The sequence below is a fragment of the Loxodonta africana genome, chromosome 11 (assembly GCF_030014295.1).
Source record: "Loxodonta africana isolate mLoxAfr1 chromosome 11, mLoxAfr1.hap2, whole genome shotgun sequence".
Classification (NCBI taxonomy): domain Eukaryota; kingdom Metazoa; phylum Chordata; class Mammalia; order Proboscidea; family Elephantidae; genus Loxodonta; species Loxodonta africana.
Genome location: NC_087352.1, coordinates 16,126,051 through 16,247,183, shown reverse-complemented (window position 1 = coordinate 16,247,183; position 121,133 = coordinate 16,126,051). Strand labels below are relative to the sequence as shown.

Below are 121,133 nucleotides of genomic sequence, written 5' to 3'. Positions count from 1 at the left end.
ATCAATTCAACAGCAACAGGTTGGTTGGTTTTACAGGGCCAACAATAACACACATGCTTATTACCCAAAAAAAAACATTGCCATCAAGTCAACCTTATAGGACAGAGTAGAACTGCCCCATGGAGTTTCCAAGGAGCGCCTAGTGGATTTGAACTGCCAACCTAATCGTAGCACTTAACCACTACGCCATCAGGGTTTCCCAAGTACTTACTAGTCCAATCAGTTCACATGCTTATTAGAGGGATATGCTTTGTAGTTCAATCATGTATATGAGACTAAAAGGCACTCCAGCACAAAAGCAAAGATGAGAAGGCAGGAAAGGACAGGAAAACTGGACGAATGGAAACAGGGAAACCAGGTGGAGAAGGGAAAGTGTTGACACATCACAGGGCTGGCAACCAATGTTACAAAACAATTTGTGTATTAAGTGCTTAACAAGAAAATAATTTGCTCTGTAAATTTTCACTGAAATCACAATTTTTTTTTTTTTTAAAGAGTCTTTGGAAGTTCTTTCCTCTTTGGAACACTTTTGAGTTTCTTTGGCTAATTTTTGGAGGTAGATCACCAGGCCTTTCTTCCGAGGCTGTGTTAGTCTGGAAGCTCCACTGGAAACCTGTCCATCATGGGTGACTGTGCTGGTATTTGAAATTCCAGTGGCATAGCTTCCAGCATCATAAGCCACCACAGTCCCACAAATTGACAGGCCAGTGACAGTGTATCAACTTAGCTAAGCTGAAACTACATTTCCCAGGATTCCTTTCCCTGCGCGGTTCTGGTTTAGGGTTGGCTCCAAGAGAAATATGTGCTGGATTTTGGCAGGCAGAAGTGAAGCAGCAGTGCGCTCATGATTGGAAGTTTGGTCAGGTGCTGTCACAGCTCATACAAGTCATCATGGACCTGCTGGCTCATTTTATTGGCATGGACAGAGGCTGAGCCCACAGCTCCTCTAGCTCCCACCAGACCTCCGCTTTCAGTTTCTTAAAATTCTGAGTCCAATTAGTGTGTGTAGCTCCATGGCAAACTGTGCAGATCACTCACATGGTTGAAGTAGGAGGTTTATAGGCAGTGAGAGGCTGGTGCAGGTTACATCAAGCTTATCACTTATAAACTGTGGACTTTCTAAACAGACATCGTATTCCAGTGAAAATGTCTATAAAGGCAAAGATTAGCAAACAGCATTAAAAAAATTGTTATGGTTTGGATTGTTGTTGTTATTGAGTGCCAGTGAGTCAATTCCAACTCACAGTGACCCCATATGACAAAGCAGAACTGCCCCATAGAGTTTTCTAGACTGTAATCTTTAAAGAAGCAGATTGCCAGGTCTTTCTCCCATGAAGCCAAAGCCCCAATTTGGACTTTTGCCTCACTATGAGAAAATAAATTTCTGTTCTTTAAAGACACCTGCTTGTGGTACTTGCGTTACAGCAGCACTAGGAAGCCAAGACACCAACTATGTGTGTTACAAGAGACACACCTTATGTATATGGACCCAGAAAGATGGAAAGTTAAGGGATGAAAAAGATATGTGAACAACAACCAAAAGAAAGCTAGAAGAAAACAGGGATATTCATTTTGTAATGGTAAGAGAGTCAATTCACCAGAAAGATATAAAGTTCTAAAACTGTATATACCAAATAATATCGCTTCAAAATACATAAAGCAAAAACTCGCAGACATGAAAGGAAAAACAAAAAAATTCACAATCATAGCTTTTCAGTAACTGACAGAAAAAGCAATCAATCAGTAAAGATATTATGGATTTGAACAGTATGATCAACAAACTTAACTAATACACTCAACCTGCAAAAATACATTCTTTTCAAATATACATGAAGCAGTTATTAAAATGGATCAAATTCTGGACCATAAAGCAAATCTCAACAAATTCCAAAGAATTGAAATTGTATAGAGTACATTCTCTCACTGAAGTGAAACTAAGCTAGAAATCAACAGTAAAAAGATAACTAGAAAATCATGAAAGATTTGGAAATTAAGAAATACATCACTTAAATAATTCTCAAGTCAACTTAAAAATTAGAAAATACTGTGAGCTAAATATAATGTAAATGTGACATAACAAACGTGAGAGTTGCAGCTAAAGGAGTTCTCAGAAAGCAACTACAGCTTTAAGTGCAAATATTAGAAAAGAAGTTAAAAATCAAGGATCTAAAAATAATCAGTGATCTAAGCACTCACTTCAAAAAAGCTAGAAAAAGAACCTCTACTTTTCCAAGCATAATGTCCTTCTCCAGGGACTGATCCCTCCTGATAACATGTCCGAAGCATGTGAGACATAGCCTCACCATCCTAGCCTCTCAGGAGCATTCTGGTTGTACTTCGTCCAAGATAGATTCGTTCGTTCTTTTGGCAGTCCATAGTATATTCAATATTCTGATTCCATATCTCATGTTTTTAACCACTTCACCATATCACCTGCCAAACAGGTTCCTTCCCAGGCTTTATAATAAGCCACTATCTAACAGCCAAAATAATAACTACCAATTAACAAAGATCTCCTATAAGCCTTGAATTATCACCTTAAAACCTCAAGGTATCTAAGAGGTAATTATTATCTGCATTTCTGTGGTGAAACCAAGGCTCAGAGAGAAAGTCATTTTCCCAAGATCACGACTAGGAAGGGATGGAGCCAGAATTCAAACCCAGAGATGTCTGAGGGCAGGACACAGCTTTAGTCATCTGTCCAGTAGTTAAACAGCATAGATTTAATCTAACCTTTTGCTCATCCTTTTTAATGGTAACATGTTCTGGGGCCTGAAAGAACCACATTCCCACATTGTTAGAGTCTGGTGAATTTTCCAATTTTTCCTTTTAAAAGAGCTGCAGTTAAATAATTCTCCCCATATAGCTGTACTGGATTAGTGCTTTCATTTCACTCATTCATACACTCAATAAATTTTTTTCGAGTGCCCACATTGGGCCAGGCACATTCTTGCCCGAAAACAACGTTCAGGTCTCCACAGAGCTCATATTTCAGTGGGGGTGACAGACAGAGGCACACAAATATAGAATATGTCACATGGTGAAACATGCCATGAAGATCACTGAAATATCAAATATGTATAGAGAGGCAGGGGTCTAGTGTAGGCAGTGAGGAATGAAGTTTTTAATTCTTGTGGAATCCAGATTTCTGGGCTGATATTATGAAAGATTTTATGCTAATTATTTGAAATTTTAGATTAAATGGACAAATGCCTTGAAAACCACAGCTTGCCAAAAGTGAACTAGATCATCTGAATAGTTGTATTTTTTTAATATAAATATAGATATTTACATTATATTTATAGTATAAATCCAGATTTCTGGATTCCATCAAGGTTGAAGTGACCCACCCAAGCTATCACCCTAAGATGATCTTTGAGCCTTGAGCCTTGAGAAAACTGCCTTAAATCAAACAATGCCCATTCCCATCAAGTAAATTCTGACTCATTAGTAGTTCTTTTAAACGTATTAATAGTAAAGAACATTTTGCTTTGGGCATTGTGCTCTTTTAAGGAATTATCTATGTACAGTTTCAACAAAATAAACTCCAAAGGTCAAACTGGGGTTATGTCCACGAGTTATGTAAATGCTGTTTAGGCCCTATTTCCATGGCAACATATAATTACTAGTGACAAGATGTGGCATAAGAATCTTTGGACTTTTTTCTTCTTTGGAACATTTTTTACTTTCTAGTCAAAAATGTTGCCTCAATTTGTAAAACCTATGTTAAATACACTTCAATCGATTTCTATTAAAGGCTTAATATGATTTTTGTTTGCCTCTCTGAGTGACAGGTGAAATGACTGGTTGGATGAACAAGAGGTGGATAAGAGGATTCTTTTTCCGTGCCTTCTTGGGAGTCACATTTGGATGTAGTTCTCTTCCTCTCTCTAGCCAGAAAAGCTGAAAATAATTTTTCCCCCTCTCTCTTGGGAAAGACTCCTTCGGGGACCTATTAGGACAGCGTGACTGGTGCCAGGAAACGGTGCGGGAGCAGACGCAGGTTCAGGTGAGCCGGGGGGTGGAACATCATTGTGACGGTGATGGGGAGCCTGGTACGAAACAGAGGGCCGGCTGGGCACGGCTCGACAACTGATAAGAAGTGGCGGATGGCGGAGAGGCCCCTCAGTCCAATTCTCCCTTGCTCAGACCCATTTCACAGAAGTTTAAGGCACCGGAGAAGACCCCGGCGCCGCGTACCCTTCCCCCTCCCACCACCCACAAGCCACCCATCGTTCACCAGCTCGGTCAATGGGCACGCGCCCGCTCCGACCGGCTGGACGCGCGCCCCGGCAGCCCTACGCATGCGCGACCTCGCCATTACAGGTAACAGACGCGAAGCGCTCTCGCCTTTCCGGAGGAGTGCGCCTGAGCTGCGCGAGGAGGCGGGGGCGGCTGGGCGGGACTTAGACGCTGCGCGCGCGCGCTCGGCCCCGCCCCTCCCCGACCTCTTTGCTTTTTTTTTCTGGCGGGAAAAGCGCACGCGCACCCTTTCCTCTCCCTCCTTCCCCCCGGCGCGCAACCGCCTTTCGTCGTCAGTGGCCCTCGGCCGGTCCCGAGACGTGGCTTCAGGTGCACTCTGCGTGTGGCGAGGTTCCCCAGAATAGCCCCAGGGGAGAGCCCTTCCCGAAATCTTGGCAAAACCCCTCAAAGAGAGAGACTCTTCAATATGCCGGGGGAAAAAAAAAACCCGTTGCCGTTGACTCAATATCAGGGCCTTCCAAATCCTGTTAAGAGTCCTCTTGAACTCATGGCGGAATCCCCTCAGAAACCCTCGAAGAAACCCATCCAGAAATCTTATAGGTGGCCCCTGAAATCCTGTCAGAATCTTCTAGAAGTTCTGTCAGCCTCTCTCAAAGCCTGTCAGAGACTCCCTGAAATCCTGTTACACCCCTAATCCTAGCAGAGACCCCAAAATCCTGTCAGATCCCCAGAAAGCCTGTCGAACTCACCAAAAGTCCTGTCAGACTCCCAGAATCTAGTCGAAGACCCCCTCCAGAAATCCTGTCAAAGACTGCCCAAAATCCAGACACCTCTCCAGAAATCTTATCAAAGACTTCCCCAGAAATCCTATCAGAAACTTCCCAAAATCCAGAGATCACCCCAGAAATCTTGTCAGAGATTCCCCAAAGTCCTGTCAGAGAACCCCAGAAATCCTGTCAGAGACTTCCCAAAATCCAGTCAGAGACCTCCCAGAATTCCTGCCGAGACCCCCTCCCACTGCAGCTTCCCATCGGAAGTCTTGTTGGACCCTTATCTGACCAGAGACCCCTCAAGACCTCTTCAGAAGTTAGTCCCCAAATTCTGTCATAGAGCTTCTGGCTCCTGTCAGTGCCACAACAGGGACCCTTCCTCACTCAAGCCCCACAACCATTGCCACCTTTTGCACCCTCAAGGGTTGTCCAAACCCTGGAAGGGTCTCTCTTCAAAGACCCTCTTTTCTAGGACCTTCTATGAGCCGCGGAGAAGCGTGCGACTTTCAGCTGTGCATCCCGATTGGCGCTGGGGAGAGCAGGGTGTTGGGAGTATTTGGTAAGGACAGAGGTCTGAGGAGGTGGGTTGAGGGGTTCCCCACTGCCCAGTGAGACAGAGAGCCCCCATATGGCCCTAGGGTCACAATCACATTGACCATTCACCCTGGCATGCTCAGTTCAGCCCAGTGGGCACCGTTTGGTATTGTGGAGGATCAGTCAAGTGGTAGACCTGGTTATAATGGAGGCAGCACAGGACATTGTCGGAGCACTGAGGAGGAGTCCCAGGCTGCCCCAGGGACTCAGGGAACGTGTCCCAGGGGAACTGTGAGTGGGGCCGGGCTGGGGGTGGGAATGGCACCCAGGATATGGCCAAGGCCTGGAACGACTGGCCTCTAGCTGGGAATCCAGAAGAGGACCAGGACCAGGTATGGAGGGAAGATGCTGGACTTCCATTGCCATTATGAGGGTGAGGGACCCGGGAATGGGCTGTTGGAGAGAAAAATAGCAAAAAGAGAGAGGATGTTTCAGGGACTCCTGTGTGCAAGACCTTGAACAACAGCCCGAGGGGCTGGGATTCAGTCCTGGTGACACTAGGAAGCCATGAGAGGTTTGGGAGCAGGGATGGGGTCAAACTTGTGAGAAGCCAACAGTTCCAATACAGACTGATCTGGCAGTAAATAATGGCGGGAGCTCAGGGCAGTGTGGGGATCCAGAGACAGTGCCTGGTTCAGCCCAGGAGTGGAAATCAGAAATATCTTCCCAGAGTGGACATCCAGGCCAAAGCAGGAAGGGCTGACAAGTCAGTTCCTGTGATAGTGGCTTGGGGAAGGATGAACAGCATGCAGTTCTGAGTTGCTAGAGCATTAAGTGGGATTTGGGGTGGGGAGGTGGGTGAGGCCAGGCCAGGCTCAGGAGCTGGGCTCTGTCCTGGGGGTGCTGGGGAGCCATGGGAGGGTATTGAACAAGGAAGGGCAGGTCAACTCTGGGGTCATGTGTAGAAGGGACTAGAGAGGAGAGACTGGAGGCTGGGAGACCAGAGAGGAGGCTAGGTGGAGGCTAGGTCCAGGGGGAGAGGACGAGGCCTGAGCCAGGGTTGTGGGGACAACTGGAGGCAAGGAGGCCACCCTGTTCGCCCTGACCAGGAGGCAGTGCCCCCTACTCACTAGCCCCCCGCTTTGATCTCTGCTGCCTGCGCCCCAGGCCCCCATTTTCCCAGCCCACACCTCCAGTCCATAAAACAGGTCAGAGCGGGCACTGCTTTGGTCCAGGCGGGGGTGGGCAAACAGGTTCTGAGACCCGAGGGCAGCCTGGGGCATAGGCAGGGTGGCACAGGCCCCCATCTGCGGGTGCCCAGTTGGAGGAAGCCATTCTCTGATTGTCCTTCCAGGAGCTCTCGAGGCAGCCAGTTCCCTCCCTGCCCCCCCTGTTGACGGAGGGAGGCTGTTAGCTTTGCCCGCAGCTTCAGAGCGGGCGGAGTGGCCCATGGACCTACCTGAGGGCTGGGCTGGTGGCCCTGCTGCAGCAAGTAAGTGGCTGGCTGGCGTGGGGGGTCAGTGCTGAGCAGCGAGCAGTGGGTTAACAGGGCGGGCCCCAGTGACGACTTGGGAAAGTTGGCTTGTGTGGCTGAATCTCCACCTTGGGGCAGGGGCGGGAGGGAAGGAGCAAGCAAACATTGATTAAGTACCTACTGTGTGCCCACCTAAGCAGCCCTGGTGGTGAAGTAATTCAGCACTTGACTACTACCCCAAAGCTCCGAGATTCAAACTCATCCAGCGGCTTCTTGGGAGAAAAGATGTGGCAGTCCGCTTCTGTAAAGATTACAGTCTAGAAAACCCTTTGGGGCAATTCTACTCTATCCAGCTGGTTTGGTTCACTTCGGTTCGGTGTGCCCACCCTTCTGTACACCTTGTCCTGTTTCTCTGGGGAGGCCAGACGGTGAGAGCAAAAGCCTTTGCACGCACTATTCCCCGGCCTGGAACTGCCTTCCCCAGTTACCTGCAGGTTCATCCCTCACATTATTCAGATCTCAAACCAAATGTCACCTTACTTCACAGAAGACAGCTGCCCTGTGACACTCTCTCCCTTTTCCTGCTTTGCTTTTCTTCACAGCACTGACATCTATTTGTCAGTTTAGTCTCAGTCTCCGCCACGGGAATGTGAGCAGCGCTTTGGTCTCTTTCATTCACTCTGCGATTCACAGTCCCTAGAGCAGTGCCATCCAGTAGAAGCTAATATGCACCACATCTGTAATTTTCAATTTTTTAGTAGTCGCGTTTTTTAAAAAAGTAAAAAGGAACTGGCAAAATAAATGGCAATCATGCATTTTATTTAATCCACTATACCCAAAATAGTACCCTTTCAGCCTATAATCAGTACAGCAAATGAGATTATTTCACATTCTTTTATTCATACCGAGTCTTCAAGAGCTGGTGTGTATTTTACACTAACAGCATCTCAGTTTGCACTCTCCGCAGTGGCAAGTAGCTGCCATATCGGGCAACATAGCTCTAGAACAATGTCTGGCACATAGTAGGAATGCAATAATTATTATTTGAATGACTGGGAGAATGCAGACCAAGTGGGTATAAAAGCTGCTTTGGGAGGAAGGCACTGGGTTACCCCTACTGAGACTCCTCAGGGGGTGTTGTGACGATGTGGTGCAGCCTTAAAGCTGGGACAGGGTGAGCGCTCCACAAATGCTAGTGATTTCAAAACCAAACTGCTCCTCAAAGCAAAACATTCCTGTTCTCGCTTTTCCCAAACGGGAAAACTGAGGCCTTGAAAGTCTTTGGCCAAAGGCCACACGCCTAGAAGTGGTAGAACCATCTAGACTGTGTTATAAGCACCCTCTGATGGCTCTCGATCTGATGTGAGGGCAGCTCTCCCACCCTTTGTTCAGTCTGAAAGGGGAGACAGGGCTCCCACCCTCTGGGAAAACCCAGTCTAAAGGGGGGGGGAGGGCCCCCACCTTTAGAAGAGCCCAGTCTAAAGAAGGAGGTAGGGCTCCCACCCTCTAGGAGAGCCCAGTCTGATGGGAGAGGCAGGGCTCCTACCATCTGGGAGAGCCCAGTCTAAAGGAGGAGGCAGGGTTCCCATCTTTGGGAGAGTCCAGTCTAATGGGGGAGGCAGGGTCCCTTTCTTAGAGGCTCCCAGCTGTCAGCAGCAGAGCCAGCTTCTTTTCCCAAGGCCCCACGCCCCAGGCCTGACTCTGGCCTCAGGAGGCTTTCCAGATAGGAATTCCAAGGCAGAGACCAGGTTGCGGAAACCAGAGGGCTGCCTGGCCAGGCTAAACTTCTCCTGCACCAGCAGAGGGCGTGCAGACACTGAGGAACCCGCAGGCAAGAACTGAAACAGCTTCAGGAGGCTCTGAGGAGAGAGAGGAACACACCCAAAGGGGGAGATGGAGACAGAGAAGGGCAGGAGGGGAAAAAGTCAGAGAGACGGCTGGAGGAAGGAAAGAGAAGGCTTGGGCAGAGGAGAGTCACTGAGAGATGGGAAGAGAAGAGAGAAGAAGGGGAGACAGGGAAGCAAATGAGGGCAAGAGACCTGGAGAGGCAAGACACAGGCGAGACAGACTGGGCGAATGAATGAGAGAAAGCCATCTAGAAGAGGCAGGGACAGAGACACAGAGAGAGACATCAAGGGAGGGTATAGATGAGTTCTGATCCTCAGAGCCCATGGGATCGGGTACAAGGAGAAGATAAGACTTAAGGGAAAGCCCCTGGCACAGGCCCTGGCATCTCCCCTATCTGTGGGTTCCTGCCCCTCTTCTAGGCCAAACCTAGAAGCATGGGTTCAAGCCAGAGGGATGCCCAGTTTAGCTCACTGAAGAACCTCTGAAGAATTAGAGGGATGAGAAAGAGGCTCATATGTTCAACAGGTGGCCTTGGGCAAGTCCGTAACTTCTCTGTGCCTCGGTGTCCTCATCTGTAAAGTAGGGCTAATAGTACTGACTACCCACATGGTGGGATGAGTTAATCCATGTGAAACGCCCAGAACAGGACTGACACCTGCTAAGTGCCGGCAGGAGCTTTCTGGATTTTACATCATTCCTTCCCTAGGAGGGAGGTAACACCATTCCCATTCTCCAGAGGAGGAAACGGGCTCAAGGAGGTCAAGTCCCTTGCCTCAGATGCCACCCCTTGTCTGAGGCAGAGCCCAGATGGCCCGGATGGGCCCAGCCCCACAGGTTTCTGAGGCCAGGACAGGCGTGCATCTATTGAGCACCTACTATCTGCAGGCACTGTGGATACAGCAGTGGCCAGAACAGACCCCATGACATAAGAGCTTCACATACACAGACCGAACCCATCTTACCTTCACCTTGTTGGCTGCCATTGAGTTGATTTTCAACTCACAGAGACTACATGTGACAGAGTAGGACTGCCCTCATAGGATTTCCAAAGCTGTAATCTTTATGGGAACAGATCACCAGGTCTTTTCTCCCACAGAGCTGCTGGTGGGTTCAAACCACCAGCCTTTCAGTTAGCAGCCCAGCGCTTAACTGTTGCTCCACCAGGGCACCAGGGCTCTTCACCCCCACTTTACCGGTGGGGAAACTGAGACTCTGAGAGGGGAAGTGGTTTATTCCAGCAGTGGAGCTGGGCTCCAAGCGCAAGTCGGTCTGACACCCCCCACCGCACACCCTGCCTGGATCACCCCATCCCCCTGCTACTAGGGCCCCTGGCCATGGGCCCCAATAATGCCAGCCTCTCCTTGGGTTTGCAGGGAAGAGCACGACCGGCCCCCCCACCCCACTTCGGGCTGGGAGACCGGAGATGCGCCCAGCTAGATCGATCTGAGCTGCCTGGCGTTATCGGATTGTTCCTGGCTGGGGATGGGGGAGGGCTTCACCCAGGGCTCCTCCCAGAATCCTCTCTTCTCCACCCTCCCCTGCCCCAGCCCCCTTGGAGCACTGCCTGGGAGGCTGGGAAGTCGAGGAGGAAAGCGTGATCTCAGAGCCTTAGCTGAGCTCCTTAGTGGTGGATTGGAGGGGTCACAAAGGATAGGGCTTAGATAGCCAGGAGTAAGGGGGAGGGGGTAGAGGGGCACTTACTGAACTGCAAGATGGGGCCCTTAGGTCGCTGCCCCCACCCCAAACTTCCTACTGTTCCCACCAACCCCAACTCCAGTGGCTCCAAATGAGTTCCCTCCCTGCTGCTGGGGGGCAGGGCGCCAAGAAGACCCAGGTCCGGGGCTCACTCCTCCCCTCTTCTCCCCTCTCCCTCTTCCTGACTGGTGGGTTGGGCCCTCTTGTCTCTTCAGTGTACCTCCAGGACCATCCCGAGGAGGGGAGCCTGGGGACGCCACTGAGCTTAGAGGAGCAAATACTCAACTCCACGTTTGAAGCTTGTGACCCCCAAAGGACAGGTGGGAGGGAAGGATACATGAAAGCTCTGGGGGTGGGACAGGGGAGCCACTGAGAGAGGCCTGGGGCTAGGGCCCCTTGAAGGGGATCCTGTTGGAACAAAATGCATGATTGTGGGGAGTTTCAGGAAGGAAGTGGATAAGGGGGTGGGTGCCTTTCAGGACACTGTGGGAAGGAATGAACTGGGGGACACAGATGGAAGAGGGGGGTCCAGGGGCCTAGAAGGGGGAAGGCGGGCAGCGAATATTTGAGGTGCCCAGTGGGGCAGGACAGGAGCCATTTCCAGATGACAAAGCTGACCAAGGGGCAGGGGAGGAACTCATCCAAGGTATCTCAGTCTGGCAGTCTGGCAGCGGGACAGGGGTGCCGCCTCCCAAGCCACCGCCTGTTCCTATTCTCAACTACCCCTGGTTCCCTCACATGTGCCCTGCCCATAGGCATTGTGGCTGTGACCCATGTGGTGGCCTACCTGGAGACTGTGACGGGACGGGGCCCCCGGGATGCGTGCCTCCAAACACTGGCCCACAGCCTGGACCCCAGCGGGGAGGGCCCTCAGGCCACCGTGGACCTGGACACCTTCCTGGCTGTCATGCGAGACTGGATTGCCGCCTGTCAGCTGGATGGGTGGGTCCCCACACTGGTACCTTCCCCGCCCCCAAGTCCTTCATCAGATCTGACCTTTCACCTGCTCACTACAGCCAGCACACTATGGGCCCAGGGACCTACTGTGTTTGGAATGAGGCTGAGGAAGAAAGAAAAGTGAAGAGATGGGGTTGGGGGGGAGGCCTGAGGAGGAAGTGCCTGGGAGGGGAGCTGAGGGGATCTGGAGCCAGGAATAAAAGGGCTAGGGCCCCTTGGAGGGGGTCCTGCTAGAACAAAGTGTAGGAAGAGGTGTGAGGTGGACAGATGCCACTTGCCCTCCCTCCTCCTCCACACCCATTCCTTGCCCCTCCTGCTTTTCCATCTGGCTCCAGGCACTACCATCTGGTCTCACCATCCTCCCCACGGTGCCTGCTGCACCTGACTTGGTCCCCTCCCCCACCACCTGCCATCCCCCTGCCATGGCTGCTTGGGACTGGGGGGGTAGTGGCTGTAGGGGGGCTCTAAGCCTCATCCCTTTGATACAGGGGATTAGAGCTGGAAGAGGAGACCGCCTTCGAAGGGGCCCTGACCCCCCAGCAACAGCCATCTGGTGAGATTGCTATATATAGAATGAAGCAGGCAGGCCCAGGGTCAGACAGTGGGCGGACTTCCCACCCTGGGCGGAGTAGAGGATAGGGTGGAACCCTGGAAGTGCACTAGCCTGAAGCTCTGAGTTTGGCTTTCTAGGGCCCTCTATGGCTGCCTTCCTCCTCCCTCTAGCCCTTTCCTAAATGTTTTGGGGTTTTCTCCTCAGAAGGTTGTTTCCAACTCCTCCTCCTCCACCAACCCTACTATCACAGCCCGTGTGGCCCAGCCACCCCTGACATCACCTCCAGCCGGCTCCCCCTTACTCTCAGGTCCCTTGGGCCTGGCTGCAGTTCCGGGGATATACCAGGCACCTTCCACCGCGTCCTCACCTTTCCATCTTCCTCATCCTTCACACCCTGGGCAAAGGGGTGACTCCTCAAGGAAGCCCTCTAGGACCCCTACTCCAAGGTTCATTCACAGATCTGTGTGCCTTTCCTGTAGATCCCGTGACCCCGGAAGTCTGAGTATCTGATTAGTTACTGCCCTGGGGTTTTGTTTGACTCTGCTCACCACGTACCTCCAGGACCTCAAACATAGGAGGCACTCAGTAAAACAGGGTTCATGTTGTATTTCTCCTGCATTACAAAATAGAAGGGGGGAAAAAAACAGCTTTTATGATATTCCTTTGAACCTGCTCCAGTCAACCTTGGCGAGGTGGGTGCTTTGAGGAGGGTGGGCAGGTCAGCTCTGGTGGGAGAGAGACCCCTCTGGGGCCTTATTGGGTGCAGACAAGGCTATAGGGTGAGACTGGAGGCAGGGACTCTGGGTAGGAGGACGGGGTGATGATCCAGGGGAGCCAGGGGCAACTGTAGGGACAGAGAGGAGGGGCGGGCAGATAGACTCAGGGGCAGGGGGACGGGTTGGGGGCTGCCTGGCTGAGGGGTGAGAACTGAAGGGTGAATGGTGGGGCCAAACCTAAGGGTGGAAGCTGGGAGGAGGGGTTGGTGAGACACCGCCCATTGTTGGGTATTGGACAAGATGAGTGTGGGGGACAGGGATTAGCCAAGAGATCCCACCTGGGCTCCATGTACAGACCAGTAAGAGGCCTTTATACTGGTGCAGCCAAGGAGCAGATCAGGTCACAGAAATGGAAATGCGAGTGGAAGCCAGAGGATGATGAACCCCAGAGCCTGGGCACCCCAACATGACATTTAAGATCACAGGGAACCCAGCGTTCCGTCTGTCTCCCTTTTTCCAGGATGCCCAGAAGCTGAAGAGTTGGCCAACCTGGAGAGCTTCGGAGGCGAAGAAGACCCCAGACCAGAGCTGTACCTATCCTCAGGGCCCCCTCTATCCCTCTCCCTCCCCACCATATCCTCAGCCTGCCAGCCTGTGAGGGCTTGGGGCCCTTGGGGAAAGTGGGTGCAGGACAGGGCTTTGCCCTAGCTTTCTCTTTCTCAACAAGGGAGATGTCCACACACACACACACACACCTACCCAGCCTAGGATGGCAAGCAAGGCCTGCGGTAGTGACCCCAGCCCTTCTCTGTCCCCAGGCCAGCCACAGCTGACCTGCTAAGCAGCCTGGAGGACCTGGAGCTCAGCAACCGGCGGCTGGCAGGAGAGAATGCCAAGCTCCAGCGGAGCGTGGAGACGGCAGAAGAGGGCACTGCGCGCCTCAGCGAGGAGATCACGGCCCTGCGCAAGCAGCTTCGCAGGTGGGGGCCCCATCCACCCTCCCGGCCCTCATCCTTCTTCCAGCACCCGGAGGTGCTCTCTGCGCCTGCTTTGTCAGTGCCTTCTGCTCTGTGTCTTTGTCGCTGCGTGTTCCTTGCTTCACTTTTCTTTTTCTTTTTCTTTTGTGGCTCTCTTTGGTTCTTGTCTCCCAGCCTCTCTGTTTTAGTCTGTCTGCTCCTCCATCCCATTGGCCTAGTCCTTTCCCTGTGTCTGTCTTCATGTTGGCCATGGTATCTCTATTTTAATCTCTCTCTGGGTCTGACCCTCTCTTTACAGGTCTTTGTACCCAGCTCTCAGGTCTCTGTACCCCTCTCTCTGGGTCTCTTTCCTCCTGTCTCTCTGTGTCTCTGTCCCCCACTCTCTCTGGGTCTTTGTTCTCCCTCTCTATGAGTCTCTTTCCCGCTCTCTCCAGGTCTCTGTCCCCCTACCCAGGTTCCTATCCCCCCTCTCTCTGGGCCTCTGTCCCCTCCCCGGACTTCTCTGTTGCTTCTGTCTCTCTGTGTGCATCTTTCTCTCTGCATCTCTGCCTTCCTCTCTCTCATATGTCCCATCTGCCCCTGCCCTCTCAGTGCCCAGCAGGCTCTGCAGTTTGCCAAGGCTGTGGATGAGGAGCTGGAGGACCTGAAGACTCTGGCCAAGAGCCTGGAGGAGCAGAATCGCAGCCTTCTCGCCCAGGCCCGGCAGACGGTGGGTCTCGGACAAGGACAACACTGGTGCCCTCTTCACCCCTCTGTCCTGGGGTCTGAGCTGCAGAGCTGAACTCTGGCATGTGAGGGGCAGGAGCCACCCTGGCTTCCTCCCTGACCCCGGACCTCACTTGCCCCAGACTTTCCCAGGTCTACCTGCCACTCCTCTTGTGACAAAGGGGACAGCGGGAGCCATCAGGGCTCCACCGACCCATCCCCACAGCCACAGCCCTGTTCCCCAACGTCCCAGGGGTGAGAGAAGGCCAACGGGGGCAAAGAGGCTGGAGACTAAGGTCCTGTCTTCTTTCTGGGGTCGGTCAGGAGAAGGAGCAGCAGCACCTGGTGGCCAAGATGGAGACTCTGCAGGAGGAGGTGAGCTGAGGCCCCGCCCCGCCCCTTCCCACACCCCTCAGAACTTCCCAGGGCCCACCCCTGCTGCCCCCAACAGCTCATAGCAGCCTGGGACCAAACAACCTTAGGCTGGTGGGGCAGACAGTGTGTGAGTGTCCCTGAAGGTCACATCGCAGAACGTGAGAACCACCATGGCTGTTGAGAGTGGTGGGACGGGGAGGACTGCAGGGTTCACAGTGAGGCCACCTGTGCAAGCACAGGCCAGTCCTCCCTTTCTGTGCCTCAGTGTCCTCACCTACAAAAGTGGGCATAATGATAATCTCACTCATGGGGCTGCATGAAATTATACGCTTCTAGAGTCTTGGGCACAAGGCAGGACCCGTAGGAAGCACCCACTAAAAGTTAGCTTTATTGTTGTTGGGTGCCATCAAGTCAATTCTGACTCATAGCGACCCCATGTGACAGAGTAGAACTGTCCCGTAGGGTTTTCTAGGCTGTAATCTTTATGGAAGTAGATCGCCAGGTCTTTCTCCCACAGAGTTGTTGGTATTGCTTTTATATGTACGTATAAATACGTATTACTCGGAATCGACTCAATAGCACTGAGTTTTTTTTATGTATTATTATTATTATTTTTTTTTTATGGTGAAAGAAACCGAGGCTTTGGCATCAGACAGCCCTGACTTCAGTTCCCACCTTTGCCATTTACCTGATGGGCAACCGTTAGGCAAGTGACTTCTCTCTCAGCCTTAGTTTTAATCTGGGGAGAATGTGCCTGTTCAGTGGGCTTGTCATGGGGATTAAACAAAAGCCCAGGGCCTCGCCTTTAACATGAACAGGCCCTGTTCAATCTCGTCTCTAATTCAAGCCCCTTTCCCATCCATTCCACCTGAGACACAAACATCACCTCGGTTCGTTCTGGGCCAATAGCTTCCTAGTTCAGGAGTAGGTGCTAGGCTAGAGTGGTAAAAGGCTAGTCTTTTGAGGTTGAAACTGAAACTCTTCAGTTGAAGATCCCCTCCCCCAACCCCCAAGGTGGCGTCTAAGGTGCAGGGGATCCACAGAGCACCCTAGTGCTCTAGGAGGCAGCCCATCATTGCTTGGTGTCTTCCTCTGTGCTGTTCACAAGATTAATGTTCCTCGTTCCATCTGTTTCTCAGCCTACATCACCACTCCAGGTTGGTGTCTGCTGAGAGCCTTGCATTGCCTTCTGATCTCTGGGCTTACAGGGCTCACGGCATCTGCAAATGGTGCCCCCTTGCCAGGACCTGGGACCCACAAGACCTGGTGCTCTCTCTCGGCCACTTCTACACCCTTCTTAGGGTGTGGGAGAGGTTTGGCTGCTTTCCTAGGACTCTTAAGGGACAGAGGGGCCTCACTGAGCCCCGTTGCCTCAGCCCCTCATACAGTCATCACTACTCTGTTATTCTCATGCCTTGGCGAGACTGAGCTGGGAAGGGGACACAGCGCCTTTCAGAGTCCCAAACTTCTCAGGGGTTCTGCAGCTCCACTGCATCAAAGCTAAGCTGGCCAGGCTTGGGGATGGCTCTGGGACCATTTTCACACTCTTGCTCTCCTCTCTGACTCTCCTGCACCCCTCCCCAACTCCACAGAGTCAGGGCAGTGATACAGGTCTGCTGGATCATGTATTTCCCCCAAAATCTCTTTGTCCTACACTAGCACTATGGCTTTTAAATTTAAAACCAAAAAAATTTGCCACTTTTTCCCTGGTTTTTCTGTGAAAATTCTCCCCATGGAACAATGGGAATCTCCAAGCAGAACGGTGGTTGTGGTGGCAAGCATCACGCACATACAGGGTGTGACTATTTTTTGTAGAACATCTCGTCATCATTGTTGTTAGTTGCCGTTCACTCATGGCAACCCTGTGAACAGTAGAACGAAATGTCGCCCAGTCCTGCGCCATTCCCGTGATCGGTTTCAGATCAGACCGTTGTGATCCATAGGGTTTTCACTGGCTGATTTTCAGAAGTAGATTGCCAGGCCTTTCTTCCTAGTCTGCCCTAGTCTGGAAGCTCCACTGAAACCTGTCCAGCATCATAGCAACATGCAAGCCTCCAGTGACAGATGGGTGGTAGCTATGCATGAAATACATTGGTGGGGAATTAGACACGGGTCTCCTGCATGGAAGGCAAGAGAGAATTCAACCACTGAACCATGACTGCCCCCACTAGACTGTCTCTTAAGAATGAGAAAAAACTTTGCCTCCAGTTTAGAGCTCATTGCCCAGAATAGCGTCAAATGATCACATCCAAACCAATCCCTGTCCAAGATAACATGGCCACGGATCAGTCGGGAATACTTTCAGCTCTGAGGAACAGAACACCGAGGAAATGGTGGCTTCAATCTTAAGGACACTTGTTTACTTAACAAGAGGCTTTGAAGGAGGTAGTCTCTGGGTTGCTTTGGCAACTCGTTGGCTTGTTGGTTGGCCTGTGGCCTCATGATCACAGATGGCTGCTACAGCTCCCAACTTCATGTTCTCTTTCAAACCAGGAAGACATGAGGAAGAGGGGACCCCAGAAAATACTCCCCATGCAGCTTCCCCTTTTTGCCAGAAGATAAGCCTTCCAGAAGCTTCCCCAGGAGACCCCCCTTACATCTCACTGGAACTGACACCTCAGCCTCAAAGGAGGCCAGGAGAGCTTCCTCCTCAGCCTCTTTAGTGGGAGGCGGATGAGTGAGGGGGAAGAAAGTGGCTGTTGGGTTGGCTAACCAGCTGAGTCTCCCATATCTGCCAAGATTTCGATCTCAATTCACCCCCAGAGCTGGGGCTGGGACTCACCAGCCCTAAGAGTTGGAGAGTGGACCCCAGACAATAGCAGGTTTCTCTTGGCAGAATAATAATTAAGCAGAGTGAATGACCCCTGCCTTGACACCGCTGCGCAGCAGCCCCCATGGGGAGTCAAGTGCCTTGAGCAGCACCTGGGACATCCTAGGCGCTCTCAATAAACTGAAGCTATTCTTGGTTCCCTCCACTCCTCCTCTCCCCTCCCTGCAGCTGCCTGCAGAGCATCTATAGATTAAGTTCTCAAATAACAATAGAATATGCTGGAGTAACAAGACACTGGAGACATGGGGTTCAAGGCAACCTTCCAATGAAGAACCTACGGAGGAGCAGGTTCAGGTTACTGCAGAAGAAGGCAGGAGCAGCTGAGTAACCAGGCTCCCTGCCGAGTGGCCCCAAATCCCGGCTGCAAATCCCAACCAGGTGGGCAGATGTTGACACAGCATTCCTGGCCTGTCCTTCCTCCGCCCTTCCGCCCTTCACCTGGCAGCCCAGCCCCGCTGAGACAGAGACAGAGAGAGAGTGGCTGATGGAAGACTTGGAGCAGAGCCCAGGCTGGTGGAAGGAAGGAGCTGGCTGTGGTGTCCCCTGGGGTACCAAGTAGAAGGAGGGGTATGGTGAAAAAGCATTCTCAGCCTGCCCCCATGCCCCCAAACACAGTCCCCTGATGACCTCCTCACAGTGCACATACTAGGCTTCTGATGCCCAGAAACTCCACTCTGGGATTTGAGCCATTTTGTTCTCAGGGCCCATGATCTCTCCCCGCCCTCCTCCTTTGCCTGGATAACCCTCCTTCTTGAAGACTCAGCCCAGGTGCTGGTCCCTGAGCAGCCTTTTCTGATTGCCCTCCTCAATCCTGGGGGCCCAGGCCAGCCCCAGCAGAGCCTGCCTCTTGCGCTGTTGTAACCAGCTGCTCCAGGTCAGTCTCCATCAAAGAGTCTAGGAGCTACTTGGGGCGAGGGATGAAACCGGCTCTCTTTCCATCCCTGTTGCCACCCAGGGCTATGTCTGGTTCAGAAAGAGAATCTGGGGTTAGAAGTGCTAGATTTGGGATCAGATTTGGGTCTGAGTCCACTCACTCAACATGTGACCTTGACCTTGGCCAAATATCTCAGCTTCCTTGCTCCTCAATTTCCTCTGTAAAATTGAGCATCAGAATAAAAATGTGAGTCATTACGTTCTTCCTGAATGGCACAATATGGCATATGTAAGACCACCCATGAAGTCTTCTCGCCAAAAAGTCAAGCAAGAGCCTGTTGAGGGCTCTAGAGCTACCCGCCAGTTTAACAAGGAGGATAGAGGGACAAATTGACTCCCCACAAATGCAAGCCGTCAAATCCCAATGTGGGCAGTTCCACAGGACTGATAACCTGGTGGCTTCAACAGATGAAGTGCACAGACAAGTGGTGGTAGTATTAGGAGCACTGCTTGGAAAAAAAAACAAAAAACAAGTAAAGAAACTTAAAAAAAATCAAAGGCTAAACTTTTAAAAAATCAGAGACATTCTGAGTGAAAGTAATGGTGGGCCTTTTTTGCATCCCAATTCAAACAAATTAAATGCAGACAGACCCTTTGTGAGACCAACAGAGAAAAATGAGCACAAACTGGGAATGGGGTCATATTAAGGCATTATTAGGGATTTTATTAATGGTGGTACTGATAATGTGGTCTGACTAAAAAAAGTCCTCAAGTAAGAAATGTGGAATCGTTATAGGTGAAATAATATGATGTCTAGGGTTTGCTTTGAAATAATCTAGTAAAACAAAACAACAAAAAACCTGAAGGATAGAGAGGTAAAGGGTAATGGGGGTACATTATACTGTTCTTTTTACTTTTGTGTATATTAAAAAATAGAGGCACCCTAGTGGCTCAGTGATTAAAGCACTCGGCTGTGAACTGAAAGATTGGAGGTTCAAACCCACCAGTCACTTCACAGGAGAAAGATGTGGCCATCTGCTTCTGTAAAGATTACAGCCTTAGAAGACCAGTGGGGCAGTTCTGCTCTGTCCTATAGGATTTCCATGAGTCAGAATCAATTCAACGGCAACAGTTTATATTAAAAAATATATAATAAGTTTTTTAAATATTTGAAAAGTATGTTATGTGTATGTTTTATATATATATACCCACTGCCGTCAATGCTGACTCATAATGACCACATAGGACAGCGTATAATTTGCCCCATAGGGTTTCCAAGGCTGTAAGGCTTTATGGAAGCAGACCACCACATCTTTCTCCCACAGAGCTGCTGGTGGCTTCAAACCACCAGTCTTCTGGTTAGCAGCTGAGTGCTTTAACTACTGCACCACCAAGGCCCCTTTTATACATATACGTATATTAACAACAACAAGCAACATGCATATGCAGAAGAACAAACAACGTATATGTGTGTTGTTTGTTGTTATGTATGCTGTTTGTTGTTAGTTGCTGACCAGTCGATTCCAATTCATCGCAACCCCATGTGTTACCGTAGGTTTTTCTTGACTATGATCTTAAGGAACCTTGGTGGCACAATGGTTGAGAGCTTGGCTGCTAACTAAAAGGCCAGCAATTTAAACCCACCCAGCCACTCTGCAGGAGAAAAGACGTGGTAATCTGCTTCCATAAAGATTGCAGCCTGCAAAATCCTATGGAGCAGTTCTGCTCTGTCATATAGGGTTGCTGTGAGTTGAAATCAACTCAACGGCACACAACGACAATCATAACAGAGGCAGATGGCCAGACCTTTTTTCCGCGGTATGGCTAGGTGGGGTTCCAATTCCCAACCTTCAGGTTAACAGTGGATCACAAACATTTGCATAACCAAGGGACCTTGTTTTATGTATATATTCTAACATTTATCAAACACTCCATGTATCTCTAAGCCAGGCACTATTCTAAATGCTTTGTGCTCATTAGCATTAATCAATATACATTTGCGTATATTACCATCTGTGTGGCCTGGGGCAAGTTGCTCGACCTTTGCCAGGGTTTTCCTTATCTTTAAAATGGGAGAAGAAAAATGAATTACAGCATGCAAGGTGCTCACTAACTGCTAAACCGAAACCAAATCTATTGCCGTTGAGTGGATTCTGACTCATAGCAACCCTATCTATATACGACAGAATAGAATTGCCCCATAGGGTTTCCAAGGCTATGATCTTTACAGAAGCTTCTGTGCAGTGAATTAATATGGCCCTTCTAGCCATGTCTTTGTAACTCCTGCCAAATGCCTGGGTGTGACTATGCCAATGAGGTACTGTGGCCCACCAAGGGGACTGGATAGCTTGCTAATAATGTAAATGAGGTGCATAGCACCTTTGTGGGGGTAGGACCATGCAAATGAGGTATATGGAACCCTAACGAGGGGATTGGTCAGTTTTGTTGTCCCAAACCAAAAAAAAACCCAAACCTAGTGTTTAATCAATTCCGACTCATAGCGGCCCTATAGTACAGAGTAGAACTGCCCCATAGAGTTTCCAAGGAGTGCCTGTCGGATTCAAACTGCCAACCCTTTGGTTAGCAGCCGTAGCACTTAACCACTACACCACCAAGGTTTCCTTTGCCGTCCCACTAGGCTTAAAATGAGCCATCTCAGAGGTGGGAAGGGGAGACCTTAGGCCACCAAGAAGGAGGAGCCAGGAGTGGAACGCATCCTTTGGCCCTGGTTACCTGTGCTAAGAACCACCTGGGTCTAGGAGACAGCTTAACACCAGAGACAGCAAGAAGCAGCAGCAGAGGAACAGCGTCAGCAGAACTAGGAGATGGTGCGGCGGACTTCCTGGTCCATGGAGGGAAAACGTTGAGCGCCTTCAGGCAGGAGGCTTGCTGGTGGAGTAGGGTGCTTCCAGACACTTGTCAGGGTTAGGCTTGCTGACATACGGAGCCAGAGAGCTGAGTGCCTTCAGGCAGGAGTCCTGCTGGCATAGTGGTGTGCCTCTGGGCACTTATCAGCAGAGCTAAAAGAGCTTTGTAAGACTTGCCTGAGCAGGGAAGAGGCCGAGGGGCCAGAGAGAGGCACACCTATGAGCACAGCTGAGAAGAGGCTGTCCTGATGGAAGAACTGTATCCTGAGTGTTCCTGAACCTGAATTGTAACCTATTACTTCCCTAATAAACCCCATAATCGTGAGTGTTGTCTGTGAGTTCTGTGTGGCCCTTGCAAGGAATTGTGGAACCCAGCAGAGAAGTAGAGAGTGCCATGGGAGGGGACGGCTGGTGTCAGAACTGGTAAAAATGTTGGAAGGAGGCGGCATGTCTGACCTCCACCTCATGGGAATCTGCCACACCCTTCTCCCTCGGAGTGACTGGTGGGTTTGAACTGCCAAACTTTCGGTTACACTGCACCACCAGGGCTCTTTCACTAAGTGTTAGCAGTTGTTTTTAGCTCATTTGAACCCCACAGCAGCTCCATGAGGCAGGTCTCATTATTATCTCCACTTGTACAGCTGAGGCACTGATGCACAGAGAGATGAAAGCCCAGGTCCCACTCAGAAGGCCGGGAGGATTAAATGAACTAAAGCATAGCAAATGCTTCTTCTTGTTGTTAGGTGCCCTTGAGTCATTTTCGACTCATAGCGACCCCGTGTGACAGAGTAGAACTGCTACATAAGATTTTCTAGGCTGTAATCTTTATGGAAGTTACCAGGTCTTTTCTCCCGTGGAGCCACTGGGTGGGTTAGAACTGTTAACCTTTTGATAGCAACCAAAGACTTAACAGTTGCACTACCAGGACTCTTTCAGCCTTGAATATTAGCATCATCATTTGTTGACCCAAACCTGACTGCCCTTCCTTCTTCCAGAATGGGAAGTTACTGGCTGAGCGTGATGGAATGAAGAGGCGGAGTGAGGAGCTGGCCACAGAGAAGGAAGCTTTGAAGGTGCTGCCACCACCCATCCACCACCCCCCTATGCCCAGCCACTTCCCCCTCCCTGGGCCATTTTTACCACCTCCAGCTCTGCCACCTGGTGAGAGCAGTCTCCCAGAAAGCCACCCAGGCAGCTAAGCTGGACTCCCAGCTGTCCAGGGCCATGGCCGGAGGGGAGTGGGATGGCCCAGAAGGAGGGCAGGGCAGGCCCCGGAGCATCTGGGCTGGACGGATGGATGCACCCCTTCCTTGGCAGTGGCAGCTGTACGAGTGTGAGTGCCTCATCTGCCAGCGAGAAGCCATCCTCTCTGAGGTGAGGAGGTTGGAGAAGGAGACCAGCCTGCCTCCCAGTGCACCTGCCTGCCCCTGCACCAGCCTGCAAAGAGAAAGCCTGCCTGGACCCAGTCCCTGGAGATCAGTAACCTGGGAGGGTGGGGGCTGGGGATCTGCTAGGATCACCAGCATGACCCGGCTCAGGCTTGTCCCCAGGACCTAAAAGCCCTTGTGGCCAGTGCTCTCCCTCAAGCCTTTGCTCTTCCCCAAGCTCGCACCAGCATCCCACACTACCCTTCCCGGTGTCTCTGGGGGCCGGGCCCAGTCTCAGTCAGCTTTGGGCTTTCCCAGCGCACCCACCATGCAGAGAGCCTGGTCAAGACCCTGGAGGAGTACAAAGCGACCACCCAGGTAACAGCCACCTGTCCCCACCCACGGATGCTGCCCTCACTTGGCCTGGCCCTCCCACTACTCTTTTGCCACCTCTGAGGCTTGCTGCCTCTCCCTCCCTGTGCCTCTTTCTGTCTGCGTGGGTCATTTTTTTGAGTCTCCACATCTCGCTTCTTCCCTCTCTACTGTAGGACTGCGTCTCTCCCGCTCTCTGCCTCTCTCTCTGCCTTGCGTGGTTTCGCTGTTACTCTATCTATCTCTGTCACCCATTCAGTTTCCTCCTCTGTGAGTACCTTCTCCCTGCCTCTTACACAGGTCTGTGTCTGTCTGGCTCATTTTTTTCCCCACTTTTTTTATTGTGGTAAAATATACATGAAATTTACCATTTTACCATTTAAGTGTACAATTCATTGGCATTAAGTACATTCACAGTGTTGTGTAACTGTCACCACTATTTATTCCCAAAACATTTTCATCACCCCAAATGGAATCCCCATACCTGTTAAGCAGTAACTCACCGTTTCCCCATCTCCTCAGCCCACTAATAAACTCTGGTCTCTGTAATTCTAGGTATTTCATACTAGTGGGATCATACAATGCTTATCCTTTTGTGTCTGGCTTCTTTCACTCAGCATTATGTTTCCAAAGCTCATCCATGTCATAGCATGTAGCAGAACTTCATTCCTTTTTATGGCTGAGTGATATCTCATTGTAGGGATATACCACATTTTGTTTATCCATTCATCTGTTGATGCTCACTTGAATTGTTTCCACATTTTGGCTATTACGAATAGTTACGCTATGAATGGAGACCCTGGTGGCACAGCGGTTAAGAGCTACGGCTACTAACCAAAAAGTCAGCAGTTCAAATCCACCAGGTGCTCATTGGAAACCCTACGGGGCAGTTCTACTCTAGGTCACTATGTCTAGGTCACTGTGAGTCCAAATCAACTCAACAGCAATGGGGTTGGTTTGGCTTGGGTTTATGGTAGTTCCATGTTTAACTCTTTGAGAAACCACTGAGCTGTTTTCCACTGCAGCTGCCCCATTTTACAATTTGACCAGCAGTAGGTAAGGGTTCCGATTTCTTCACGTCCTTGCCAACACCCAATGGCATCACTAGAGTTAGTGTCACCCAGTATGGTAACGCATAGTATCGCTCCCCCCACATGCCAATTACCACAATATTGTACCTAAAGTACTGGAAAATTTGACAAAAGCAGCAACTACAAAAACACCAGCAGCAACGCAAACAGTACCTGCTTGTAGCGCCTGCAGATGAAACCATGTGATTTGAAGGGTCACTGTAATTGGGTAATACTGACAGCTCTGACTGGCGCGCGTTAGTAAATTAGCATAGATTTTTAGCCTTGTAGATATATTGATTGATACACGTGAGCTGGGCTTGAAACTGTTTTTTTGTTGTTGTTATAACTAACTACAGGGATATTTTTATAAAAATAATAAATTTCTGTGGAAACACTGCACAAAAATTTTAAAGACAGTCATTTTGGTGTCACCCCCTCTGACAGTGTCACCCGTTGCAGTCCACACCCCCACACTTCCTACTGGCACTGCCAATGCCTGTTATTTTCCATTTTTTTTTATGTTTTTGTTTTTTATAATAGCCATCCTGGTGGAGGTGAAGTGGTATTTGTGGTTTTGATTTGCATTTCCTTAATGACTAATGATGTTGAGCATCTTTTCCTGTCTGGCTACCTCATTTTGATTCTTGTCTCTGCCCCTCTTTGGGAGACAGGCAGCTGTCTTCCTGGGTAGCTCTGTCTCTGGTTTGTCTTTGGTCTCTGAGTCTCTTACACACCCTATGTGTCTGTGTCTCTTGTTTTTCTGTGTGTGTTTATCTGTCTTTGTGCTCTAAATTTTCCTGGCTGTGGTTTATTGCCTGGGTTTCTGTTGCTCTCTGCCCCTCTTTAGCTTTCAAAGTTTCTGTCACTGCTTTCTTCCCCTTGTCCCTTGGCTGTATGAGTCTGGGGGAGCCCAAAGAAGTGGGGAAGTAGAGTGGACCTTGGGAGAGGAGACCAGCAGTGGGGGATGGGCAACAATGGAGAGCCAGGTGCCCCCCTTTGCAGGAGCTGAGGCTGGAGATATCACACCTGGAGGAGCAGCTGAGTCAGACCCACAAGGGGCCAGATGAGTGAGTGGAGGAGTGGAGCCCAGGGGGTAAAAGGAGCAGGAGGGGCTGAGAGCAGGGATACGTCCCCAAATTTCCACCCCCAACCACCCCTCTGCCTCCAGCCCCTCTGTGGGCAGGGCAGAGGCCCCAGAACAGACTGATGGACAAGAGGTGACAGGCTCAGTGGCAGCCTTCCCTCCTCCTGACTGTGTGGCCAGGCTACCTGAAGGGGCCCAGGTGAGAAGAGTGGGCTGGACCAAGCTGCTGCCATCATCACTGGGCGTGGAGATTGAGGCCATTCAACAGGTGGGCCTGGTACCCTGGGAGCACCCTAGAGGCCACCAAGGCAGAAACTCCCAATGTCTCCTCACTCTGACCCTCACACCCGCCCATCGTTAACTCCCATTGCTGCCAAAGAGGCTCCCACCCTAATCTCAGGGCTTCTTGAATTCTCTCTCTACCTCAGATCCTGACCCAAACCCCATTGCCAAGCCCAAGCCCATGAGGTCCAGCTCTGACCCAGCCCCGATTTTAACCCCTTCCTGTTATCACCCCCAGAATGGTCTCTAATGCACCAAACCCTCCCCTGTTACTGTCTCCCCTAACTCCCCACCCATCCCCACCCCAGCCCTGTGCCACCTCGCATTCTATTCCTGTCTCTACACCTAAGCCCATCTCCTCCCCTCCCAGAAAGAAGACGTGGGCGCTGCGGCAGATCTCTCCAGCCCTCTTTGCGGAGTGTGGGAATGGGAGGAAGTTGATGAGACTGACGAAGAAGCCACCTTTCCAACTGAAGCCCCACCTGGGGGACAGGTGAGCATGAGGGAGGTGAGCACAGGAGTCTGGAGCGGTGAGGGGCCACACCTTTGCTCATTCCCCCATTCGCTGAGCAGATACCAACTGCGAGTCTGCTGTGTGCGGGATACAGAGCCACCAGCCAGCCAGGACGTCACCCCTGCCCTCCAGGAACTGACCAACTGGTCCCACAGGTGAAAGGGAACAAAGCAAATCCACAGATTGCTTTGTGCACTTTGGTTTTGGTTTTTAGAAAACACACTGTCAAGAATCACCTCATTTAAAATTGTGCTGCAGGAGGGAGATCATAAAGGAGCCCTGGTGGCACAACAGTTAAGTGCTTGGGAGAAAGGCCTGGTGATCTGCTCCTGTAAAGATTACAGCCTAGGAAACCCTATGGGGCCGTTCTACTCTGTCACATGGGGTTGCTATGATTCAGAATCAACTCGAGGGCATCCAACAATGACAACAACAGAAAGATCCTAAGTGAACAAGGGTTTGTGGTTTGAATACAAGGCACCTTTAAGAAAAGCCTAGCAAGTTCAAGCTCACTCTGCAATCTTGATGTCAACTGAGGCTATGTTAAGCTATTATTAATTTTCACAGCCATTGCTTTACGAGGCTTCTCTGGGTGGTACAAATGGTTAAGCACTGGACCACTAGTGAAAGATTAGCAGTTGAAACCCACCCAGAGATTCCTCAGAAGACAGGCCTGGCAATCTGCTTCTGAAAGGTCATACCCTTGAAAACCCTGTGGGGCAGTTCTACCCTGCACACATGGGGTCACCATCATTGGGAGCTGAATTGGCAACAAACACAACCATTGCTTTCTGACTTCCATCATTATCTGAACAATGGTTCAACGACATGTGAAACAGCTGAGACAAGTCACCTTCAGTGTCCATCAGGGAAAAGTGAGATTATAATCCATTAGCACCAGAAGAATTCTTTTTTTTTTTTTAAGAAAATATTGTTAACAGCTCTGTAAACAATTTTATATTGTCTTGAATTTGCCTTGCACAGTGGTGAGTGAGGGACCTGAGGGCCGTCCAGGGGAGCCACTTGGAGGCAGTTGGGTGCACAAGGCTGAAGCTCAGGGAAATGTTTAGAGTTGTTGGTCGAGGACACAGGCAAGGATGAGAAGTCTCCCGGGGAGAAAATGGAGAGAGGCCTGGGCCTGGTGTCTGGCCCAGAGAAACCAGGCAGATGGTGGGGACTGCCCAAGATTGGGAATCTGGGAGAAGGGGGTTTGGAAGGGAAACGCTGAGCTCCTTTTGGGACAAGGTGAGTGTGACAGACTTGTGGGACATACCAGGGGACCTGGGGGACCAGGTCTCCTGAATACCTCAGGAGTCAAATCAAGAGCAACTGTCCATTTTCTGGCTTCTGCTCATGGGGGTACTGGAGCAATCCTCGAGTGGGTGCCTAAGAGGATGGCAGGTTCTAGAAGCTGATGGATTTGTGTGTGGCTGGAGCCCTGGAGACCACCGTGTATGGGGATCTGGGACTTGGGGGAGAAACATGGATATCAGTAGGGTGGGGGGTGTGGCTGAAGCCCCAGAGAGAGGATCTGAGTGAGAAGAGGCAGGGGAATCACCCAAATGTCCCTGCCCTTTTCTGTCCACAGAGAAACTTCCAGGAAGAATGGAGTGAGCACTCGATGTGGTAAGGAGTTCGTGGCCTCCGGGGACACCCCTCCACCCAGGCTGAGATGCCTAATGCACAGGCATCTAGTGGAGGGGACCTGATGAGGCCTGAGGGAGTCACCCAGTCACTCCATTCGTTCCCCAGGGCTGAGGACCAGGGGGTGGATCAGACCTGGCCCTGCCTTCAGGACCCAGACAGTTTTAGGAGGAGGAGTACCACACACCTGACCCTACCAGGGGGGTGCGGGGTGCTGGGGAGGCTTCCGGGGAGGTGACCCCAAAGTGGACTCTTGCAGGAGCATGGGTGTACAGGAGACCTCTTGCCAGGCAGGTGGGCAGCTCCCGTGCACGGTTACCCTCTCACAGAACACACCTCTCCCGGGAGCCCTGGGATGCAGGCAACCCAGATGGGGCCTTTCGAGAGCTCCAGTCAGAGAATGGTGGAAGGCTCTGGAATCTGACTGCCTGGGTCCGAACCCCAGCTGTGTGACTTGGGCACTTGGTGGTGGGGCTGATGTCATCCTTCAGCTGCTGATGGGTAAATCCCACTCCTGTGCCTTCGACTGCCAGGAAGCTGTATCCAGGCCTCAGAGGACATAGAAAGCTCTAGATAGCTCTGCCCACCCTCCCCTGGGCCCTGGCCTCGGGGGGCCTCCGGTTTCCTGTGGTGCCTCCCTCTTCCTGCTCCCCCTTTGTGGGCTCCCGGCTGTAACAACTAATGAGGCTGCCTGCCTGGGCCTCTAATTGGACTTGTCTGGGCAGAGCGAGATTGGGCAGGCTGGGGGCTCAGATCTGTGACCTCCGCATGCGTCACCAGGGAATGGCCAGGAGAAGGGGCTGACAGCAGGTGGGCCCTGGTGCCAGGCTAGACTTAACGAATTTCCGGGAGGTGGGGGTGCAGTATGTCTCACAGGTTGAGAAGCTAGGAGTGGGGGAGGTGGGGTTCCTAGGGCCCTGAAGGTATCTGGGCTGAAGACTTGGACCTTGAGGGGACAGGGGAGGGGGGCTAGATTCCTGGGTCCAGAGTAGAAGTTTCAGGGGATTAGACAGCGTGTCTCTGATTGGAGTGGAGGCCGGAGGACTACAGCCAGGACCTCTCATGGCGGGGGGCAGGTGTCAAGGAAATAGCTGTATCCCTGAGGGTGTTGGGTCTGAAGCTGGTGACTGAAGGGCTGGTCCCTGGTCCCCCAGGAAGGTAGTGGCAGGTGGTGTGGAAGTCCGGGTCTCCAAGGGGCAGCCGGGTCGGACACCTTGAGGCCTGAGTCACTGGAGAGGCACAGCGGGGGCTGTGACAGGGCAAAAGCTGGGGGCCTGCACACCTGAGATCAGTGATTGGGATGGGGATGGGAACTGAAGAGTTGGGATCTTGAGGGAGGAGGTCTGAGCTGGGGTCTAGTCCCCAAAGAAAACCCAGTAAAATGAGACTCATTGGAAATGGTACAAGCTTGCTAGACAAAAAGGGGGGCCTGGAGCTTCTTTGCTGCCTTGGGGTCTCAGTGGGTCTGAGTCTCTGGTGTTTGGGGGAATGAGGGAGCTGGGAGCCTCAGTTCCCAGCTGGAGAGTCACCTGGGAAAATCGTAGCAAAGAAAGCAATTTGAGGTGAAGAGGTCCCTCTTACCCTTGGCTGGGTTGGGGGCAAGGGTAGTCACAGACTCTTTTGAGAATCTGGTGGAAAATTCACCTGAAAAAGACACATGCTAACCTGCACAGGAAATTCTGCTGCTCGGGCTGAAGGACACCCCGAGCCCATGCGTGGTCCCCAGGCCCTGCTCAGACGGCCCCCTCCCAGCCCGCAGAGGGCAGTGGGACCAACAGACATGGAGAGTGTTTGCACTGATTGTTGTCTCCTCAGGTTGCCCGTAAGAGAGGAAGAGGAGGAAGCAGAGGCTTCTATCCTGGTAGGCAGTCACTGGGACCCCTCCCTGCTCCCTTTAGCTGCCTCCCCCCCTAGAGGCTGACCAGCTGACGCAGCAGCCTCAGCCCTTCCCCAGCCCCCCCACTCCTCCAAGCAGAGAAAAATCATTTGGCCGAGAAATAACAAGGTGCTCGATGCAGCTAATGAGAACGGAGGGGGAGAAGGGGGGAGGCCTGGAGGCCAGTGGGCGGCCAGGATGTTCCCAGGGGACCCCCAGCTACCCACACACACACACACACAGGGTAGCATCCGCAGCCCACACAGACACAGCCACACCCCCAGATTGCATCAGTGCACACACACCCACGCCCACGTGCCAGGGAAGGGGATGGCCCTCTGCTTCTACCTGGAACTCCTTCGGGGGCGCGGAGCCTGTCACAGCTTTGCTTCACACACACTGGCCCTTCACTCCTCCCAGCAGCAGTGTGGGTGAGATGGCAATCCCAGTTCTCGGGCCCTGCTTTGGGTGCTGGGACCCTCCAATGGTGTGTGAGCTTACTGGGGGGGGGTGGGGAATCACAGCAAAGTACCACAAACAGGGTGGCTTTGAACAGCAGGAATGTATTCTCTCACAGTTCTGGAGGCCAGAAGTCCGAAATTAGGGTTGGCTCTGGAGCTTTCTGGGTGCTCCGAGGGAGAAACCATCCCACACCTCTCTCCTGGCTTCCGGTGGCTGCTGGGGTTCCTTGGCTTGTAGACACATCACTCCGATCCCTGCCTGTCTTCCCTGTGACCCTCCCTGTCTGTTCTTTTCATTCTCATTGGATTTGAGGCCCCCACTAATCCAGTAGAGGTCCATAGGTGGTGCAGTTTGCAGTCGAGGGCTAACCTAAAGGTTGGCAGTTTGAACCCACCCTGCAGCACCACGGAAGAAAGGCCTGGTGATCTACTTCTGTAAAGATTGTTGTTGTTAGGTGCCATTGAGTTCATTCTCTGTAAATATTACAGGCAAGAAAATCCTATGGAGCAGTTGTACTCTGTAACACATGGGGTCGCTGTGAGTCAGAGTCGACTTGATGGCAACTGGTTTGGGCTGAACTGAAGGCCAATCCGGGACCCAGTGACTAACACTCGTCCTTTGTTCCCCAGGCGGATCTCCCCATCCCTCTGGGAGCCCCTCACCCTGGAGACATCCCAAAAAGCCCTCCTGAGAGGTAACAGGGCCTGCGGGGCCTGGGAGGGGACTTGGGAATAGGGGAAAAGCCTAGCAGCCATCTCCCCTTCCCTCCTTTCTCTCTAGCAGCCCTGCCGCACCCGAACCCAACCTCCAGCGAGCCCTGGTGCCGGTGCCAGCGACCAAAGAACTGGTCCAGGTCAGGAGGCGGCACCCGCACCAGCTCGGCCTGCCCTTCCTGCAGCCCCAACAGTTCAGGTGTGCCCCAAGGCGCCCGGGGGACGAGGGCAGATTCTGGGGGCGCGGCTGGAAGGCGTGGTCTCCCGGTCCTGCCCTCTGCACGCTTCCCTCCGCCCCCAGGGTCACGCGGCCCCCGCTGGTCCCCGCGCCATTCCTGGGCCTGGTGCTGCTGCTGCTGCTGCTTACCATCCTGCTGCTGGGCCGGTCCCCGCCCCCCACCTGGCCCCACCTCCAGCTCAGCTACCTCCAGGCCCCCCCAGTGTGAGCCTGCTCCCCGCTCCCCAGCAGGTCCGAGTTCAATAAACCCCCCCCCGGGGGTTCATTCTCCTGTTACCCCCCGAGCCGTGGCTGTGGCACTTACTTGGGGTTACCCTAATATTAAGACCCGGCTTAGGTGAATTCTCCTTGTTTTTGATGTCTGCCACAGCATTTCTCAAGAACCAAGAAACACAACCAAAAATATAAGTGTTATTCTCCTCACAGAACGAGTCTGGGGTGGGCCATTGTGGGTCCACAGTCCCGGGTCTCCACAGCACCAGGTAAGGGTCTCTGTGACCCTCCTATCCTTACCCTCATGTTCAGGAGGTGACATAGCTTCATACCTCAAATCTGCCGGAAGGAGGGAACAACAATACAACAAACAAACAATAAAACCTGCCGAAGGACACATCGCTCCTTAGTGTGCATGTAGGTTCTTATGTTTATTCTTCCCCCCCTCCCTTTTTTTAAAAATTTGATTTCATTTTTTGGTGAAAATAGACACCACAGGATACAGCATTTCAACAACTTCTACATGTACAATTCAATGACACTGGCCTTTTTATAAAGACAAGAAAACCCTTCCCAGGGCCGCCAGCAGACTTGTATCTCTCCTTGACTAGGAAGGAAACTTTTAGCCTGACCACCCACCCCCAGCTGCAAGGCAGACTGGCAGGGCGTCTCCCCTGGAGCTGGCACCCTACTGCCCAGCATCATCTGGCTTGTTAGCAAGGGTGCATTTTGGGTAGGCAGATAAAGTGTCTTGCCACAGCAACTAATTCAGATGAAAAACACTGCACAGACCAAACAAAACGCAGCTACAGACCACCTGTAGATCACCAGCTTTCCCCTTCTGATGCTCCTGCCTTAGCCTACATTGCCAGGCTATTTGGAAGGGGCTCCTGGATACCCCTTCTCCTCGATCACCCCTCCTTTCCTTGTCTACACCTCAACCCTATCCCATCCAGATCCTGACTCCGTCTTGCCACTACCCTGTGGGTAGAAACCTGGGTTGACCCAGTCCTAACTGAATCCTAGGTCAGGAATGGGGAACTTTCCAGCTTCCTCAAAACACACAAAACCAAAAAATCTCACTCTTGTTCACTTTGACCATCTTCACAGTTTTAACTGTGATACAGCATTATGGTAAAATCCATTCCCCACCACGTGGGGGATGCATGGTCCAGAGGAAGTGGAAATGCCCTTCATAGAATAAGGAAAAAGGATGTAGGGCAGGCACAGAGCACTCATGTCCACTACCATGCAAATGGCAAATGGTGGCAGCAGAACCGGGAGACCGGTGCCAGATGGCATGGTGGGCTTCCTGGCGGAAGGAATGAGGTGGCTATGGTGGGCACGCCGACCCATGGAGGAAGAGAGCTGAGCACCTTGAGGCAGGAGGCTTCCGGGCACTTACTGGCAGGGCTAAAGAGCTTTGTAACACTTACCTGAGCAGGGCAGAGGCCAGGTGGAGGGCCAAGGGGCAGAGTGTCCAAAGGCCTGATTGAGTAGTTCTTGATCCCGAATTATAACATGTTACTTCCCTAATAAGCCCCATAATCATGAGTATTGTCTGTGAGTTCTGTGTGGCCATTACAACAAATTATTGATCCCAGCCAAGAAGTAGAGAGTGCCATGGGAGGGATGGTGGGTATCAGAATTGGTAAAAAGGCTGGAGGGTGGAGGTATGTTTGACCTTCACAAGACCCAGCCTTGGGCTGTTGCTGATGGTGGTTACCCTCCTCCTCCTTATGAAGTTAGATGAGGAAGTCTGACGCCCCATGCCCCACGCCATTTTTACAATGTGTGGCGATTCAGATAGCCGCAGGCTCTGTGGCAGCCCAGAAAGGGCACCTAACCTAGCCTGAGAGGTCAGAGAATTCATCTCATATAAATGACATTTGAGTTTAGTCTTGGATGATGGAGAAGGGTTGGTGACAATGAGGAGGGGTCAGGGAAGGGTGTCAAAGGCAGAGGAAAGAGCTTATGCAAACAGCAGGTGATGGGGAAGAGCCTGTGTGTGGAGAGCCTAGGCAATAAATACAGTGTTGTTTGAATTAAAAAAAAAAAAAGATTTGGAGCCAGGGAAGAATTTGAGCTACAGAGTGGTGTTGTGGGAAATAGGTGAGCAAAGCCCATGAAGGGCTGTGAGCAGGGAAGGACAGAATCAACTTGGCCTGAAAAAGACCTTCTGGATGTTGGAGCTGTATAGGGGTAAATGGAGGAGGAGAGGAGACCAGAGGCCAGGAGGTGGAGGGGAGTTGGAAGGGAGGCTGAAGCAATGATACAGGTGGGAGGGTTCACGACCTGAGTGGACAGAGAGGAGAATGTGGTCAGAAAAAGGGCAAGAGGGGCAGGCTGAGGACTGACAGGCTGTGAAGGAGGATAAAGGGGAGGGAAGGGGCAAGGAGAGCACCTGATCTCTGGCCGAGGACTAGTAGAAAGTGGGGCCATTTCTAAAGCGGGGACCCCATGAAAAGAAGTGGGTTTAGGGGACAACTCGGAGCTCATTGGGGATGTGGTTGAGTGAAAGGGGCCAGTGGAATTCCAAGAGGTGGTTAGAGACCTGAGCCCTAAGCGGAGCAGAAAAGGTGGAGCTGGAGATGGTGGTCTGGGTGTTAGCATGGCCTATTGTGTGGGTGTGGCTGCAATTTCCTGGAGAGAAGGAAGTAGAGTGGGAAGGGAAGAGGTTCCCAGCAGCACTTTATGGATCTAGGGAGAAAGTGGAGTCCCTGGATGGCACAGTTAAGTGCTTGGCTGGAGGTTGGAGGTTCAAATCCACCCAGAGGTGCCTGGGGAGAAAGGCCTGGCAATCTGCTTCCGAAATGTCACCATTGAAAACCTTGTGGAGCACAGCTCTACTCTTGACATGCACAGGGTTCTGTGAGTCTGAGTTAACTTGACAGCAACTGCTTTTTGTTTTGTTTTGTTTTTGTTCAGGGAAAAAGAATAAGGGAAGAGGCCAGGCCAGGACCCAACCAAGGGCCCTCCAGCAAATAGAGGACGCTCCTGATAGGCTTGTTGTGAGATTAAAAGAGTCAACACAAGTACAGCATTTTGAAGAGTGACTGGCAAATACATTTTAATCCCATTTCTCCATGAAAGTAGTGGAAATCCTAAAAAAAAAAAAAAAACCAAACCCATTGCCATTGAGTCGATTCTGACTCATAGCGACCCTATAGGTCAGAGTAGAATGCCGCATAGAGTTTCCAAGGAGCACCTGGTAGATCTGAACTGCCGACCTTTTGGTTAGCAGCGGTAGCACTTAACCACTGTACCACCAGGGTTTCCTAGACCTTTGAAATTGCACAGATTTGGATTCCAATTATCCTTCTGTTCCTTGCTTTCGTTAGGTGTCATCGAGTTGCTTCCAACTCATGGCGAACCTATGTACAACAGAACAAAACACTGCCCAGTCCTGCACCAGCCTCACAATTGTTAAGTGTGAGCTCTTTGTTGCAGCCACTGTATTAATCCATCTTCTCAAGGATCTTCCTCTTTTTCACTGACCCTCTACTTTACCAAGCATGATGTTTTTCTCCGGTAACTGATCCCTCCTGATAACATGCCCAAAGTAGGTGGAACAAACTCTTGCCATGCTCCCTTCTCTGGAGCATTCTGGCTGTACTTCTTCCAAGACAGACTTGTTTGTCCTTCTGGCAGTCCATGGTATAGTCCATGTTCTTTGCCAACACCATAATTCAAAGGTATGAATTATTCTTTGGTCTTACTCATTTTCCAGCTTTCGCATGCATATGAGGTTATTGAACATACCATGGCATGGATCAGGTGCACCTTAGTCCTTAAAGTGACAGATTTGCTTTTTTAACACTTTAAAGAGGTCTTTTGCAGCAGATTTGGCCAATGCAATACATCAATACATCATTTGATTTCTTGACTGCTGCTTCCTTGGGTGTTGATTGTTGGTTCAAGTAAAAGGAGATCCTTGACAACTTCAATATTTTCCGTTTATCACGATGTTGCTTATTGGTCCAGTTGTAAGGATTTTTTTTTTTATGTTGAGGTGTAATACATACTGAAGACTGTAGTCTTTGATCTTCATCAGTAAGTGCTTCAAGCCCTCTACACTTTTAGCAAGCAAGGTTGTGTCATCTGCATATGGCAGGTTGTTAATGAGTCTTCCTCCAGTCCTGATGCCCCATTCTTCTGACAGTCCAGCTTCTCGGATTCTGTTCCTTACTAGCTCTTAAACTTGGGGAAATTGCTCCTGACTTTCAGACTCTGTTTATTTATAAAATTTGGCCAACGTCGGGTTCTTTTGAGGAAGACTTTTTTTGTTATTCAATATTTCTAAAAAACGCAAGAAACAGTCCCGCCCCTACATCCTAAGGGCCAGTTAGGCCGCGGTCCGCTTCCCGGACATGGACATTCCGCGAGATCTCGCTTCCCCTCATCGGCACGCCCGGCTCCTCCCCCTTCTCCTCTAGGCCAATCAGAGCTCGGTCCGCAAGAGCGGGACCCAGGATCTTGCTTCAGCGCCTTCGGCAGCCATTGGCAGTGGGTTGCCATGGTCACCATTAAGAGGCGGGGCTGACAGGCTAGCCAGGCCTCCAGGGAGAAAGGTGGATTCTGATTGGCTGCTTCCGCGCTTCACCTGCGGCCCAGGTGTCTCCCCCTCCCCGCCCCTTCCCTCGGGGAGACCAACACATGGCCCCCTCTCTCCCCTCCTCTCGCCCTAGCCTGGCGCCCCGAAAGTTTCCTGGGAAGGACACAGAAAACACTGAAGAAATTACTAGAGGCTGCTGCGAGGGAGGCGGAACCCTTTTATTAAGCAAAACCCTTTTATTAGGTATTTTGCTAGGTGCGCGGCGCTGTGTTGTCTTCCCAAGATATGTTGCATTTAATTCTCACGACAGATGAGGAAAATAAGGCTCAGAAGAAGCCCTTCCCAATATCGCACAGCTAGGTTTGGGGGCACCTGGGCTGGGGGTCAGGAGCCTTGGAGGCGCAGTGGTTAAGTGCTCTACTGCTAACTGAAAGGTCAGCGGTTCAAATATACCAGACCGTCTTTGAGAGAAAGATGTGGCAATCTGCTTCCAAAAGATTATAGCCTTGGAAACTCTATGGGGCAGTTCTATTCTGTCCTATAAGGTCTCTATGAGTCAGAATCAACACCACGGCAACGGGTTTTGGGGGGATTGGTGCCAGGTAGTCTCAGTTCAGATCCCCCATCTTTCCACTGAACCTGGGAAGAAGTGGAGAAACGACGAGATGGAGGAAACAGGGAAATCCAGAGGAAATGAGAGCTGGAGGAGTCAGGTTCAGATCGGATGGAGAGAAGGGGACTCAAAGGAAGACAGAAAGGGAAGACGTGAAGGAGTCAGGCAGAGAAAAAGTAAAGAGATAAGGGAGGGAGAAACAGTTTTAGAGCCAGAACGAAGAGACTGGAACGAGGAGGCAGAGATCCCCAGAGGGCAAGGAAGCGAGGGGGGTAGAAAAAGAAGAGAGATCCAAAGGGCACAGAGACCCAGAGAGAGGGCACAGAGCTTGGGAGGGGAGGCTGAAATCCAGAGGGAGGAAGGAAACCAGGTTAGGAGAGGCAGAGAGAAAGAGACGCCGTAGTGGCGGACGCAAGCCTCACCACCCCCACCCCCACCCGGTACCGCCCTCCAGGGACGCGCAGGAAGGAGCCACAGTCAGAGCGCACAGCGGGGTCTTTATTGAACCGGGAAGCAAGTGCTCAGGCCGCGTCCAGCACCAGCAGCTTGCGCATGTACGAGTTCAGCCAGTGGCGGCGCTCCAGGGCGGCCAGCAGCCGCGCGCGCTCCCGGAAGGCTGCGTCGTCCGCCAGCGCCAGGCTCCGCCGGGACTGGTGGGTTCCCGGGCCTACCCAGGCCCGGCCGGGGGTCCGGAGGCTGCGGGGAGACAGAGGAACGCGGTGACCAGCGAGTCCCAGCCCCGCCCGCCGCCGCCGGTCCTCTCTGCGGTCTAGCTCGCAGCCCTACTGCTGCACATTTGGTGGCGTGGCTGTCTGTCTCTGTCCCTCTCTATCTATCTGTGCGGGTCTGTGTGTCTTCTCTGAAGCCCCCTTAGTACGAGGACGAGTCTGATCACTTGTCCGCCCCTAGGGCCTCGGCGCAGGGCCTGGCACACACCGAAAACTCAATAAACGCTACTCAGCGAAGGAATCCGCTCCTGCTCCTATACCTTTCAAGTCTCCAAACGCCTTTCTTAGGGTCTCAGAATCTATCTTTTTATACCTCTCTTTTGCTGATTCTCTGTAGGTCCTCCTCCTCCCCCTGCCTCTGGGTCTCCATCCCCCTCTATCTCTGGATCTGTTCCCCCTCTCTGGGTCTCTGTCCCCCTCTCTCTCTGGGTCTCTTCCCACCTCTCCGAGTGCCCCTTCTCCCTGGGAGACCTAGCCTCACACATACCTGAGCACTGTTACGGGAGGCAGGGCAACTCCTGTAGCCCTGCGGACGCCCCAGGGCACTAGCAGCAGGAGCAGCAGCAGCAGCCGCACCCTTGGGCTCCTGGGCACCTGGCGAGTCTCCATCACCTGTGGAGAGAAAGGGAAACACTTAGTGAGACCTGCGCCCCCTCCCAGCCAACGGGACCGCACCCCCACCAGCACACCCGCGGGACCCCTACCGCGCAGTGGTTTCTGGCAGCGATGTGGCAGCCCCTTTATATTGCCTCCACAGCCCCCGCAGCTGGCAGTGACGCAGGCTAGGGGGCCGGGGGCATGGGGTCACCCCCCTCAGGCTCATTAGGAGCCGCCAGCGGTAATGAGGAGCTGGGGGTGGGGGCCCAGACACTGCCGCCTCTGCGGTCACCAACTAATTGGGACCGGGAGCTGGGACCTAAGGAGAAGAGGGAGGGGGAGAAATGGACAGACAGAGAGGTGGACACAGGGGGTGTGTCAGTGGGATAAAAATAGAGGCTGGCAGAGAGGCCATCAGAGCAGAAGACAGAGACACAGAGAGAGGAGACTCCAAGAGCAGCATCCAGGAAGGGCTGATGGGGAGACAGAGACACAAATGGGTGGCAGAGGGTGAACAAGGACAGACAGTAACTGAGGGCAGGAGAGAGAGTATGAAAGAGGAAGAAAGGCAATAACAAAGAGGGAGAAAGGAAGAGAGAAAAGAAAGACAGAGAACAAAGGAAGGACTCTCAGAAAGACAGAGATGGAAGAACAGACAAACGCTCAGAGACATAGATGCTCAGAGGTCAGTACAGGCAGGGGGAGAACCAGAAAGATGGAGTGATGATAGGGATAGGGGACAGGCAGGAGATGGCAAAGTGGGTGTGAGGTGGAGGTGTGAGGGGCGGTCTCCTGAGAGATAAATCAGAAAACACCTTACAGGGATGGTGGGGAAGAGGCAGATGAGGACCAGGCTATGCTGTGGAGTATCTAAGTCTTGCCCCACCCCCAGCATTTAGGGATCCTGAGGATTTAAGGCCCAGGCCACCCACCCTCCACTTGCACTGGGGCCCTCTGCAAGGTGGGGAAGTGGGCAAGGTTGGGAAATCAGAAACAGGCCTCAACTTGGGTCTCTAATTGGCAAGATGTGGGAACTTGGAGCCCTGGTTTCCCAGAGAGGAGGGGTCTGGGGGCTGGGCCACTGGGTCTGAGAATGGAGGAGACAGGGGCCTGGACTCCTGGGTTTTGGAGGAAGAGTAGGCTGGGGAGCCTGAATCCCTGGATCCTGGGGGAGGATGATAGGGTCGGGGGTCCTGGCCTCCTGGATCCTTGGGAGGAAGGAGCTGGGGTCATGGACCCCTGGATCTGAGTGAGGAGGGGGTTGGGGCTGGACTTCTGCATCTGAGGGAGGAGGGGGCCGGGGACTGGACTTCTGAGGGGGAGCTAGAGACCAGGACTCCTGAGTTTTGAGATAGGAGGGGGCCAGGGGCCCAGACTCTTGGGTTTGGGGGGAGGAGAGAGCTAGGGCTGGACTGCTGTGTCTGTGGGAAGTCAGTTTGTGGGGGCACTTCCTTCCACCAGATCATCCCATCCCTGACTCCCTTCCCCACCCTAGAGACAATGTCCTTTATCTTGGTTCCTTTAAGAGCCCAAGCCTGTCGCTAGGCTCCCAGAATCTCCGGGGAGGGAGGTCAGATGCGTCACCTGCACCCTTGGGACCCACCTCCCCCACACTGCCCAGCACCATTCTGCAGCATTCATCTGTCTCCACTCCCAGCTCTTCTCATCTGCTGTTGTCTTGGACCCCATTAAGCAGGTAAGAGACCCCAGGACCTGTTCCAGGACCCCAAGCAACTCTGTCCCAACCAGGTGGGTGCACCTCCACCTAACCAAAGACTTAGGCATCTCTCCCCACACCAGCTTCTGGGACCCTGGGATCCCAGCTCCACCTGAAATAAACAGAAGGACTGGGGCTGGACCCCACAGTCCTCTCCTGAGGAGTCCTCACCCCTAGACCCCTATCTCTCAAGGACCCAGGACTCAGAGCTCCCAATCCCTTTCTCCCTCAGAACCCAAGAGTTCAGACCCCCATCTCCTTTCTCCTCTTAATCCAGGCCCCCAAGCTTTGCTCCCCCCAAATTCTAGGCATCTGAACCTACAGGTCTCTCCTCTCTGAAGAACAAGGATTTTAGACCTCCAGCCCCTCCTCTCTCAGACTCAGGAGTCCAGGTACCCAGTCTCCTCCTCCCTCAGACCCAGGGGTCCAAAATCCAGGCCCTCTTCTCTCACATCCAGCAGGCCAGGCTCCCAGCCCCCTCCTTCTTCAGACCCAGCAGTCTGGATCTCTGGCCCCCTCCTCCCTCAGACCCAGGAGTTCAGCCTGGCCCCTAGCCGCTCCTTCTGAGCTTCCTCTAGTATAAAAAACTGTTGACTCCAGTGTCTCAGGGGTCCTCGAGAGGAAGGCCATCCCGCGCCCCCTTGGCAGGGTTCTGACACCCTCCAAAGTCTAAGCTGAGGAGGAATGGGGGACTGGAGAGGTGTCATTCTTTCCCAATTAACTCTGGGACCCCTGGGGGAACAGATAAGGCTAACTACGACTCCCAAAAAGCCCAGCGCTTCGGTCTCCCTTCGCTACAGCGGCTCCTGCCTCGCAGCCCTCGGGGAGTTGCAGTTAGGTTCTTCTCCTTTCCCTAGTGCCAAGCTTGGCCCTAGAAGTGAGACACCTGGGGACCAGTGGGCGGGGGCCTCCCGTAGCGGGCGGGGCTTCCGGCAGCTTCCGGACTTAACCCCTTCCTTCCCGCTCCCCTACACTTGCAGGAGTCTCCTAGAGCCATGAAACCATTCTGCCCGATCTTCTTCCTCTTCCTCCTCGCCTGGCTGGGCTCCAAGGCTGCCCCCTCAGCCTCACCGCCTGCGGGGATGAGTGGCCCCTCTGAGACCTCCCCTAGCGCTTCTGAAAATTCCACTCCCGACCAAGCTAACTCAGAGTCCCTTGAGACTTTTGATTCGGAGTCCTCCAAGACACCCCATACAGTTTCCCCTGAGACCTCCCCTGCTGACTTCACTGAGACCCCCAATCCTGCCCTCCCGGAAACCCCACACCCAGAGCCCCATGAAGCCCCCAGGCCTAGCACGTATAAAATCTCCATCTCAGAGTCCCCGGAGACCACAAAACCTAACCTTTCCAGAACAACACACCCAGAACTTTCTGAGACCCCCAAATCTTACCCCACTGAAACACCACATCTAGGATTCCTGGAGACCTCAAAACCTAATCCCTCCAAATCTTCACACCTAGAATTTCCTGAGGCCCCAAACTCTGACCCTGCTGAAACTCCACACCAAGAGCCCTCTGAGATCCCCAGACTGAACTCCACTGAAACCCTACACCCAGACCCTGACCCCACCAAGACCCTTGACTTCAAAACCCCAGAGACTCATGACCCTGCCACCACTCAGACCCCAAACTCTGAATTCCCCCAGACTACCCATCTTGACCCTACTGAAACGCCCCAACCAGAATCCCATGCAACCCACAACCTCAGCCCCACTGAAATTCCCAGAACCGAATTCTCTACAGCTCAATACCAAGATGCAAAAGAGGGCCCCATGACCTCCAACCCTGAACACTCCACTAATCTTCATGCGGACATGTTTGCACCCACCAAGGATAGAGCGACCGCCCTAAAAGAGGTGCTTCTGGATCCCACACCAGAAACCCTTTCAGCCACCCAGCCTGGCTCCCCTAAATTACCCGCCTTAGATTCTCCAGGGACCCTTGAACCGAAGGTTCCTCATAGGCCTGATCCTAAAGGGCCGGATGCCCCTCCTCCCTCAGCCCGGATTGCGGGACCCCCTGCTCCTCCAGGGCCCCCCAATGAGCCAATTCCCGCCACTCCGCGGGCCCCCCAGCGGCGCAGCCGAGGGGAGAGAGTCAATACTATCATCGTGGTGGAACGAGTGAAGGAGACCGGTGAGAGGCGGGAGCTCAGACTCCTGGGTCCAAGGGAGGAGGGAGCTGGGACTCTTGGGTCGGCGGAGAGGAGGAGTTTAGATTCCTCGGTCCCCTGGGCATTTCCTCCTAAGGTGTGACTCTGGTGGGGCGCCCACGGGGCGTGGCGGGCGGGGCCCTGTGCCTGTTCCTCGCCGGGACCGGACTCCTGGTCGGCATCTTTCTGCTGCTGTGGTGTCTCTACCGCCGGGCTGCTCGGCACCGGACCTTCGCGCACCACCGCCTCCCGGACGACGACGAGCCCGGTAAGCCCCTTCACCCTTAGTCCCGGGAGCAGGCCCCCCCCCGCGCTCCCTGAACCCCGTCCCTAGAAGGCCCGCGCCTTTCCTACCCCAGGTTTCGCCAGGCACTTGATGGCGCCCGGCAGAAAAGCATAAGCCCCCCATCCAAGGTCAGTGAAAGCCATGACCGCTCCAGTGTCGGACCCTGCCCCTAATTTACTGAACTTCATACACACACTTCTGCGGCCGCCCCCAGGCCCAGCAGGGAATCGCATCAGGCGGGAGCCACAGGCCATAAAGCCCCGCGCCCTCCCAGGTAGTCCCCGCCCCTTCCACGCCCTGTTGCACCGATGCCACGCCTCCTCACTTATCCCGGGGCGGGCCCCATTCAGACAATCGAATCCTCTCTCCCGCCGCCTCATTGGCCAGCGCACAACAGAGGGTATTGATTCCACTGTCTCCCCGGGATAACCCCTCCCCTTCGCTACCCTAGTTATGCACCTGGACGCCCCGAAGGACCCCTACGACCTCTACTTCTATGCGCCAGACGCCTGGGTCCCTTCGCACATCGCTACCAAGCAACCGCCGCCCACCCCTCCGCTGCCACCCAAGCTGCCCCCGCCGCCCCGCGGGGGGCCCCCCCAGCGCCTGGAAACCCTCTCCCCTGCCACGCTCCCTAACAACTTCGTGTGAACCCCGCCCGAGTCTGCCAGACCTGCCCATCCCCAGACGGAGAAATGGCCCAGGGTCCTGTCCTCCTGGCAGCTTTGCTACATAGAGGTACTCTTGGATAGAGGGTCTGAACCGACAGAGGTGCTTTCGCTATGACCTGAGAACACGATCTGAAGTGGAATAAATCACGTGTTCCCATGGCTGATCACCTTTGGCCTGACTCCTGGGAGAGAATGCGACTTGGGTCCTAGGCTACTGGGTCTGAGACTTCTGGGTGAGGGAAGAGAGATTACGGACTGGACTCCTTGGTCTGAGGGAAGCGGGTCTGAAGGGCTATACTTTTGGGTCTGAGGGAGAAGGGGCTAGGGGCTGGACTCCTGGACCTAAGGGAGGAGGAGCTGGGAGGCTGAGCCCCTGGGTCTGAGGGAGAAGGGGCTCAGGGCCAGACTCCTGTGACTCCATGGCCAAGGATAACTTAATCTGTACACCAAAGCATTTTATTGGGAGTGGGGCAGAGCAGGTTTTACAGTCACAGAGACGGAGACACAAAGACACAACCCTGCCCCGGGGAAAACACCCCTCTCCTCCGTCCCCATTCCCTTTCCTGGGATTTTGTGACTTCTCCAACATATGTTCCCCAAATTCTAAACTGAAAGAGGGGTGTATTAGAGGGGAAGGATCCCAGATTTTTTAGTCATTTAGCCCCTGAGGGACACAACAAATGGCCACTGAGAAACTGAGGGTAGCTTGAAACCACCCAGGAGGATAAAGTGCAAGGAATTGGGAGGAAGGGGGAGGCCTTGAAACCACCATGGGGAAATTCAATGGTGGTGGCTTCTGACCATTGAGATGATGGACTTGAACAGCCACTATTTAGACCTGAAAATCATGTCCAAGAAAGTGCATTGCAGTGGGAAGAGGCATATTGTTAAAATCGCCATTTTGGTTGTTTCCCTAGACATTGTGCAAAGCTAGAGAGAAAGTCTTGGAGAATTTGGTGCATCAGCAAAAGAGAGACGAGAATCTGCTGGGGGTTGGGGGAAGGATGTGCAAAGGGGACTTGAAACCACCATTTTCCTTCAGAAACGCTGGTGAGAATCAATCCCTGGAATGGTGGGGGTGAGTGATGTGTTAAACCAACCTGGAAAATACAGAATAGAATTGGGAGAGATTTGAAACTTCTAGAGGAAGGACCTTGAATTTTTCTTAAAGGAGACAGGGGCTGGGTAACCTCAGGGGGGGTAGCCTGACAGTACCTGGGGTTAAAAAAAACAAGTGCCTTAAAACCACGAGAGTAAGAGGTTTGACTGTCCATTCAAATGAAGCCCTGAAAGGAGAGTTCTGAAACCACTGAGGCAGACGAGTGGGGAAGCAGACCTGGAAACTTATCAGGAGGCCTTTAGGGAAATATGGGTATCCTCGAAACTGCTGGTCTGCAGCTCACTACCCCTGAGAGGTGTTTGGGAAGAGAAGAGGATTCAACAGCACTGGGAGAAAGGGTGAGTGCTTCTTAGGCCTGAGGCAGGACAGAGAGGACTGGGGTCCTTGACACTGTAGCTCAGGCCAGATGTGTGGAGTGGAGGTCCTGGAAACTGCCATTCAGTGGGAGGCACATGGTCAGTAGTCCCGGACAGGGGGCGGGGGCCTCGGGGGCTGAACTGTGCTGTGTGTGGCCCCGTAGGAAGGAGGTGGAGCAGGGGGCGCCCCTGGGGGTTCAGCCTCATCCTCCATTTCACTGTCATCGCTGCCAGCCAGCTGGTCGTGGCCAACGAAGCCACACTTCTCTTCACTCATCTCCTCAGGCTCTGCCCACGGCTGCTTCTCTCCAGAAGCAAAGACCCCGTAGAAGATGACACCTCCATAATGCACCAGGGAGGCGATTAGGAACACATACTGCCACTCTTCCCGAGTCTGTGGGGGACAACGGGAGCAGAGGTCATATTGTTGTCAGGTGTGGTCAAGTCGATTTCAACTCATAGCGACCCCATGCGACAGACTAGAAGTTCCCCATAGACTTTTCTAGGCTGTGATCTTTACGGGAGCAGGTCGCCAAGTCTTTCTGCCAAGGAGCCACTGGGTGGATTCAAACCACCAACTTCCGGTTACCAGCTCAGTGCTTAACCATTGCCACCAGGGCTCACTGAGTGGTCAAATACGGGAACAAAAAACGACACATGAGGAGAGAAGGGGAGCGTGGAGAGGCTGAAAGAGATGGAGACACAGACCCGGAAAAGGCAGGACTTGGAGCCCTGGGGAGGATGAAGGACATGTTCAGGAAGGTTAAAAAAAAAAAAAAAAAGTTGCTATTGAGTCTGAGTCATGACAACCCCCACGTGTTACAGAGTAGAACTGCTCCATATGGTTTTCTTGGCTGTAATCCTTACAGGGAGCCCTGGTGGTGCAGTGGTTACAGTATCAACTGCTAACTGAAAGGTTGACAGTTCAAAACCACCAGCTGCTCTGCACAGTCCGTTTCCATAGAGATTTACAGCCTTGAAAATACTATAGGGTCACTATGAGTCGGTATCAACTGGACAGGCAGTGGTTTTTTTTTGTTTTGTTTTGTTTTTTGGTAATCTTTATGAAAGCAGAACGCCAGGCCTTTCTTCCGCAGAGCCACTGGGTGGGTTTGAACCACCAACCTTTAGGTTAGTAGTCGAAGGCTTAACCGTTTGCACCACCAAGGGACTATGATGTGCAAATTTGGGGGACGAGTGGGTCAGGGTGGGCACACGGACCTTGTGCTTTGTCATGGCACCCACGATGATGGGGCACACCATGCCCGACAACGTGCCCACGCCGTTGGAGATGCCCATGAGGATGCTGGCGTAGCGTGGGGCGATGTCCAGGTGGTTCACATTGAATCCTGGAGAGGAGGCGAGCAAGAAGGCGTCACATCCATATCTCACTTGAGTGACTCCCACTCGGCCACCCCCTACCGCCAGCTCTTTCTAGTCCACCTTTTGCGAGCCAGGGAGGCCCCTCCTGAGTCAGGCAGTTTCCTACAGGGCTGACCACAAGCCTCCAAACTGCAGATGTGCGGTTCTCACCCGAGATGGCGAAGCCGCTGAAGCCCACAGCAAGGACCAGGAAGGAGATGGCCACGCCCTTGGAGTGTGAATAGCCGACCACCAGCAACAGCGTAGCTTCCATGCCGAAGCCTACGGAGGGCCGCCCATCTGAGAGCTGGCCAGGATGCAGGCCGCCCCACACCGCCTCTCCAGGCTTGTTGCCTGGCCCTGCCCCAATCCGGCTCGGATCAGCCCCACTCTCGCCACCTCCGAGCAGGGGCCAGGCCTCGTCCCCCATTCTGCTGACTTGAACCCACACTAATCAGGCCCCTATGTCTCCAAGACCCAGCTCCTAGCGATGCCACGACCCGAAAACGCAGAATTCAGGCCCTATCCATGCACCTCTCAGCCGCCCAGACCCTGTCTCTCCAGGTCCTTCACTATTAGCCCCTCTTCATCGCTTACGCCCTACTCCTCCCGGTCCCCTGCAGGCCCCGCCCAGCTTGGTCTGGCCGCTGCCCCACCTGAATATGTAGTTGCACCTGCCCTGCCCTCCCAAGGCGTTGGCTGTGGCCCCTGAACGTGCAGCGTGGGAATCTGCTCCTTCCAGACCCGCCTTCGCTCTGACTCTACTTGAGCACGCGCCTGGACTACTTCTTCCGACTCCCCCCCTACTTGCGGTGGTCCTGCCCTCTGGATCCGCCCCACTAAGGTCGGTCCCGCCTCTCCTAGGCCCCTCCCTTCCCAGGCCCCGCCTACTCACCCCCGCAGTTCATCAACTTGCGCACGTTGGTGGTGGACATGATCCGGCGGCTCCGCAGGAAGTCTGCGATCTGGCCGCCGATGGGCACGATGATGGTCATGACAAGGTGGGGCAGCGCAGACACCAGGCCCACCTGCGCAAGCGTGCGTATAGCGCGGGGCGCTCAGGAGCCGCAGGCCGGGTGTCTACTGCCTGTTCTTTGTTCTAACCCCTCGGGATCCGCAGTTCCCGTCCAGGCCCCACCCCGCCGCGCCCCTTGCCCGGCCTGCCTGGGCCCCACCTTGCTGATCTCGAAGCCGAACACCTCTTCGAAGTAAGCAGGCTGGGAAATTAGGAGCAGGTAGAATGTCCAACTACGGCAGAAATTGGCCACTATGATGGCGTAGACTGGCATGGACGTGAAAAAGCGCCGCCAGGGAGTGTTAAACTTCTGTAGGGGTGAAGGGAGGGGCCGCTAAGACGGAGACCAGCGCTGGGCGCTCCACCGTGTAACTTCAGGGGCCCCACTATAGTCCTACAGAGACCCGGGGATCCGACATCACTGTAAATCTAGGGACCTGGAGGTACAGGCCCCCTCATATCCCAGCGGGGGACCAGGAGGAATTCCAGCATCATGGTGACACTTCAGGAACAGGGATTCTGGACCTACAGTTGCCTCCCAAATTCGCAGGTGTCCGAGCCCCACGATGACCTTCAGGGATCTATAAATGGGGCCTTGGAGTCTCCTTCCATTCAATAACCCCCTAAGTCTAGTCTGACTCACCCCAGGGCCTAAACTAAACCCGGACACTCTAATCCCGTACCTATTGATTTTAACCACGCCCCATCAATGGTTCTAATCCCACCCACATCGCGACCTACCCAGCCTTCAGATTTAACACCACCCCCTAGTTCTAGCCCCGCCTTCTTTGCGGTCTAGCCCTATTTCTCTGAGAGTTTGCAGAAACCCACCACGATCTACACACGCCAAAACCTGGCGACGCGGGTTCAGAGCCCGTTTTCTCCTGCCTCGGTGCCTCGGGTGCCTCGATGTCCCTCCCCGCCCCACCGCGCCCCTACCCCACAGACAGCCCCCCGAGCTTGGGCCCGGACCGTAACGGGGTTCATGAGTTTGGCGCTCTCGCCGATGGCGTCCTCGATGTATTTGCGTTCCTCCTCCGAGATGCTGGGGTGCAGCGCCGGGGACTCGTAGGAGACCAGTAGCCAGAAAAGGTACCAGAAGATCCCGAAGCTGCCTGGGGGGAGGGGGGTCAGGAAGGGGATGGGAGAGGGATGACCACCGGCTCCGCCCCGCCCGTGCGCCGCCCGGACCCAGGCGTCCGGGCCCCTCACCGTAGACATAAAACACGGAACTCCATCCCGAGTACTGCACCAGGACACCGGCGAGGGGCATTGCGACCACCGCCCCAGCATATGAACCTAACGGAGAGAACACGGGGTGGAGAACAGGCCCTTCTTCCCTCAGAGCCAGGAGTTCAGGTCCCCACCTTTCTGGGACACAGAAGTATAAGCCACAGCCCCTCCTCTCTTAGATACATCTTACTGGATCCCCAGCCCCTCCTCCCCTGACCCGGGAGTCCAGGCCCCCAACCCATCCTCCCTCAGACCAAGAGTCTAGATCCCCAGCCCCCTCCTTCCTCAGACCCACGTGGCTGGGCCCCCAGCTCCCTCCTCCCCCAGACCGAAGAGTCCTGGCTCCAGGCCCTCCTCCCTTAGATCCCTGACCCTGGATCCCCAGTGCCAATCCCTCACCGCAGAAGGCCGTAGTGGCCAGGCGACTCCGCTCTAAGGGTGGGGCCCATTTGCTCCAGATTCCGTGGCAGGCCGGGTAGGTGACACCCTGGCGAGGAGAAAACGAGGGTCAATGAGAAGAGGCGGGATCAGAAAGGGGGCGGGGTTATAAAGGGCGGGGCTTTACCTCTACCAACCCCTGCAGGATCCTCACGAAGATGACGCAGCCGTAGTGGACGCGTGCAGCGGAGGGGATCAGCATGTTTAGAGTGGAAGTAGCCACGATAGCAAAGCCGAAAACCCTGATGGCAAGAGTCCGTGGTCCCCGAAAAGAGTCTAGCAATCCGCTATGCTTAGGATTCTACCCTTCCTGCCCACAGCAGGCCAGGCTCTGCCTTTACAGGAATCCGGGACCCCAAATTCTCTGCGAGCCCCGCCTTCCACAATCGCAAGCCCTTTCTTTAGGATCCCGCTCCAGGACCTAGGCTCCTCCCATTTCGCCAGATTCCGCCCTCAAATTCAAGGCCACACCCTCTAACTCCACCCACGTAACTATAGTTTCCGCCCACCATGAGATCCCACCCCTGTACCTGTTGGCTGCGAATTTTTGACAGATAAATCCTCCAGGAATCTGGGTGACAATGTAGCCCCAGAAAAAGGAGCCGTGTATGAGGCCGACAGTCTCTGGATCCCAGCTGAACTGGGCTTTCTGCGGACCAAAAAGACACATCAAACCAGCCGCCCTGGCCAGACAGGGCCCCTCTACCAGTCTGCGCCGCAGACTCAGCCTCGCAGCCAATCAGCAATCAATGATCTCGCCTATCCACCAAAACACCTGCCAATCAGAGCCCACTCCAGTACTCCCATCCCTCTGCTCCTCCACGTTGCTAGGTCCAGTGCTATCTTAGCAACGGAGCCTGTTACTGCCTAGACGACCTGGTTCCTGGTTTCTCCTGTTTCCCTGACTCAGTGCCCCTTCCCTGAATGTCTGAGCCCCATGAACGGTGATGGACAGTCTTTCTCCACTTCTACCCAACTTACCAATGTGTCCCATTGTGTGCGGTGTGACCTGGATGGGGTCTAGGCAGGACAAGAACTAGTCAAAGGGGCGGGCCTGATTGAAAGGGAGCAAGGGGCGGAGCTTCATGTAAGCCCCGCCCAAACCGGGAATGCGTCCTTGGTCTATAATGAAATAGAGGTGGAGCCTGCGACGGGGTGGAGCTTCACGAAAACGGCAGAGCAGATGGGGCGGGACATAGGCAGGGGGGGCTTCAGAAAAGCCAGGATCAAAACTCAAGGTGGGGCCTGAGATGGGGCTGAGATTAAGTAGATGGCACTGGGACGTGCGTGGGACTCTGACGTGAGCGAAGTTGCTAGTAGGCTTACAGTGAAGGAGAAGCAATGCATAGGTGGGGCGGGGCCTCTATGAAAGCTGATACTGGGGCGGAGTCTACACTGCGGCAGGGATCTGAAATAGGGGCCGGGCTTCATTTAGATCTGGGCGGGGCTTAGGTAAAGAGCGATTTCTGAGTTGAGCTCAGAGCGGAGGGGGCGGCACATGATGGGCAGAGCGACTAAGGCTGTCTTTTGCAGAGGCGTGGCCTCGGTGGGAGGCCGCGAGGCAGCAGCTGGGCGTGGACAGGGCGGGCTCCGCCCAGAGCTACCTGCACCACCACGTGGCCCCGGTGGTGGGTCGTGCTGTTGTTGACCATGGAGACAATAGCCACGCCCAGGTTGCAGCGGATGCCAAAGCTGATGCAGAAGCCCAGCCCACTCATGATGGCGATGATGTAGCGGCGAGGGAGGCCGAAGCAGGTGCAGTCCAGGACTGGTGGGTCCCGAGTCTGTGTGGTCACCGGGCGCCCGTCAGCGCTCAGCTCCAGCGTCTCAGCACCTTCCTGCCGCTTCTCTAGAAGGCTGAGGGGCAGCAAGAGTCAAAGACTGGGAAGTCCAGACCCTCATTCCCCTCCTCTCACAAACCTAAGAGTCTGCACCCCAGAACCTTCTTCCCTCAGATCTAGGAGCTCGGGCCCCCAGCCCCTCCTTCCTCAGACCCAGAAATCCAGGCCCAAGCCCGCTCCTCCCTCAGACCCAGGAGTCAGGGCCCCCAGCTCTCTCCTCCCTCAGACCCAGGAGTCCCAAAACACAGCCTCTACTCCCTCAGATTCAGGAGTCTAGGCCTCCAGGCCCTTCTCACTCAGACCCAGAAGTCCAGGCCCAAGCCCTCTCCTCCCTCAAACCCAGGAATTTAGGCCCCCAAAGCCCTCCTCCCCAGCCCTGTCATCTCTCTGGACTCAGGAGTTAAGAACCCAGAGTACCCTTGGGATCCTGGGGCCTGTGCCCCCACCCCCACCCCACACCCGGAGACTCTCCCTAGACCCTCTGCCAGATAGGAGCCTATTTGAGGAAGCAAAAGGTGCTAAGGAGATGCTTCAGCAAAGGTGTCAAGAGAACAGATGCTTCGCAGCCACGTCTGCTATATATACCGACCCCTCCTCCACCGCGCCCCTTTCCGTGGCCTGCCCTTCTGCGCTTCCAGACCCAGCTGTGGGGCCGACATCCAGCTGACTCTTGTAGCCACTGGGAGCCCATTCGCAGGGATGCAGGGATTGGGGAGAGATCGGACCCGAGTCCAGCAGCCCAGCCCCATTGTCCCTGGGGAACCTTGAGTTCAGGCCTTCAGCCTAGGGGTTAAGGAGGGAGAGTGTTGGGTGGTGTCCTGGCAGGGGACAGATGGCCCTGGTGGGGGATTGGCTCAGTCCCCAGAGTGGCTCTCGCCCCCGCCAGCTCTGGATCCAAGACTGAGTCTGTGATGACAGACAGGGTACTTGGAGGGCCGCCTCAAACCCAGAGAGAGGCTGCAGGGAGAGAGGCCCCCTGACACTCATGGGGAAAGACCTAAGATGAGAGTGACAGAGATCCAGGGAGACAGGGAACTAGAGAGAGGGGAACAGAGACCCAGAAGGAGGGGAGAGAGGCCCAGAGAGAGAACAGAGACCTAGAGAAAGAGGGACAGAGACCCAGAGAGAGGGGAATGGAGATCCAGAGAGAGAGGAACAGAGACCCAGAGAGAGAGGGGGACAGAGACCCAGAGGGAGAGAGGGGAACAGAAATCCAGACAGGGAAACAGACCTATACAGAGAAGGGGACAGAAACCCAAAGAAAGGGGGACAGAGATCCAGAGAGAGGTGGGGAGAAGAGACTCAAAAAAAGGTGGGGCAGAGACCAGAGAGAGGGAGACAGAGACCCCAGGGGTGGGATATAGATGTAGAGAGAGGGGACAGAGACTCAGCGTGTTGAGACAAAGACACTGAGAAAAGTGGAGAGAGATGAGGAGACTGTGAGGAGGAACAGGCTGGGGACGTGATTTGTGAGGGTTGGCCCCTCTCTGAGATGGGTAGGCAGCCAGGGGATCGGGCTGGATCCCAGGAAGGGGCTAGAACAGATGGAGGCGAGGGAGATTGGGACGGGGGAGGAGAGAACAGCCAGACGGTCTGGGGGGATGGGAGGTGGAAGAGAAGAGAGAACATAGCCGCCCTTCCCCATCCTTGAACTTAAGGAGGTGGGAGGGATGGTTAAGAATGGGGGAGGGGGTGAGACAGAAACCAGAGGGAGCTGGACAACACCCAGGAAGAAAGGAAGGATCGAACCCCAGGAATGAATAGTCCAGGACAGCAGGGGCTCGCCCCCTCCATCAGAAGAACATGTTGGCCAGGGAGGTGGTAGACTTTGACCCTGGTTCATGTCAGATGATATTTGACCCTGACACCCAGGATGTGATTACAGCCCCTGAAACTTGATATTCATGGTTCATATTAGGAGATGCCAGATCTCCGACCCAGGCTTTGAAAGCGGGGGTCTCAGTATCCCACACCCATAAAATGGGGGCAAGGGTAGAAATGTGAGACTATGAAGAGGGAATTTCAGGGTAAGAGGACTAGGAAAGCAGACAGGAAGGTGACCCTGAGGCTTTGCAGAGGACAAGAATTGAGAGGGGGGAGCCTGAATGGAGGTCCTCCTTCTCCTCCCTGGATGCCCTGGAACCCAGGCCTGATGGGTTGGGGATGAGGAAAGTGAGCACTTGAGAGGCAGTTAAAACCAAAAACCTCACTGCTGGATTCTGACTCATAGTGACCCTACAGGACAGAGCAGAAATGCCCCATAGGGTTTCCAAGTATATAAATCTTTATGGAAGCAGACTGTCACATCTATCTCCTGAGGAGAAGCTGGCGGATTTCAAATACAGATCTTTCAGTTAGCAAACAAGCGTTGTAACCACTGCACCACCAGGGTTCCTGGGTGTCAGCCAAAATGAAGAAGGTGTCTCAACATTCCCCACTCTGTGAGTCTCTGTGTCTCTTTCTGGGTGTCTGTCCCCCTCTTTGGGTGTCTGTTCCTCCCTTTCTGGGTCTCTGTCTTCCTCTCCCTCTGGGTCTCTGTCTTCCTTTCTCTCTGGGTCTCTGTCTTCCTCTCTCCCTGGGCCTCTGTCTCCATTTCGGGTTTTCTGTCCCTTTTCTCCAGGTCTCCATTCCCTTAATTTTCTCTTTGGTTTTCTCCTGTCTTTCATCGTACAACTAAGGAAAGTGAGGCTTGGAAAGCAGAAGTAGCAAACCCAAGGTCACACACGAGAACGTTGATGGGCCTGATCCCTTCCTGGCCCCCAGCAGCATCCTGCCCCAGGCCTGGCTCTCAGAAGGCTCCTTGTCTCTCCTGCATTCCCCCCCCCCCCGCCTCCCCACCACACGCCCTGTCCTTGTCCCAAGCCAGTCTGGGTTCCCATCTGTTTCCTGGTCCAGGGGAGCTTTCCACCCACTCCAGTATCCCTCATCTCCAGGAAAGCCTCAGCCCCCAATCTAGCTCTAGGGTGAGGCTGACCAGGGTCTGCGTAATGGCTCTTGTCTTCATCAGCTTACTCCCCCCGCCACCCCGCCTTTGCCAAGTTGAGCCTCAGTTTCCCAAGCTTGGTCTAGGGGATTGAATAGGATCAGGGTGTTGTGTCTAATACAGTACAGCCCCCCTCTCTCTCCAGCAATTGAAAGTCAACCGCAGGATTTGGATGTGAATGCTCTCTGCTCAAAGTCCTTGGTGACTCTCCCAGGGGGAGCTCTGAGCTCAGGGGTCTCAGAGGACAGATGGACCAAAAGCAAACCAGACCCAGATGACAAGCTGGGAAGCAGAGACTGCAGGAGGGGGCCTGAGGCTGAATCCAGCCCTCCTGCTGCCCCTCTCCCACCCCCCCTCCGTCAGCACATCTCTCTCTCTACAGACTTCACACTGAAGTATTTTGAGAAACTCGTGAAAGGAGGCGAGAAAAAGGGTGGAGAGGGGCTGGAAAATTTGGAAAAGAAGGGGTGAGATTATCTTAGTTCCCCCCCTCACTGTGACATCCTTCTGTCTCCCTTCCTCCAGTCCCCCTCCCTCCTGTCTGTCTTGTTACTAGAGGGCGGGGGAGCTTGGGAGCTAGGAGGTGATCTGCAGCAAGCAGGACTAGAGTTAGACTTTAGGAAGGACTTGTATAGCTTAGTGAGATGGATGAGGGTCAACTAAACATGGGATCAGGGCTGTGGCCCTGATACCAGGGTCGGAGGGGGTCCAGACAGGGCTGTGGTGCTGGGGAGGCTGTCTCCTCCCCTACTGAGGCCAGATTATTTTTAGGCTTTTCCGCAGCTGAGTAATTTCTCTGACTTGGAGCCAGGGCTGGGGTTGGGGGCGGGAGACTGGGGTGGGGGGAGGCATCCAGACTGCCCTGAGGGACACCCAAGTCACTGGGATCATCTCCTTGGCTGGGAGGATGTCCCTTGGGGTTATAGCCCCATACCCTCTGGGGAGTCTGACCCACCTCAGGAACCTGATTTTTTGGCCTGCATCTCTCTCCTCCCCCAGGGACCCAGGATACCTGGATTATCTCCTCCCAGCTTAACCCCCCTCAAGGACAAAAGCTGATGGGCTCCAATCCGCTTTAGCTTCAGATTAAACTCTCTGAGAAACACAGAGGGATGGAAAGAGATGTGGTTTGGGGAGGATAGAAACCCAGAGAGAAGGGGACAGAGACACAGAGAGAGAGAGAGAGGGGACAGAGACCCAGGAAGAGGACAGGGACCTAGAGAGAGTGGGGCAGGGACCCAAAGAGAGAGGGATATACAGTTCCAGATAGCCAGGCAGAGCCTGGCCTGGGGTAGGGTGCGGAAAAACCAACGGGGATGATGGATGAGAAAGGGTGAACTCGAGAGAGTGGCACCGTCGGAGACCGAGGGAGAAAACTAGCCAGATGGATTGAGGAATCCCCCATCCTGGGGTACCTCGTGTCCACCTGTCCATCTGCTCCTGGGGCGGACGAGCATCCTCTTCGGACCCCGCGTCCTTTCCCCGCCCAGGACCCCCGAGCCCCTCACCGGTGCAGCTTCCCGAGGGCGCGACCCGCCAGCTTCCGAAACTCCTCCTGGCGGAACTCCATGGTGGCGCCTCTGCAGCCGATCCCCCCGCCCGCGGGCCCGGGCGGCCGCGTCCGGGTTCCCGGGGTCCGCCCCGGCCCGGCCGGCCCCGCAGCTCCGCTCGGGGGGGAAAGAGGCTGCAAGTGCTGGCTGCCTGGGGGCTGTCACTGGAATCAGCGCCCTGGGCGGGCCATAGAGAGACCCCGCCCAGCCAGCCCCGTACCACAACCCATGAGTTCTAGCCCCGCCCTTTTCAAGGCCCTCCCCTCCCGGTTCTGGCCCCGCCCAGTCCCTCCCAGGACCACGCCTCTGAGTTCAGAATTCGCGCCCCTGAGTGGCATCGTTCCCCAATTACGTCCCTTGAGCTGTCCACCACTACCCCATCCTCCTAGATCCCTCTATCCCAGATTTTGTCTCGTCCCCTGAGTTCTCTTCCCAATCTGACGTTTGCTCCACCAATTTAATTCCCCCAAATTTCCACACCCCCACAGCTCCATCTTCCTCTGCGTTTCCGTCTTCTGCGTCCCATCCCATTCCTACCCCTCCTAAATTCTGGACCCGACAGTTCCACCTTCCCCCTGGAATGGCTCCCCCCTGAATTCCCCATCCACCCGTCATCCTCAGTTCCGATCTTCTGAGTTCGTTCCTCCCTGAATTCCAACACCTAGCTCGACCCACCCGTGATCCCTCCTTTGTTCCTTCCCCCGCCCAGTCTCTTCTCTCTGAGATTCATCCCTTTATGAGTTTCATCTTTCCCCTTTTTAATTCCACCCCGCTCCCAGTTCTAGTTCTCCTCTGGGCGCCAACGGAGGTCCCAGTTCCTTCTCTCCCTGAGTTTCGTCCCCCACCTCGGTTTCCCTCCTCCTCTGAGTTCCATTCCCTACAGCTATATCCCGTCCAGGTGCCAACCCCATAGTTTCCTGCTCTCTCTGGAATCTGTGCGGCATGCGCCCTAGAATCTGTTACACTCTCTGAATTCTGTCCCGCCCCTTGGGATCTGTCTCCGCCTCCTGAGAGCTGCCCCGCCCCCTAGGATTTATCCCCACCTAAAAAAAAATTTTTTTTTTTCTTTTTAAAAGCTGCCCCCTCCCCTTCGGATCTGTCCCCACCCTCTGAATTTAGCCCCGCCCCTGAGTTCTGTCCCGGCCCATTCGTTCTGTCCCACCCCTGACTCGCAGCCCCGCCCCTCTGGGGTTGATCTTGGACTCTCCCCTGGTCCTCTGCCCTGCAGACAGGTCCTACCCCGCCCCTTTTTCCAGACCAACACTTCCCCTGACGCTGACCCCCCTCCCCACACTCTAGAATCAGCCCAAGTCGGGCTGCAAGTGCATCTGGGATTAAATTTTCATGATGTGGCACAAGCCCGCGAAAGGGTGGGAGGAGCAGACAGCGCGGCTGGCGGGCGCCACAGACAGGGTGGCCGGGCAGCGACTGACTGCGGGGGACTCTTGGCTCCAGCCTGGTTTCCTCGGGTCTCAAAACTTGGTTGGAGAAAACCCCGGGATCCTAGGGAGGAGGCAGCTGCGGACCTGGATCCCCTAGGACTAAGGTTAGGAGGGGGCCGGGGACCCGGGCTCCTGGGTCCGAGGGAGGAAGGAGCTGGGGGTCCCGCTGCCTGCGTCTGAGGGAGGAGGGGGCCAAAGACCGGTACTCTTGGGTCTGAGAGAGGAGGAGGCTGCGGGCCTGGACTCCTGGATCTATGGAGAAGCCGCAGAGCCTTCCTCACGCGCCACCTTGTGGCGGCAGCGTCCCGGGCCTCGGTGCGGAGGCGGTGGCCGCGGCTCTGGGACAGGTGTGAGGGTGGAGCAGATGGTGAAGAGGAGGAAGTGGGGAGGGGACCCTGCTCCTGCCAAATCCTGGGCCTCCGCCGGAACCGTCACCATGGAGACAAGTGCGGCTGGAAGGTCCCAGCTCGGTACTTTTTTAAGCTCTGTTTCTTAGCCTCCCACGGAGGGTCCAAGCAAACTACAAGTCCCAGCGTCCGCTGGACCTCACCGCCTGCATCGGGTGGGCTGCCTACTCCGAGGGCCTCTGGGAGTTGTAGTTCACACTCTCTAGGACAACGTCCGGAGCCCACGTTCCGCCCTCTGGCGGCCACAGCCGCTTGCGAACCACAAGACCCTACCTTAAGTCACCGACCCCTTTTCGAATTCTTCCCCATCTACTCCTTCTCTCACTCTGTTCCAGCCACACTGGCCTCTTTGCCGTTCCTCCAAGTATGAGACGCCATTTACTTACCCTCCTAGGACTCATGGGGGTTGGGAATCATTCAGTGACTCAACAAATAACGGAGTCCCTGCGGGGATCAATGGGTTTAGGGCTAACTGAAAGATTGGGAGTTCGAACCCACCCAGAGACTGCTCGGAAGAAAGCCCGGGTAATCTGCTGCCAAAGGTGACAGTATGAAAATCCTATGGGTACAGTTCTACTCTGACGCACATGGGGTCACAATAGGTTGAAATTTGCTTCGCAGCAACTTTTTTTTTTTTTTTACTACAAGCTAGGCATTGTCACACCTTGGGAAATATAATGCGGGGTAATACTGGGCATTGGAGGACCCCCCAGAGGAGAATTCTAACCCAGCCAAGATCAGCAAAAGCTTAAAATTTGCAAAGCTGCCAAGGAAAAAGCTCAATAAAAAAGGGCGGGGAGTGGGGGAGGAGGGGCTTAATAGGTGAAAAGTGTTCCCAGCAGAGCAAACAGCAGGTGCAAAGGTCAAGACATGAGAAAAGCCTGGTGGCCTAAGGCCCTAGAAAGTTTGGTGTGATTGTGGTGTGGAGCAGGATTCCAGGAACAGGAATTTTGTCAGGGTGACAAGGAGGGGAGGCTAGAGATAATGGCCAGGTGACTTCCACACAAGAACTGAAAGCAATTAGAAATTTCCTGGGTAGATGTAATGGGGAAGAGGATACCTGGTTGTTGTTGGTTGCCATCTAGCGGCTCCAACTCTGACTCACCGCAGCCCCATGTACAAAAGAACCATCTTCCCAATTGTTCTTTCTCACAATTGTTGGTGTGCTCAAGTCAATTTTTGCAGCCACTGTGCATTTTGAGTGCCTTCTAACCTGGGGGGCTCATCTTCCAGCACTGTATCAGATAATATTCCATTGTGATCTACAGGGTTTTCGTTGGTTAATTTTTGGAAGTAGACTGCCTGGCCTTTCTTCTTGGTCTGTCTATAGGCTCTGCTGAAACCTGTCCACCATGTGTGACCTAGCTGGTATTTGAAATACCAGTGGCATAACTTCCAGCATCATAGCAACATGTAAGCCACCACAGTATGATAAACTGACAGATGGGTGGTGTAGAGGTTTAAGAATGACATGGGGGCCCTGTCTGACCTCTTCTAACTTTGCAAGAGGGAAGGAGAATCAAGATCAACAGCCCAAGGCTGATTCTTATGAGGCCAAGGTCAGACATGCCTTCTCTCCACCATCTTTACCAATTCTGACACAGTCAGTCCTTCCCATAGCACTCTCTACTTCTCTACCGGGTTCAGTAGTTCATTGCAATGGCCACACAGAACTCACAGACAATACTCATGATTATGGGGTTTATTAGGGAAGTAAGAGTTACGACTCAGGTTCAGGAACACTCTGGATACAGTTCTTCCATCAGGACAGCCTCTTCCCAGCTGTGCTCACAAGAATGCCTTTCCCTGGCCCTGTCTCTGCCCAAAGGCACTTTGCTTTCTCTCTCTGTGGGCCAGGAAGCCCACCACGCTGTCTCCTGCTGCTGGGTCTCTGCTACCTTCAGCTTTTTTTTCTGTCTCCTGGTTCTAGGAGCTTCTCAGTGCAGGGATCCTGAGTCCAAAGGACACGCTGGCCCTTCTTCCTTGGTGGTGGTGGGATCTTCTCTTTCCCACCTCCGGGGTGGCTCTCCTCAAGCCCAGTGGGATGGCAAAACTGACCAATCCCCTTGGTGGGCTAGAATCACTCTATTTGCACAGTCCTATAATTAAGTGGGAGTTACAAGACCATGGCAAGAATGGCCACACAAAAGTGATCCATCCCACCACAAGAGGACACTAAGAGGGAAAAACAAATAATGTGAAAAGGTACAGAAAAATGGGTGTAGCCAGGACATTCTCCAAAGTTCAGAATGAGGAGGAGAAAAATGAGGATGGAAGGGGCCAGACCCCAGGGCCTTCAGTGCCAGGCTGAGGAGCTTGGACCTTCTCCTGGGGGTCACTGGGGAGCCAAAGAAGGGCCGTGACCAGGAGAGGGGCAGGTTATGAGGGGGACTAACTGGAGGAGAGAGACTGGAGGCTGGGAGGCCAGGGAAGAGGCTAGTGTGAGGGTCTAGGCAGGAGAGGCCCAGTTCTAAGCTGGGACCAGGGACTCTGCAGCATTTTAGGGCCACAGCCCAACGTCCTTCTTGCCTGCCACCCTATTTACTTCTAGCCAGAGACAGAACAAAGGCAAATATCTTTTATTTCAGTTTATTTTAAAGAAGCCATCAGCCTCTCCTCCTCCGCTCTTGCAAGCACAAGAAAACATCAAGATTAAGAAGGCACCAATAGGAGAGGCATCGCCACCATCAATTGCTGTAAAAAGAGAGGGCAAGGGTGAAGACTTGGGGCCTAGGAGTCTCAGCCCCCAGCCCCCCACTCCCTCAGACCCAGGAATCTGGGCCCCTGCCCTCCCCAGTACCACCCCTCCCCTCCTTAGACCCCCCCAGGTACCTTTCTCTTCCTGTGGAAGGCAGCCTTGCTCTCATCAGCATTGATTCGCAGGGGGATGCAGGCATCCAGGTGGTATAGCTGCTGGGGGCCCTCCATCACCAGGCGGTTCTCCCCGAGCTCCAGAGACAGCCCCATGGCTCCATCCTGGGGATGTGGTGGGATCAGCCCCCTCCCAGCACCAGGACAACGATAACATGGACAGGCAGAGCAGCCTCCAGTATTGGGATACTATATTTCAAAAGGTCTAGTCTCGAAGGACCCCAGAGGTCATGGTCCCCAGACCTTCTGTTAGCCCAAGACAGGAACCATTCCCAAAGCCAACTCTTCAGACAGGGATTAGACTGGACTACAGGATAGAAAATGATACTGGTAAGAAGTGAGGTTCTTGGATCAAGTAGACACATGAGATTATGTGGGCAGCTCCTGTCTGGAGGTGAAATGAGAAGGCAGACGGCTGGACGGACAGGGGGAATACAGGGTGGAGAGGAGTGTGCTGTCTCATTAGGGGGAGAATAACTAGGAGTATACAGCAAGGTGTATATAAATTGTTGTATGAGAAACTGACTTGATTTATAAACTTTCACTTAAAGCACAATAAAAATTTTATAGAAAAAAAAAAAGTCTAGTCTCCCAGGAAGAAGGTGGGAGATGGTAATTATAGGTCTCCATCAGGGCTTCAAACTGGTTCAAACCAGTTCGATCATGACCGATGAAGCAAAACAGGTACAGACCCAAAATTTTACAATTTGGCAGATTTGGCAGGGCACCCAGAACAGGAAAAATTACAGGACAAAGCCCTGGAATGGAGACTCAGAAGAGGCGCAGTGAGCCTTTTCAGGAGCCTGAGGGGTGAGACTGGATTATTGGCAGGATTGTAAGAATCCACGTTCACCATAACTTTAAAAATTAAGATCTGTTCTGGCGATGCTTCCTCTGCTTCCTTGGCCATGACTGAATTGGGCAGTACCAGTCCCCAAGGCATCAAGGGGTGTGGTCAGCACTAAGAAGTGTGTCCTGTAGTCCCAGGTCCAGAGGAAGCAGGCTCACAGGGCTCACAGAGTATTATGCACTAAATTGCATCCTCCAAAAATATGTATTGCAAATCCTAACCCCTATACCTGTGGTTATAATCCCATGTGTGAATGGGTTTTCTTTGTTATGTTAATTAGTGTAGGATGTGTTTGAAGTCAATCTCTTTTGTGATCTAAAAGAGCAGATTGAGAACTAACCAAGCAAGCAAGCATCGACTGGGGAAGATAGATGCCAGGCCACAGGAAGATGGGCAAGAAAGTGAGGAGCAAAAGATGAAAAGACAAGGACCTTCCCACAGACTCCATGGCACCTAACAACACCACAACGGTTAACTAAGATAAGCCAGTGAGGAAGCTGCACAGCCCAGGTCCAGCGAAAGCCGCCCCCCTACTCCCCTTCAGAGGCCCCCAACCCCCAGACCCCATGCTCCTGCACTTCTCATGCATGTACTCACCAGCTTGGGGAGGTCAATTTCAGCCAAGAGGAGGTCAGGTGCTTCCAGCCAGAGGTTTAGGTGAGGCTTCTCTGGGCTGGAGAGGAACAAGACTCAGAATTCAGGAGAGCCGCCAGATCTTTACCCGAGCTATCCCTCGAGCTAATCCCTCTGCCCCCTACGGTTCCCTGCCTTCCCCTGATGCCTCAGAAAGCCTCCCAGAGCCCCTGGCAGTTCCGAGGATGCAGTGTGGGAAGGGAGAATGCGAGAGGGATTCAGGAACACCTTGGGCAGAGACCCACCCATTGCCGGCCCACCCAGGCTCAGTAGCCCGGTATCCCGTCGTGGGAAGATTCCCCAGCTCCTGGATCCGAGGACGTTGCTGGGAGCGGATGTTCTGCTGGGAAATGGAGCCCAGGAAAGGCCGATTCTTCAATATGCGCCATTCTGGGGGAGTCAGGGTCAATGGTCGCCCTGTCAGGGTTCCATTTGCTCCCTCGGGGTCCTTTCCCTGGAGGCCAGAGGTCTGACCACACCCCGTAGCCCGCCCACCTTAGCCCCTCCTATAGAAGGGTTTTCCCCAATCAAATCCACTTCCTAGACCCCACCCATCCTAGGCCGCCCAGACCCCGCCCCTTTCTGACTTCCAAGCCTAACTCCGCCTCCCAGCACTCCTAGGGAAGCCCCGCCTCTCAAGGGTTGCCCCCACCTGCTCCTGGCTCCACCTACTCTCCCAGGCCCGCCCCTCACCGGGATTCAGCTGCAAGCTGTATTTGTCCTCAAGACCCTCCCTGGCAATGGTGACCACAAGCTCCCGCAAGAAGTCGCTGTTCTAGAAGAGAAAGGGAGAGGGGGCAGATTGGGGGGTGCTGGGTATTGGAAAGAAAGGTTCTGTCCCCCCACAGCCCCGCCCCTAACCTGCATCCTCCGGTAGAAGTCACTGTTCACGGCCACGTCGTAGGCAGTGCAGCCTTGGCCTTCTGCAGGGAGAAAAACGGGGTCAGACCCCCCTAGCCCTCCGCGGGAAGCCAGACACAGACAAAAAAAACATTCAGGGTCAGCAACCACAGGAACCACAGAGACGCAGCGCAGATAAGGAGGCGAGCTCTCAAGACAGGTCCTCCCTCTCCAGCCTGGACTCTCAGCCCAGTCTCCTTCCCGGCCCATCTCTCCCGCTCTGGTCTTTCCCCACTATATGCCTGGAGCTGACCCCACCCCTGCCCTACTCACAGATCTCCCATGGCTCTCCAGTGCCCCCAGGTAAGGTCCAAGGCCCTCGGCCTGGCCCCTGCCACCCCTCGGTGAGAAGCCCATTTCTCCTTTGCCGACCCCGTCCCTTTAAATTTTTTCCAATCACTCTAATCACTGGCTGATCCAATCCAATCATTCTTTCTGGCCTCTGGGCCCCTCTGCTTGGAACCCTCTTCTGTCTCTGCTGGATTAACTCCTCCGTATCTTTCAAACCTTATATTCGGCACCTCCTCCTCCAGGAAGCTTCCCCTGCCCCCTTGGTGCAGGTGGACAGTCTCCTCTGGGCTGTACTGGGCACCCCTCCAGTGCAGCACATATCACACCGTATTGAAACTGTACCTGTCCCCTTTGTCCCCACCCAAGACCAGGAGTTTCTCAAGGGCAGGAGCTGGGTCTGATAAGTTTCTGCTCCTCAGGGTGCTGCACAAAGCTGGGTCCCCAGGAGGCTTCAGGCAACACGTGTGAATTGAAAAAACAAAGAGAAATGCAAGAGGGGACAAAGGCAGGGCTGGAGGCTGAAGAGAACAGGCAGTGGAAAAAACAGAGATGAATGAGTGAGGCTGGGCCTGGACTAGAGCCAGGAGATCCACAGATGAGCACAGAGCCCCCTGCCAGCCCTCTCCACCATGGAGTGGGGCAGGGGCAGGGCCAGCCTGGCCGGGGCAGGGTGCCCAAGAAACTATGGAAATGCCACAGGGACAAAGAGCAGGGTAGGGGAGAGTCTCCTGGATCTGACAGAGTAGAGGGCTGGAGATCCGGATTTCTGGGTCTAAGGGTGCCATTGGCAGGGCCAGGACTACTGAGTTTAAGGGAAGAGGGGGCTGGGGCCCAGACTTCTGGGTCTGAGGGAGGAGGCGGATGGGGACCCTGGACCCCTGGGGAAGGAGGGGACAGGGGCCTGGACTCCTGGGTCTAAGAGAGGAGGATCTGTAGCCCTAGACCCCTGGGTCTAGGGAAGGCAACGGGGGCCTAAACTTCTGGATCCTGGGGAAGGAGGGAAGAGGGGCCTAGTCTCCTGGGGTCCTGGGAAAGGAGAGGGCCTGGACACCTGGGTCCCCTAAGCACACTGACTTGCATCCAGTTCGGCATGAGGCTCCCCCAGACTCATGGGAATGCGGAACCCAGCTTGGTCCTCCTCCAGCATTTGAAGCAGCTCATCCTCAGTCACGTCAGCCGGGGGCGGGATGGAGGGCGAGTGGCAGATATTGATGAAAACCTTCCCTTCTGATGAGCTGGTCTTTATGCAGAAACCTGGTGGGAGTAGCTTTCTCCTGCCCATCTGTCTCAGAACAGGTCTCATTCTCCTTTACAGTCTCAGTCCTTCTCCCTCTTTGGGTCTTTGTTTTCCCTCCTGCCGGGTGTTCCCCCACCCCCACCCAGATCTTTCTCCCCTTAATCTATCCCTTCCCTCCTCTCCTCAGATCTCTGGCCACTGTCACTTCCACCCGCACTTGGTGTGTCTCTTTCCTCCCTCCTCTTTTTGTGTCCCCTGTCCCTTCTGAGTCTCTGTCTTTCCCTCTCTGGGACTCTAGCCCTCTGTCTCTGGGTTTCCGTCTTTCTCACCAGGCTGAGGTTGGATCTGTGTAGATTCTGGTCTGGTTGTCTGGGCTTGCTGGAGCTCCTTGGAGGCCTGTGTGAAGGAAACAACCTCCAGGCTTGGAGTCTGTACCCTCAGAACCCTCATCTGCCCCTCAAATGTTTACTGAGCAACTGTTATGCACAAGAGCTGTGGATAACATGGAGAGTAAGACATACTAGGTGCCCCTCCTCCTTTGAGGACCCAGAAGAACACAAACATTAACCCCACTACCATTTCTGCCACAGCCTGGCAAACTTGGGGCCCCCCCCAAAAAAATCAAACCTGTTGCCATGGAGTCGATTCCAACTCAGAGCAAACCTATAGGACAGAGTAGAACTGCCCCATAGATTTTCAAAGAGCAGCTGGTGAACTCGATTTTGCTGACCTTTGGTTAGCAGCCAAGCTCTTAACCATTGAGCAAACAAGGCTCACCAAGACTTGGGGCCAGACAACTACAATTCCCGTAAGCGCTGTTGCCGCCTCAGTGCATTCTGGGAACTGTAGTGCTATCTCTGTGCACAAACAATTCCCGAACATCCAGGTACCGAGGAGTCTGGTCAGTCCGCACCTGCAGGAGCAGCTCCTCGAAGCGCGCCTCCTCAGGGCCCATCGTCTCTGTCTCGCTTAGCTCGGGCACTAGCAGCTTCGAGTCCGCCATGTTCCTGGGAAAGAGACCTAGGCGCCTGACGTGGAGGAAACTTCCCCGGGCCCCACTGCCAACTCCTTAACTGACTCCCGACAACTACAATTCTGGTCGAAAACCTAAGAATCTGGTCTGAGACTACAGTTTCATTCCAGACTAGCCATCGTCCTTAAATCAGTTAGGAACCAACATCTCTGGAAGTACTCCTGGCCTTAAGTTCTAAATGTATAAGCAACGCCACACTTCCGGTTTCTGTGTGACCATGGTACTTGAGGGTGACACACTTCCGACTGCCCACACGCTCATTCTCAATCCAGCAAGAGCCGTCTATTACCGGCCAATCATGTTTAAAGACTGAAGCCACAGATGCCGCTTCGACCAATCAAAAACGAAACCTGAGCCCCGCCGGCCTCGTTTATAAATGATCATATAGGCAAATGCCACACTTCCTGTGTCTAAAGAAAGCCACACTTCCTGCTCTTCCCGGCAACCACTTCCGGCCAGGTTCTGTACAGTTAGGTTAGCTACGGTGAACTATTACTTCTTCCCAGAGCTAGATTCAGTTCCCTACTAGATGTATTTCGGACTAAAAGTTGCACTTCCTGTCAACAATGTAAGCAGGGTGGCAAGAAGACACATAAATAGGACCATTCTTCTACACCGGCAACCTTCATATTTGCAGGTGACCCACAATTCCGATCTCCTGCACCACCACCCCTTACCCCGTCTGGAGAAGTACGCATGCTCTAAGCTACAGTCCCAGCGAAGGCCAATAGGTGAGCCTCATAGATCCTAAGGCGGGGAAATGGGCGGGATCCACGTTATCAACCGTAGCTCCAACCCCTTCTTGGTCTAGACCCTTTGGGTAGAGAGGGCAGTGCTTACTTTTGGACCTCAGGTTTTCCCTGGGGAGAGTGCCCCGCAGTCCTTTGTGGAAAGCGGTCTGGGCGAGTGATGGCTGCGACGCGCGCGGGGCCCAAAACCCGAGAGATCTTTACCACGATGGAGTACGGACCGGTGCCTGAGAGCCATGCATGCGCACTGGTGAGGGACTGCCCGGGCCAGCGCTGCCCACCCCACTCCCCGACTTCCCCGGACTCGTTTTGCTCGCGGACTCCCGTGAGCCACTGCGGGAGATCAGCCCCTCTCGGCTCCCGTGATTCCCGCCACCCCTTAGACCAACCCCTGGAGGACCGTTCCCGTGATCCTTCGCGGCTGCTCGTTTTAGCCCGTTAGCCTATTCCCGGGAGCCTTAGTACCTTGCTGGCCACGATCCTAAGTGGGGCTGCCCAGGGGCCTCTGGACGCCCCTGTTCCTCAGGGCTTCCTCAGAACCTCCCGTGATCCCCGGAGACTCGGAATTTCTGTGGAGCTTCCGTTGTCCCCTCGGAACCCTCGTACTACCCATGATTCCTTAGGGTATAATTTCCGTGATCCCCCGTGGCACCTTAGAATTCCTGTGGCAGTGCTCACTGGAGACCCTCAAAATTTCCGTGGAGCTCCTGTGATCCCACAGGGCCCCCCGGTACTTGTGGGGCCCCTATAATTTCAGGGAACCCTCAGAGTCCTAGAATATATCAAAACTTTCTGAAATTACCTATGGCTCCCCCAGAATACATGGAACTCACACGATCCCTCAGGGCCACCTCAGAACTTCTCTTGATACTTCACTGCTCTATAAATTCTTCATGACTCTCCCGTGATCCCCCGGGGTTCCTCAGAACGTCCCTGGGACTCCTGTAATCTCCCAGGGTTCCCTCGAACCCATCGGGGTGTCTGTGAATAAGTAGGGTGTCTCGAATTCTCTGTAATTCCCAAAAGTCCCTCAGGATGGTTAGCAGCTGAGCATGTTAATGGTTTGTATCACCCAAGGACTCCTGATGTGATAATAGCCTATATTTATGGGTGCTTTCTATGAGTCGGAAAGCCTGGAGGTGTAGTCGTTAAGTGCTACGGCTGCTAACCAAAGAGCAGTTCGAATCCGCCCGGCGCTCCTTGGAAACTCTATGGGGCGGTTCTACTCTGTCCTATAGGATCGCTAGGAGTCGGAATCGACTCGACGGCACTGGGTTTGTTTTTTTTGTTTGTTTTTCTATGAGTCAGGCTGTGTGTTCAAAGTTCCCCATTAAGCTTTGGTGATCCCTCAGAGACCCCCACAACCCACACGTGAGAAACTTGGGCATCTTTTGAGGGGGAGAGGAGCCAGGGGAAAGTTGTGAGCAGAAGAAGGATAGGGCCAGCTCTGGGTGTCGGAAAGAAGCTCCTGGGGCCACATAGGGAATAGACTGGAGAGGTAGAGGCAGGGGAGAGGGCTACAGCAATGGTCCAAGTGGGAGAGGGAGGAATGGGAGCCTGGTCCCAGTTATGAACATGGAGAGGAGGAGGGGTAAGGCAGAGATACAGGAGACAGGATTTGGGAATTTGAAGGGAAAACGACCGTTCTTGAGGTCTGGCCCTGTGACTGAGTGACTGTTTCCCAGATGGTGAGTATAGGAGGAACAGGTTTGCAGGGAAAGATGCTGAGCTCAGTAGTGAAATGTTGAGAGTATGAGGGGCCTGGGCCTTGTGCAGGAGTCAAATGATAATGTGGGTCTGTGCCTCAGACCAGTGATTGGACTACGCACAGAGATCTGGGAGTCGCCAGTGTAAAAGGGTAATTGACCAGTGCGAGTGATAAGATTGCCTAGAAGTATAATGTAGACTCTGACAACAAGAGGGTCTGGGGACAGAGTACAAAAAATCTTCATACCTGGAGGTTGGTTGTTTTTGTTGTTACATGCCCTCGAGTCGGTTTCGACTCACAGTGACCCTATGTACAGCAGAATGAAACACTGCCTGGTCCCGCGCCATCCTCACAGTTGTTATGGTTCAGCCCATTGTTGGAGCCACTGTGTCGGTCCATCTCATAGAGAGTCTTCCTCTTTTTCACTGACCCTCTACTAAGCATGATGTCCTTCTCTAGGGACTGATCACTCCTGATAACATGTCCAAAGTACATGAGACAGAGTCTTGCCATCCTTGTTTCCAAGTAGCACCCTGCCTGTACTTCTTCCAAGACAGATTTGTTCGTTTTGCCAGTCCATGGTATATTCAATATTCTTTGCCAACCATAGTTCAAAGGCATCGATTCTTCTTCAGGTCTTCCTTATCCGTTGTCCAGCTTTTATATTCGTATGAGACAGTTGAAAACACCATGGTTTGGGTCAGGCGCATCTTAGGCCTTAAAGTGTCATCTTTGCTTTATAATACCTTAAAGAGATCTTTTGCAGTGGATTTGCCCAGTGCAATGTGTTATTTGATTTCTTGACTGCTGCTTCCGTGGGCATTGATTGTGGATCCAAGTAAAATAAAATCCTTGACAACTTCCATCTTTTCTCTGCTTATCATGATGTTGTTTATTGGTCCAGTTTTGAGGATTTTTGTTTTCTTTATGTTGAAATGTAATCCATACTGAAGGCCGTGGTCTTTGATCTTCATCAGTAAGTGCTTCAAGTCCTCTTCACTTTCAGCAAGCAAGGTTGTGTCATCCGCATAATACAGGTTGTTAATGAGTCTTCATGCAATCCTGATGCCCCATTCATATTCATATAATCCGGCTTCTTGGATTATTTGCTCAGCACACAAGTTGGAAAGTATGGTGAAAGGATACAACCCTGATGCACACCTTTCTTGACCTTAAACCACACAGTATCCCCTTGTTCTGTTCGAATGACTGCCTCTTGGTCTAAGTATAGGTTCCTCATGAGCACAAGTAAGTGTTCTGGAATTCCCATTCTTCGCAATGTTATTCATAATTTGTTATGATCCACACAGTCGAATGCCTTTGCATGGTCGATAAATCACAGGCAAACATCATTCTGATATTCTCTTCTTTCGGCCAGGATCCACTTGACATCAGCAGTGATATGCCTTGTTCCACGTTCTCTTCTGAATCCAGCTTGAATATCTGGCAGCTCCCTGTCAATGTACTGCTCCATCGGCTTTGAATGATCTTCAGCAAAATGTTACCTGTGTGTGATACTAATAATATTGTTCAATAATTTCCACACTCTGTTGGATCACCTTTCTGTGGAACGGATATAAATAAGGATCTCTGTCTTCCAAATTTCTTGGCATAGACAAGTGAGCACTTCCAGCACTGCATCTGTTTGTTGAAACATCTCAGTTAGTATTCTGTCAATTCCTGGAGCCTTATTTTTTGCCAGCGCCTTCAGTGCAGCTTGGACTTCTTCCTTCAGTACCATCGGTTCCTGATCATATGCTACTTCCTGAAATGGTTGAACATCAACCAATTCTTTTTGGTCCAGTGACTCTGTATTCCTTCCATCTTCTTTTGATGCTTCCTGTGTCATTTAATATTTTTCCCCAGAATCCTTCAGTATTGCATCTCGGGGCTTGAATTTTTTCTTCAGTTCTTTCAACTTGAGAAATGCCAGGTGTGCTCTTCCCTTTTGGTTTTCTATCTTCAGGTCTTTGCACTTTTCGTTATAATACTTTGTCTTTTCAAAGCACTCTTTGAAATCTCCTGTTCACCTCTTTTACGTCATAATTTCTTTCATTCGCTTTAGCTAGTCTACATTCAAGAGCAAGTTTCAGGGTCCCTTCTGACATCCATTTTGGTCTTTTCTTTCTTTCCTGTTTTTTTTTAATGACCTTTTGCCTCCTCGTGTATGATGTCTTTGATGTCCTTCCGCAACTACTCTGGTCTTCAGTCGTTACTGTTCAATGCATCGGATCTATTCTTGAGATGGTCTCTAAATTCAAGTGGGAGGTTGGTTAGAAGTGGAATATCCTATAAGTAGGAACAATATGATTTAAAAAAAAAGTTGCCATCCAGTTGACCCTGACTCATGGCGACCCCATGTGTGTCAGAGTAGAACGGCACTCCGTAGTGTTTTCAGTGGCAGATCTTTCAGAAGTAGATTACCAGGCCTTTCTTTGGAGGTACCACTGGGTGGACTTGAGCTTCCAGACTTTTGGTTAGCAGCTGAGCATGTTTAAAAGCAGCGTGGAGGTAGTGTCTGACCTCTTATAACTTCATAATGGGGAAGGAGAATCAGGATCAACAGCCCAAGGCAGATTCCTATGAGGTGGAGGTCAGACATGCCTTCTCTCTCTGCCATCTTTACCTATTCTGACACCAACCATGCCTCCCACAGCACTCTCTTATTCTCTGCTGGGTTTGATAATCCATTGCAGTGGCCATACAGAACTCAGACAATACTCACGATTAGGGGGCTTATTAGGGAAGTAACCGTTACAATTTAGTCTCAGGAACACTCAGGATATAGTTCTTCCATCAGGACAGCCTCTTCCCAGCCATGCTCGCAGGCATGCTTCTCCCTGGCCCTAGGCCTCTTACCAAAGGCACTCAGCTTTCTCTTTCTGTGGGCTGGGAAGCCCAGCACACCATTTCCTACCACCGAGCCTCTGCTGCCTTCAGTGTTACAGCTCCCCTTCTCTCTCCATCTCCTGGTTCCAGGAGCTTCTCAGCACAGGGGTCCCGGATCCAAAGGACATGCTCTCTGCTCCTGGCTGTTCTTCCTTGGTGGTGGTGGGATCCTCTCTCGCCTGCCTCTGGGGTGGCTCACCTCCAGCCCAGTGGCATGGCGAAAACTGACCAATCCCTTTGGTAGGCCACAATTACCCTATCACACAGTCCCGCCCAATCATTTGGGTGGGAGTTACAAGACCATGGCAAGAAAGGCCACACCAAAGCAATCCATCGTACCACAGGCCACCCCCTGGCTTTTCTAGCCATGGTTCTTTTATTTTTGGAAGATAACTTTCCCCTCTCAATCATTTTACCGGTCCAAAATAATCGTTAACAATTTGTCCTTCAATAGGGCAAAGAGTCCTTGGGGTGAGGTTACTCAGGAACTGGCCATTCAGGTGTGCTGCAGGTTTCCATCGGATCTGGCCAGGTTCTCCAGTAGTTCGTCTCATCTTCACCCTTTCTGGTGTCTGATAAAATTCAGCTGAGAGAAGGTTATGCCCTTGCTCTGAGCTTCATGAGATATCAGCGTAGCAAAACCTTTAAGGGACTTTAGGTTCAGCCACTGTACTGAAGTCCCACAGCGCATTTCCCTTAGTCCGCTCTTTCAATACTTACAGTCTCTACAATTACAGTTTTACAACCACAATTCACCCTGTTAACAATCATCACAACTGAATCATATAATCCTATCAACATTTTCCCCCACCCTGTCTTCCCCAGACCCATCAGAAAAAGAGAAATCTATTCAGTGGGCATCCTCACTTTCCCCCCTCATGTTGAGTGTGAGGCACACCCATGAAAGCGTGTAAGCCAGCCACTTCCCGCGTTTATCTCTCCCCGTTTTAGGTAGCCAATGTGTAAATTGCCCATCCTATCAAACCAGCACTCTGAGGAGACAAGCATGTTCCTTGGTCTTGAAGAATCTTCTGTTCCCGTTGGAACTTTGAACATCTGCATCCATAAGCAAAGTCCAGTCCAGGGCAAGCCATCAAATTGCAGCAATCTACACTAGCTCCCAGAGTCAAACATCTTTCTCTTCATTCACTCGGGTTTTGGTCAGCTCATCCCTAGCCATCCAAGCTAGGTCACAATGGGTAGCAGCTTTATGGTCGAGAGTTCACTTACACCTTCACAGACAGCCCCTTCACACTCTCATCCCTAGCCCCCTTGAGCTAGGTCATTGGGTTCCACCCATAAACATAGGAGTCCACACAACTCCTTTTCCTTCTGACCATCCAGCCCTTCCTCTCTCTCATCCCTAGACTCCATGGGCTAGGTCAACGGGTGCCAGTGGAGCATGTCCAAACTCAGCCCGTCTCTTCGCTGCTGCATCTCCCCTACTTCCCCTCATGAGTAGACCTTCTTATGGGCACTGAATTTTCCTTCCTGGAGGCATCTAACAGCAAACCACTTGCTCGAAATTCAAAAAGCAAAAGGATCGCTCTTTTCTTTTGTAAGTCCTTCCTTCAAATGCATGTCTTCTGTTCTATCAACAGTTCTGGATGGTTCTGCATGTCTTTTCAAATGCAGATACGGGTGGGGCTCAGGTTTTCAACCTAAGGTGTTTTCTTTGGGCAAATCCTAGTTCCCTTTCAGCATACCCAATCAAGTATTGGCTGAAGGCAGAGTTACACACACTGTAATCTCTAATATTCAATATTCATTTCTATCATACGTTTAGGTGTGCTTTACAGTACTAGGTAAGAGAAACATTCAATATCCGTAGTACATTCAGATAAACACAAAACCCTTTTTAAAACCTTCCAGTTACATCTTCTCCACACCTTAATGCTTCCCATTCGTGTGCATGTGGCCTTGGGCCTCTGGCTGAGTGGAACCAGTAGACCCTGGCCCTTTATCAATCATCCTGCTTACCTGGCCTGGCTTTGGCCCCAGGCTTTTCTCCCCTGGATGAGGCATAACCTTCCCTTCAGCCATTACAGACAACAACAACCAAAGCAACCATCCAAGTATCAAAAGTTTCACTGCCCAAGCCCCTTGTTCCCTCTCTTACAAAGTTCCACACTTCCATGAATCTGGAGCTATTGGGAAGAATCCTGTTCCTGACACCAGCAGTAAAAACAACGTGGAGGTGGTATCTAACTTCTTTTCACTTCACAAGGGGGAAGGAAAATCAAGATCAACAGCCCAAGGCTGGTTCTTACGAGGTGGAGGTCAGACATGCCTTCTGTCTCTGCCATCTTTACCAATTCTGACAGCAACCACAGTGGTCTCTACTTCTCTTCTGGGTTCAATAATTCATTGCAATGATTACACAGTACTCACAAACAATACTCATGATTATGGGGTTTATTAGGGAAGTAACAGTTACAATTCAGGCCCAGGAACATTGAGGATACAGTTCTTCGATCAGGACAGCCTCTTCCCAGCTGTGCTTACAGGCACGCCTCTCCCTGACCCTAGGCCTCTGTCCAAAGGCTCTCAGTTTTCTCTCCCTGTGAGCCAGGAAGCCCACCATGCCATCTGCTCTGGGTCTCTACTGCCTTCAGTGGTACAGCTCCCTCTCCTCTCCTGGTTCCAAGAGCTTCTCAGTGCAGGGATCCCGGGTCCAAAGGACACGCTGTCTGCTCTGGCTGTTCTTCCTTCGTGGTGGTGGCACCCTCTCTCTTCTGCCTCTGGGGTGGTGTCACGAGGAAGAGTCCTGTAGACTACTCCACATGATTTGTGTCTTTCCACAGTGTCTTTGTTAAAGGGTTTCAGGTCTTACATTAACTTTATTAATTTCTTAAGCACAGACACACATTAGCAGGTTCTTGGCTATCCTGGACGCCACAGATCTCAGATCACCAAAGCGGGGAGAAATGAAAGAGACAGGTCAAGCTTACGGCAAGTGAGGACAGCAATTAGATGGTGCAGTTCGATGATTCCACTCAATGGTTGGCGATGATCTCCAGTCTCAATGGTTAGCGATGGTCTCTGAATCATGTGTAGCTTCCTGTGGGCTTGTGAGCTTGGTGTTAGGAGGGTCCACAAGTAAGCCTCTTGACTGCTCCATTCAAGGTCTCTTGAACTAGGAGTAAGCCCAGGCAAGCTGCCACAGCCCACTGCTCCCTAGTTCTCAACATATGACCAAGAGCCAGGTAGTAGGATGGTCTACAAGTAAGCCCAGGACTAGCTGCTGTAGCCCACTGCTTCCTGGTTCTCAGTGTATGACCGAGTGGCTCTGGGAAGGCTCTGAGCACTGTTGTCTCCTCCTGTTGCTTCTTTTATACATGTTGGAGCTCTTTGAGCTCATCTGGTTGATGTCGATAAAGTCCAATGACGTTATGTGGGTTTCTTCTTCATGAAGTCTATCAGTCTCTCTGGTTGTCCTGATATGACTGTTTCCTCAGTCAAGCCCACAATGTCTTTTTATCTCTTGGGCTTGCTTCCCTCATTATAGACTGAACTGAAAATGACAGGCACACTTGTCCAGACATGTCCCAACATATCTCTTAAGCCTGCTCTCCGCAGGTGGTTTACCTCAAGCCCAGCAGGATGGCAAAAACTGACCAGTCCCTTTGGTGGGCCACAATTACCCTATGTGCACAGTCTCGCCCAATCACCTGGTGAGAGTTACAAGACCATGGCTAGAAAGGCAACACAAAAGTGATCCATCGTGCCACAGCAGGTAAATGGCTCGTGTCACCCAGGGACTCCTAATGTGATAGTAGCTGTATATATGGGGTGCTCTCTGTGTGTCAGGCTGTGTTCTAAGTTGGTCTCATTTAACCTCCTGAACAACTGTGAGAAGTCCATACTATTATTGTCATTATTTTAGTGATAGTAGAGACTTGGAGTCCCTGGGGGGCACAAATGGTTAAGCACTAGACTACTAACTCAAAGATTGTTTAAACCTACCCAGAGGTGCCTCAGAAGTAAGGCCAGGTGATCTGCTTCTGAAAGGTCACAGTCTTGAAAACCCTGTGGAGCCGTTCTACTCTGTGCACACAAGGGTTGCCATGAGTCCGAACTGATTCCACGGCAACTAACAGCAACAAACGGAGGCTTGGAGAGATGAAATCACTTGCCCACAGTCAACCCAAAGATAAAGCTGAGGTTTTAACCGGAGTCCTCAGGTTCTGGAGCCATTGAATTCCGGAGCCCTTGATCCCAGAACCCATGGCCCCCACCCACCCCCTAACTGAAGGCCCCAACCTTGTTAGACTCAACCAACAAGCATGTTTTTCTTGGCCTGAACTCCATTTTTTAGGACATGATTTAGTGAACAACTAATTCCAAGTAAACATCCTAGATTCCAGCATCTCTTGAAAATAAAATCCCGAAATTTGGTAACCTTTGGCTCACATTCCATGACAAAAATCATCTGGATCCAATAGTGACTGTCTTTTTGAAGAAGTCCTAGCTCCCAGTGTCTACCGAGCTCACTCCTCAAACTTTAATGACCCGCGGGGACCCTGTGGACATTCTTTAGGGATTGTTTTTTTCTTTTATGGAAATTTCCAAACTTCCACAGAGTGCTTAATTTTATGAACTCCCATCTATCCATTACTCAGCATTAGTAGTAATCAACCCTTGATTCAATGTTATTTCCCTCTTGTTTTTCTTCTTTTTTTCTGGAGTATTTTAAACATCCCAGATGTCATGTTATTTTTCCTGTAAATACTTGAATCTTTTTTGCTAACATGTAAGGACTTATTTTGTTACATAACAATGCCATCATCACCCTTAACAACATGCACAGCCATGCTTTAATATCACCACCTAATGCCCATTCCTGGGTGGTGTGAATGGTTAGCTCACTCAGCTGCTAACAGAAAGTTCGGAGGTTCACGTCCACCCAGAGGTGCCTTGGGAGAAAGGCCTGGTGATCTACTTCTGAAAAGTCAGCCATTGAAAAGCCTGTGTAGCACGGTTCTACTCTGATGTACACGGAGTTGACATGAGTCAGAGTTGACTAAACGGCAACTGTTTTACTAGTTTTAATACCCAGTTCAAGTTCAGATATCCCCAGCTGCTTCAAAAATGTGTCTTTCTCTGTGGGCAGTTGAGTTCGAAACTTCTGGGTGACCTTTTTACTTTAAAGAAAAGTGAGAAGGACCAGTTAGCAGGGTAAGAGAAAAATTAGGGGGTGGCCATAGGCGTTAGGGATGCTAAGAGGAGAGGGAGTTTGTAGGAAGAGGAAGTGGGAAATGTGCCTTGGATTTTTCAACAGGGAAGAGAAAGGAACAAGGAGCAAACATGGAGAGTGAGAGGCAATAAAATTAATAGCAAATACTTCAGTAATACTTCAGTAATGGGGGCAGGGTGGTTCCTAGTAGAAGTCTTGCCTTCCATGTGGGAGACCCTGGTTTGATTCCTGGCCAATATACCTCATGCAGAGTCATCACGTGTCTGTCAGTGGAGGGTTGCATGTTGCTATGATGCTGAATAGGTTTTAGCAGAGCTCTGAGACTAAGATAGACTAGGAAGAAAGGCCTGGTGATCTACTTCCGAAAATCAGCTGGTGAAAACCCTATGGATGACAATGGTCTGAGCCACAACCAGTCACGGGGATGTTAAACGTAGAATTACGCTGTTGTTGTTAGTTGCCATCAAGTCATTTCTGACTCGTGGTGGCCCCATGTGTTCAGAGTAGAACTGTGCTCCGTAGGCTTTTCAAGGCTGCGATCTTTAGGAAGATCACCAGGCCTGTCTTCAGAGGCCCTTTTGGGTAAGCCTGAACTATCAACCTTTCGGCTGGTAGTTGAGTGCTTAACCCATTTGAGCTACCCAGCAATTCCGCTCTGAGATAGGAACCCAAAAGGATTGGAGGCAGGACTCAAGCACATACTAACATGCAACTGTTTGTAACATTATTTATAGTATTGTTATTAAATATACCATTATTGTAAGGAGCCCTAGTGGCAAAAGCAGTTAAGCACTTGGCTGCTAACCGAAAGGTTGGCGGTTCAAACCCAGCCAGCGGCTCTGTGGTAGAAAAACCTGGAGATCTGTTCGTGTAAAGATTCCAGCCTAGAAAACACTATGGGTCAGTTCTACCCTATCACATGGTGTTGCTTTGATTCTGAATGGACTCAGTGGCACCTAACGACAACATAACATTGTAGCCAGAAGGTAGAAACAACCAAAAGTCCGTCAATTGATACATGGACTAACAAAGTGTATATGCATACAATGGAACGTTATTCTGCTGTAAAAAGGAATGTTCTGATCCACGCGGCCAGTGGATAAGCCTTGACAATGTGCTGCGGAGTGAAAGGAGCCAGGCACGAAGGTCCACGTACTGTATGATTCCACTTACGTGAAATGTCTCACCCAAACCTATTGCTGTTGAGTCTATTCCGACCCATGAAATGTCCAGAATAGGCAAATACGTAGAGACAAAGCATATCAGTGATTGCCAGGAGCTGAGGGAAGAGGGAATGGGGAGTGTCAGGGATTGAACTAAACCAAACCAAACCCATTGAGTTGATGGAGACTGATAGCAACCCCACAGGACAGAGTACAACTGCCCCATAGGGTTTCCAAGGGTGTAAATCTTGATGGAAGCAGAGTGCCACATCTTTTTCCTGTAGAGGAGGCAGGTAAGTTCAAACTACCAATCTTTCTTTTAGCAGCTGAGCACTTCACCACTGTGCTACCAAGGCTCCTTACGGATTGAATTATGTCCCGGAGAAATAGGTGTTGTAAATCCTAATCTCTATGCCTGTGGTAGAAACCCTGGTGGTGCAGTGGTTAAGAGCTTCATCTGCTAACCAAAGGTTGGCAGTTTGAATCCACCAGGTGTTCCTTGGAAACCCTATGGGGCAGTTCTGCTCTGTTCTATAGGGTCGCTATGGGTCCAAATGGACACAAGGGCAACGGGTTTGTTTTGGTTTTATGTCTGTGGCTATAATCCCATTTGGGAATGGGTTATCTTTGCTATGTTGATGAGACAGGATTAGTGTAGGGTGTGTCTTGAGTCAGTCTCTTTTGAGATAGAAAAAGGGATTAAACAAACAAGCAGAGAGAGAGAAATGTGGGAAGAGAGAAGCCAAGACACATGAAGTGGGAGCGGTAGCTCAGAAGAGACAAGGACCTTCCCTCCCGGAGCTGACAGACAGAGAAAGCCTTCCCCTGGAGCAAGCGCCCTGAATTTGGACTTCTAGCCTCCTAAACTGTGAGAAAATAAATTTCTGTTCGTCAAAGCTACCCTTTGTGGTTTTTCTGTTATAGTGCACTAGATAATAAGACAGGGAGTGACTGCTTACTGAGTACGCAGTCATTTGGGATAATGAAAGTGTACTGGAACTAGAGAGTGGTGAATGTTCTAGATACCACTGAATCGTACTCCTTACTGTGGTTAAAATGGTGAATTATACATCACCTGTATTTAACCACGGAGCCCTGGTGGCACAGTGGTTAAGGGTTTGGCTGCCTACAAAAGGTCAGCAGTTCAAATCCACCAGCCATTCCTCGGAAACTCTGTGGGGCAGTTCTGCTGTGTTCTTTAGGGTCTATGAGTCGGAATTGACTCAGTGGCAACTGGTTTGGTTTGGTTTTGGTGTTTAACCATACACATGCTGGGTACGGGTTCAGCCACTCCAGCTGCCTCCCAGAGTACAACCTGCTTGAACCTTTCCAAACTGTGCCCATCTCCCTAGGCCTGGCTAGACACCCAGGACCGGCACTTGGGTCACTACGTAAATGGGAAGTGGCTGAAACCAGAACACAGGAGTTCCGTGCCTTGGCAGGATCCTATCACAGGTAGGAAGGCCCTGCAGTCATTAGGGGAGGGGGAGGCGTGTACTCTTCAGCCGTACCCACCAATGACACCCTGTTCTCTTTGCTTGGGCCTCAGAGGGCAAGGAGTAGACAGTGGGTGGGAGGAGGCAGAGATTTTGGGTTCCTTCTGAACACAGTCTCCCTAATCATGGTCCCAAGTTCCTGTAGAGGCTTTTCAGAGTCACTACCTACTAAATCCTGGCCTTTCCTACAGGAGGCAGTCAGCAGTGACTAGTAATGATCATCCCATTTGTCAGACAATAAAACTGAGATCCAAAAGGGGCTGGGGACCAACTTCACTGCCTTGGGCCACTCTCAGGCTCAGGAAATCTCAGACCCCCACTCCAGCTGTGACCTGGGCTCCTCCCTCTCTCCTCCCATCTGGGTCCCCCACTTTTCTCCCTAGGAGAGAGCTTGGCCAGCTGCCTCCAGGCACAGGCTGAGGATGTGGAGGCAGCTGTAGAGGCAGCCAAGACCGCCTTCGAGAACTGGAGCAGCCTCCCGGGGGCCCTTCGGGCCCAGCACCTGACCAGGTGAGACAGTCCAGGTATGCCCCCCCGGAGGTGGGGAAAGAATTCACACCCCAGCATCCACTTGGAGCTGTGGAACAAAGACTCTACTTCCCGCTGAATTAATGGGCCGCCAGTGTGTGTGTCAGACCGTGGCAGCTTTCGTGTTGCTGTGATGCTGGAAGCTATGCCACCAACATTTCACATGCCAGCAGGGTCACCCATAGTGGACGGGTTTCAGTGGAGCTTCCTGTCTAAGACAGACTAGGAAGAAAGGCCTTGTTATCTACTTCTGAAAATTAGCCAGTGAAAACCTTATGGATCACAACAGAATACCGTCCAATGCAGTGCTGGAAGATGAGCCTTCTAGGTTGGAAGGCACTCATAACGTGCAGTGGGGCAACAATGGGTTCAAGCATACCAGCAGTGGTGTAGATGGCACAGGACCAGGCAGCATTTCTGTTGTACATGGGGTCGTCATGAGTCAGAGCTAATTTGGTGGATAACAACAAGGCTCATATTCCCAGCTTGCCTTTGGGACTTTAGCGGCCAAAAAACCATTTCCCACTTTCCACTGGCAAAGTTCTATTTCCCAGTGTGATGGTTAAGGTTGTGTGTCAACTTGCCTGGGCCATGATTCTCAGTGGTTTAGCAGTTATGTAATGATGTAGTTATTCTCCATTTTGTAACGTCATGTAATCACCTGCATGATGTAATCTGATGTGATCAGCCAATCAGTTGTAAGAGGAGTTTCCTTGGGGATGTGGCCTGCATCCAGTATATATGGACATTCTGGCAAAGCTCACTGGCTTTTGCTCATTGTGGATCCTGCATCTGGCTTGTCACCGTCTGACTTCTGGTTCTTGAAACTTGAGCCAGCGGGCTGCTATATTGCCTGTGGATCTTGGGATTCGTCGGCCTCTGCAGCCCATGAGCCAGCAGTCTGCTGTCCGATGTGCCAATCTTGATCGTCAGCCCCCGCAGCTATATGAATCAGGAGAAGCCTCCAGCATGACCCCTGACCCATGAACTTAGGACTTAACAGCCTCTACAACCGCATGAGCCATTTCCTTGATTTTTCCTCAAATAAGTTGGCGTCAAGTGCTTTATCTTCAATTTCACTAAGTCTGCCTTCATTGCCTCAATTCTGCTCTTATGACTTTCTATTGAGTTGTCTAATTCTGAAATTTTATTGTTGATCTTTTGGATTTCTGTTTGCTCTCTCTCTATGAATTCTTGAAGCCTATTAAAAATTTGTCATCAGTCTCTTATATAACCTTCTTAAGTTCTTTTATTGCTCTGTCTGTGTGTTCCTTGGCTTGTTCTGCATTTTGCCTGATTTCCTTCCTCGTCTCTTCAAGAGTTCTGTATATTAGTCTTTTGAATTCTACCTCCGGTAATTCCAAGAAATTTTCTTCTTCCAGAAGGTCTCTTGATTCTTTGTTTTGGTGGCTTGCTGAAGCCATCATGATCTGCCTCTTTATGTGATTTGATGTTGACTGTTGTCTCCAAGCCATCGATATCATAATTATTTATTTTATGTTTGCTTACTGTGTCCTAGCTTATTTTTGTTCTGTTTTGATATGCCCGAATAGGCTGGTCATGTGAGCTAGTTTGATTATTGGCATCTTTGAAGCTCTCATGGCCTGCCTCCAGGTGGCTAGAGCTATTACCCGGTATGTGAGTCCAAGAATCCATTTACTTTTCTTGTGTGGATTCAACTGAGGTGATCAAGTCTTCGGTCACTGAGTGTGTGGTGCCGGCTCTCACCTGCAGTGCTAGACAGGCAGGGGTGATTGGAGTAGGCACAGGTATCTGGCTGCAGTAAGGGGTCATGTGCTGATCAAGACAGGAGGCTGACTGCTGCCCCTGAGTGTCTGGATGGAAGGCACGTCTCTGTTCCCTAGAGCGTGTAGGTAGGTAGGTTTTGCAGCCAGACTATGAGCACCCAATGTTGTTGGCTGTAAGAACTGGGAATCATCACTTATTCTTGGACTCCTGTCACGGGTGACTTGGTGGAATGGGTGGAGCCACCAGTCCTTAGGCCCCTGATGTGGGTAGGTGAGGACTTGGATTGGAACTGGATTACCATTAACCCCTTTAATTTGCAGTTATGGGCCATTTTGTGATGTCTTTTCCCTCTTCAGACGGCTTATCTGTGCCATCATGTGGAGTATCACTAGTGTCTCTCACTGAGAGTAATATTTTTGTTCTGAGAGACAGAGTGTATTGACCACTAACGGTATATGTATGTGTGTATATGTATATGTATATATATATATATATATATATACACACACACAGGTTTTACTTCACTAGAGAACCCAGCCTAAGACACCCAGCATATCCTTGGGGCTCTTTGGGGTTCTACTTCTCAGCACATCATTGGGACTTGTGGAGCCCAAAGCCCATTTCCCAGCACATTCTTGGGAATAAGATGCAATTTCCCAGCATTTCAGGAGGTTTATCGGTAACCACAACCTTTATACAGCACCCTGAGGTTTTCAGTGCTTCCTGGACTGTACCATTTGCCCTAGAGTTGACTTCTACTCATGGTGGCCCCGTGTGTGTCAGAGTAGAACTGTGCTCCATAGGGCTTTCAGTAGCCGATCTTTCAGAAATAGATTACCAGGCCTTTCTTGAAGGTGCCACTGTGTGGCCTTGAACCTCCAACCGTTTGGTTAGCAGCCAAGTGCATTAACCGTTTGCACCACCAGGGACTCCGTGTTGGACTAGAAGTCCCATAAATCTCTGGTGACCTCTGCCCCTGGAAAATGGTAATCAGTGCCCCAGGGGCTCATGGAAATTGTAGTTCTGGGACATTGGGTGTGTTACAGACAATGGGGTCTAAGGCTGAGGAGTGTTGGGAAATGGCCATCCCCCTTGCTCTTGCCACAGACTCGCCAAGATGATCCAGAAGCACCAGCGGCTGCTGTGGACCCTGGAGTCCCTGGTTACTGGGCGGGCTGTTCGGGAGGTCCGAGACAGGGATGTCCTGCTGGCCCAGCAGCTGCTCCAGTACCACGCAAGCCAGGCACACACCCAGGAGAAGGTGTTGGCTGGCTGGGAGCCTGTAGGTGAGAACCAGGAGTACCGGCCCCCAGTCCTCTCGTCCCCCATGTCCCAGAAGTGCCAACCCCAGTCCCTCCTTTTCTCTTATAGGGGTAGTTGGCCTCATCCTGCCACCCACATTCTCCTTCCTTGAGATGATGTGGAGGATTTGCCCTGCCCTGGCTATGGGTGAGTCACGGGTGGGGGCCCAGACCCTCATGTTGTGGGGAGGAGAGGGCTAGGGGCCTGGACTCCTGGGTCTGAGGGAGGAAGGTGCTGGGGACCTGGACTCCTGGGTCTAAGGGAAGAGGGCGCTGGGGGCCTGGAGTCCTGGGTCTGAGGGAGGAGGGGGCTAGGGACCTGGACTCCTGGGTCTGAGGGAAGAAGGGCTGGGAGCCTGACTCCTGGGTGTGAGGGAGAAGGAGGCTGGGAGCAGGGACTCCTGGGTCTGAGGAAGGAGGGGGCTGGGGGCCTGGGCTCCTGGGTCTGAGGGAGAAAGGGGCTGGGGGCCTGGGCTCCTGGGTCTGAGGGAGGAGGAGGCTGGGGGCCTGGACTCCTGGGTCTGAGGGAGGAGGGGCCTGGGGACCTGGACTCTTGGGTCTGAGGGAGGAGGGGACTGGGGGCCTGGACTCCAGAGTCTTGACCTACACCCTCCCCCAGGCTGCACTGTGGTGGCCCTCGTGCCCCCAGCCTCCCCGACGCCCCTCCTCCTTGCTCAGCTGGCAGGAGAGTTAGGCTCCTTCCCAGGAATCCTCAATGTGCTCAGCGGCCCTGCCTCCCTGGGGCCTGTCTTGGCCTCCCAGCCTGGAGTCCAGAAGGTGGCTTTCTGTGGAGCCATTGAGGTATCTTCAGGGCTGAGATTGGGGCAGGTGTGGCCAGGGCCAAGGCTGCTACCCCAGCTGAACCCCCAGGGGTCCCGCAGGAAGGACGTGCCCTCCGTCGGACCCTGGCAGGCGGGGGTGCTGAGGTGGCCCTGGCACTGGGGTCAGAGTCGCTGCTGCTGCTGACAGACACAGCAGACATGGATTCAGCCGTGGAGGGCGTCGTGGACGCAGCCTGGTCGGACCGCAGCCCGGTGAGACCTGCAGTGCCCCCCATGTCTGGGAGCAGGGATTCGAACCATTCATTCTGGCTCAAACCCCCATTGAGAATTTGCATTTCCACCCCAGATATACTGAATCAGAATCTGCAATTTAGCAGGATCCCCAGGTGATTCTTATGCATAATTTGCTGAGGACTGGAAGCCCTGTCTGGGGGTCTGTCTCCAGGCATTGGGGCCTATGTCTCCATGCATTTTAATTTTCCCTTCTTCCTATCTCCAAACTGCCTTTACACCATAGAATCTCCAAGGTTTCTCATCACCTTAACTTTCTTTTTATTTTTTTTTTTTATTAATTGTAATGAAATACGTATAACAAAACATTTGCCATTTCATCCATTTTTATGGGTATAACCCAGTGACATGAATATTATGTTCACCATGTTACTTACCATCACTGGTGTCCTTTTTCAAATTTTTTCGTCATCATTAACAGAGACTCAAGAAGCCCTGGTGGCTCAATGGTTAAGCACTCGGCTGCTAACCAAAAGGTGGGTGGTTCGAGCCCACCAGCCACTCTGTGGGAGAAAGACCTGCCCATCTGCTCCCATAAAGATTACAGCCCAGGAAATCTATGGAGCGATTCTGCTCTGTCACATGGAGTCCCTACGAGGGCACAAAAACAGAGACTCATCACCTCAACTTCCTGTGTCTCCATGTCCCAGGCTCCCCTAGTCTCGGACAGCCTGGGTCTCCTTGTCCCTTGTTCTGTCCAACCAACCCATTGCTGTTAAGTTGACTCTGGCTTACAGGACCCTGTAGTAGAACTGCCCCATAGGGTTTCCAAGGAGCGGCTGGTGGATTCAAACTGCCAGCCTTTCGGTTAACAGCCAAACTTTTAAGCACTACACTACCAGGGCTTCTCCCTTGTTTTATAAGACTGCTTACTTCTGAGCGTCCAGGTCCCTAGTTTTCCAAACGCCGTCTTTACCCGCATATCGCCACGTTTCTGGGACTGCACCCCTGGCCCCGAGTTTGGAGTTCAGCCTCTCCTCCATGACCCCCCTCAAATGCACTCTTTCCACTCTGTATGAGAATGTCCCTGAGCCTCAGCCCTCTGTGGGCAGCTGTATCCCCTATGTGGGCCCCAGGTTTGCCCACCCTGACACTCCTTTTCCTAACAGGGGGGCCTCAGGCTCCTCATCCAGGAGTCTGTTTGGGACGAGACCATGAAGCGGCTCCAAGAGCGGATGAGGCAGCTGCGAGCCGGCCGAGGGCTGGACGGGGCCGTGGACATGGGGGCCCGAGGGGCTGCTGCACATGATCTGGCCCAGTGCTATGTTCACGAGGCCCAGAGCCAGGGTGCACAGGTTAGCCAGGGGGCGCAAACTCCTGGGTCTGAGGGAGGAGGTGCTGGGAGTCTGGACTTGGCTCTAAGGATTGAGGGGCTGGGGCCTGGACTCCTGGTCTGAGGGAGGAGGAAGCTGGAGTTTGGGCTCTTGGGTGTAAGGGAGGAGGGGCCCGGCTCCTGGTTCTGAGCCTGAGGAAGGAGGAAGCTGGAGAGAGACCTCTAGACCTGGTTCACTTTGTCCCCAGGTGTTCCAAGCTGGCCATGTGCCCACAAAGAGCCCATTCTTTCCCCCAACCTTGGTCTTCAACCTGCCCCCAGCCGCCCCGTGTGCCCAGGCAGAGGTGAGCCCTTTAGGGTGGGATATCTTGTTCCACACTCAGCCAGATGTGGGCAGCAGCACAGAATCCTTCAGAAGCCCCTGGGGCAGCAATTCCCCCTGCTCCCAGGGCTGCAAATCCCACCTGAGCCCCTGTTTCCCCTCCCAGGTGCCGTGGCCTCTAGTTGTGGCCTCCCCATTCCGCACAGCCAAGGAAGCCTTGGCCATGGCCAACGGGACGCCCCGCGGAGGCAGCGCCAGTGTGTGGAGCGAGAGGCTAGGGCAGGCACTGGAGCTGGGCTATGGGTCAGTCCTCTCCCGAGGGGGCACAGATGGCTACCTGGATGGCCTGAGCTTTGACTTCTCTCTGTCTTGAGGATTCTTCTCTCTCTAGATCTCTGTACCCCTCTTTGGGTCCCTGTCCCCCTTCTCTCTCTCAGCCTCTGTCCCCGTTCCTCTCTGGGTCCCTGTCTCCCTCTCTCTGAGTTCCTATCCCTCTCTCTGTTTCTCTGCCCCCTGTTCTGTCTGGGTCCCTGTCATCTCTCTCTGGGTTGCTGTCCCCCTGTCTCTGGCTCTCTGTCCCCCCCTCTGTCTGGTCCCTGTCCCCCTCTCTCTGGATCCCTGTCCCTTTCTCTGTTTTTCTGTCCCCCTCTCTGGGTCCCTGTCCCCCTCTCTCTCTCTGAGTCCCTGTCCCCCTCTCTCTGGCTCTCTGTCCCACTCCCACTTTCCTATTCTCCTTCATGGCCCTATCTCTCCCCCAGGCTTCAGGTGGGCACAGTCTGGATCAATGCCCATGGCCTCAGTGACCCTGCAGTGCCCACGGGTGGCTGCAAGGAGAGCGGCTCTTCCTGGCATGGTGGCCCAGATGTGAGTGCACCCCTCCCACCCCCCGCCCCCACCATGTCCCCCCACGTTCTCTTGACACTGTCCCGTTCACAGGGCTTCTATGAGTATCTGCGGCCCTCAGCAACCCCTGCCCGGCTGCCCTACCTTTCCGAAAGTCTGAACTATGACACCTTTGGCCTTGCTGCCCCCTCAGCCCTACCAGCTGGGCCTGAAATGGGGCCCAGGTGAGCTGTTCCAGGGCCTGCAACTCCCAGAATCCCTGGGGCCAGGGGCCAGTTGGTCTGGGGGTATGGAAGAGGTGAAGGGAAGTTGCATCTAACTCTCCAATAGGTTGGAGTGAGGCTCGTTAGAGCCATCTTGTGGGGTTCCCAGATCCTGCTGGGTATTGCCTCTGGGGCTTATGCCCTTACCCCTTCTGAGGCCTGACAGGAGTCTCAGCTCTCCTAAACATGTCTGTGCCCAGACACTCATGGGAGCAGAGATCTGGGGTCCCTCAGAGACTCATGGGAGCAGGGATCTGGGATCCCCTGGAGACTCATGGGAGCAGAGGCTTATGGGATCAGGAGTTTGGGGTACCCCAGAGATTCATGGGAGCAAGTGTTTGGAATCCTACAGAGGCTCACAGGAGCTGGGGTGGTCTATCCAATGGGGTGTAGCATGGGGTTTAAGCAGACCCTGACCCCAGGATCCACTCTCACCCCTTGTCCCACCCCAGCCCATCGCCCCCTTACGGGCTTTTTGTAGGGGGCCGTTTCCAGGCTCCAGGAGCCCGGAGCTCCAGGCCCATCTGGGATTCCTATGGCAACCTCCATGGCTATGTGGCTGAGGGCGGAGCCAAAGATATCCGAGATGCTGTGGAGGCTGCTCACCAGGCCGCCTCTGGGTAAGTGGAGTCACACAGGAAAGCCTGGGGTCATGGGGTGGCAGAAACCCCCAAGTACTGATGGACTTTGATACTGAGCTTCCAGGGTGGGAGATAATGGCATATGGGGTGTGGACCCCAAGGGCTGATGGGCAGGGGAGTCTGGGTCCCCAGGGAGGTGAGATCTGGCTCCTCACTCCCCCACCCCGGGATAATGGGCCGCCGTGAGGCTTGGACCTTTGGGGTAGGGGCTATGGACGGAGGTGGGCACCTGGGAAGAGCCAGGACCAGGGCGCTGACCCCCCAATGTGCACTGTCTGTGCACAGCTGGGTGGGCCAGCCGCCAGCATCCCGGGCGGCCTTGCTATGGGCCCTGGCGGCTGCACTGGAGCACCGGGAGTCCACCCTGACTTCCAGGCTGGAGAGACAGGGAGTGGAGCTCAAGACCGCTAAGGCAGAAGTGGAGCTGAGCGTGGGGCGGCTTCAGGCTTGGGGGGCCCTCCAGGCCCAGGGCCACACCCTGCAGGTGAGAGAGGTCTGTGGGTGGGCACATAGGGTAAGGAGGGCCTGCACATGGTCATAGCAAGAGCTCTGGAATGAAACAGGCCTGGCATCCAGGCTCAGCTCCACCCCTCACCCTCCACTTGCAAGTTGTTTTTGCCAGTGAACCTCGGTTTTCTCATCTGTAAAATGGGTATATGGCCTACCTTACAGTGTAGTGTTTTCCAAGTTGTGGTTAGCGATCCATTGTTGTTGTGTGCTGTCAAGCCAATTCCAACGCATAGCGACCCCATTTGATAAAGTAGAATTGCCCCCAAAGGGTTTTCTTGGCTGTCATCTTTATAGAAGCGGATCTCCAGATCTTTCTCCTGTAGACCTGCTGGGTAGGTTCCCACTACAGGCCTTTCAGTTAGCAGCCAAGGGCTTAACCACAGCACCACCAGGGCTCTTTACTGGACCATAGTTTGTTTAATCCACTGCGGTCAAGTGGATTCTGACTCATAGTGACCCTATAGGACAGGGTAGAACTGCCCCGTAGGGTTTCCAAGGCTGTAAATATTTACAGAAGCAGATTGCCAAATCTTTCTCCCGTGGAACAGCTGGTAGGTTCAAACTGCTGACCTGTTGGTGAACAGCCCTGGTGCTTAATCACTGCACCACCAGGACTCCTTAAAATTAATTTAGTGGGTTGTAATCATGATTTTTTTTTTTTTAATTTAACAAAAGAAGAAAGGATAGAAAATACAGAGTGCATTACAGAGTATTGCTTGGTGTGACTTTTGGCTATATTCCTAATAAACCAACCCAAAGCCGTTGCCGTCAAGTCAATTCTGACTCACAGGGACCCTATAGGACGCAGGAGAACTGCCCCACTGGGTTTCCAAGGCTGTAAATCATTACGTACACAGACTGCCACGTCTTTTCCTGTGGAGCAGCTGGTGGGTTCAAACCACCAACCTTTCAGTTAGCAGCCCAGCAGTCAACCACTGCACCTCCAGGGTTCCTATATTTATAATAAACCAAAACCCGTAGCTGTCAAGTCTGTTTCAACTCATAGCGACCGTATAGGACAGAGTAGAACTGCCCATAGAATTTCCAAGGCGCACCTGGTGGAATCCAACTGCACGTCTCTTTGGTTAGCAGCTATAGCTCTTAACCACTATGCCACCAGGGTTTCAATATTCCTAATAGGCAGCTAACTATACGTACTGGATTGATGGGAAATACATGGTGGGTCCAGTGAAGAAAGCATTAGGATTCAGCAACTGAGGCAATGGCCCGGGAAGTGCTCGGGAATAATGATGATAAAAAGGTAAGAGAAGGCTAGGAAGTCACCAGACTTAGGCCTCCATATCCTCCTCCGTAAGTGGTACACAGTTACGCAATGGTACCAACCTGCTGAAGTAATCGTTAGGTCTTGATGGCTTAAGAATATAAAGCACTTTTGTTGTTGTTAGTTGCCATGGAGTCGACTCCGACTCATGGCGATTTCCCTTGTTACAGGGTAGAACTGCTCCATAGGGTTTTCAAGGCTATGACCTTTCACCAGGCCTGTCTTCCAGGGCGCCTCTGGGTGGACTTGAACCACCAACCTTTCAGCTGATAGTGAAGCACTTGACCATTTGCACCACACAGGGACTCCAATAAAGCTCTTAGTACTGGACATATAGTTGAGAAATAAAAAGAAATGCTCCCTAGGGAGGGTCAATAAGCACATGAAAAGATGCTCAACATCATTAGTTATTGATGTTGTTCCTTGCCAACAAGTCATCATGGTGGCCTTAGGCATTACAGAATGAAAAGTTGCCTGGTCCTGCACCATCTTCATGATCTATGATATGGTTGAGACCATTTCATTAGTTATTAAGGAAATGGAAATTAAAACCACAGTAAGATATCACTTCACACCCAGTAACCTGTTTCCATCAATTCCAACTCAGTTCCCTTGTGTGTCAGAGTGAAACTGTGCTCCGTGGGATTTTCAATGGCTGACTTTTTGGAAGTAGATCACCAGCCCTTTCTTCTAAGGTGACTCTGGGTGGACTTGAACCTCCAAACTTGCAGTTAGCAGCTGAACATGTTAACTGTTTGCACCAGCCAGAGACTCCTTACACCATTAGGTTGGCTAAAATTTAAAAGACTGGCCGTACCCAGTGTTGGTGAGCATGTGGAGTCACTGGAATGCTCATACACTGCGGTGGGAGTATCAAATGGTGCAACCACTTTGGGAAAAAGCTTGGCATTTTCTTAAAAAGTTAAACCTGCTTTTACCATATGACCTGGCCATGATTTGTAGGAATTCACCCAAGAGTAATGAAAGCATATGTCTATACAAAGATTTGTATGCAGATGTTCACAGCGATATTATTCATCATAACCAAGAACTAGAAGCAACTCAAATATCCGCCACTAGGTTAACAGATAAACAAAACATGGTGCGTGTATAGATTGGAATCCTACTCAGCAATAAAAAGGAGTGGATATGTTACAATGTGGATGAATCTCAAAAAAATTATGTTGAGTAAAGAAGCAAGAATGAAGGAGTACTTGCTGTAATGACCCTATATACCGTATTTTACACAAATAACATGCACCTTCTATGTTTGTGTGCCAGTGGTACCCTCTCCCTGTGAGGTATTTTCATAAGCACTGCTATACCAATTTTTTTACATGTTGCTGTGAAAAAAAAAAAAGTGAGCCTAGTGCACTTAAAAAATACCTCACGGGGGGGGGAGGGTGTGGCTAACAAACAAGCATAGAAGGTGCACGTTATTTGCGTAAAAGTACAGTATATAAAATTCTAGAAAATGCAAACTTATCTATAATGAGAGGAAGCAGGTCAGTGATTGCATAAGGACAGAGGGAGTTCAGAGGGGGCAGGAGGGAAGGGTTATTAAAGGGCACAGCCCTGCCCAGGACCCTCTATTGTGATCCCTGTGAAAGCAGTCAGTAGTGGTAGCCAGGCACCATCTAGTTGTATTGGAGTCAGTCTGGTGGAGGCCGTGGTAGTTGTGGTCCATTAGTCCTTTGGACTAATCTTTCCCTTGTGTCTTTAGTTTTCTTCATCCTCCCTTGCTCCCAAAGGGTTGAGACCAGTAAAGTATCTTAGACGGCCACTCACAGGCTTTTAAGACCCCGTACACTACTCACCAAAGTAGAAGGTAGAACACTTTCTTTATAAGCTATGTTATACCAATTGAGCTAGCTGTTCCCCGAGACCATGGTCCCCACAGCCCTCAGCCCAGTAATTGGGGTTAACTGATAGAATCTTAAAAGAAAGGCTGTATTTCCCAAACAAGGTCACATTCACAGATACTGGAATTAGAACTTTGACATATCTTTTCTGGGGGGACACAGTTCAATCCATAACAATTATCTTGATTTTGGTGATGTTTTCATGAGTGTATACATATGTCAGAACTTTCAGATTGTACCCTGCACTAATAAATCCCCCCTTTTAAAAAAAAAAAAAAAGTAGTTTTTTTTTTTTTATTGCTAGCACAAAAGGAGACCTAGTGGTGCTCAGCTGCTAACCGAAAGGTCAGAGGTTCAAACCCACCAGCTATTCCACAGGAGAAAGATGTAGCAGTCTGCTTCCATAAAGATCACAGCCTTGGAAACCCTACGGGACAGTTCCACCCCGTCCTACAGTGTCACTATGGATCAGAATTGACTTGATAGCAGTGGGTTTTTATTGCTAACTGCATGGTAAGAATCAGCATGGATCCAGTTTCCACCTGGAAGTGGGTCTGGTCCTCACCCTCCCATATCTCCATTATCCTCATTGCTAGCCACCCCAGTGGCGCACTTTCTCCAACCTCCAGCCACTCAAAGCTGGCTTGGAGCTCATAGATATCAAAACCTAAATGCACAGAGAAACACCAAAAACTAGTGTAACCAAATATACTTATTCTGAGTAGATACAATTTGAACCAACCAAAAACCAAACCCAGTGCCGTCGAGTTGATTCCGACTCATAGCGACCCTATAGGACAGAGTAGAACTGCCCCATAAAGTTTCCGAGGAGCGCCTGGTGGATTCAAACTGCCGACCTTTTGATTAGCAGCCGTAGCACTTAACCACTGCGCCACCAGGGTTTCCCAATTTGAACCAGGCGGCATTAAAACAGTATTCAAGAAGGCACTCAGTAGAAGAGGGGCAGTGAAATCCGGTTATGTAGTCAGTGTGTTATGTTAGTTAACATCAAAGCATGGGGCAGGGTTTCAGGTTCTGGAGGTTACAGAAACAGAATCACCAAGGACATGCCTTACATTCTAAAACACAGCCTCTAATCAGACCCTGGAGTTCTTTTTTCCTTCTGCAGGTCCTGCATTCAAATGCAAATCTCCAGTTCTCTCAACATTTCTGGGTAGTTTTGCATGGCTTTTCAAATGCAAAATATGAGTGGTTTTCAACCTAAGGCCCCCACTCTATACCAGGGCTACTGCATTCAAACCCAATAGGCTGTGTTTCCCTCAGGCAAATTTTAGTTCCCCTTTTAGCATATTCAATCAAGTGTTGGCTGAAGGTGGCGTTACATACTCTCTGTAATCTATAATACTCAATATTCATTTCTCTCATACATTTAAGTCTGCTTTACAACACAAGGAAACCCTAGTGGCATACTGGTTAAGTGCTACGGATGCTAACCAAGAGGTCGGCAGTTCGAATCTGCCAGGTGCTCCTTGGAAACTCTGTGGGGCAGTTCTACTCTGTTCTATAGGGTCACTATGTGTCAGAATTGACTCGACGGCAGTGGGTATATTGGGTATTACAACACAAGGAAGGAGAAACATTCAGTATCCATAGTATATTCAGTTAAATACATGATCCTAAACACAACCCTTTTTAAAACATTTCAGTCTAGTCTTCTCTGCACCTTAACTATCTTCCCATTCATATGCATATGGCCTTGGGCCTCTGGCTGAGTAGAACCAGAAGACCCTGCCCTCCTATTAATCATCCTGCTTATCTGGCCTGGCCTTGACCCCAGGCCACTTCAGCTGCAGCTTTTCAGCCATTACAGGTTACAACAACCAAAGTTGTCATCTAAGAATCAAAAGTTTCACTTCCCAAGCCCCTTCATTCTTTTTCTTACAAAGTCCCATGGTTTCATGAGTCTGGAGCCATTGCAAAAAATCCCACTTCTGACACCAACTGTAAAAAATGGTGTGGGGGCAGTGTCTGTCCTCCTCTAACTTCACAAGAGGGAAGGAGAATCAAGATCAACAGCTCAAGGCTGATTCTTACGAGGCAGGAGCAGACATGCCCCCTCTCTCTACCATCTTTACCAATTCTGACACCAACCATCCCTCCCATGACACTCTCCTTCTCTGCTGGGTTTGATAATTCATTACACCGGCAACACGGAACTCAAAGGCCATACTCATGATTATGGGGTTTATTAGGGAAGTAACAGCTCACAATTCAGGTTCGGGAACACTCAGGATACAGTTCTTCTATCAGGATAGCCTGTTTCCACCCGTGCTTGCAGGCACGTCTCTCCCTGGCTCTTGACCTCTGCCCAGAGGTGCTCGGCTTTCTCTCTCCGTGGACCAGGAAGCCATCTCTTGCTGCTGAGTCTCTTTTGCTGGGTCTCTTCCTGCCACTGCCCGCCGTCTTCAGGGTTACAGCTCGCTTTCTCTTTTTCTTGGTCTCCTGCTTCCAGGAGCTTCTCAGTGCAGGGATCCCAGGTCCAAAGGATGTGGTGACTCCTTGCTGTTTTTCCTTGGTGGTGGTGGGTTCCTCTCTTTCCTGCCTCTGGGGTAGCTCATTTCAAGCCCAACAGGATGGCAAAACTGACCAATCCCTTTGGTGGGCCACAATTTCCCTATCATACAGTTCCGCCCAATCACTTTTAGCTAAAAAGGCCACGCAAAAATGATTCATTACACGGCAAGGTTACAGAAACAGAATCAAAAGGACATGCCATATATTCTAAAACACAGCCTCTAATCAGACCCTCTAGTTCCTGCTTCTCTAAGCTGGGTAAACATAGATAATTTTCCAAAAGAACCCTATGTCTAAGGCAAAATGATCTCAGCTAATCTGCTTACTGAGCTATTGTTTGACCCAAAAGTGACTTCAGGAAACCAGTTCCTTCAAGGTTTGAAAAGGACACCTGAGGGCGGTGGCCTGGGTGGGTCACCCCATTTCCATGAACCCAGAAATATGGATTCCGGGAAAATCAAAACAATTTTGTCACAAGTTAGAAGGGCTTTATCCTTCATATTGACCGCCCACACAGCTTTTCTCTAACCTAGCCACCCTGAGCTGAGTTAGAGAACACAAATTAGAACCATTCCGTCCTTCAGATTGCCAAATAGGCAGATGCCAGCCCCTGCTGCTCTCACTGCCCCACTGCGGGTTCATTAATTCCTTGAACAGCTCACAGAATTCACAGAGAATATGATATCTATACTTAGAAAAAAAAGTTACCCATTTATTATTATCAGAAAAGATACAAAGGAGGAGATGCACGAGGTACGGTCTGGGAGTGGTCTTGGTGGGATGTTTTCATTGTCCCCAGGGACATGCCACCTTCCCAAGAGCTCATGTTCTCCACAAGCCAGGAAGCGCCCTCCCCCCGCAACTTCCATATTCAAAGCTTTTTTATCAGTTTCATTGCATAGTCATGACTGAATCACTGACTGTACCTGATTGAATTACACCTCCCTCAAAAAAAAAATTTTTTTTTTTCCCTTCCTAAGCGTAGCTGCCAGGCCTGGTCTGTGTAGCCCCCATTCATTTGCACACATTCTCAGGTTTTACATAATAAAGGCCGGGGAATTCCAAGAGCTATCAATGAGTTTAGATGAGTTATCTTTCAGGACCAAGGAACCCTGGTGGCACAGTGGTTAAATGCTCCACTGCTGACTGTAAGGTCAATGCTTCAAACCCACCAGAACCTACCAGCCGCTCTGCAGGAGAAAGACGTGGCATCCACTTGCGTAAAGATTTACAATCTTGGAAACCCTATGAGGCAGTTCTCCTCTGTCCTACAGGGTTGCTATGAGTTGGAATCGACTCAACGGCAGTGGGTTTGAGTTTCTTTGGTTTGTCTTTCAGGAAACAAAGACAAAGGCCAAATACAGTTTTTTGTCTCATACTCTAAATGTGTGTAGTTTATTGAATGTCAGTTATACTTCCGTAAAGCTTTTTAAACACACACATTGTCTTAGTTACCTAGTGCTTCCATAACACAAATACCACACGTGGATGACTTCCATGAACAGAAGTTTCTCACAGTTCAAGAGGCCAGAAGGCCCAATTCAGGGTGTGGCTCTCCAGGAGGTTCTTCCTTGTCTATTCCAGCTTTTAGTCAAACCAAAACAACAAGCCTGTTGCCCTCAAGTCGGTTCTGACTCCAGACTATCCTATAGCACAGAGTAAAACTGACCCCATATGGTTGCCAAGGCTGTAATCTTTATGGAAGCAGACTACCACATCTTTCTCCTGCAGAGTGACTGGTGTGTTCATATTGCTGACCTTGTAGTTTACAGCTGAGCGCTTAACCACTGTGCCACTAGGGCTTCTTCCAGCTTCTGGTAGCTGCCAGCAATCCTCGTAGATGCATCTGTGTTGCCCGATTAGGGTCCGTGCCCTGGAGCAGTCGAGCCACTGAAACGTACCCCAAGTCAGAAAGAGTGAGAAAGTTTATTCAGGAGATGTATACATCACCAGGAATCCGACAGCAACACAGACTGTCTCTATGGAGTCCCAAAGAGCAATTTTACATTAGAGCTTATATAGAATTTTTACAAGGGTTAGAAGTGTCTTTGTAGCCTGCAGATGGAGTGGCTGGAGGAGTTATTCGTTACAAGATAGTGACAAAAGACACTTAATCAGACTAAAGAGATACATGTGGGACATCTCCTTATCAGGCTAAAGATATACATGTCAGACATCTGGGCTCTGATTTCCCTGTGGGAGGTTGTAAGTCACAGGTGGTCTGACAGAACAAAACAAAGTTATTTGCATCAGATCAAACAAAGAACAAAGTCATTAGCATTAGGTCAAAACAGTCATTAACATATGTATGTGAAGGAGGAGGCAGACAGAGGAAGGGCAAAATCGTACAGATTCATCTTGGCCTTAGTTATGTCAAGTTCTGGGTCGCCCATTTTGAAAAGGAGAAAACATGCTAGGGGGTACGAGGGTCACGTTTGTCTCTATCATCTGTCTTCCTCTTTCTCCTCTGTGCGCCTGTGTCTAATATGCACTTTTTATAACTCAGAAGTGATTAGATTTAGAACCCACCCTACTCATGTATGGTCTAATTGATATAGCAAAGAAAACCCTATTTTCAAATAGGATTATACCCACAGGTATGGCATTAGGATTCCAAAGTATATTTTGGGGAGGCACAATTTAGTCCATAACACTCATATACACAGCCCATGGGCCAGGTGCTGAGCCCTCTAAATACATAAACTCTCCATTCTTACAGCAAATCAAGGAGGTAGACACTATCGTTATCATCATTTTAAAGATAGGAAGCTGAGGGAAGAAAGGCCTGGCAATCTACTTCTGAAAAATCCGCCACTGAAAACCCTACGGAGCACAGTTCTACTCTGACACACATGGGGTTGCCAGGAGTCGGAATCAACTCAGCAACTGGTTTGGTTTTTAACTGATTTGGCTGGAAAATGTAAAACATGTATACGTACATGTGAAGTAAAACCTGTGAGAGCTAGAACTCAATGGACTGCCTTGTTTTTTTGCTTCTCACAAGTTTTCTGCCTTTGACAGGGTGCAGTCTTAGCACTTTTCTGTCACTTATTATTTTAATGAGAAATACTTGAGTTTTCCTTCTCCAACAGGTTTCCACCTCACACAGGTTGCAGGTTTTGCAGGTTTTACAGTATGCGCATTTATGTGTATACATGTGTATGTACACATACGCATATGAATGGCATATGCTAAGAAGCCTGGTGGCACAGTGGGTAAGCACTCGGTTGCTAACCAAAAGGTCAACAGTTTGAACCCACCAGCTGCTCCGCAGGAGAAAGATTTACACAGCTTTGGAAACCCTATGGGGCAGTTCTGATCTGTCTCATAGGGTCCATATGAGTCGGAATTGACTTGACGGCAACATATACTGCCTCACTGTCCTCAGTGGTGATGTTAACATGCAATAATAGCAACTGATAAAAACGAGACGGCAATTCTATTTGATTTGTGATCTGAGCGAGAAAGCCATGCTATTGATCACACCTAAGAAATAATTCTCCTAATCTAATTAGCAAACATTGAAATTCTTTTTGATCCCTCAGAAAAAAAAGATAGGAAGCTGGGGCCCAGAGAGGTTAAGTAACGTGCCCAAGGTCACATAGCAAATGCATGATGGAGCTGCGATTTGAACCCAGGCAGTCTGAACCCTCCCATGGCCCTTTTATTACTGGTGGCGTTAGGGAGAAGCAGAGATGAGGATGACAGGGATGAAAGAGGCAAGGGATGAAGGCCCTGTTGAACCTGCCCTTGACCTCCGCCTGATCCTCAGGCTGCAGGGCTGCGAGGCCCGGTGCTGCGGCTGCAGGAGCCTCTGGGCGTGCTGGCCATTGTGTGCCCGGATGAGTGGCCCCTGCTCGCCTTCGTGTCTCTGCTGGCCGCCGCCCTTGCCTATGGCAACACCCTCATCGTGGTGCCCAGCGGGTCCTGTCCCCTGCCTGCCCTGGAGGTCTGCCAGGTACCATCACCTTCCTGCCTGCTAGGAGCTTGGCTTGTTCTCCACCCCCCTGCTAACCTTGGGTAACCCCAGCCCCTCCCTCCTGATAGACCCAATAACCATTCCCTCCAGACCTTGAGCCTTCCCAAGTCGAAGACCCCAACCCCACTCCTTGGGGGAGCCCCATGATGGCACCTCAGGTGCTCACCCCTGCCGCACCACCTCTGCCCCTCCTCACCCTCTAGGATATGGCTACCCTGTTCCCAGCCGGCCTGGTGAACGTGGTGACGGGAGACCGGGACCATCTGACGCGCTGCCTGGCCTTGCACCAGGATGTCCAGGCCCTGTGGTATTTCGGATCCGCCCAGGTACCCTTTGCCTTGCCATCTTAAGACCACATCTTCAGATGTGGTGTTAAACTTGACCTTCAGTCTCTTCCTTTACTGGGCACATGGCTCCACCCCCTGAGAACTCCTGTTGCATAAGGGTAGCAATGCCTTAGCAACAAGTTTCCCAGGACCTACCCCTTTAGGACCCCGGTTGCTAAGGTAGAGGATCTCCCTAGCAACAGGGGCCTGAGAGCCTACCCAGCCCAAAGACCTACTCTCATTCGACAGTCAGTTGCTAAGGGCCACGTCCTAGCAACAGAGTCAGTCGCCTCCTCAAACCTGTTGGTTGGCAATTCCTTGTCAACAAGAGGGTTGGCCCCGACTCCCTTGAACGTGGGCGGTTAAGGAGGAGGAAACTCCCTAACCACAAGGGTCAATCTCTTCCCTCAGCATGAGAGGTTCGCTTGCTAGGAGCTGAGCCTTGTAGCCACAGTCCAAAGGCTCCTCCTCAGGAATAGTCCTAGTTACTAAGGAAGCAGCTGCTTAGCAACAGAACAGTGAAAGTGCTGACACCTCCCTTTCCCCGTCCCAGGGCTCCCAGTTTGTGGAGTGGGCCTCCGCGGGAAACCTTAAGTCGGTGTGGGTGAACCGGGGCTGCTCGCGGGCCTGGGATCAGGAGGCCGAGGGGGCCGGCCCAGAGTTCAGGCTTCGAGCAGCACGGACCAAGGCCCTGTGGCTGCCCATGGGGGACTGATCTGAGTGTCCACCCACTCCAACGTACACAGAGAAGACATAACCCCAGCAGACAGCACACACCTGGAACATTCCTCTGATTATGGTCCCCGTGCCCTCCAATAAACCGTCTGATAATCCTGGCTGTGCTTCTTGAGGGGAGGGAGGGGGCACCAACTTACGGTCTGTTTGAGGCCATTTTTAGCTTTTAGATTCAGAACTAAACTCCAGTAGGTCTGACTCAGGTACAACATAGTGTTTGTGAAATACATAAAGGGTACTGTGCTCCTGGTCTCGTATGCGTTGGCTCCAGCGCAGACAGATCCGGGTTCAAGCCCCAGCTCGCCGCCTTCAGACATCCCCCCAGCCAATCCACCCAGCCCTTGTCTCAAGAACCAGAGTCCCACGAAGGCACCATCTGCAGTGCCAACTTCTGCCACCAGGTGGCGCCCTCCCCCTCGGCACAGATTCCACCCCAGTTCACTTTCTCCCCCAAAAAGTTTCCTTTCACTTTCGATCTCTGGCTGTCACCCGGCCTGGACCCTTCCACACCCAGCTGGGGAAGCCTGGTGCGTGGGGAGAACTGGGCTCTGAGTCCCCGAGGGGCGGGACTGGGCTCCTCCTCTAGCTGAAGCACGAGGTGGGGGGTCGGGTTCCTGGGTCCCTGGGCCCCTGACCCGAAGGGGGGTTCCGGGGGCCGGACGTCAGGGTTCTTGGAAGGGGAGATGAGGAGTTTTCATCGTAACTGGGGCTCACGCAGGAAGCCAGCGGGAGCAGGAGGCGGAAACTTAGCCACATCAAGGGGGCAGGGAGGTGGAGGGGCGGGTGAGGCAGGGGATGCAGGGTGCGGGTCCGCCACTGGCTCTTCTGTCCCTTTCAAGAGCTGGCCACAGGCATGAGGGGCCCCGGGCCGAGATGACAGTGCTGGCGCCAGCCTGGAGCCCCACGGTGCGTACACCTGGGGACAAGGTGGGGCAGAGGGGAGGGGAGACGGGCAGAGCCAGAGGAGGTGGAGAGAGGTGGGAAAGACGGACAGAGGTGGGGGAAATGTGAACAGATGTGGGGAGATGGACAGAGGTGGGTGAGGGACAAACAGGTGAAGGAGGAACAGAAAGGCATGGGGAGAGAGACAGACTTGGGGCAAGACAGACACACATGGGGTGATGTGGACAGGCATGGGGGAGACTGCACAGACAAGGGGGAAGAGCAGATAAAGGTGGGGAGAGACCAGACGCACAGACGTGAGGAAAGACCGACGGACATGGGGTGAGATAGGAGCGGGAGATGGGGCGGGACGGACAGGTGTGAGTACGAATGGGGAAGACAGGACCAAGGACGAGAGTTGGTGGGCGGGCAAAGGGACGCTGGATGGAAGCAGGTGGGCAGGGAGCAACAGTGAGGGCGAGAGACTGACAGCTGGACGGCGCTGGGCGGAGGGAGAGACATGGGGAACTGGGCAAAGACAGGGACAGACGGGACGGAGAGCTAGAAGAGACTAAAGACCCAGGAAGGAAGAAAGAGGGAGAGAAAAAGGGGCTGCGGGGGGTGGGGTGGGGTGCATGGGTGGGGCTGCGGGTGTGAGTCACTAGAGGGCGCCCGGTCCTCGCAGACCTCCCTGCTGCTGCTGCTACTGCTGAGCCCCGGCCTCGGCGGGACCCCCGACTGCACCTTCCCCCAAAGCCCCATCTCTTCCAACTTCGCTGCCGCCTTCGGCAAGCTGGTGAGCGCCCTGCTTCGACCACTCTTGCGGCCCTTTGAAGGCCCTGGTTCTGAGGTTGGGTCTGAGTTTCCCTTCTCACTGGGTCTCTGTCCCCATTCCTCTGGGTCCCTGTCCCTCACCTTCTCTCTCTGGGTCTCTGTTCACCCCCCGCCCCGTCTCTGCCTCCTTCTGTTTCTGGGTCCTTGTCCCTCACCCTCTCTCTCTGGGTCTTCCCCCCTGCCCGGGTCTCTGTCTCCCTCTTCTGGGTTCCTGTCTCCCTTTCTCTCTAGGTCTCTGTCCCCCTCCCTTTCTGGGTTCCTGTCCCCCTCTCATTCTGAGTCTCTGGCTCCCTCTCTCTCTGAGTCTCTGTCCCCCTCTCTCTGGGTTCCTGTCCCACCCCCCGTCTCTGTCTCCCTCTCTCTCGGAGTCCCTGTCTGTCCCTCTCTAGGTCTCTGTCCCCTTCTCTCTCTCTCTCTCTCTCTCTCTCGGTCTCTGTCCCACTCTCTGAATTTCTCTCGCCTCTCTCTGGCACTGTCTGCCTCATCTCTCCAAGTCTCCATAGTTTTGTCCCCTCCTATGTTCAGCCAGATTGTTCTCTCCTGCAGTCTGACTACCTGCTTCAAGACTATCCAGTCACTGTTGCCTCCAACCTGCAGGACGTGAGTCACAGATGGGAGGGGCCTGGGATGGAGGTGGGAGCCAGAGACTTCAGATCGCCACCCTTCAGGGGACCAGGCTAGTTTGCCGACCCAGCCCCGTCCTACCTCAGACCGAGGAGTTGGAGCCCCCAACCCCCTTGTCCCTCAGACGCAGGGGTTCCAGCCCTGAGCCCCTCCTTGCTCAGACCCAGGAATCCCAAAACCCAGCCCCCTCCTTCCTCAGACCCAGTAGTCCTGTCCCCTCAAACCCAGGGGTCCTGGGCCCTCAACTCCCTCCTCCCTTAGAGCTGGCTGGTAGATTTGAACTACCAACCTTTTGGTTAGCAGCCTGAGCTCTTAACCACTGCGCCACCAGAGCTCCCCCTCAGACCCAGGAGTCCCAAAACCCAGCCCCCTCCTGCCTCAGACCCAAGAGTCAGGGCCTTCGGGCTCCTCCTCCCTCAGATCCAGGAGTCCTGGCCCTCAGCCCCCTCTCCCCTCAGACCTAGGAGTCCCGGCCCCCAGCCCCTTCCACACACAGGGCCCAGAGTGTGGGCTGTGTCTCCCCAGGACGAGCTCTGCGGAGCACTCTGGCGGCTGGTCCTGGCCCAGCGCTGGATGATACGCCTCAAGACAGTGGCCGGGTCCCAGATGCAAGAGTTGCTGGAGGCTGTGGACACTGAAATACACTTTGTGACCTCATGTGCCTTCCAGGTCAGCCCTGAACTTGGGGCCAAGTGAGGGGAGCTGGATGCCTTCCTAGGGATTGGGGGTAATGCTCCCAGCCTTCCTGAAGATTTCATTTGACCAGAGCATCCCAAGGAAGGTAGAGGCTGGAACCTCAGGCTCACTAAGCCTGTGGCTGGGTGTTGTGGGTATGAATGACACTTCTCTAGACACCTAGGACATGAAAGCTGTAGGCCATTTCTATGGGACAGATATCCCAGGCCCTGTTGCTGGGTCACTATGTGTTGGAATTGACTCAACAGCAATGGGTTTGGTTTGGTTTGGTTGCTGGGCGTTACTAAGCGGTTCTCTCCCCTAGCAACCAGAAAGAGACAGGAGATCTAAACTCTCTCAGACCCGGGCCTGAGCCCTGTTGCTGGGTGTTGCTAAGGGGTGTTTCCCCTAGCAACCAGGAAGAGATAGGGGATCTAAACTCTCTCAGACCCAAACCTGACTGGGTGTTGCTAAGGGGTTCTCTCCCCTAGCAACGAGGGAGAGACAGGAGATCTAAACCCTCTCGGATCCAGGCCTAACTGAACCCTGTTGTTGGGCATTGCTAAGGGGTATTTCCCCTAGCAACCAGGGAGTGATAGATGGGGGATCTAATCGTAGAGACCCAGGCCTTCAGGGCGCTGTTGCCTGGCAGGGTCGTTGGGCCCTTGGCCTGAGGAGATGCTGGGGTGATGCGGTGGTGACGTCTCCCTCCCCTGCCCCCAGCCCCTCCCCAGCTGTCTTCGCTTCGTCCAGACCAACATCTCCCACCTCCTGCAGGACACCTCCGCGCAGCTGGCCACTCTGAAGCCCCAGATCAAGACCCGAAATTTCTCCCAGTGCCTGGAGCTGCAATGTCAGCCGGGTAAAGGCTCCCACCCCCCTAACACGCACCCATCCCTCCCCTCCTAGCCTCCCAGCCCCTCCATCCCACACTGGGTGTGATTCTCACCCTACACTTCTCCCTACTGGCTGTGTGATGTGGGGCACGTCCCTTCCGATTTCTGGATCTCAGTATACCCATCTCTGAATACCCATTGCCATGGAGTCCGTTCTGACTCATAGTGACCCTACAGGACCGAGCAGAACTGCCCCATAGGGTTTCCTAGGCTGCAACCTTTAAGGAAGCAGATTGCCACATCTTTCTCCTATGGAGCGGCTGGTGGGTTCAAACTGCCGACCTTTGGTTGGTAGCCAAGCACTTAGCCACTGTGCCACCAGGGCTCCATCCATCTCTGAATAGGGAACAGTAATCCCTGCCTTGTCTCTATAAGGCAGTGCTGTCCAATGGAAATACAGTTCGTTTCATTTTACCGTTTCTAGTAGCCTTGTTAGAAAAAAGTAAAAAGAAATAAGTAAATTCTTTTTTTTTTTTAGGATTTTTAATATTTGTTGTTTTTTAGCCAGTTAATTTTTTTTTTCATTTTATTGTGGTAAAATATATGTAAAAGAAAATTTGCCGTTTTAACCATTGTATAATTCAGTGGCATTAATGTTACTGAAATTGTCGTGAAGCCATCTCCACTACTTATTTCCAAAACTTTTTATCACCCCAACAAGAAACTCAGTACTCCCTAAAGCAATAACTCCCCATTTTCTCTCCCGCCAGCCCCTGGTAGCCTCTAATCTACTTTCTGTCTCTATTCTGGATATTTCATACAAGTGGGAATCATACAATGTTTGTTGTTTGGTGTCTGGCTTCTTTCACTCAGCATCATGTTTTCAAGGTTCATCCATGTCGTAACAAGTGTCACAACTTCATTCTTTTTTATGGTCGAAAGATATTCCATTGTATGAATAGACCACATTTTGTTGTCCATTTATCTTTCGATGGGATAGTTATTTTTTTTATTTTTAATTTTGAAATAACTATTGATTGATAGGAAGTGGCAAAGGAATGTGCAGGAGGGCCCCTGTATCCTTCACCCAGCCTCCCCCAATGTGAACATCTGCTTGTTCACATTAACTATGGTACAATATCAAAATCAGGAAATTGACCTTGGTGCAATCCATAGAATTTACTCAGATTCCACCAGTTATATACACACTCAAACGAGTCCTTGGGTGGCACCGTAGAACTGTACTGCTTAGAGTTTTCAATGGCTGATTTTTTGGAAGTAGATATTTTGGAAGCAGACCGCCACACGTTTCTCCTGAGGAGCGGCTGGTGGGTTCAAACCACCAACCCTTCAGTTAGCAGCCAAGCACTTAACAACTGCACCACCAGGGTTCCTTGGTGGGGACAAAAGGGGCCAGATCATGTGGGGCCTTCTGGATCATTAGTTCTTCATACATTGTATCATCTAGTTTTATTATCCATTCATTCATTCATTAATTTATCCAATAAATATTTAATGAGCACTGACTGACTAATCGATAAATAAATAGGGCTGCTGCTGCCCTACACACAGGCCTCACAGGCTACTGGAAGGAGGAAGACAAAAAAACACATAGATACAAGCACTAGAAACATGTTGAGTGCCTGGGTGGTGCAAATGGTTAAGTGCTCAACTACTAGCTGAAAGGCGCCTAAGAAGACAGACCTGGCGATCTGCTTCCAAAAGGTCACAGCATTGAAAACCCTATGGATGGGTCAGTTTGGCTCTGACACACATGGGGTCGGCGAGTCAGAACTGATTGGACAGCAACTCACAACAACAGAAACATGTTAATTTCGGGGTGGTACCAATGGTTAACGCACTCAGTTGCTAACCAAAAGGTTGGAGGTTTGAATCCATCCAGAGGTGCCTCAAAAGAAAGGCCTGGAGATCTACTTCCCAAAAATCAGCCTTCGAAAACCCTATAGAACACACTTCTACTTTGACACACAAGGGGTCACCCTGAGTCAGAATCGACTCCCCAGAAACTTGTTTTTGAAAACATGTTAGTTCAATTATAAAGTAAAATGCACACTTGCCATTTGCCAGACACTGTCTTAAGCACTTTCTACACATTTACTCATTTAATTCTCGTGACAATCTCATGAGGTAGGCACAATCATTATCTCTAAGTTGAGGCCCAAAGAAATTAGGAGCCATCCACGAGACCAGCCTTTCATTGTTTCCCTGGCCCTGGCCCTTCTTGTTTACCCAGGCTGCTCTCTCCCTCCAGAGCCCTCCACACTGCTGCCCCCACAGAGTCCTGGGGCTCTGGGAGCCACAGCCTTGGGAGCCACAGCCCTGCCAGCCGGTCAGCACCCTTTGCTGTTCCTCTTGCTACTGCTGCCCCTTGTCCTGCTCCTGCTGCTGGCTCCTGCCTGGCACCTACACTGGCGAAGAAGATGGCAGAGAGCGCCCTGCCCCAGGGAGCAGGTGAGGTAGAGGGTAAGCAGAGGGGGTAAAGAGGGCCTGGGGGTGCCAGGGTGCCCCAGACACCCTGGCAGCTGACTCTGGGTGCCCCAGGTGCCTCCCGCCTCCAGGCCCCAAAACAGGCTGCCCCTGCAGCTTGCGGAGCACTGACATGCCCCGTGGGGCCTTGAATGCCAGACTAAGGATGATGGACTGGGGCGTGGGGACTGGGGAGCCACAAGAGGGCTGTGAGCAGGGGCAGCGCTGGTATCGGAAAGACCACATGGAGGACAGACAGGCAGGGAGGAGGCTGGGGTAACAACCAGAGAGAGGAAGAGGACTGAGCTGGGGCTATCAGAACAGAGAGGAGGGGACAGGGCAGGGAGAATAGGGAATGGGAGGGACAGGTCTGGTGACTGACAGGCTGGGAGACCACTGGCACAGAGGACCCCAGGTCTGCTCCCCACCCCCATGACTGGGTGGACAGTGGGGCTGTCCCAGATGGAGAAACTGGGGGAGGATCAGGATTAGGGAAAGAACTGAGCTTAGTGGGGAAAGGTGGGCACTAGCGGAGACATGGGGATGCAGGAGTTCATAAGCCAGAAGAGAGTTGGCCTCCTGGAGCAGGAAGGGAATGGCATTCCAGGCAGAGGGAACCATACTTGCAAAGACCTGCAGATGTGAAAAAGCACAGGAGTCTGGGGATGTGGGCCAGCCCTGGGCAGTGCAGGAGAATGATTGAACAGGAGTGAGCAAGACAGCAGGAAAATATCAAGGCCTGGAATCAAAGGCCAGGTCAGGGAGCCAGAACTTCCTGCCCAGGCAGTGGGGAGCCATGGGAGGCATGCAATGGAGGGAGGACCCAAGGATGGGGTATGGGAGCAGAAGGCAGGTGGACTATGTGGGACCAAGAAGAGGCAGCCCTAGCTCACAGTCCTTGATGACACATACAGTGGCTCAGGCCTTGTGCTGGGGTGTTCTGAGGTTAACTCATTAATTGCCACAACAACCTAGTGAGGCTGGTGCCATTATTATCCCCATTTTACAGAGTCTGAAACCAAGGCACAGAGAGGTAAATAATTTGCCAAAAGTCACATAGCTCATGAATTGATAGAGCCAGGGTTTGACTTTGTGCTGTCTGGTTCCAGCATCTGTGTCCCTTGTCCTTCACTCTCCTGCCTCAGTTTCCTTATCTGTTCAAAGGCTCTAATAATAATCCTTCCACCATAGGGTTGCTGTGAGGTTAAGTGAAGTGACACACAAAACGCTTTTAGAGCACTGCTGTCCAACAGAAACTAAACGCAAGGCTTACCCATGATTTTAAATTTTCTAGTAGCCATGTTAAAACAAAAAAGTAAAAAGAAATGTGACATCACTTTAAATAACACTCTACTTCACCTAGGTGGTCCAGAGGATTGTCATTTCAACATGTAATTGATAGTAACAAGGTTTTTTTTTTCATGCTGTCTTCAAAAGGAGTCCCTGGGTGGCATAAACAAGCGCTCAACTACTAGCTCAGAGGTTGGCGGGTTGAACCCACCCAGAAGCGACTTGGAAGACTGGCCTGGCAATCGCTTCCAAAAGGTCACAGCCTTGAAAACCCAGTGGAGCAGTTCTACTCTGCATACACGTTTCTGCACGAGTCGGAAACGACTCGGCAACTAACAGATCTTCCAAATCCAGCGCGTATTTTACAACCATAGCATGTATAGATTCAGGTGCTAAGTTTTCATCAGGGACACTTGATCTGCATTTATAGTTCACGAAGTTTGCTACTGTAAAAGCAGATTCACAGGCCCAAGTCTTCCAAACTTATTGAAAAGTTTTCCAAACTGAATTGTCACTTTCTAAATTTTTTTTTTTTATTTCAGCCCTTGTTTCTGAACATTAGTTCCTTAGATAAAATTCAATTAGATTTGAAAAAAAAAATTTAGCTGCTCCTCAGTTCCACTGGCCACATATCAAGTGCTCAGTAGCCTCAAGTGGCTGGTGGCCACCACACTGAATAGTATAGACTTAGAACTTTTCCTTTGTCACAGAGAGTTCTTTGGATATCGTTGCCTTAGCACATAGTGAGTGCTTGCATCTATCATCTCACTTTACAGAGCAGGACAGTGAGGCCCAGAGAGGGGAGTCGTCTGCCAGAGGACACACAGCCAGGACATGGCGAAAGTCAGCGAGAAGTTGGTCCCTTCCTCAGCGCCCCGCCCCTCTCGATTTCTCCCCAGGATGGAGGCAACACCAGAATCCAGTCTCAGCCCCAAGCCCACCAGGAAGCCCTCTGTACAAAGCCCTCATCGTTATGAAATTGTATATAAATCATCCTTTTCTACCAGCTTTGGCGAGGCCTGTCAGTGGATGGGACAGGGTGGGGATGGGGTTAGTTTGGGCTTCAGAGCCTTAGTTTTACAGTCAATGCCATGCTTCATTCAACACATGTCTTCTGAGGCCTCTGGGGGCCTAAGGCCAGTGCTGGGTCCCAGACAAGAGTCAAAACCAGCTTTGCCCATGGAGAAGACACAGATCCGGAGAGCTACAGCGCAACACGACATATGCTTTAATGGAGGTAGCACAGGCATTGTGAGAGCCCCAAGGAGACACCCGAACCGGTCTAGGAGAGGCAGGGGGACTTTCTGGAGGAGAGGACTCTTGACCTGGAGGAGTGGGAGTTTTTGAGGGAAGGGGTTGCCGGCAAAGAGAACAGCACGTACAAAGCCTGGAGGAAAAAAGGAGGGCATAGGACAATGTGGCTGGAACGGAGTGACCAGGGGGTGGTGAAGGGGGGAGGAGTGGACAGTGGCAGAAGAGGCAGGTCAGCAGGGGCCAAATAACAAGCGCTGCAGACTTGGAATTTGTCCGGGGGTACTAGGGAAGCTGGGAGAGCTGACTGCAGAACCAGGACCCTGGGGGGCACCGCCAGGAGGGGGAGCAATACTTAGGTACTGGGGCAGCCAAAGGGAGCTGGGATTATGGCAAGTCAGATTTTGGAAGGTGGGGTGGAGGCGAGGCCATCTCAGGAAACAGACTCAGCCCAAGTCCAGTCCAGAAAGTGAGAAGCTCTTCAGAGAACACTCAGACGCTTGCTGCACTGCAGCCCAGGCACCTGAAATTCATTGCGTCCTACACTCTAGGAATTCAAAGGGGAGATCACCTCCACCTGTCCTACAGATGGAAACACTAAGGGGCAAGACGGGTTTGTCCAGGTCTCAATGAGGCCGATCAGGCACCGGAATCCTGACCTGGAAACTAGACTGAGCGAAGAAGGGCGATCCTGATCGCCACCTGCAGGCCACCATGTACCCCGCAGCCCTCAGTCGCCAGAATGGGTAATGGTGCTTCCCCTCCCAAACAAGGCAAGCAGCTCATGTGGAGGGGTGGGGAGGTTAGCAGCCCCTCGAGAACATGGCCGCCCCAGCAGAGCTGCCTCCACACCCCACGTAACCTCTCGCCCCGCACGCCCATGGCCGCTGAGGTCCGATCGGAACACTAACCGGATCGGACAAGCAGGAGACTTCCGGCCCTCAGTGGGCGTCGCGGGCCACTCCGCGCACGCATGTATCACTTTGGCCAATTAAAAGGCCGCGTAGCCCGTGTGGCGTCACTTCCGCCTCCCGCTTTTCGGGGGATAAGAAACCCTGTGGTGAGACTTCCTTCTTTCCCAGGCGGCTGCCGAAGATGGCGGAGGGGCAGGTGGGGGCTCCGCGCGAGTCGGGGCAGTGTGGGTTCTGGTGGGTTCCAGGCCGGGACGGGGCCGAAGTCTCTTTCCCTTAGCAGGTGGCTGTGGAATCTAAGATTGATAACTGAACAAAAGGGGAGAATTTGGGGGTAAAGGGAGTTAATCGGGGAAAAAGGAGAGATCCCTTTAGGGGAAATCGGAGCTGCGCTTAGGCCTGGAACAGACTGACTAAAATGCGGTCTTTGGTTCCTCCTCGAGGAGCGATGGTGGGAGTTTCCCAGGAGAGGGAGAGAGAGTTTATAACTAGGTCTCCCTTCTCTCCATCTCGGGAGGTTGGGATCCTGGCGTCTTGGCCTTGAGTGTCTTAAGTGTCCCCAGCGATGAGGAAGCACCGGGCTGCCTCGAGGGATGAGAACCGAGGGATGGCTCAGATGCAGGCCGTCTGCACTGGGCGCGGTGGGATCCCGCTCTGCGCCTTCCAGAGCCAAAACGGAGGGTGCCTCCACCCTTCGCGTTGCGCAGGTTGCTTCACGTGGAATGCTTATCATGGGCCCCTGCGATTCCGGGTATTTGGGATATGAAGTCTGTCTAGGAAAGGTACCTGCTAGACCTTCAGGATTGCATTGCTTTTTTTTCTTTGTTTATGAGGTTCGTGGTTGAGGGCCCCCCAGCTGCAGAGCATCCTTGGGTTTTAGCTCTTTTAATCCAAAGCATTCTGGGAATCACAGCTGAAGCTTAGCTCTTGGTTTTCTGGTTCCTAGTGTAGTCTTTTGATATATGAAGGAGAGGGTGGTTCTGGAAAACGGTTCCTTGCTAGTTTTTTTCTAACTAATTAATTTTGTTGGGATCGTACAACCAAGGTTTGGAGTCTAGGCAGACCTGGGCTCATCACCCTAGCTTTGGGACCTAGGCACATGGTTAAGATATCTCAGCGTGTGTCCTGGCACTTTATTCTCGGTGCCTGGCGCAGTTTGCAGTCGTATTCTGTGTAATTCAGTTGCTCATCGCAGTGAGTCCTGAGGGGAGATCTGTCATTCTCATCTTCCCGGTGAGAAAATTTGAAGCATGGAGTGTTGGGGATTGTTGGCTGAAGTCCTATCAGGAAGATAGGGTTTAGATTGTATGCTCTGCTGTACTGCTTTTTTGACGTCACAAAGTATATCGGAAAAAAAAAATCGTCATTGTCTATTCTGACTCATAGCAGCCGTTCAGGACAGGGTAGGTACTGCTCATAGGGTTTCCGAGACTGTAATCTTTATGGAAGTAGATTGTCCGTCTTTTCTCGCACAGAGCCACTGGTGGGTTCAAACTGCCGGCCTTTCATTTAGCAACCAAGTGCTTAAACCACTGCGCCACCAGGGCTCTATAAGTAGGTGATCTCGGTATATTACATAATGAGAGGTGATGTCTTAACTCAGTAGGGATACTAGGTTCAGTGCTTCAGTTTAAGCAGAGATGCAGGCATCAGCCCTTTCTGAACCTTAGTTTTTTTTTTTTTTTTGCTATAAAGTACACTGAGAAATCTCGTCTTTGAAATCAGGAAGGGTTAAGTTCTGTCAGGATCCGTGAAGTTGTACTACAGGTTCTACTATTAGTGAATATTTTTGATACAAACCCCAGTTCTTACGTTTAGTGGCTGATCCACTTGCTGATGGAAATCCTGAGTCCACCTTTTACCATTTTTCTTATTTGTAAAGTGGGGCTTGGATGGATGCTACTTGTCACCTGGTAGTTGGATACAGGGGATGAGGTGAAAAAGCAAGAGAAAGGAAGGGTTGCTTGTGGTGTAGAGACAAAAGAAGACAGTGGGTGCCTCTCTGAACCCTCTAACCTTATTTGTCTTCCCAGGTCCTGGTACTCGATGGCCGAGGCCATCTTCTGGGCCGCCTGGCGGCCATCGTGGCCAAGCAGGTGCTGTTGGGTAAGTGCCCCCTGCCGGCACATCCCTGCCATTCACTCAGACTGCAGGTCAGTGATGAGCAACAAACACCATCTTTCGTTTGAGTCTCACGACCATGAGATCAACCCCATGCACCGCTCTGAGACCTGCCGGCCCTCCCTCCCCAGGGCACGGGGCTCCTGGCTCTGGGATAATGCCCTTCTGGGCTAGCTTTAACTGCAGCATACATCCAGCTTCACTGGTGACTGCTGTGTGACTTGGGGCAAGAGGCTGTCCTCCTGAGAGCCTTGGCTTCCTTCAGGGTTGTGGTCAGTGCGACACAGCGAGCCCCCGGCAGTGCCTGGACAGGTGGGGTGGTGGGTCAGATCCTCTTCTAACCTTTTCTTTTCCCGGATTGCTTCCCACTAGGCCGGAAGGTAGTGGTCGTGCGCTGCGAGGGCATCAACATTTCTGGCAACTTCTACAGAAACAAGTGTAAGTTAAGGCATCAGAGGAAGCCTGCCAAGTCAGCCTGTGAGATGCTTAGTGGTGGAAGGTGCTGATGCCTGGACGGCACAAGTCTGGGTGCTTGTGGGGGGGGGGGTGGGGGGTTTGGGTCAGGGGCACTAGGTCTGGTTAGCCTGCCCTAACATGGTCACTCCTCTTCACAGTGAAGTACCTGGCCTTCCTCCGCAAGCGCATGAACACCAACCCATCCCGCGGCCCCTACCACTTCCGGGCCCCTAGTCGCATCTTTTGGCGGACTGTGCGAGGTGAGAGGACCACGGGCAGCCTGTGCAGGGGGCAGGGTTTGGGCGTGTGGCCAATGATGAAGACTTCTCCCGCTTGTGTTCGAGTTTCCCGACCATGAGAAGACTTTACATGCACTACCATCTGAGGCCACCCATCTGGCCACCTGGGGATGGGTGAAGGGGAGCGGGACATCCTCCTGAACACTGTCTCCCTGCCCATAGGTATGCTGCCCCATAAGACCAAGCGTGGCCAGGCTGCCCTGGATCGCCTTAAGGTGTTTGATGGAATCCCGCCCCCCTATGACAAGGTGAGCTAGAGCAGGCCCTACGCAGCACCCACATACCCAGCGTCTGTGATGTTCCTTGACTACCTACATTGTTTGATCCTCATGAGAACAGCACTGGCTGAGACGCCGAACCCCTGGCCCTTTCACCATGTCTGTCAGTCACCCCAGCCCTCTAAGCCCTCCCTTTCCTTCACAGAAAAAACGGATGGTGGTTCCTGCTGCCCTCAAGGTTGTGCGTCTCAAGCCCACGCGGAAGGTGAGTTCCAGCTCCAGGGGTTCAGATGGGGAGTGGGTCCTCTGTGGTGAACTCCATGTCTCCAAGGGCTTGGCAGATGATGGCTTCTCTCACGATGGTCTGCGAATGCCTGTGTGGGCACTGCCGATAACGCCAGTGGCTCAGCTGATGCCAGCAGGGGGTAGTTACCGTGTTGGGGGTGGGTGATGGCTTTTCTAACTTGGGGTTGGGTGGAGGAGATAATTTTGATAAATTCCCAGGATGCTCTAGGGCAGGTTTTCGTGCTCTGGAGCCCTGGAATTGAGCACTTATACCTCCTCGTGCTTCTGCCTCTTTGTCCCCCAGTTTGCCTATCTGGGACGTCTAGCTCACGAGGTAGGCTGGAAGTACCAGGCAGTGACGGCTACCCTGGAGGAAAAGAGGAAGGAGAAAGCCAAGCTCCATTATAGGAAGAAGAAACAGCTCATGGTGAGGGGGCTAGGGTTAGGGTAAGGGGGCACTGCACTCCTCACAGGACTGGCAGATGATGTCTCTTCTCACGATGGTCTTCGTATGCCCCTGGGGGGCTCTGCCGACTGCCTAAAGCCATGCTGATGCCAGCTAGGGTTTGGTATAGGAGTGGTCCATGGGATGGGAGCGGTCACAGGAACAGGAGCTGCCCTGACCACCGGGTGTTAACTTTTTCCCCTACAGAGGCTGCGGAAACAGGCCGAGAAGAACGTGGAGAAGAAGATCAACAGATACACAGAGGTCCTCAAGACACACGGACTCCTGATCTGAGCCCAATAAAGACTGTTATTCCTCACTGGCTTGGCCTGCCCTTCCTACATCGTCGGCCTGGGACATGGGGGCCTCTAAGCCACAGTCAATATCCAGGTGCCACAGGCAGCCTGGGGATGTGCAGAAAGGACATAGGTCACTGTCACTGCTCCTGTTCGAGGAAGGCCTTTCTTTCTCGAAAGAGTTCACAGCTACTGACGTGTTACAACTTCACGTAAATGGGTAGGGGGAGCAGCCAGTCACTTCGATTGCAATCATTTTGCAGAACTGAAAACTGATTGCAAGGAACTCAAAATAGTAAATGGAGCATTTGTGAAAAATATTCTGCATGGTTTTATACCATACTCTGCAGCTGTTAGAGTGTTCCAGAAAGCTTGTATGTACTTTGTGATCTTGGGGTTGTAAAAAGGGTATTTATAAATAACAGACTGGGAAGAGCTGCCACCAGGGGGCCACAGGCACTGCCCTTACTGCTTCCCTCCATCTTGTAATTAAAAACTAATAAATTGTTTGTAAACAAAATTGGTGTCTTTGCACTATGTCTGCTCCAGAGACAGACCCAGTGGAGATTGCCCTTGGCAAAAAGGGGATTAAAGAGTAAAGTTTGGCTATCTGTGGTCAGGTCTTCACCAGCCATCACAGTTGCTTTGCAGTCTACACCTGCTACAAGAACAGATCGTTGATGTGCCAAGAATTTTTCTGGAAAGCTAAATGCATGGGCAAGCCTATTAAAAATTTAATTAAAAAATTGTGCCCTGTGGGGCCTGGTGGTAGAGGGGAACAACACCTTTCCCAATAAGAGCTTTTTGTCTTTCTAATTTAGCTGCAAAGTATGGAATTAACCAGCTTTAACCATGTCCCCGTTGGGGCACGGTGGGATTTCTGATCTTGCTGAAGCCACACCGAGGGGTATGGCTGTGCGCAGTCATTCTTTGTGTACATAACGTGGGACAGAGTAGAACTGCTCCATAGGGTTTCCAAGGAGATGCCGGTGGACATGAACTGCCAACCATTTTTGGTTCACAGCTGCGGTATGCCCTGGCTCTTAAACCACTGTGCCACCAGGGCCCCTGGGCACTATACTGCTGCCCCTACCCATTGCTGTTGAGTCGATTCCGACTCAGTGGCCCCATATGACGGAGTTTTATGAAATAATCGAATGCTACACAACATTTAGAAACCCATTGCCATCCAGGTGATTTAGACTCAAAGTGACTTTAAAGGACAGTAGAACTGCTCCCTGGAGTTTCCAAGGAGTGCCTGCTGAATTCAAAACTGCCGACCTTTTGGTTAGCAGCCATGGGACTTAACCATTATGCCACCAGGGTTTCCTAAACAATATTAGGAGTGTTAAAATTGAAAATACCTTATCTGTAGTGCGTCTTGGGTCTACCAAAGTGAATGCCTGAAGGAAAGATCCTTGACAAGATTGTTGCTGATGGCAACGATGGACCAGGCAGTTCTGTTGTACATACGGTCTCAAGGGCACCAACACAGTGATGGAGTGTTTTGTGAGTACTTAGCCTCTCCCCGCCACCCTCAGAGCTCATGAGGCTTGAGTGTGAATGACTAAGGTGGAATCACTTTATAAGTGCTGCAGTCTGGCTCAAACAGTAGAGGGAAGTAGATACACTGTGTTATCAAGGGAGTTAGATTGACTCTTGGGCTTGGGCAATTGTTTGAAAATGCTAATTTAGGACTGGCGCTTGCCTGTCTTCAGCTCCACCCACAAGGGCAAGAACTACTTTAACATAGTCAATATGAGGTCGCAAAGATGGTCTTGATTTAATGGAGTTTATTTTATTGAGAATATACACAGCAAAGCATACACCAACCATACAATTCACTCCAAACTGTCACCCTCCTTTTCTGAGTTGTTCGCCATTAACATAAACTGCTGCACCCTATGCTTCCTACCTAACTTCAGTTTGATCCCATGTGGAGAGTTAATGAGTATTCTGAGCTTGGTGGTGAGGGTGGGTGGCCACCTCTGGGTCTACTGGTGGTGGCATTTGTGCCGTGAAATGCTGGAAAATATGGCATTTGACAAAGGCGGGGAAATAAAGTGGAATTTGCTCAAGTTTATTACACACCTAGGCTTTTCAAAGCACTGGTCAAAAAATCAGTGTGGTGGGTTGTAACCGATATTAAGATAAAGGAAATGGGATAGAACTAAAAAAATGTTAAAGGAAAGTAGAATTATGAGAACTTGTTTCAGATAACTAGAGAGAATTGGAGGAGGGATGGAGAAAGTCGGGAAGAGAGGAAAAGGGAGGGTTGGTCACAATATAGAATGTATTTCCTACTACAGTCAAAAAAGCTTGAAAGCTACTGACTTTAACAATTCCATATTGCTTCTATCCTTTCAGACTATTTATTTTTGCTTTTTCCCTTACCAAAATTGCACAAGCTACTCTGAGCACATTTGCAAAATACTGAGCATTTAAAAACTAGAAAGGAAGTCACACCCAACCTGGAGGGGAACCACTGGGACTGCACGGGCATTTCCTTCCAGGCTTTTTTCTAATATCCTCTGTTTCTGGTTCTGTCCACACTGTAGGTACAACTGTGGGTTTTGCTTTTTTTTTTTTTTTTTTAAATAAGAACCGTAAGTCCTTTTCCAAATTACCCACACACCCCAGAAATTACTTTTTGTTGAAAATAAAGGTACTACTAGGGGCACACACAGAAGTATCTAAAACATAAAATGAAAAATTCCTGCCTCTTAATATCAGCTTCCCTCAACAGGACTGAAATAAACAATTAAAATCTTAAATTTTATTATTCAAAATTCACAAAGCTATTCAGTGTAAAGGAATTGAAATAAACTTTCAATTGAATTTTATAGCACTTATTTCTCTGATGTTATAACTTAAAAAAGCACTGACTTTTGAGACTGTATATATATATATATATATACCCCAAACCCATTGCTGTGAAGTCAACTCAGAGTACAGAGATACAGAGCAGAACTGCTCCATATGGTTTTCTTGGCTGTAATTTTTATGGAGGTAGATCACCAGCTCTTTGTTCCAAGGCACCACTGGGTGAGTTTGAATGGCCAACCTTTATGAGTATTTCTGAGCCTCTGGCCTCTTTCCCACCTCTTCTACAATTTAGGAGGCAATTTCGGTGAGAAGAAAGACTTGGGCTCAGATCCTCCTGGTTTTATTTCCTGACTGCCTTTGGCTGAAAATGTCACCCCTCCTCAGCCTCTTGTCCTCCTCCTTTTCCATAAATGAGATAACAAGAGTAACTATAGTACTATCAAGGTGGGAGGAGTGGTTGAACATGAATTTCAGAGAAGGGGTTGACACTGAAAAAAGAAACTCCAATTAAATTATGCCAAGACTTCACTAAAGGAAGAGGCAGGAGGTACCTGAGTGTTCCAAGGTCTGGGCTTTGATATCCTGCAACAAAGTCCAAGTCACCGTGGGGTGTGCAGGATGCCAGGATTGGCTACAGACACCAGGTGGTCATCACCACTGCCCAGCACAAGGCCTGGTACACAGTAGCTGCTCATCAAGTGTGATGGCATACTGTTTTCTTCTTTATAATAGATGAGTAAGAACACTGGAGCCAGACTGCCTGAGTTCAATGCCAGCTCTGCTTCTCAATTTCTGTCACACCTGAAGCAGCTGTACTTCAGCTCCCCCAGCAGTAAAAAGGGAATATTAACAGAACCATCCTTAGAGAGTTGTGAGGGCTAAATGAATACAGTACTTATTAGCACAATGCGTGAAAAAAAACAAAACAAAAAAAACCTGTTCCCGTCGAGTCGATTCCACCTCATAGCAACCCTACAGGACAGAACAGAAATGCCCCATAGGGTTTCCAAGGAGCGGCTGGTGGATTCCAACTGCCGACCTTTTGGTTAGAAGCTGTACAACTTAATTAACCACTATGCGACCCGGGTTTCAAAATCGTTCTTTTAAGAGTGTCATTTTAAAACTATTAATCAGTTACAGACTTGTCCAACATGGTAGCCATCAGCCACACGTGGCTATTTAAATTTAGATCTAATTAAAATCGAATTAAAAATTCAAGTCAGTCGCACATGCTACATTTCAAGGGTCAAAAGCCTCTCGTGGCTAGTGGCTACCTTGCTGGACAGCGCAAATCTAGAGCATTTACATCACTGGAGAAGATCCTACTAGACAGCGCTGCTATAGACGGAAAAAACAGTAGCAGGGCTTCTCCCCCCCCCACCCCCACCCCCCCAATTCACTGGGAATGAAATGGTCAGAAGAAAGGAACTTATAAAACTACAGAAAGTTCACGAGCAGCTCTTGCCCCTCGCAAAAATGGCGCTGCGCTGCACATGGTCCTAGGACCTTCCGGTCGCGGGCCCCGCAGAAAGATGGCAGCCGCCGCATCTGGTTTGAACCCTGCACGAACAAGACCATGCGGTCCTCAAACCCCACAAAAGCCTATGCCCCGCAGAAACATGACAGCCTCCCTACAACTCTCGCGATAACGTAAGCCCATACAAAGTTGGCCTCTCCTCCCAATCTGAACTAATACGCCCTGCACAATGATGGTCTCGTGAGACCGGAATAGTCGCGTCCGTACAGTCCTCCAATCGCGAGGTTGGTTACAGCCCCTGTCAATCAGAGTCTCGTCTAAGGCACCGCCCAAATCCGGTAGAACCCGCGCCTTGACGTCACTCCCTGTCGAGCCCCTACGCAGCCGATAAGGAAACCCGGTGGTGGCTAGAGCTCTCTTTTTCAAGCGGCCGGGAAGATGGCGGACATTCAGGTGTGAGCTCGGTTCTGAAGCCGAGGATACGGACTCTGCCTGGGCCCTCGGAGGCGCGTCCTGGGGAGCCGGGCCCATGCGCTCTCGTTTGGGGACTAATTCCGGGCGTTCCCGATTTCCTAGGGATTAACTCTGGCAGAGAACGCGTGCTTTTGTATTAATCTGGATTGGCGGTTACTATATTCTGGGGGCTCCGCGCTTCGTCCTTAATGGAGGTTCAAGCGTCTTAGGGCATATCCTCTTAAGATTCTAAGTTTAATGGACGGTTTTTCCGGAGATCTCGGACCTTGGTGGTTAATCCTGTGAGAACTGAGTCCTCAGGGCTGATCCAGGGAGCCATTCTAGTACTTAATAGGGAAGCCCCGTGTTAAGTTGGGAACGACACCTGGATGGGGCGGGGGTACCTTGTGTCTTGGAGAATAATCCTTGCTGAAAGGTGTCCGAGGTGTTGGAGGGGTAATTCTTGCTCTGCGGGTTTAAGGGGCGATTTCTGCGGGCGGCGGGAGGTGTTTTAGAGTGGAAATGCTGAGATAACCCCTAGTTTAGAGCTGAGTCGTTGATTTATAGGTAAATTCCGGGTGGAGGTGTTTTAAGAGGGTAATTCTGGCTTATTGACCCGTGAGGTGGATTCTTGGGTCTTCTGGAAGGTGGATAGTATCCTTTAGGGGTCAGCTTTGGAAAAGCTCAGGAATGGGGGTATGTGCTTTGGAGGATGGGATCTGGAAGGTTCTGCCTGCCCCACACTTACCAGTGTCTTTCTCATCCCTGAAGACTGAGCGTGCCTACCAAAAGCAGCCGACCATCTTCCAAAACAAAAAGAGGGTCCTGCTAGGAGAAACTGGCAAGGAGAAGCTCCCGCGTTATTACAAGAACATCGGTTTAGGCTTCAAGACACCCAAGGAGGTACACGGATCCTCAAAAGAAAGAGACCCTTATGTTCCTCTATGTCTGCCCAAGCCGGGTTGCCCTACCCACCTCTGAACGGCTGCCCAGGGGCTGCTGGGAATTAAGAGCTTGCATCCCTGAGGCCACGCCCCGAGGCCACGCCCCCTGCTCTGTTCAAGAATTGCTTGTCTGGTGCTCATTTCCTTACGTTCTCTATTCCTTCAGGCCATTGAGGGTACCTACATTGACAAGAAATGCCCTTTCACTGGTAACGTCTCCATTCGAGGGCGCATTCTCTCTGGTGAGTGCGGAGGGCCAGGAGCCTGGATTCCTGGATCCGAGGGAGGAGGGGGCTGGAGGCCAGGTCCAATGAGTTCTGAGAGGGGAAGGGGCTGAGATCCTGAGGCCTGAACAGCTGGTTCCTGATGTAGAGAGGGGGTTGGGGTCCAGCACTCCTGGGCCAGGGAGCACTTGCAGATGATGTCTAGTTTACAGTGGTCTTCAGATGGCGACCAGGCTTCTTGGGAGCCCTGTGCAGCAGCTCTCAATTCCCAGCATCCCCTGGGTGACCCTGGCCCCGTTTCCTATGGATCCTGACCCAGAGTCAGTCTGTCTCCCTTTCCCCTAGGCGTGGTGACTAAGATGAAGATGCAGAGGACCATTGTCATCCGCCGAGACTACCTCCACTACATCCGCAAATACAATCGTTTCGAGAAGCGCCACAAGAACATGTCCGTGCACCTGTCCCCCTGCTTCAGGTGAGCACAGGTCATCTGACTAGGGCGGCATTTCTGGCAGAGCCTGAATCAGAATGTTCTAGGTGGTGGACGTTTTAGGATCAGGGTACTAGACAGATTTATTCCAGAAAGGAACCTTAGGAAGATGAGAATTGACGTGCTTGACGATCTTAACCGTCATTTTATATGGAGTGTCCATGTGCCTGGCCTGGTGTTTGATGCTGAGGGTTCCCTGGTGAGCACAGTATGGGGTCCTGCTCTCATGGGGAGCAAAATCTAGCAGGCTGGGCACCAGGCACTGAACAGGTGAAATGATGACAGGAGCTGGGGCGGCCCTCCTTGGGGAGGGCTTGGTGGAGGAGGTGACTGTGGACAGAGGTGGCAAGTACTCAGGCTGGGAGTCATTTGCACTCTGGAGTGATCGGGGACCCCACTGTTCCCAGGATCCCTCTGCTGTGGGGGAAGATGCAAACTACTGGAGAGCACGGGTGGAGGCAGAGAGGCTGCCTTGAGCCGGTGACCACCCCTGGAGCCTCCAATTTTGTTCTGTAAGAAAGAGATCATAACAGTACCTGGTTGAGGTGCCTGCAGGAGGCAGTTGCTAGTACCACCTGTTCCCATCAAGGAGACTCTAACTCATGGCTGACCCATGTGTGTCAGAGTAAAATTGTGCTTCATAGAGTTTTCAGTGGCTGATTTTTCGGAAGTAGATGGCCGGGCCTTTCTACAAAGGCACTCTAGGTAGACTCGAACTTCCCACCTTTCGATTAGTAGCCAGGCACTTTACCATTTGCACCACCCAAGGTGTGGGGTTAGTGCCCTGGGCAAGATAGAAACTGGGGCTCCGTTGGGCTTTGGAGGAGCCAGAGCAGAGTGGGCTGCTCAGAGTCACTGGGCTCCTCCTGATGACACTGTGGCCACCTCCTTCCTCAGGGACGTCCAGATTGGAGACATCGTCACAGTGGGCGAGTGCCGGCCCCTGAGCAAGACCGTGCGTTTCAACGTGCTCAAGGTCACCAAGGCTGCCGGCACCAAGAAGCAGTTCCAGAAGTTTTGAACGTGGATGTCCGCCTGCCCCGCACCCCCCCCCCAAGTGAAATAAAGTTATTTTTTCTCAGTCACAGGCTAGACTTGTGGGATCTTTCAAGGGGCCTGGAGGAGATTGTCCCCAGAATGTAGCAGGGTTGACACTGAAGTTCAGGTTCATTTTCATCCTCTGAAGAGTGAGGGTGGGAATGGGGGCCCAATTCCTGCCTCCTGCCCAACATTCACTTCTGGGTAAAGGACAAAAACCAACCTGCGTGAGATGCTGCTCCCTTCTGTGGGTCTTCACCACCTCCTCTTGGTCCTTGCCCCCCCAGCTTGGTGGCTGATTAGATAAGGCCAACTACCTGTGTTGAGGTCCCCCGCCCCTGCCAATCCCTGGGGAGGAAGTGTGGGCGGAGGCTCTGGGGTCCTCCCCACCTCTGGTCTAGGGCCTTGGCTAGGAGGTTTAAGTGTGCTCGAAGCTTTCCCAGGCGCCTGGCTGTGAAGATAGGGTCTTGACTTCAGCCTGGGCCCTCCAGTATCCCCTGACAGCAAAGGTGGGAGCAAGAAGCACAGCCCAGGCCCTGCCTTGTTGGCCATATAGATAGACTTCTGGGACCTGCTCTCAAGGGGCCATCCTTACCACTCCAAGGAGGAAACAGGCTGAGGGACCAAGGCTTCTGTCTGGAGTCCCAGGGAGTAGTTGGGACTTGAGCCGGGACCCAAGTGTCAGGTTCTGGAAACTTCCTTTGTACCTGCTGTCTCTTGAAACCAAGGAAGGAAATGCACCTGAGGGTAGGTGGCGCAGTGAAGGCCAGGATTGAGCCAGACTGGACTCCCGCTGGGGAGTGTCCCACCAAGGGACAGGTGGATGGAGGCACAAGTGCCTGAGGAGAGAAATTCAAGAAGGGAATGTGGGAGCAGGGCCAGGATGCAATTGAGGCTCAGGCAAATTTAGGGAAAGGAACTGTCAGGGTCACAGATGGACACCTTGAGTGCTTAGAGGTTAAGTGCAGGAAGCCGTGACCAGGCAGAGGGGCCTGGCGTGTCAGGTACAGAGTGTTGGGGTGGAGACACCTGCCGCTGGACACTGAACAAGGAGAGAGGCTACAGGGAGAGGGCACAGACGGGACTGATTCTTTTAGAAACGGACGGAGAGATGAGCATCACACAGAAAGGAGGAAGAAGGTCAAGGCAGGAGGGAGACATGGAGGCTTGGGGTGGAGGGCAGAGACAGAAATGGGCTGCTCCAGCTGGTCTTGTTCCTCAGGCCCTGACGGTGCGGGGTCCCCGGTCCCTGCCCCCCACACCTGTACCAGGGTCCGAGGCACAGCACTGGTACAAGGGTTGGGAGACAGGGCCGCGAGGAAGAGGAGCCTCGGTGCTGCCTGCAGGATGCCGCCTCCTGCCGGCCCAGGCGCTGGCTGCCTTTTACCCTGGCCGGCGAGGGCGGGGGTTCCTGCCAGAGGAAGTGGGGCCGCATCAAAGAGGGCAGGAAGGGGCAGGGACGGGGCAGGGGGTGGTGCACACCGCTCAGGTTTCAGCCTGCATACCTGCCCCGCCCTGTGCTAGAGGGGGACAGAGACCCAGAGAGGGGGACAGACTGCGGTGGGGGGACAGATCCAAAGAGAGGGACAGAAATCTAGAGTGAGGGAGACAGCCCCAGGGGCGGGGGGTGGGGGGCAAAGACCTAGAAGGGAACAAGGACCCAGAAAAGAGGAACAGGGTCCCAGAAGGGGACAGAGACCCAGAGAGGGAGAGGGACAGGGACCTAGAGAGAGAGAAACATGGACTCAGAGAGAGGGAGACAGGCCCGGGAGGCCGGAGGTGCAAGGACCCAGAAAAGAGGGACAGGGTCCTAGAGGGAGAGGGACAGGGACCTAGAGAGAGAGAAACATGGACTCAGAGAGAGGGAGACAGGCCCGGGAGGCCGGGGGTGCAAGGACCCAGAAAAGAGGGACAGGGTCCTAGAGAGAGAGGGACAGGGACCCAGAGAAAGAGGGGCAGGGACCCAGAGAGAGAGCAAGATAGAAACCCAGAGAGAGGGCAGGGGACAGGGGCCCAGAGAGGGAGTGACAGAGACCCCGGGAGAAGGAGGGACAGGGACCCAAAGAGAGGGGGACAGAGACTCGGAGAGAGGGACAGGGACCCAGACAGAGACAGGGACAGGGACCTGAAGAGAGGGGGACAGAGACCCTGAGAGGGGGAACAGGGACCCAGAGAGAGGGGCAGAAACCCAGAGAGGGGGACAGAGACCCAAAGAGAGGGGACAGAGACCCAGAGAGAGAGACAGGCCCAGAGAGGGGGACAGGGACCCAGAGAGGGAGGGGGACGAAGACCCAGAGAGAGAGGGGGACAAAGACCCAGAGAGAGAGGGGGACAGAGACTCAGAGAGAGGGACAGGAACCCAGAGAGAGAGAGTGACAGGGATGCAAAGAGAGGGGGACAGAGACCCAGAGAGAGAGGCAGAGACCCAGAGAGGGGGACAGAGACCCAGAGAGAGGAAGGACAGGGATCCAGAGAGATACATGGGCAGGGACCCAGAGAGAGGGACAGGGACACAAAAAGAGTGGGATAGAGACCCAGAGAGGGGGACAGGGACCCAGAGAGAGAGGGGGACAGAGACTCAGAGAGGAGACAGGGACCCAAAGAGAGAGGCAGAGACCCAAAGGGAGGGGGACAGAGACCCAGAGAGAGGAAGGACAGGGATCCAGAGAGAGATGGGGGCAGGCCCAGAGAGGGGGGACAGGGACCCAGAGAGAGAGGCAGACAAAGACCCAGAGAGGGGGACAGAGACTCAGAGAGAGGAACAGGGACCCAGAGGAAGAGAGGGACAGGGAGCAAAAGAGAGGGGGACAGAGACCCTGAGAGGGGGAACAGGGACCCAGAGAGAGGCACAGGGTCCCAGAGAGGGGGACAGAGACCCAGAGAGAGGAAGGACAGGGATCCAGAGAGAGACAGACCCGGAGAGGGGGGCAGGGACTCAGAGAGAGAGGGACAGAGACTAAAAGAGAGGGGGAAAGAGACCCAGAGAGAGGAAGGACAGGGACCCAGAGAGAGACAGACACAGGCCCAGAGAGGGGGACAGGGACCCAGAGAGAGAGAGGGGGACAGAGACAGAGAGAGGGACAGGGACTCAGAGAGAAAGAGGGACAGGGATGCAGATAGAGGAGGACAGAGACCCAGAGAGAGGGATAGGGACCCAGAAGTGGGGGCAGGGACCCAGAGAGAGGGATCCCAGGCCGCTTAGACTGGGCGGCCCCCCTTGGCCACAGGTGTTTCCTTTCGGGGTGGGGTTG

General features: G+C 52.1%; 9 protein-coding genes and 5 non-coding genes across 25 annotated transcripts; 11 read left to right on the top strand and 3 right to left on the bottom strand.

Moving 5' to 3' along the window:
- The first annotated feature begins 6,956 nt into the window (after positions 1 to 6,956).
- On the top strand, positions 6,957 to 34,211 carry KASH5 (KASH domain containing 5). Its single transcript, XM_064293988.1, has 20 exons — positions 6,957 to 6,999; positions 10,740 to 10,844; positions 11,280 to 11,466; positions 11,970 to 12,034; positions 13,271 to 13,340; positions 13,569 to 13,730; positions 14,319 to 14,436; positions 14,757 to 14,807; positions 22,373 to 22,450; positions 22,695 to 22,751; positions 23,063 to 23,122; positions 25,192 to 25,256; positions 25,454 to 25,541; positions 25,926 to 26,048; positions 26,129 to 26,224; positions 27,658 to 27,695; positions 29,529 to 29,574; positions 30,681 to 30,745; positions 30,835 to 30,963; positions 31,066 to 34,211. Exons 1-20 carry the CDS (start codon positions 6,957 to 6,959, stop codon positions 31,208 to 31,210), a joined length of 1,791 nt encoding a protein of 596 aa, XP_064150058.1. The 3' UTR covers positions 31,211 to 34,211.
- Positions 34,212 to 36,904: 2,693 nt separating this feature from the next.
- PTH2 (parathyroid hormone 2) lies at positions 36,905 to 37,720 on the bottom strand. Its single transcript, XM_010586948.2, has 2 exons — positions 37,599 to 37,720; positions 36,905 to 37,079 (listed from the first exon to the last, which is right to left on the bottom strand). Exons 1-2 carry the CDS (start codon positions 37,718 to 37,720, stop codon positions 36,905 to 36,907), a joined length of 297 nt encoding a protein of 98 aa, XP_010585250.2.
- Positions 37,721 to 40,420: 2,700 nt separating this feature from the next.
- Positions 40,421 to 42,514, top strand: GFY (golgi associated olfactory signaling regulator). Its single transcript, XM_003406815.3, has 3 exons — positions 40,421 to 41,561; positions 41,675 to 41,845; positions 42,315 to 42,514. Exons 1-3 carry the CDS (start codon positions 40,421 to 40,423, stop codon positions 42,512 to 42,514), a joined length of 1,512 nt encoding a protein of 503 aa, XP_003406863.1.
- Positions 42,515 to 42,588: 74 nt separating this feature from the next.
- Positions 42,589 to 54,452, bottom strand: SLC17A7 (solute carrier family 17 member 7). Its single transcript, XM_023543243.2, has 12 exons — positions 54,391 to 54,452; positions 49,663 to 49,915; positions 48,589 to 48,707; positions 48,186 to 48,300; positions 48,020 to 48,107; positions 47,600 to 47,686; positions 47,360 to 47,502; positions 46,548 to 46,697; positions 46,268 to 46,400; positions 45,544 to 45,654; positions 45,232 to 45,359; positions 42,589 to 44,404 (listed from the first exon to the last, which is right to left on the bottom strand). Exons 1-12 carry the CDS (start codon positions 54,450 to 54,452, stop codon positions 44,111 to 44,113), a joined length of 1,683 nt encoding a protein of 560 aa, XP_023399011.2. The 3' UTR covers positions 42,589 to 44,110.
- A 4,402-nt stretch (positions 54,453 to 58,854) lies between these two features.
- Positions 58,855 to 64,333, bottom strand: PIH1D1 (PIH1 domain containing 1). Its single transcript, XM_023543241.2, has 9 exons — positions 63,977 to 64,333; positions 63,393 to 63,459; positions 62,901 to 63,080; positions 61,497 to 61,558; positions 61,329 to 61,410; positions 60,881 to 61,025; positions 60,600 to 60,675; positions 59,114 to 59,257; positions 58,855 to 58,975 (listed from the first exon to the last, which is right to left on the bottom strand). Exons 1-9 carry the CDS (start codon positions 64,064 to 64,066, stop codon positions 58,934 to 58,936), a joined length of 888 nt encoding a protein of 295 aa, XP_023399009.1. The 5' UTR covers positions 64,067 to 64,333; the 3' UTR covers positions 58,855 to 58,933.
- Positions 64,334 to 64,848: 515 nt separating this feature from the next.
- Positions 64,849 to 96,621, top strand: ALDH16A1 (aldehyde dehydrogenase 16 family member A1). 3 transcript variants are annotated; one of them, XM_064293974.1, is made up of 17 exons: positions 64,850 to 65,095; positions 77,155 to 77,257; positions 77,682 to 77,808; positions 80,683 to 80,861; positions 80,947 to 81,024; positions 81,496 to 81,677; positions 81,758 to 81,910; positions 83,059 to 83,244; positions 83,471 to 83,566; positions 83,711 to 83,847; positions 84,303 to 84,408; positions 84,481 to 84,611; positions 85,103 to 85,270; positions 85,667 to 85,775; positions 95,253 to 95,438; positions 95,663 to 95,785; positions 96,339 to 96,621. In XM_064293974.1, the coding sequence occupies exons 1-17, from the start codon at positions 65,006 to 65,008 to the stop codon at positions 96,498 to 96,500; spliced, it is 2,316 nt and encodes a 771-aa protein (XP_064150044.1). In that variant the 5' UTR covers positions 64,850 to 65,005; the 3' UTR covers positions 96,501 to 96,621. The 3 variants fall into 3 exon arrangements, with proteins under 3 accessions (XP_064150046.1, XP_064150044.1, XP_023399010.2); XM_023543242.2 differs by having other exon boundaries at positions 85,577 to 85,775; XM_064293976.1 differs by lacking the exon at positions 83,471 to 83,566 and having other exon boundaries at positions 64,849 to 65,095; positions 85,577 to 85,775.
- Positions 96,622 to 96,702: 81 nt separating this feature from the next.
- Positions 96,703 to 106,333, top strand: FLT3LG (fms related receptor tyrosine kinase 3 ligand). 10 transcript variants are annotated; one of them, XM_064293980.1, is made up of 8 exons: positions 96,703 to 97,047; positions 97,360 to 97,426; positions 98,088 to 98,198; positions 98,783 to 98,836; positions 99,386 to 99,529; positions 100,259 to 100,397; positions 102,644 to 102,843; positions 104,925 to 106,333. In XM_064293980.1, exons 2-8 carry the CDS (start codon positions 97,394 to 97,396, stop codon positions 105,123 to 105,125), a joined length of 882 nt encoding a protein of 293 aa, XP_064150050.1. In that variant the 5' UTR covers positions 96,703 to 97,047; positions 97,360 to 97,393; the 3' UTR covers positions 105,126 to 106,333. The 10 variants fall into 10 exon arrangements, with proteins under 10 accessions (XP_064150050.1, XP_064150049.1, XP_064150052.1 ...); XM_064293979.1 differs by having other exon boundaries at positions 96,703 to 97,118; XM_064293982.1 differs by lacking the exon at positions 98,088 to 98,198.
- A 117-nt stretch (positions 106,334 to 106,450) lies between these two features.
- On the top strand, positions 106,451 to 110,453 carry RPL13A (ribosomal protein L13a). Its single transcript, XM_010586500.3, has 8 exons — positions 106,451 to 106,509; positions 108,344 to 108,416; positions 108,804 to 108,869; positions 109,046 to 109,147; positions 109,349 to 109,434; positions 109,610 to 109,669; positions 109,994 to 110,116; positions 110,342 to 110,453. Exons 1-8 carry the CDS (start codon positions 106,495 to 106,497, stop codon positions 110,426 to 110,428), a joined length of 612 nt encoding a protein of 203 aa, XP_010584802.1. The 5' UTR covers positions 106,451 to 106,494; the 3' UTR covers positions 110,429 to 110,453.
- Positions 108,461 to 108,544, top strand: LOC111749672 (small nucleolar RNA Z195/SNORD33/SNORD32 family). The gene has a single exon (XR_002784869.1). It is a non-coding gene; the product is annotated as a small nucleolar RNA Z195/SNORD33/SNORD32 family (small nucleolar RNA).
- On the top strand, positions 109,194 to 109,278 carry LOC111749671 (small nucleolar RNA Z195/SNORD33/SNORD32 family). The gene has a single exon (XR_002784868.1). It is a non-coding gene; the product is annotated as a small nucleolar RNA Z195/SNORD33/SNORD32 family (small nucleolar RNA).
- LOC111749673 (small nucleolar RNA SNORD34) lies at positions 109,472 to 109,542 on the top strand. Its single transcript, XR_002784870.1, has one exon. It is a non-coding gene; the product is annotated as a small nucleolar RNA SNORD34 (small nucleolar RNA).
- Positions 109,741 to 109,826, top strand: LOC111749678 (small nucleolar RNA SNORD35). Its single transcript, XR_002784875.1, has one exon. It is a non-coding gene; the product is annotated as a small nucleolar RNA SNORD35 (small nucleolar RNA).
- On the top strand, positions 110,167 to 110,251 carry LOC111749679 (small nucleolar RNA SNORD35). The gene has a single exon (XR_002784876.1). It is a non-coding gene; the product is annotated as a small nucleolar RNA SNORD35 (small nucleolar RNA).
- Positions 110,454 to 115,053: 4,600 nt separating the features above from the next.
- Positions 115,054 to 117,929, top strand: RPS11 (ribosomal protein S11). Its single transcript, XM_003406812.4, has 5 exons — positions 115,054 to 115,186; positions 115,958 to 116,089; positions 116,297 to 116,372; positions 116,700 to 116,829; positions 117,742 to 117,929. The coding sequence occupies exons 1-5, from the start codon at positions 115,172 to 115,174 to the stop codon at positions 117,863 to 117,865; spliced, it is 477 nt and encodes a 158-aa protein (XP_003406860.1). The 5' UTR covers positions 115,054 to 115,171; the 3' UTR covers positions 117,866 to 117,929.
- Positions 117,930 to 121,133: the final 3,204 nt, after the last annotated feature.

Bases quoted from the DNA above. Each gene is read 5' to 3' on its own strand.
- KASH5 (XM_064293988.1), top strand. From the start codon at position 6,957: ATGGACCTACCTGAGGGCTGGGCTGGTGGCCCTGCTGCAGCAA. The intron at 22,451-22,694 runs GTGCTGCCACCA...CTTCCTTGGCAG, and splicing joins CAGAGAAGGAAGCTTTGAAG to TGGCAGCTGTACGAGTGTGA. The intron at 26,049-26,128 runs GTGAGCATGAGG...TTCGCTGAGCAG, and splicing joins AAGCCCCACCTGGGGGACAG to ATACCAACTGCGAGTCTGCT.
- PTH2 (XM_010586948.2), bottom strand. From the start codon at position 37,720: ATGGAGACTCGCCAGGTGCCCAGGAGCCCAAGGGTGCGGCTGCTGCTG. The intron at 37,080-37,598 runs GTATGTGTGAGG...GTCTCCCCGCAG, and splicing joins CCTCCCGTAACAGTGCTCAG to CCTCCGGACCCCCGGCCGGG.
- GFY (XM_003406815.3), top strand. From the start codon at position 40,421: ATGAAACCATTCTGCCCGATCTTCTTCCTCTTCCTCCTCGCCTGGCTG. The intron at 41,562-41,674 runs GTGAGAGGCGGG...TTTCCTCCTAAG, and splicing joins GGAACGAGTGAAGGAGACCG to GTGTGACTCTGGTGGGGCGC. The intron at 41,846-42,314 runs GTAAGCCCCTTC...TCGCTACCCTAG, and splicing joins CCCGGACGACGACGAGCCCG to TTATGCACCTGGACGCCCCG.
- SLC17A7 (XM_023543243.2), bottom strand. From the start codon at position 54,452: ATGGAGTTCCGCCAGGAGGAGTTTCGGAAGCTGGCGGGTCGCGCCCTC. The intron at 48,108-48,185 runs GTAAAGCCCCGC...TCTCCTCGCCAG, and splicing joins TCCTGCAGGGGTTGGTAGAG to GGTGTCACCTACCCGGCCTG. The intron at 46,698-47,359 runs GTCCGGGCCCAA...TCACCCCTACAG, and splicing joins AACTCATGAACCCCGTTACG to AAGTTTAACACTCCCTGGCG.
- PIH1D1 (XM_023543241.2), bottom strand. From the start codon at position 64,066: ATGGCGGACTCGAAGCTGCTAGTGCCCGAGCTAAGCGAGACAGAGACG. The intron at 60,676-60,880 runs GTGGGTCTCTGC...GTTCCTCTCCAG, and splicing joins CCTGGGTGGGCCGGCAATGG to CCCAGAGAAGCCTCACCTAA. The intron at 59,258-60,599 runs GTGAGTACATGC...CCACATCCCCAG, and splicing joins AAATTGACCTCCCCAAGCTG to GATGGAGCCATGGGGCTGTC.
- ALDH16A1 (XM_023543242.2), top strand. From the start codon at position 65,006: ATGGCTGCGACGCGCGCGGGGCCCAAAACCCGAGAGATCTTTACCACG. The intron at 65,096-77,154 runs GTGAGGGACTGC...CCATCTCCCTAG, and splicing joins AGAGCCATGCATGCGCACTG to GCCTGGCTAGACACCCAGGA. The intron at 83,848-84,302 runs GTCAGTCCTCTC...TCTCTCCCCCAG, and splicing joins GCACTGGAGCTGGGCTATGG to GCTTCAGGTGGGCACAGTCT.
- FLT3LG (XM_064293977.1), top strand. From the start codon at position 97,316: ATGCAGGGTGCGGGTCCGCCACTGGCTCTTCTGTCCCTTTCAAGAGCT. The intron at 98,837-99,385 runs GTGAGTCACAGA...GTGTCTCCCCAG, and splicing joins TTGCCTCCAACCTGCAGGAC to GACGAGCTCTGCGGAGCACT. The intron at 102,844-104,924 runs GTGAGGTAGAGG...CTCACTTTACAG, and splicing joins CGCCCTGCCCCAGGGAGCAG to AGCAGGACAGTGAGGCCCAG.
- RPL13A (XM_010586500.3), top strand. The intron at 108,870-109,045 runs GTAAGTTAAGGC...TCCTCTTCACAG, and splicing joins CAACTTCTACAGAAACAAGT to TGAAGTACCTGGCCTTCCTC. The intron at 109,148-109,348 runs GTGAGAGGACCA...CCCTGCCCATAG, and splicing joins CTTTTGGCGGACTGTGCGAG to GTATGCTGCCCCATAAGACC.
- RPS11 (XM_003406812.4), top strand. The intron at 116,090-116,296 runs GTACACGGATCC...CTATTCCTTCAG, and splicing joins GCTTCAAGACACCCAAGGAG to GCCATTGAGGGTACCTACAT. The intron at 116,373-116,699 runs GTGAGTGCGGAG...CCTTTCCCCTAG, and splicing joins TCGAGGGCGCATTCTCTCTG to GCGTGGTGACTAAGATGAAG.